The 143,796-nt window shown below is 47.7% G+C and overlaps 1 protein-coding gene across 2 annotated transcripts; it reads left to right on the top strand.

Annotated features, from left to right (window-relative positions):
- The first annotated feature begins 50,828 nt into the window (after positions 1–50,828).
- RNF24 (ring finger protein 24) lies at positions 50,829–134,547 on the top strand. Of its 2 annotated transcripts, XM_029046440.1 has the most exons (8): positions 50,829–50,873; positions 93,776–93,828; positions 93,937–94,009; positions 100,104–100,253; positions 107,689–107,731; positions 115,444–115,485; positions 127,617–127,696; positions 128,622–134,547. In XM_029046440.1, exons 4-8 carry the CDS (start codon positions 100,111–100,113, stop codon positions 128,758–128,760), a joined length of 447 nt encoding a protein of 148 aa, XP_028902273.1. In that variant the 5' UTR covers positions 50,829–50,873; positions 93,776–93,828; positions 93,937–94,009; positions 100,104–100,110; the 3' UTR covers positions 128,761–134,547. The 2 variants fall into 2 exon arrangements, with proteins under 2 accessions (XP_028902273.1, XP_028902276.1); XM_029046443.1 differs by lacking the exon at positions 115,444–115,485.
- The last annotated feature ends 9,249 nt before the right edge of the window (positions 134,548–143,796 follow it).

The following is a 143,796-nucleotide window of genomic DNA, read 5'->3' as shown; positions in this document are numbered from 1 at the left end:
TTCCCAAATACCACAGTTATAAGTTATCTTTATTATGATTATTATGATTATTATCATTATTTACCTGAGGCAGTGAGCTGGGCTAACAACACCGCTCCTATCGGCCCAGCCCCTCCAGAAGAATCCCATCCAGGATTGGGCCAGGAGCCATGCCTACCGTCCCCAGAACAAAGCCGACGCTGACCATTGGCCGGCCCCTGCTTTCCTGACAACATGTCCGATGCTGGCCTAGAGAGGTGATGGCAGCTGGTTCCTCCCCATTGTACCACCTCCTCACCATAGCCCCAGGCCAGCTGCAGGGCCCTCTTTCCTATCCCATTTCCACACCCAACCATTTCAGGACCCCTAACAGCCTGCCAAGTGGGCTCTCTGATTGCTTCCCCTCTGGTAGAAGGAGGAGGAGGAGTAATAATGTAGATTAAGTACTTACTGGGTGCAGAGCCCTGTACTCAGGGGGGAATTTGACCTGGTCTCCTTCCCTAGTGGAGGTGGGTTGTCAATTCAGAAGTGTAAACGTGGAAGAGTGACTGAAGACGGACACATCGGGAATGATTAAACAGTAAACCACACACAGATACATAAAATAAAAATATCAGTAGGGTCCCATGGCTGGAAGAGGGGAATTCAAGGTTCCTCCTAGCTCAGAGTCCATGACACAGTTATAATAATAGTAATATTTGTAGTATTTTGCCCCAGGGTTGTGTGAAGCCTCATGCTGCAGGTGCTGTTCTTGTTCTCATTGGTGCAGTGGAGGTAGAACAGAATGGAGGTTCCTTAGTGGTGCAGAGGACAGCCCCATCCTACCACACCTTATCAAAACACCAGCCCCCTCCCTCTTCTTTCCCTAACTGCCATCTTCAATTGTTCTCTCTCCAGTGGTTCCTTCCCCACTGCTTTCAAACATACCCATGTCTCCCCTATCCTAAAATAACCCCTCCCTTGACCCCACGGCTCCCTCCAGGTATTATTCCATCTCCAGCCTACCATTCTTCTCCAGGCTCCTTGAGCAAGTTGTCAAGTTCCTGCTGTCTCATGTTCCACTCCTCCAATTCTTTCCTTGATGCCCTCCAATCTGGCTCCCATTCCCTTCTCTCCACAGAAACTGCCCTATCATAAGACACCAGTGATCTCCTTGCCAAATCCAACAGCCTCTACTTCATTCTAATCCTCCTTGACCTCTCAGCTGCCTTTGACACTGTCGACCACCCCCTTCTGGAAACATTATTCAACCTCAGCTTTGCTGACATTGTCCTCTCCTGGATCTCCCATCTACCTGGCTGCTCCTTCTCAGTCTCTTTTGTGTGCTCCTCCTCTGTCTCCCACCCCCTAACTGGGGATATCTGTCAAGATTCAGTTCCGGGTCCCCATCTATTCTCCATTTACCCCCCACTCCTTTGGAGAACCCATTTGCTCCCATGGCTTCAACTACCACCTCTATGTGGATGATTCCCAAATCAACATCTCCACCTGATCTCCCTCCCTCTCTGCAGTCTTGCATTTCCTCCTGCCTTCAAAACATCTCTACTTGAATGTCCCGCCTATCACCTCAACTTTAATATGTCTAAAACCTAACTTCTTATCTTCCCATCTCAACCCTGTCTTTCCCCTGACTTTCCCATCACTGTAGATGGCACCACCAACCTTCCTTCTCACAAGCCTCCAACCTTGGTGTTCTTGACTCTTCTCTCGTTCAACCCACATATTCAATCCGTCACCAAATCCTGTTGGTTTGACCTTCACAGCATCGCTAAAATCTGCCCTTTCCTCTCTATCCAAACTGCTATCACGTTAATCCAAGCGCTCATCCTATCCCATGTTGATTACTGTATCAGCCTCCTTGCTGACCTCCCGGCCTTCTGTCTTTCTCCGGTCCGGTTCATACTTGACTCTGCTGCCCAGATCATTTTTCTACAATAATGTTCAGGCCATGTTTCCCCACTCCTCAAAAACCTCCAGTGATCTTCCATCTACCTCCGCATCAAACAGAAACTCCTTACCATTGGCTTCAAAGCAGTCCTTGCCCCCTCCTACCTCACTACACTACTCTCCTGCTACGACCCATTCTGCACACTTTTTTCCTCTAATGCTAACCTTCTCCCTGTACCTCTATCATGTCTATCTCCTCACCAACTCTCTCCCACATCCTGCCTCTGGCTTGGAAAGCCCTCCCTCTTCATATCCAACAGACAATTACTCTCCCAGTCCCCTTGAAAGTCTTATTGAAGGCACATCTCCTCCAAGAGGCCTTCCCTGACTAAGCCCTGCTTTCCTCTCCTCCCACTCTCTTCTGCGTCTCCTTGACTTGCTCCCTTTACTTATCCCCCCTCCCAGCCCCACAGCACTTATGTACATATCTGTAATTTTATTAATTTATATTAATGTCTGCCTCCCTCTAGACTGTAAGTTTCTTGTGGGCAGGGAATGTGTCTGTTTATTGTTATATTGTACTCTCCCAAGTGCTTAGTACACTGTTCTGCGAACGGTAAGCACTCAATAAATACAATTGACTGACTGATCAGTGCCAGTTCCCGGGAGCCAGCATGGCTGGTTGTCCAGTGCAGGAGATCCAGGTCCATCCCATTGCCTGGAGATGCTAGATATTAATTCATTCATTCAATCATACTTATTGAGCACTTACTGTGTGCAAAACGCTGTACTAAGCTCTTGTGAGAGTACAACAGCAGACACGGTCCCTGCCCATAATAAGCTCACAGTCTAGAGAGGGAAACAGACATTAATAGCCAGGTACCCAGACCACAAGCTGATCCTGCTCCAGCAGGGCCCAGGATTCAGGGGGATGTTGGGTTAGGAGTGTGTTTGTATTTTGTGGTGTTTGTGTCAGGTTACTGCACTAAGCAGGGGGATAGTGTTACTTTAGTGTCAGGTACTGCACTAAGCAGGGGGATAGATACAAGCTATTCAGGTTGGACACAGTCCCTGTCCCACATGGGGCTTACGGTCTTAATCTCCATTCTACAGATGAGGTAACTGAGGCACAGAGAAGTAAAGTGACCTGCCCAAGGTCACAAAGCAAACAAGTGACACAGCCAGGTTTAGGACCCAGGTTCTTCTGACTCCTAGGCCTGTAGTTTACCCACTAGGTCATGCTGCTTCCCTATCGAGTCCAGGGCGATGGTCTAGGGCCATCTGGATTTACTGTGGTCCTGCAGGGCGACGATAACCTCCACTGAGGGAGCACCATGGGGAACACCTTTCTCCCCAGCTCCTCGGGCCAGGGTCTGGGCTAAGCTTTCTAGGACTACTGTTAATGGGACGGGCACCATTCATTCATTCATTCATTCATTCAATCGTAATTATTGAGTGCTTACTATGTGCAGAGCACTGTACTAAGTGCTTGGAATGTACAATTTGGCAACAGACAGAGAAAATCCCTGCCCAAAGACAGGCTCACAGTCTAAATGGGGGAGACAGACAACAAAATAAAACAAAACAAAACAAGTAGTCTGGTACAAATATCACCAAGCTAAATAGAATCAAAGATATATACACATCATTGAAATAAATAATATATACAAATATGCACAAGTGTTGTGGAGAGAGGAAAGGGAAGAGCAGAGGGAGGGAAATGGGGAGGGGAGGAGGACAAGAGGGAAAGAGAGGTCAACAGGCCCGCAGGCAGACCGAGCCGCCAGCCCAAGCCCAGCTTCTTGCTAATTACTGCACAGCTGTCTTCCCCACCAGCCTCTACGTCGCTCAACAAATGTGGAGAATGTTTTCACTTTCACTGTGCTCTGCCAAGTACCCAGTACGGTGTTTTTGCATACTGCAGTTGTCCAGTGCCATGCTTTGCAACAGCGGGTCCCCAGTACAGAGTTCGGCACACAGTAGCGCCTAGTAATGTGTTCTGCATTTAGTGGGTGACCAGTACAATTCTCTACTTTCAGTGGGTGCCCAATACAGCGCTCTACCTACAGTAAGTGCTCAATTCACTGCTCTGCACACAGTAAGTACCCAGTACATTGTCCTCCATACAGTAGTGCTCAGTACAGAGCTCCACATACAGTAGGTACCCAGTACAGTGCTCTGCCCACAAATGGCACTGGTAGAGCACTCTACGCAAAGAAGGATTTTAACCAATGCTTATAAATGAAGAAGTAACTTTGCTCCCTGCAATACTACATAACTGAACTTAAATTCCTCCAGGGCTTCCTCTTTCACATGTTACAGGTGAGGAAACTGAGGTGCGGAGAGGTTGAGTGACAGTAGATAGGATTAGAGTATTTAAGTGCCTTCTATGGTCCGAGCACTGTATTACCTGCTGGAAAGCACTGTGATCAGGGTATTACTGTATACCACGTGTACACACTGTCCTGTTGTGTCAAGCCCTGAACTTAGTGATTTACCCTAGGTCACTCAGCATACATGTAGGACCAGGTCAGAACTAGAACCCAGGTCTCCTGACTCCCATTCTACCACACCTAGGTGATTTCCACACCACCGGCCCCTTCAAAATTGGTGAATAGCTCCTTCCTCCTTCCCTCCCTTCCTTCTCCCCTCTCTCCCTTCCTCTCTTCCTCCCTTTCTTCTTCTCTCCCTCCCTCCCTCCCTTCCTGTTTCCATCTCTCCCTCCCTTCCTTCTCCCCTCTCTCCCTTCCTCTCTTCCTCCCTTTCTCCCTCTCTACATCTCCCTCCCTCCCTCCCTTCCTGTTTCCATCTCTCCCTCCCTTCCTTCTCCCCTCTCTCCCTTCCTCTCTCCCTCTCTTCCTCCCTCTCTTCTTCTCTCCCTCCCTCCCTCCTTTCCTGCTTCCATCTCCCCCTCCCTTCCTTCTCCCCTCTCTCCCTTCCTCTCTTCCTCTTTTCCTCCCTCCCTTCTTCTCTCCCTCCCTCCCTTCCTGCTTCCATCTCTCCCTCCCTCCCATCCTTCTTCCATCTCTCCCTTCCCCCTTCCCCCTTTCCTCCCTCTCTCCCTTCCTTCTTTGCTCCCTCCATCCCTCCCTCCCCCCCTTCCTTCCTTCCTCGGGTGGCAGCTGATGGGGGGCGGACTACAGTCCAACATGGCAGAGAAGCAGCGATGGCTGGGGTTCCCTAGAGGGAGCGGCCAGTGTGGGGGATGGATGAAACCGGTCACAGATGGGAATGTTTCAGGTTTTCTTTTTCTTTCCTCCTGCCATAGAAATGCTGTTTCTCTCTCTCCCAGGAAGGAACAAAGCAGCATCTGTTGAGCCCTGTTTATATATTCACTATGTGCTTGGCCAGTTTTGCATTGGTTCAGGGCTTTTAAATACATTTGTTTACTTTTGGACCTCCCAGTGGCAAGCCCAGAGCATGGGGCAGAGGGCCAGGGGAGGGAGTGAGGGGTGGAGGGGGGGCGGCAGAGGCTGAAGAAGCTCTGGATCCCAGCCCTGAAGTCTCTCACCTCCTTCCTCAAGAAGCTCAGGATGGGAACCAGGCAATATTTCAGAGGTGCCCCATTGCCCTCTCAGTGACCTCACGGTTGTGCCCACCGGGGCAGAGTTCATGCTGGGGGTGGGTGGAGGTGGAAAACAGGGGTGAGAGGAGCAGGGAAGGGGAAAAGGAAGGGAAGAGTCAATCACCTCTCCCTCATCACCACCAACCTCTTCACCCACTTGTCCTTGCTGCCACTGGCAAGGAGAAACAGGAGGGGCAGGAGCCAGGGAGAGGGACGGGATTGGCCTCACCGGAGTCCCACCACACCACCCGCAGCTGGCCCTGATCACTGGGGGTTCTCACCCCATCCCTCCCACCTCCCCACCCGCTCCTCTCCGGCGGCGGCACTTACTCAGGATGGCAACCCTGACTCCCACCCACACCACCAGCAGATCACAATAAGTGCCTTGGCTGCTGACTCGGGTTGATTTGCATTTCATTTCTGTGCCATCCATGTCACAACGCTCATAAACACTGGAGCTCTGGGTACAGAGGTGGTACGGCAGGGTGGCAAGATGGAAAGAGATTCAACCTGACTCTAAGTTGTCTTCGGATGCCAGCAATTCGTCTCCCCTCGCTGCCCACTGGCTCCAGCCTAGTCTCCCACTTAGGGCAGCCAGGGCAGCCAGGCAGGCTCCAGGCTCCAGGCTCCAGGCTCCCAGCCAGAGAAACGGCTCCTTTCCTTGCTATTCCTGGGCAACCTCTCCACCAAAACTCACCATTACCGTCCACTTCAACTGTACCTGATACTGATCACTTCCTGTATGCTGACCACTCTAGCTGGCACTTATGGTGTGCAACCCAACTGCCCATTCCCCCCATCTGTTCCTCCCTCTCACCTCTCCAGATGCCATCTTCCTCCCTGCTGCCTCCGAACCTCCGGCTCTCTGGCCATAAGATGGACCCCTGTCGGCCAGCCCCCACCAGGCCTTAAGTGACAGTCTGTCTGAGAAGATGCCAGAGAGAGGGACTCAGGAAAAAGTCTGGTTGAGAGTTTGGAGAGGTCTTCTCATCACTGTTAAGGTGCTCCTTACCTTTACTCCCCCGTCACATCACCATCATCATCATCACCACTAGCACCATCCCCTTCCCTGTGACCTTCATCATCGTGTCCATCACCATTCATTCAGTCGTATTTACTGAGTGTTTGCTGTGTGCAGAGCACTGTACCATCACCAGGACCACCACCACCATCATCTACACCATCATCTCCATTATCACCATCATCATCATCATTACCACCACCACCTTCATCATCACCTCCATCATCCCCATCATCACCACCACCATCATTATCACTGCGACCATCATCGCCATCGCCATCACCATCATTATTACCGTCATCATAGTCATAATAACAATGTGGCTGTTTGGCTGCGTGTGTCACATAGAGCAGTGGAAAGTGGGAATCAAATCAGGAATCCCAGGCTCAGGGGCAAATCTCCCAGCCACCTTCCATCTGAGGTGGTCACTGAGGGCACTGAAGAATTCCAATCATCCCTCTGTCCACCACCCCCTCCCCCTTCATCCATACACCCCCTCACATGCATACATAAATAAGAGCCAGTGTGCATCTCATGCTCCTGTCCATTCCTAGAGAGGTTCGCAAGTTGTTTTGAAACTAAGATCAAGACAAATGCTCTCCTGTAATCACATGAACCAGGGCAGCAGCACCCCAAACCAGGGACCATGTTTAATTTCTACCTGTGTATTCCCTCCTAGCATTTAGGACAGTGCTCTGCATTCAGTAAACGCTTAATAAAAGCAAGATTGCTACACTACTTCCCGGGATTCTTTGGCAGAACCTGTTGTAATTGATGGGCAACTAAAATAAAAATATCAGAGGCAGGTATTTCCAGTGAGTTCAAAACTCCTCAAACTGCAGCTGGAGGGATTCAAGTAATATTCAAGAAAGAAGTTCCTGAGCCTGAGGGATGTGAAACATTTGGAGCACTTAACCAACCAGAGCTTAATCTTTCTTTTGAAAGGGCAGAAAGACAGTCCTGGCTGTAAACTGGGAACTGGACTGAATGAACTCTTTCACGGCATGGATTCTGGGGTTCCCTGAAAAAGAAAAAAAGCTAAAGAGCTGAGGAAGGTAGAGATTTGTTATGATCAACCAGTATCTATTGCTGGAGGCTTCATCCATGCTGTGGGTGGCACAGTGGAAGCTGCTAGTTTAGAACAGACCGGTCTCTGCCCTCAGGGAGCTTGCAGTGGGGGGGGGGGGGGCGGGGAGGGGAGACAGGTCAGGTAAGGGCAGACATGATAGCACTGAACACCAGGAGATGTAGTCATTCCGCAAGTCTGGGCTGAAAACCCAGAGGAGATAGAGTTGTTTGTGCGTTTGTCTGTCTGTCTGTCTGTGTGCGTGCATGTGCATATTTATCTGGGTCCTTCAAATTTGACAGATGACAAAGCCAACCGTGAGTCACTGCCCCAGGGCGAGGGTGTGACTTGGAGACTGCTGTGTGACAGACAAATCCACAGAAATACTTCTTCTTGGTGGGAAACTGCTGGTCCCCCCCTTGGGGGACCAGGTAACCAAACCTGGGGACAGGGAGGGAGAACAGTCCCTGTCCCTGACCCTGACCTTGACCATCAGGGAGCTCCCCATCTGCTAGAAGAGAACAGATGGGCAACCTCCAACCAATGTCTGACAGAGCTGGCCAGAGTGGCCGGGGGCGGGAATGTGGGGAGCGAGAGCCAGGGGTTGTGACAGGTTAGAGAGAGGGTGGGGTGACTTGGGGAGGACTCCATGGTGAAGTTGGCCCCAAACTGCCCCACCAAAGAGGGGAGCGGGAGGGGAGGGACAGGAATGGGGATCTTCGTAATGAGTAATTGAGAAGCAACGTGACCTGGTAGAAATAAATCACCTAATCAATCAACTGTATTTGTTGAGCACTTACTGGGTGCAGAGCACTGTACTAAGCACTTGGGAAAGTACAATATGATAAAAGTTGGTAGATGCAATTCCTGCCTTCACAGAGCCTACAGTGCAGCATGGTGTAGTGAGAACAGCATGGTACAGTGAATAGAGCACAGGCCTGGGAGTCAGAAGGTCATAGGTCTTCATCCCCGCTCCACCACTTGTCTGTTGTGTGAGCTTGGGTAAGTCATTTTACTTCTCTGGGCCTCAGTCACCTTATCTGTAAAATGAGGATTAAGACTGTGAGCTTTTCCATGAGGGAAAAGGACTGCGTCCAACCAGATTTGCTTGTATCTACCCCAAGTACAATACCTGGCATATAGTAAGCCCTTAACAAACACCACAGTTATGATTACAGGGGGAAATAGACATTGAAATAAATTACGGTTAGGGGAAATAGAAGAGAAAAAAGGAACCTGGACCTGGGTTCAAATCCTGACTCCTCCAATGGCCTGCTGTGAGACCTTGGACAAGTAGCTTAATTTCTCTGGGCCCTCAGTTCCCTTATCAGTGAAATGGGGATTCATTACCTGTTCTCCCTCCTCCTAAGACCATGAGACCTGTATGGTATAGGGACTATGCCTGATCTGGTTATCTTGCCTCTACTCCAGGGCTTAGCACATAGTAAGCGCTTAACAAATACCCCAATTACTACTATTCACTGAGTGGCTCCTGAGTCAGTACACTGTACTAAGCATTGAGAAGTACAACAGAAGCAGAGGACGTGTTCCCTGCCCACATAGAGCTTATATTCTAATGTGAAAGACAGGCAAAGACAGGCAAAGAAATATTCAATAGTATTTATTGAGCGCTTACTATGTGCAGAGCACTGTACTAAGCACTTGGAATGAACAAGTCGGCAACAGATAGAGACAGTCCCTGCCGTTTGACAGGCTTACAGTCTAATCGGGGGAGACAGACAGACAAGAACAATGGCAATAAATAGAGTCAAGGGGAAGAACATCTCGTAAAAACAGTGGCAACTAAATATTATAATATTTATAAGCAGCAAAGTCAGAATAAATAAAATTGAATGCTCAGTCAAATATCCATATAAACACAACAGGTGAGGGTGCGCATAAATAGATAAATAAGTGCCAAGTTTAAGAAATGGTTTGGGTCAAGGATAAGGAGCAGGAGAGGTAGGGAAGGGTGAAATAATTGTGGCATTTGCAACAATAATAATAATAGTAATAATGTTACATAATAATAATAATCATTGAGGTGTTTGTTGAGCACTTACTCTGCAAAGCACCCTACTAAACTTTAGGGTAGATGTCTGATAATCACATCCCATATGGGGCTCACAACCTAAGAAGGAGGACAGGTGTTGAATTCCATTTTTCAGATGAGGGAACTGAGGCACAGAGAAGATAAGTGACTTGCCCAAGGTCACACAGCAGGTAAATTTGTTACTATGTAGTAAGCACTGAGGTAGATATAAGATAATCAGGGCAGTCAGTCCCTGTCCACATGGGGCTTGCAGCCTAATTCAATCAATCAGTGGTATTTACTGAGCGCTTACTTTGTGCAGAGCACTGGATTACGTGCTTGGGAGAGTGCAATGCAGCAGAATTAGCAGATCCGTTTCCTGCCCATAATGAGCTTACAGTCTAGAGGGGAGACAGATTTTAATATGAATAAATAAATAATTTAGAGGAGATGTGATCTTAGTAATGCTTCGAAGGTGGAGAGAGTGGCGGTCTGGCATATATGGAAGCGGAAGGAGTTTCAGACTGGGGGAGGAGGGGGAACGGGGACGGCAGCGAGACAGACAAGATCAGGGTGCAGTGAGTAAGTGGGTGTCGGAGGAGCAGAGTGAGAGCTAGACTGTAGTAGGAGATCATTTAAGTGAAGTAGGATGGGACAAGATGATTAAGTTTCTTAAAACCAATGGAAAGGAGTTTCTGTTTGATGTGGAGGTGGATGGACAGCCACTGGAGGTTCTTGAGGAGCAGGGAGACATGGAGTGAATATTTTTAATTGATAAATGATCTGAGCAGCAGAGTGATATGTGGACTGGAGCGGGGAGAGGCAGGAGGTAGGGAGGTCAGAGAGGAGGCAGAAGCAGTAGTCAAGGCGGGATAGGATAAGGGCTTGGATCCACATATTAGGAGGGAAAACAGGCACTTTATCCCCATTTTACAGATGAGGTACCCGAGGCCCCGGTTAGCGAAGTGACTCGCCCAGGGTCACACAGCAAGCCGGTGAAAAAGTCGGTATTAGAACACAGGCCTCAAACAATCAATTAGTCATATTTATTGAGTGCTTACTGTGTGCAGAGCACTGTATTAAGCACTTGACAGTGTATATATATATATATATATATATATATATATATATATATATAATAGAAGTATATATAATAGAAGTTGGTAGACACGTTCCCTCCCTACAAGGAGCTCACAGCCTAGAGGGAGAAGACATTCACTAAAATAAATCATGGCTATATATGTAATCAATAGGTCATATTTATGGAGTGCTTACTCTGTGCAGCGCACTGTACTAGGTCCTTGGGAGAGGTCAACATAACAGAGTGGGTAAGAACGGTCCCTTGCTTACACTCTAGATAGGGAGACAGAAATTCAAATTAAGAGCTGTGGGCCTGAGGATGGGGCGAATAAAGAATACAAATCCAAGGGCAAGGATGAGGCAGAAGGGAGAAGGAGTGGGGCGATTGAGAACTTGGTCTTGGAATGCCTCTTGGAGGAGCTGTGATTTTAATAAGGTTTTGAAGATAGGGAGGGTGGTGGTCTACCATATATGAAAAGAGGGGAGTTCCAGGCCAGAGGTAGGATATAGGCAAGGGGTCATCAGCGAGAAAGATGAGATTGAAGTACAAATTGGAGTTAGAGGATCAAAATCAGCATGCTGGGCTGTAGTAGGAAATCAGCAAGTTCAGATACGAGAAGGCAAGGTGACTGAGTGCTTTAAAACCAATGGTAAGGAGTTTCTGTTTGACGAGTAGGTAAATGGGCAACCACTGGAGGTCCTTAAAGAGTGGGAAGACGTAGACTGAATGAAAAATGAGGAAAAATGGTCTGGGCAGCAGAGTGAAGTAAGACATGGAGCGGGGAGAGATTGGAGGCAAGGAGGTCAGCGTGGAGGTCGTCCTGTGCTCTTTCCTCTAGGCCAAGCTGCTTCCTGTGGGAGAATTGCACAGGGAAGGTGAGAAGGCCTGGAGGATGGGTGCCAGGGCAGAGTACAGATGAGGACTGACTTGCAGCCCTGTGAGAAGTCCCTGCAGCCCAGAATGGCAGGGAGAAGAGGGCAGGGGAGAGAGGACAGAGTGCAGGGGGCAGAAGGCGAAAGAGAGAGGGCAGAGGATAGCAGGCAGGGGACAGAAGGCAGCAGGGCAAGGGGCAAAGGGCAGCAGCTAGAGGAGAATGACAAGCACAAGCCCAGAGGGTCTGCAAGGAGGCCCAACAGCCTTCAGATGGGGACATGGGGTTCCGGCATGGACGGGGACAGGGATGCGGCCAAGGCTGGCTGTTCCACGGCGCTGGGGCTGAGGCCGAGCGGATGAGGCAGATGGCGAGCTCAGGGACTTAAAGCAGCCTGGTGGGTCTCGCAGCCCCAAACCAAAAGTCCGTTCTCCTGCCAAACTGGTGCCGGTCCTTTCCTGGCAGAGGAGAGTGAAAGGCTCAGCACAGATTCTGACCTGAGGGCTGGGGGTTGGGCCTGCTAAGTCCTAGCAGGGACAGAGGTAGGAAACGACGCATACCCTGCCCTCCAGGGCCTGCTAGTCTGTTGGGGGGGGGGCAGGATGGACACACAGACACTCAGACACTGTACTGGGGGCTAAGGCGGGGGTAGAGAGTGGAGAAGACGCAGTCCCCACCAGACAAGCATATTAGCAGATCTACAATACACCAACTTAGCAAAGAACCCAAGAAGCTTATGACATGAAAGTACTGGGAAGAAGTCAGAGTGAGCAATGTCAAGTGGATTAATCCGAGAAAGAGGAGGTAGGATTTTAGGAGAATTTGCACATGCATTCCAAGGAGGGAGAATTGCATGGTCAGTGATTATGAGGGAGGGCCATTCCCAGAGGGATGCAAGGGATCCTAGCTGCAATGTCCAGGATGGATACTGAGCTTTTAGGATTACTTATCCTAGAAGCTTGAGGAGCAGGACTAAGGATCTGGAGCACAGCTCTATTCAAATCCATTTCTCACCTGTAGCTTGGTTTCCCTGGGATGACAGCTAATTTCTACTGCTCCAACCCCCAGTGCTGTCAAATAACGGACCGAAAGCTCAGGAGTCTGGATCATCTGCCCCATACGTTCCTCCACCTGGGTGGGCTTAAGTTTTCCTATTTGACCAAGGCAAACCAGGCTCTCCAAAATGGTTTTGAGACAGGGTCCGGCAGGGGTATCCAGAATGAAGGGTCTAACCCACTGCCCCAAAAGGAAACAGCCTCTGGTCCCAGAGCCCTCCAGCAACACACCCCTGCCACAGCCTTTGGGGAGGAGGTGGGCTGAGGAGGTGCCGGAGTATCTGGAGCCTTTCTGAGGCCTTGGGGCAGGGGAGGCTCCAATCCAGAAGGCCAGGAACAGAGAGCCACGGGGTTTGCCAGAACCCGTTTCCTTTCTTGGAATCCAAAGGAAACCTCGGCCCAGCTCTGTGTCCACAGTGTCTTGGTCAAAGGACAGGGAGCTGAGGGCAGCAGCGCTGAGGGCTGGGGGGTGAGGGGGGCTAACCCATGCCTGGCCCCATGGCCCCCAGAAAGATAGACCATTCCTAGAGCCCAAATGACCCCTTGATTCCAAGTACCACAGGGGTTGAGGGGAATCCTTGGGAAGCTTTTTGAGGGCCCCAGAGCTGGAGATGGGAGACCCCAACTGGCCTTTCTCCCCAGCCCCGGGGTCTGCTGCAGGCCATTCCCTCCCCCATCCGGGGATGGTTCCACCAGAACTGCCTCCCCCAGGGGGCATGGAGGGGGAGTGGAGGGAGGGCAGAGGAGTTTGAGGGTGTGGGGCAGAGGGGAGGCTAGTCTACTCAGAGTCAGCCCAGACCAACCACCCAGGATTGTAGGTGACCGCAGGTGACCGCCCGGCCACAGAACAACCAGCATATCGCCCCCCTGCCTCCAGAGGCCGGCAGGGCTCTTCTGACCCTGAGGAATCCATCATGCTCAGCCCAGCTCTCACGGGCCATTCTGTGGGTAGTGGGGGAGGCCACTTATGATCTCCCACCTGGCTTTGACCCCACCCACCAGGCCGCAGCATTCACCCTGAAGCTCTCCGAGAGCCAGGACCCTGTTCCTGGCTTCTCTTTCTGGATCCGGGGGCCGGAAGGCAGGGGGATAAGGAGGGTAGTGGGAAATCCCTCTTCTTCAAGGAACAGTCACGAAACACTCACTGAAAGTGAGGCACGGCAACTGGGGGCAGAGGGAAATCCAGAGCAAGGATTAGACCTCGACCTCCCATAATTCAACAGGGACACACCATAGCAGATCACAAGAAGTCATCATAAGAATTATGGAATTTGCTAGGTGCTCACTCTGTGCCAAGAACTGTACTAAGCACTGGGCACTTGGATAATCAGGTCGGACACAGTCTTTGCTCAGATCTCCCCACCTCCTGTCTCTCCCCGCTTCAGTCTATACTTCACTTTGCTGACCGGATTGTCTTTCTACAGAAATGTTCTGGGCATGTCACCCCTGCTCTGCAAAAATCTCCGGTGGTTGCCTACCAACCTCTGAATAGAGCAAAAACACCTCACAATTGACTTCAAAGCTCTCCATTAACTTGCCCCTTCTTACCTCACCTCCCTTCTCTCTTTCTTCATCCCAGCTCACACACTCCACTCCTCTGGTACTAACCTTCTCATTGTGCCTGGTTCTCACCTGTCCTGCCGTCGACCCTTGCCCTGCATCCTACCTCTGCCCTGGAATGCCCTCCCTCCTCAACTCCGTCAAACTAGCACACTTCCCCCCTTCAAAGCCCTACTACAAGCTCACCTCCTCCAGGAGGCTTTCCCAGACTGAGCCCCCCTTTTAATCTTCTCCCCCTCCTCCCCCCATTGCCCTGACCTGCTCCCTTTGCTCTACCTCCCGGCCCTGTAGCATTTGTGTATATATGTACATATTTATAATTATAATTCTATTTATTTGTATTAATGATGTGTATAGATCTATAATTCTATTTATTTATAATGATGCTACTGATGCCTGTTTACTGCACACAGTAAGCGCTCAATAAATATGATTGAATGAATGAATGCTCACAGTGTAAAATGGCAGGAGAAAAGGTACCCCCATTTTACAGAGGAGGAACTGAGGCTCAAAGAAGCCAAGTACTTTGCCTAAGGTCACTCAGAAAGCCGGCAACAGAGCCGGGACTCAAGTCCTCTGACTCCCCAACCCATGCTCTTTCCACTAGGCACCACTGCTTTTCCAGGTCACCTGGTCCAGCCCTCTAACTCCAGGCAGGTGAATGCTACCTGCCCTCAGGTCAGTTTGAGGTAGGGGTCAAGTCTCTTCTTGAAAGACCCCTCCCCCATCTCTTGTTGCCTGCTCCAGAGTCTAAATCCTCTGAATTGTCAGCCCTCCTGGGCTCTGAGTTCTCTCTATCTTTGTCTTCTCCCCCGACAGGCACAGCAGTTAACTGGAAGGAACGATTGGAAGAAATGGTGACTAGCAATCACTTCCGCCCTTCCTGTTTACACCCTCCCCTCTCCACGCTGGTACACATTACCTCCATCTCCCTTTTGGCCTCTGCTGCACTGCCCAGCTGAATGTAGAGTGGATGGGAACCCAAGGAGGGGCATGAGAGGCTCCTCTCCATTGCTGGTCAGAGTATGCCCCACCCACTCCCCTGCCTGCATCCCAGTTACCCTGCCCTCAGCACAGCAAGGCCGGGCCAGCTGCACCCCTGAATCCACCCTCCTGTCCTTCGGTTCCAGCTCAGCCCTCAGAAATCCAGGCAGGAGCTGGCTGACTGAGGAGAAGTACCCAGAAGCGTGGAAGAGCGATGGGTATCTGTGTCCGAGAACAGTGGCATCTGGCTTGTCTGGTTTTCATCAAAGATTTCAGCATCAGTGGAGCGTCTCGCCCCCGCTGGGCTGGAGGCAGGGGTGGGGGAGCCTCCCCCTCCCTGCTCTGCCGTGGCAGCAAAACCTGGACAACTGGGGAAAGGGCAGAAGGCTGAGTGACTGTTGGGATTTGAGTTAGATTCATCTCAGGAGCCTGGAAAGCCCATCCAAGTTAATTGGAAGTCAAAGAATGGGTCCCTTCCTGTCCCCCTCCCTTCCACTTGCCACCCCCAGAGCCCACTTCCTCTCACCCACATTCACCGAAAGTCAGTAGCCAAAAGTCAGTAGCCGTGGGGATAGCCAGCCCAGTGTATGCAGTGTCCTGAGTGGCCGGCAAGGGAAAGAAAGGACTAGGAGACGATGGAAAACCTGGGCCTCACATTAATTCTCACCCACTTGCTCACAAACCCCTTCAAAGGTTTAGCTCGTTCCTTCGCCAGAGTTTGGACACTTGCCGGATGCCGGCTGTCCCCTGGCCCACCTGACCAGGCCCGTCTCTTTCTGATGAGAGGTGCCCAGGAGGCAGGGAATGGATCTGTATTCCTTGCTCTGGAGGGGGCCCAGCATGGCAGCCAACTCTCTGGAGTTCGAAAACAGGGCGTGGGTGGGTGATGGCACTGGCAGGACAAGGGGGTGTTGGCTTATCATCATTTCGGTATTTATTGGGAACCCACGGTGTACAGAGCACTGTAATGGGAGTCCAATGGAGAAGCAGCGTGGCTCAGTGGAAAGAGCACGGGCTTTGGAGTCAGGGCTCATGAGTTCGAATCCCAGCTCTGCCACTTGTCGGCTGTGTGACTGTGGGCAAGTCACTTAACTTCTCTGTGCCTCAGTTCCCTCATCTGTAAAATGGGGATTAAGACTGTGAGCCCCACGTGGGACAACCTGATTCCCCTATGTCTACCCCAGCGCTTAGAACAGTGCTCGGCACATAGTAAGCGCTTAACAAATACCAACATTATTAACATTATTATCCACTGGGTGCAGAAAGCTAAACTGAGCACTACTCTGTGCAGAGCTCCATACTGAGGACCTACCATGTGCAGGTGGACTGTACGGACTGCATTCTGTCTGCAAAGAACTCTGCTGGCAGTCTACTGTGAGCAAAACGCAAAATCGATCGAATAATCAATCGATGGTATTTATTTTGTGCTTACTATGTACACAGCACTGTACTGAGCACCTGGAAGAGCATACAATACTAATACCAACCAAGCTGGTAAACTCGTTCACTACCCAGAAGGATCGAACCCTGAAGTCTGCAGGATGTGATGAACATTAAAATAAATTACAGATAGGTGACATGGAGCATTGTTAAGATCATTATGGCCTGTGAGGAGCAGGGTGTTCTAATTGAAAGGCCACAGGCCTGGGAGTCAGAGGACCTAGGTTCTGCCACTTGCTTGCTGTGTGACCTTGGGCAAGTCACTCAATTTCTCCATGTCTCAGTTTTCTCAACTGGAAAATAGGGATTCGGTACCTCAAATCCCGGCCCTGCCACTTGTCAGCGGTGTGACTTTGGGCAAGTAACTTAACTTCTCTGGGCCTCAATTACCTCATCTGTAAAATGGGGATTAACTGTGAGCCTCATAAGGGACAACCTGATTATCCTGTATCTATCCCAGCACTTAGAACAGTGCTCTACACATAGTAAGCGCTTAACAAATACCAACATTATTATTACTATTACCTGTTCTCCCTCCTACTTAGACTGTGAGTCCCATGTGGGACAGGGGCTATAATTAGCCTGATTCACTTGTCCTCGGTGCTTGGAACAGTGCTTGATACCTAGTAAGCACTTAAATATAATAATACTAATATAAAGATATACACAAAAGTGCTGTGGGGCTGGGGTGAGTATCAAAGTGTTTAAGGGGTGCACAGTTGATGTGAAAGGGAGGGCAAACAGGGTAAATGAAGGCTTAGTCAGGGAAGGCCCCTTGGAGGAGATGTGATTTTAGAAGGGTGTGAAGGTGGGCAGTAAGGATATACTTAGCATTTCTGTGGGGAAAACACTACTGTACTTGGAGTCTATTGTGGGAAGAGAGCTGTATGCATACAAAACACTGTAACTAGTGATAATGTGTGGCGAACTCTGTTTGAGACACCTAGCATGTGCAGAGCCCAATAAAGAGAATACTGTGGGCAGAGCACTGCAAAGAGCAGCTACTGTGTTCAGAGCTCCACTTTGGGTGCTCATTTGTTCCCATGCTTCTTTCCCACCGACCTCCTTTCCCACCGACCACATTCTTCAAGTGTTCACTCTCTGATGGCTCCTTCCTCACTGACCTCAAACACGCTCAAGTTTCCCCTCTCTCAAAAAAGCTTTTTCAGGATCCCACTACTCCCTCAAGCTATTACCCCGTTTCCCTCATCCCACCCCAGCCCACCTCTTCGGGTGGGTCCATTTCACCTGCCTCTCATGAACTCATTTTACTCTCTTTTCTGGCCTCTTTGCTCACTGAGGCAGCGCCATCCCAGATCACCAAGGCAGTCACAACAGGAGGCTCCATCGTTTTTCCCCTTGCCGAATCCGAGGGGTTCTATTCTATCCTAATTCCACTCAAGCACTTGGCTGTCTTTGACAGGACCACTCTTTTTCTCAGGAAACGCTGCTCTTTCTTGATTTTTATTGACACCGTTGGCTCCAGGTTCACCTCCTGCCCCGCTGGCCTCTCATCTTCACGTCCTTTGCTAGCTCTACCCACAGCCTCCCCTCGTCAGCTTCTATGGCTTCAGGTTCTAAAATGTGCTTTCAATCTCTCACCTCTTTTGTGACCTTGCATTTCCTCATTCTTCCAGGACATGTCCACGAGAAAAACCTGCCAGCACCTTACGTTCAATGTGTTTGAAATTCAACTCCTCACCTTCCCTCCCTTCATCAGATTTCCATTCACACTTCACAACCCGACCATTCTCCCTGTCCCCACAGCAGGCACGAATGATATCATCCTTGACTCCTTGCTCTTTCGCCTTTCATCTAGTCAGCATGTCTCTCAATTGTGTCCCACCATTCCCTACATTTCTCTGATTCACCACTTCCTCTCCATACAATATACCGAGCCACTTGCTGTATCTGGCTTGACTACTTCCTCAGCCTCCTCCTAATCTCCCTGCCTCCAACCTCTCTCGTCTTCCGGTCACACTATTCTTTCCTCTTTTTTTATGATATCTGTTAAGTGCTTGCTATTTGCCAGGCATTGTTCAAAGCATCGGGGTTGATACAAGCTAATCATGTGGACCTTACAGTATTAATCCTCATTTTACAGATGCAGTAACTATCATTTATCTCCCAGATCATTCATCTAAATTATCTCTCCATTCCTCAAAACTCTTCAATTGTTACCCATTCCTCCCACCTCAAGCAGGGTTTAAGATATCCCATCAATTCTTTCCCTCTTACTCCCAACTCTCTTCTTCTGCCATGCCGCAGCTTGTCCCTCCCAAGCTAACCTCACTGCGTCTCACTCTTGATGCTTCCATCAATAAATACTATTGAATTGAATGAATGAATCTCCAACCCCTATATCCTACTCTTCTTCCTGCCTGGAGCTTCCTCTCTAATGGAGTCTGCCTCTCCCAATCTTCTAAGTCCGGCCGAAACCCCACCCCTTCCTGGAAGTCTTCCCTGATGCATCTTTCTTCTCCCGAAGTTCTCTCCTCTCACCTGCCACCTCAGCACTTTTTCACTGTCCCGTTTCAATTTAGTCAATCACTTCTTGAGCCACACATTCATCTCCCCAGTCTCATATTTTTTTCCTCTCTGCAAGTTATTTCGTATCTGTCTTTGCTATTAGATCGGTCTCTCGATGGGCAGGGATTGTCTCTATCTGTTGCGGAATTGTACATTCCAAGCGCTTAGTACAGTGCTCTGCACATAGTAAGCACTCAATAAATACTATTGAATGAATGAATGAATGAATGAATGATGGTGCTCTCCATAAATGCGGGTGCTTAATAAATTCTATTAAGGGATGGATTCATGACTGGATGCAAAGCCCAGGCTTGAGTACTGTTGTGTGCAGAGCCTTGCAGTCAATGTTACTGTGTGCAGACACATGGCCAGGGTGTCCACTGTGGGCAGAACATTCTATGAGATGTTTTGGAGCACACAGGAGAAAGTGAAGACATGGTCGATGCCCCTGAAGAACTCACAAATTATTCTTCATTGAACCCCCTCTTTGTCAGGGGCTCTTCCTTCTGCAATCCAGGGGCCCTGGCTGCAGCAGGAAAGGGGACGGACCTAAGCAGAGTGGCTCAGGCGAATGAGCCCAGGTCTGGGAATCAGAGGACCTGGGTTCTAATTCCAACTCTCCCCCTTGCCTGCTGTGTGACCTTGGGCAAATCACTTAACTTTTCTGAGTCTCAGCTTCCCAATTGTAAAACTGGGATTCAGTACCAGTTCTCTCTTCTACTTTCACTGTGAAACCCATCTGGGACAGGGACTGTGACCGACCTGCTTATCTTGCAATTATCCCAGAACTTCAGACAGTGCTGACACATAGCAAGGGCTGAACAAATATTATTATCATTATTATTATTACCTCAGCCACCTTTCACCAATCAATAATATTTGTTGAGCTCTTACTTTCTGCAGAACACTGTACTAAGCCGTTGGGACAGTACAATCCAACAGAGTTGGTAGACATGATCCTTGCCCACAGGGAGCTGACAGTCAAATGGGAGAGACAGACATTAAAATAAAATATGTGTGGGAAGCAAATGATTATAAGGATATGCCCTTCAGTGTTGGGGGGGTGGCAGTGGGGTGAGTATTTAAGTGCTTAGGGGGTGGGAACTAAGTGCATGCGTGAGGAAGAAGGAAGGGAAAATAGGATAAAGGAATGAGAAGCAGCATGGTTCAGTGGAAAGAGCCCGGGCTTGGGAGTCAGAGGTCATGGGTTCTTCAGGATGTATCTACTTCGATATCTTGCTGACATCCATAATCTGTCATTCAGTCAGTCAATCGTATTTACTGAGCACTTACTGTGTGCAGAGCTTGGGAGAGTACAATACAACTATAAACAGACGTGCTCCCCACTCACAATGAGCTTACAGTCTAGAGGGGGAGACAGGCATTAATATAAATAAATAAATTACAGATATGTACATAAGTGCTGTGGGGCTGGGAGGGGGCATAATAAAGGGAGCAAATCAGGATGATACAGAAGGGAGTGGTAGAAGATGAAAGGAGGACTTAGTCAGGGAAGGCCTCTTGAAGGAGATGTGCCTTCAATAAGGCTTTGAAGACGGGGAGAGTAATTTTCTATCAGATATGAGGAGGGAGGATGTTTGGACATTTAACCTGTTCAAACCAGAACTCCTCATCTTCCTATCTAAACCCTGTCTGTCCCCTGACTTTTCCATCACTCTATAAAACTCCAACATCCTACTTGTCTCACAAGCCTATAACCTTGACATTATTCTTGATTCATCTCTCTCATTCAACTCACATAACCAATCTTCCCCCAAATCCTGCCAGTTCTGCCTTCACAACATTTCTAGAATCTGCCCCTTTACTCTCCATCCAAACTGATCCAATCACTCACATCTTACCTTAACTACGGCATCAGCCTCCTCAATGATCTCCCTGCTTCCTGCCTCTCCCCTCTCCAGTCCATATTTTTCAGATATGGACTGAAAAACCATTCAGCCCATATCTCCTCACTCCTTAAAATCCTCCAATGGGTTGCCCATCCACCTTGGCAACAAACAGAAACTCCTCACCATCTGCTTTAAGACACTCAGTCAACTCTCCCCCTCCCACCTTACCATGCTAATCTATTATTACAACCCAGCCTGGACACTTTGTTCATCTAATTCCAATCTACTCAATATATCTCAATCTCATCTGTCCCACATCTGACCTCTTGCCCACATCCTCCCTCTGACCTGGAACTCCCTCCCACTTCATATCCAACAGTCGGCGACTCTCCTCACCTTCAAAGCCCTCTTAAAATCACACATCTCCTCCAAGAGACCTTCCCTGACAAACCTCTCATCTCCCCTATTTGCCATTCCTTCTGCTTCACCAGTGCACTTGGATCTATTATATGCTTTAAACATTTGATATTCACCTCACCCTCAGCCCCACGGCACTTAAGTACATAATCTTATAGTCCGCCATTTTCCCTATCTGTTGTTTGTATTATTGCCCGTCTTCCCTTCTAGACTGTAAGCTCCTTGAGGGCAGGGACCATTTCTAGTAACTCTGTTCAGTAGGATGTTCTACAGTACAGTAAGTATTCAATAAAAACTGTTGATGGATTGATAGATACACATATACATATATATGTACATTAGTATATATACATATATTCCCTCAGATAGCCCCTGTTGCCACTGGTTGAAAAGCAAGCCAAGTCACTGTGTGTCTCTGATGCTTTTGAAGATATCTTAGTGCCTTTTCCAAGCCCAAGTCCACTCACCCATATCCTGAAATGAGATACCATGAATATTACCATTTTCCAGATGGAGAAACTGAGGCCTCAAGAGGCATGGCTTTTATAGGGGCCCACAGTTAGTCAACAACCTATCTGCAACAGCTCCCCAGTGGGCTGAACAATCAATCAGTCAATGATCTTTTTGAGCACTTACTCTGTGCAAAGCACTGTACTAAGTGCTTGAGAGAGTACAATATCATCATCACTGGTATTTATTGAGCTCTTACTATGTGAAGAGCACTGTACAAAGTGGCTGAATACAATAGAGTTGGTAAACACTATCGCTGGGCTCAATTCATTCATTCAATCGTATTCATTGAGCATTTACTATGTGCAGAGCACTGTACTAAGCGCTTGGAATGTACAATTCGGAAACAGATAGAGACAATCCCCACCCAACAACGGACTCACAGTTTAAACGGGGGAGACAGACAACAAAACAAAGCAAGTAGTCAGGCGTCAATACCATCAAGATAAATAGAATCATAGATATATACACATCATTAACAAAATAGAGTAATAAATAATATATACAAATATGCACAAGTGCTGTGGGGAGGGGAAGGGGCAGGAGCGGAGGGAAGGAGTCGGGGAAATGGGGAGGGGAGGAGGAGCAGAGGGAAAGGGAGGGCTCAGTCTGAGAAGGCCTCCCAGAGGGGCTGAGCTTTCAGTAGGGCTTTGGAGAAGGGAAGAGAGTTAGTTTGGCAGATGTGAGGAGGGAGGGCACTCCAGGTCAGTGGTAGGACGTGGGCGAGGGGTCGACAGTGGGAAAGGCGAGAACCAGGGACCGTGAGGCGGTTAGCGGCAGAGGAGCTCACTGAGCTCACAGTCCAATGAGAGCTTACAATCAGAAATTTAGAGCTTGAGTGATTTTGGAAAAATCACAACTTTTCTGGCCTCCGCTTCCCCATCAGCAAAATGTAGATTATAATACTTGCCTCCCTGGATGCTGTAAGGATGGGAGAGTGAAAGTCAAGTCAGCTGCTGCCTTAAAGAAGAGTGGGAGGTGGGAGAGAAGATAATGGTGGTATTTGTTAAGCACTTATTCTGGGCAATGGGCTATGAGTAGGGATAAATACAAAATCATCTGGTCTGATGCAGTCCCTGTCCCCCACAGGGCTTGCAGTGTGCAGTAAAGTTGGAGGCCGGCATGGAAGAGGAACAGTACAGTGATGCAATAACATCCTCCTGGAGAATTTTGGAATGATTTCCTCCTGGTGATTGCCAGAAATATGATGGGAAGGAAGCATGAGAGAGACAATTTAGGAAGCGAGGAAATGAAGGCCTGAGCCAATGAAACAGACGAAAACTGGCATTCCCCATTGTGGTGAACCTGGAACAACCAGGAATTCCCCCAGTCTTTGCTTGGAAGAACACCAAGGGGAAAGAGAGCCTCTCTTTCAAGGGGAAATCACCAAGTGTCACATATGGATTGTGTTGTGTGAAGTCCCTGGAAATGCTTTGTGCAGCAATTCAGTTGCCAGGAAAGAAGGAGTCAAATAGAAGACGTAGGAGGGGCAGGCAGGACTTTCTTTGGGAAGAAACATCTGGAAAGAGAATTTGGCAGGGAAACCCTGGAGGAGGCCAGAAATCAACACTGCCCTCCTATTAACAGCTACAGTCAGTCGCATAGTCTAGACTGCAAGCAACTTCTGTAGACTTGTAGGCTTCTCCTCTAGACGCCAAGTTCCTCGTGGGCAGGAACTGTGTCTACCAACTATGTTGTACTTTCCCAAGTGCTCAATAAGTAACAGCAGGTGCTCAAAAATAACACTGATTGATTAAGTGATTGATTGATTAAATGATTGAAAATAGAAGGTTTGCTAGAGGTGAACAGCCTGATGTTCAATGATACCTTGTAAATAATGTCATCTTAAATTTGTTGCGTGCTTTCATTTTCCCAAAGGTCTTTGGCATCAATTCTCTCACTCACCCTCCCAACATCACCATGAGGTTGGGAGAGGAAGAGATTCTCGTCCCCTTTTACAGACTGAAACAGAGGCCCAGAGATGTTAAGTGAATTAGCCAAAGACACAGCAGGCCAGGGCTGACTTGGGACTGGAGCCTAAGTGAACTGACTCCCAACCCCAAAATCTTTCCACAAGGTCTTGTTAAAGAAACATTGCAGGGGAGAGCAATGACTAGGATGGTTTTGGGGTGCAAAGAGGGGATTGTGAAGGTGGAGGTGCATCAAGGGAAAGGAGAGGGGGTTGAAATACACTCTCTGCCTGGAATCCTTTCCCTGGGAGCAGAGATGAGAGAGGCAAGGAAAGAGAGAAGCAAAGACTTTGCTCAATGTCTAGCACAGGAAGGCAGGAAGAGGGTGGAGAGAAGCAAGAAGAGAGGAGTTTATCTAGGGAGGTTGGAGAGATGAATAAGTAAGATGAGAAGCCACTCAAGTTTCCATCTTAGACGTGAAGCAGCATGGCCTAGAGGAAAGAGCATGAGCCTGGGAATCAGAGGACCTGGGTTCTAATCCCAGCTCTGCTACTTGCCTGCTATTTGGGCAAGTCACTTTACTACTCTGGGCCTCAATTCCCTCATTTATAAAATAGAGATTAAAGATTTGATCTACATCCACATTAGATTGCCAGCTCCATGAGGGACAGAGTAGAAAGGATCTGATTGTTTTGTCTCTCTCCCAGAGCTTGGCACATAGTAAGCATTTAACAAATAACAGCTGTTATTATTCCTTGATTAGGTCTCTGATTTTTGCTGGAGGCTCCCAAACCCAAACAAGTTAGCTCTCTCTCCTCAGGCCACCCACTGACTTTGGGAAATTCTGGTGCGGGGGATGGGGGAAGAACTTGTCCCTTTAAGACCCTTCCTCCCACTGAGAAAAGGGCAGGGACCCTGCTGAGCCCACAAAGTACAGGTTTTTAGAAAAGCTGTGGAGGGCTCAGAAGAGAGAAGCTGAGAAATCTGTTTGTAGGGCACAGCGGAGGTGCTAAAAAAAGCCAGGACTGGAGTCAGAGCAAGGGAAAACTGGGTTCCCCCCATTACAAGTAACAGGTTTGAAGGAAGAGAAGAGGGAGAGAGAAGAGAGTGCAGCAGGTCCAAGGTCTGAGGGTGGGGGGTGGAGGTGAAGAGGGGGCTGTCACTAAGGGGTCACAGAGAGAGCAGAGCTGTCCCATGTCTCTCTATTCCTCTCTAATCTCTCACCAGTTGACTTCTCACTCACATCCTCTGTCCTTTCGGGAACTCCCTTCCCCTTTGGCCCAGAGGACCCCAGTTCTCCCCATCCTTGAAGCCCTTCTGAAATCACATCACCTCCAGGAGGCTGTACCCACCCTACTTTCCCCTCACATGCCACTTCTGCACTTCCATATCACCTGAGCACCTGGGTGCTCACACTGTCCCTTCCCCACCGCTGCACTTAAGTCCATATCTCTACACTCTGTGGCTTCTCCCTACCTGAAACTTATTTGATTGTCTGCCTCCCCCCACTAGACCATAAATTCCCTGAGGGCGGGGATCACGTCTACTTACCCTATGGTACTTTCCCAAATGCTTAGAACAGTGCTCTGCACAGAATAAGCACTCAAAAAGCCTTATCGATCATTTGATCCTCTGCACACGTGTCTCCATCTATGTTGATATGTCACCCTCATTCTTGCTCTCCTGTTTTATATTCCCCTTTTATGGGCTTGGCTCATTGGTCCCACCCCCTGGATGCTCCTCCCACTTAGCCTCGGGAAAATCTGGCTCCTTCCCAAATAAGAGGTAGAAAGGGAGAAGGGGGCACTGGAGGGATTTGCAAGTGTTGCTGGAAAAGAGGGAGTGGAGCGAGAGAAATGGAGGGAAGCAGGACCACCGGGAGAAAGAGAGGAAGAGGGAGGGAAGGAAGAATGACCGAGAATCTCAAGGTTCTGGAGAAGCAGACCAATGGAAAGAGCACGGTCCCAGGAATCAGAGAACCTGGATTCTAATCCCAGTCCTGCCTGTTGCCTGCTGCGTGAGGGTGGACAAGTCACTTCACTTCTCTGTGCCTCAGGTTCCTCATCTGTAAAATGGGAGTTCAAAACATTTTTTCCCTCCTACTTAGGCTGTGAGCCCCAGTGGAACAAGGACTCTCTCTGACCTAATTATCTTGTATCTATCCCAACAGTGATTGGCACACAGTTAGTGCTTAACAAATATCATCGTCATAATTATTATCTCAAGACAGCAAGGAGCAACCACACCTTCTGACTCACATGATGCCCTGCTGAGTTGAAAGACAGACTAGCTTGTGGCCCAGTGGAAAGAGCAAAGGCCTAGGAGTCGGAAGGCCTGGGTTCTAATCCCGGCTCTGCCACTTTGCTGCTTGACCTGGGGCAAGTCACAACTTCCTGGGACCTCAGTTTCCTCACCTGAAAAATGGGAATTCAATACCTATTCTCCCGCCTACAGAGACCCATGTGGGACAAGGACTGTGTCCTAGCTGTTTATCTTGTATCTAACCCAGTGCTTAGTACAGTGATTGGCACACAGTAAGTGCTTAACAAATATTATCATTATTAGCAGCGTGGCTCAGTGGAAAGAGCACGGGCTTTGGAGTCAGGGCTCATGAGTTTGAATCCCAGCTCTGCCACTTGTCGGCTGTGTGACTGTGGGCAAGTCACTTAACTTCTCTGTGCCTCAGTTCCCTCATCTGTAAAATGGGGATTAAGATTGTGAGCCCCACGTGGGACAACCTGATTCCCCTATGTCTACCCCAGCGCTTAGAACAGTGCTCGGCACATAGTAAGCGCTTAACAAATACCAACTTATTAGAAAAGAGAAGGTGGAGTGGAGCTGAAGGGCAGGAACTCTGTCTCTTATTTCTACTGCGGACTCCCAAGTTCTCAATATAATGCTCTGCACACAGTAAGTAGGTGCCCAATATAGTATTCTGCACACAATGAACTTCCCTTGCACATGTAAGTTCTCAGTATTGGGTCCCCAGTATGGTGTCCTGTACACAGAATGATCCTCATATACATCCAATAAAGGGTTCTGCACTTGCAGGCACTTAATATAGTGATCTATACCCATAGGTATTTAGTACAGCACTTTGCATATGTAGGAACCGAATCAATGCTACTGTCCCATGGACTGTAAACTCTTTATGGACAGTAGAGTTGCACTCTCCTAATTGCTTAGTACAATGCTCAACCCACATGAAGGGCGCAGTGGAAAGAGCACGGGCTTTGGAGTCAGGGCTCATGAGTTCGAATCCCAGCTCTGCCACTTGTCAGCTGTGTGACTGTGGGCAAGTCACTTAACTTCTCTGTGCCTCAGTTCCCTCATCTGTAAAATGGGGATTAAGACTGTGAGCCCCACGTGGGACAACCTGATTCCCCTGTGTCTACCCCAGCGCTTAGAACAGTGCTCTGCACATAGTAAGCGCTTAACAAATACCAACATTATTATTATTAGTAGTAAATAACACTGATTGATTGCTGTTGATAAATCAAAAGGAAGCAAGGCAGGGCCTGATTGTATGAAGGGGCAGGAAGAGCAATAATCTGAAGTCTGCCGCAGTGGGGCAGGGATTGGGGCTGAGGCAGTGAGGCCCATTAAGTACAGGGACAATCGTGAGGTCCAGCAGTGAGGTCCATCAGTGGGTGCGGGAGGACATCCAGCAGGGAAGACCAGCAGTAGGGGCATAGAGCCCTTGGATGGAGGGAGAGGGGGAGTTGGAGAAAGAAAGCTCGGAATGAACCAGACTTTCCCACCCTCACACAGAGCAGCAGGCAGGACTCAAGGAGGGAGAGACTCAGACCCAACAATAATACTAATAATAATGTTGGTATTTGTTAAGCGCTTACTATGTGCAGAGCACTGTTCTAAGTGCTGGGGTAGATACAGGGTCATCAGGTTGTCCCACGTGACGGACAAATTTAATCCCCATTTTAGAGAAGCAGCGTGGCTCAGTGGAAAGAGCATGGGCTTTGGAGTCAGAGGTGATGGGTTCGAATCCCTGCTCCGCCACTTGTCAGCTGTGTGACTGTGGGCAAGTCACTTCACTTCTCTGTGCCTCAGTTACCTCATCTGTAAAATGGGGATTAACTGTGAGCCTCACGTGGAACAACCTGATGACCCTGCATCTCCCCCAGCGCTTAGAACAGTGCTCTGCACATAGTAAGCACTTAACAAATACCAACATTATTATTATTATTATTTTACAGATGAGGTAACTGAGGCACAGAGAGTGAAATGACTTGCCCACAGTCACACAGCTGACAAGCGGCAGAGTTGGGATTCAAACCCATGACCTCTGACTCTGAAGCCCGGGCCCTTTCCATTGAGCCACGCTGGGTCAAGCATGAGGAGAGTGGTTGAACCTTATCCTCAGGCTGCCGACTTTTGCCCTGGAGGGGTTGTTTAGAAGGGGAAAACTGAGGCCGCGTAAAGATTCCACAGTCAGGGTGCCCCCAACCCCAGAGGCCAAGGAGGGCTAGGATACCCCAACTTTTCCTCAAAGGATCACATATCTTGTCAGCTGATTTCATCCCCTGCCTTGATTACACCGAGTCTTCCCTCCTGAATCTCCACCTAGCAGCCCCTAACACCCTCACTTTCCCCTCCTCCTACCAGTATCCCTTCTAAATAATACTAATTGTGTTAAGTGCTGACATTGTGCCAAGCATTGCACTAAGGACTGAGGGAGATACAAGACAATCAGGTCAGATGTGGTTTCTGCCCCCAGATGGGGCTCACAGTCTTGTCTTGTCTTTCGTTTTGGGTGTGTTGCCCATCCTCCCTTACCCTCATTTTCATGCTGTGAGTTCTTTGGAGTTCTACTCTTCATCTGTCTTTTTTCCCGCCGCTTAGTACAGTGCTTTACACCCAGTAGTTGCTTAATACTATTTTTATGCCTTGGGATAGAGTGCGCACCCACTGCTTATCAGAAATGAAGATGAGGATGATGACAAAGATGTCTGTAGTCGCTAAGGGCCAGGGACTTTCTAAGCCCTAGACAGGTCCCTTGGGTGATCCCCCTGCTTGTCCTAGGACACAGGGAGTCTTAGACTCTCTGCCCCAACTGTACTTGCAGCTTCCCCAATCCAGTGAGGGCCAGAACCACCCCAGCTGAACGGGAAGATTTAGCCTCCCACATGGGCTCCAGTTGGTGCCTTCTCTCCATTATTCACGATGGCCTTTGCCTCCGCTGGCTTGCCCGCGCCTGACAGTAGGTAAATGTAGAAAGCAGGACTCGCGGGACCCCACCGGGTGTTGCCACTTGAGTTCATCCTCTGCCTTGGGTCCTTGGAGTGGAGGAGCCCTGATGAACATCTTCAGCCCCAGCATTAAATTTTCTTGGAGTTATACAAACAAGCAAACATAAGGAGAGTTGGGAGGAAGAAGTGAGGTTCAAATCAGCTTCGATGCTCAGTGCCAAGGAAGGAGTGGCCTGGAATGACAGACAAATTAGCAGGCCCCTGTCTTAACACCACCCTGCCAGGTGGGGAGGGAACACTCGCCAGGCAAGGGGTGTGGCGAGTGACCAATGTAGTACTATCATAGTAGGGAACTGGCTGCCAGAACCCTTCACACCCTCTTCTTCCTTCTCTGGTCCCAACCTGCCTTGAGCTCTGGAACTCAGCTCTCCTGCCTTCCCCAGTAAGTAGGAGGACAGGCAGATTGGATTCCCCACCCCTAAATCATGGGGCTTTCATCCCAGACCACCCACCCTGCCCTCAGTGGGTACCCTTGATAGATGCCCTCAATGCCCACAGACCCATCAACACTTTGACAATGGCAGATCTCAGAGAATCACCGAGGGAAAAATACCTTGCCCCAGGGTGGTGGGGATGAGGTGAGTGGGAGGGAGGAGGAGCGGAGTACAGAAGTAGTGTCTTCCTGGGTCACATCCTTTCTCCGGCCTGGATCTCCCTCCAATTTCACATTGGACTGACCACCCCACTTCCTATTTTCAAAGCCCTCCTAAAATCACATCTCTTCCAGGAAGCCATTGCTGACTAACTTTTCACCTCCCCTCTCTGTACCCTCTCAAATGCCACTTCAGCTCTTGGGCACTCTCCCTCCCTACCAACCCGCTGCAGCACTTGTGTCCATATAATAATAATGATGATGGTATTTGTTAAGTGCTTACTATGTGCAAAACACTGTTCTAAGCGCTGGGGAGCAGGGAAACAAGGTGATCAGGTTGTTCACAGTCTTCATTCCCATTTTACAGATGAGGGGACTGAGGCACAGAGAAGTGAAGTGACCTGCCCAAAGTCACACAGCTGACAAGTGGCGGAGCTGGGATTAGAACCCATGACCTCTGACTCCCAAGCCCGTGCTCTTTTCATTGAGCCACGCTGCTTCTCTTTGCTCTATCTTCACTCTATCACTTCCTCCTACCTGTAATTTATTTTAGTGCCTGACCCCCTCTAGGTTATAAATTCCTTGAAAGTAGGGATCATGGCTACTAATTCTACTGTGCTCTCCCAAGGTCTTGGAATAGTAGGTGCTCAATAAATACTACTGTTGGATGGAATTGAGAAATGGAAGAAAGTGGGAAGGCAGGGGAGAGGAAAAGGAGAGAAGCAGGGGTGAGGGTGGGGGAAGGATAAGAGGAGGGAAGAGGGAGAAGGGGGTGGAATAGTGAGAGGGAGCGGTGGCGAGAAAGGGGGTGGGAGAAGAGAGGAAGTGGGAGGGTGTGAAAAATGGGAGAAAGTCATTTCCTTCCTTGATGGATCTTCTGTCTCACAAAGATGTGAATGAGTCTGTTTGATCTCTTACAACAGAGAGAAGGAATGCTGGGCCCTCATTAAATAAAACAAGGACACACAACATCATCATGATCATATGCAGTAAAGACCTAGTGTCTACTATGTGCAGAGGATGATAGTGGGCATCTACGCAATCAACAGATGTTATTTATTAAGCACTTACTGTGTGCAGAGCCATGCTGCTTCTCTTTGCTCTATCTTAACTCTATCACTTCCTACCTGTAAATTATTTTAGTGCCAGACTCCAACTGAGCACTTGGGAACAGTCAGTAAAAGTGATCCCTGCCCTTAAGAAGCTTACAGGGGGACAGAGACAGTAAAATAAATTACAGATAGGGAAAACACAAAGAATAAGGTTATGGACATAGGTGCTGTGGGGCTGTTGGTGGGGTGAGTAGTAAAGAGCTTAAGGGCCACAGATCCAAGTGCATAGGCAGAGTGCAGTACTGGGCCCTGGGAGGACAGACAGAAGAAGTAAGAGATGCAATCCCCGTCCTCAAAGAGCTTGCCAGCCAAAGGGGAAGGAAAATAGACATAGAATTGCAAGAATACTCTAGTTAATAGAGTGCAAGACTATAGAGCAATAATAATCAACAGAAAAGATCCAGAAAAATAGTTGGTTGGATCCGTTGGGCAAGCCTCATCTTCAGGGCAACTGTATTCATTCATTCAGTCGTATTTATTGAGCGCTTACTATGTGCAGAGCACTGTACTAAGCGCTTGGAATGTACAATTCGGGAACAGCTAGAGACAATCCCTGCCCAACAATGGGCTCACAGTCTAAACAGCAGAGACAGTCAACAAACCAAAAACAAAACAAGTAATCTGGTGGGGTTGGCAGAGGAGTAAATACAGGTAAGGGAAGTAACTGGATATAAGAATAGGTCCATAAATGCTGTGGGGGTGACCATCTTAAGTGCTTAGAGGATGGGGCCAAGGGCATGGATGAAGCAGTGTGAAGGGGAAAAATAGGGTGGAAGGATCTGAGCTAAATCAGGGAGGGCTTCCTGGAAGAAATCTTAGTAGGGGTTTGAAGATGATGAATGGCTCGGTGGACGGTGGGGGATGTGGAGTTCCAGACAGACGGGAGAGCATGAGCAAGGGGTTGACGGCGACAGATGAGACGAAAGGGTGAGTGGCTTGGTAATGGAGAAGTGAAGTGTGCGGGCTGAGTTGTAGTGAGGAGAGAGCTGATTTGAGTGTCTTGAATTGGATGGTAAAGAATTCCCCTCGATGTGGAGTTGGATGGGTGACCATTGGAGGCACCTGGGTGAAAAGGATGAGTGAAATATTTTCAGAAAAACTATCTAGACAGAAGCATGATGAGTGGACTAGAGAGAGGAGAGATTGGAAGCAGAGAGGACAGTGCGGAGGGTGATGGAGTAGTAGAGGTGGATAATAAGTGCTCGAACCAGCATGGATGAAGAGGAAGGAGTCGATTCTGGAATTGAGGTGGAGACAGATTCAACAAGACTTATTGACTGACTGAATGCTAGAGTTGAAGAAGAGAGCTGAGTCAAGGGAAGCAGTGTGGTCTTTTGGAAAGAACATGGGCCTGGGAGTCAGAGGCCCTGGGTTCTAGTCCTGACTTTCCCCTTACCTACTTTTTTGATCTTGGGGAAGTCACTCCGTTCCCTCATCTGCAGAATGGGGATTCAGTATCTATTCTCCCTCCTCCTTCGCGAGCCCCATGTGGGGCCTGATTATCCTCTATCTACCCCGGTGATTAGTACAGCACGTGCCATATAGTAAGTGCTTAAATACCACAATTATTACAATGCCAAGGTTTGGGAGAAAAAGTTTGGTGATGTCATGGGTGATGGGAAAGTCACAGGGAGGAGAGAGTTTGGGATGGAAGATGGGTTTAGTTTTGGACATATTGAGTTTGAAATGATAGTGGGACATGCAGGTAGAGGTTTCTTGAAGGTAGGAGGAAATGTGAGACTGCAGAGAAGGGGAGAAATCAGTGCTGGAGAGGCAGATTTGGAAGACATCCATGTAGAGATGAAGCTTCGGAGTGGCTGACCCCGCAAGGGGAGCCTTGAGGGATCCCTGGTGTTACAGGCAGAAGAGGAACCTGCAAAAGAGGTCAAGGAGTGGCTAGACAGCAGCCCAAGAGAACCGAGAGAGGACGGTGACGGAGGAACCTAGGTGAGACAGTGTTTCCAGAAAGACACGGTCCATGATGTCAAAGGCAGCCGAACAGTCTAGGAGAATTAGGATGGTTTAAGGTCGGTTGGATTGGCAAGGCATTAGCGGTCACGGGTGAATTTGCAGAGGGCCGTTTCAGTGGAGTGAAAGAGACAGGAGCCAGGTTACAGGGGGTCCAAGAGAGATGCAGACAGTAGGAGTAAATACCCCATTCGAGGAGTCACAGAGAGGATTGGAAGGCAGGAGATGGGGTGATACCTGAAGGGGCCAGTGGGATCAAGGAAGGGGAGTAGTAATAATTATTAAAACCATACTGCATCATAATAATAATAATAATAATGTTGGTATTTGTTAAGCGCTTACTGTGCAGAGCACTGTTCTAAGCGCTGGGGTAGATACAGGGTAATCAGGTTGTCCCACATGAGGCTCACAGTCTTAATCCCCATTTTACAGATTAGATAACTGAGGCACAGAGAAGTGAAGTGACTTGCCCAAAGTCACACAGCCGACAAGTGGCGGAGCCAGAATTCGAACCCATGGCCCCTGACTCCCAAGCCCATGCTCTTTCCCCTGAGCCACGCTGCTTCTCATTATAGAATAGAAACCCCTGACCTAAGTGCCAGGAAGGAATACATGGGTAAGAATTAGACTAGATCCTTGGCCCTCCAGGAGCTCATGGTCTAAGAACAAAGTGGGGATGGTGACACACATGAGGAACGAATAAGACAAGATAAAAACAGCATAAAAGAAGAGGACAGGGATAAAGAAAGCTACACCATTCTGTAGGTGTCTAGAAGAAGAGGTTTTGAGCTTTTCACAGCTCAGAGTCTAGTAGCCACAGCAACCATCACTGCCTCAGACTTCCCAACGTTTTACATGTTGTGGAGGCAGCCAGTGAGCTGTTACTTCAGACTTTCCCTCTGGGAAGACTCAAAGCAGGTGGTGGTCCCGGGACGACTGAGGATGGGGCCGAGTACTGGGTACTTAGCTCCTATTAAGCTCTTAATACATGCCACAATTTTCAAAGAGGTGATGGTGAGTTAATGACGAGGAGGAAAGGTTGAAGAAACGTAGGCGCTCTATAAGTCACAACAAGGGACAACCACAGAGGAGTCCTCGGAAAAGCCAACACCTTGGCTAGGAAAGATGCTCACACCCTCTCTCCCCTTCCTTCCCCTCCCTTCCCCTTCAAGTTATCCTGTTAGGATCCTGCCCCTTCACTTATCTCCAGACCCCAGAGACTTGGAGAAACAGTGGCTAGGAAAACCAGGAAGACCTCTCCATTTGACATTGCTGGGGCCTGGGTAGACAGTAACAGGATTTCTGCTGAGTTTTGTTTAATTGGCTGCATTAAAATGTCTGCAAAGTCCATTCTTTGGCTTTTTTCATGTGTGGGGAAGGGGTGTGGGGGTGTGTGTGATATTTAAAGAAACAGCATGGCTTGGTGGCTAGAGCACGGGCCTGAGAGTCCGAAGGACCTGGGTTCTAATCCTGGCTCCGCCACATGTCTACTATGTGACCTTGGGCAAGCCACTTAACTTCTCTGGGGCTCAGTTACCTTATCTGTAAAATGGGGGTTAAGAGTGTGAGCCCCACAGGAGAAGGACTATGTCCACCCTGATTTACTTTTACCTACCTCAGTGTGCAGAACAGTGCTTGGCACATAGTAAGTGCTTAACAGGTACCGTTATTAGTATTATTGAGTAGCAGAAGCTGGGATGGATCTCTTAATTCACTGTGTCTTCTATCTCTATATTCAGAGTCCTGCCTATCTAAAGGGATTTCTATTTCTGAATAGATTTGTTCACCTAAGCCCTCCTCTGATCTTCTCCCACTCCCTTCTATGCTGCTTTTACTTGCTCCTTCATTCATCCTCACTCCCCTCCCCACAACACATATGCATATATCTGTAATTTTTTATTTATTTATCTATTTATAATGTTGGTATTTGTTAAGCGCTTACTATGTGCAGAGCACTGTTCTAAGCGCTGGAGTAGATACAGGGTGATCAGATTGTCCCACGTGGGGGTCACAGTTTTAATCCCCATTTTACAGATGAGGGAACTGAGGCTCAGAGAAGTTAAGTGACTTGCCCACAGTCACACAGCTGACAAGTGGTGGAGCTGGGATTCGAACCCCTGACCTCTGACTTCCAAGCCCGGGCTCTTTCCACTGAGCCACGTATATCAATGTCTGTCTCCCCCTCTGGACTGTGCACTCATTCTGGACAAGAATGTGTCTGTTGTCACATTGTACTCTCCCAAGCGTTTAGTATAGTGCTTTGTACACAGTAAGTACTCAATAAATATGACTGAATCGATGAATGAATGAATCATATTTATTGAGCACTCACTCTTTGCAGAGCACTATACTAAGCACTTGGGAGAGTACAACAGCCACATTCCATGCCCACAATGAGCTTCTCGTTTAGAAGGGGAGACAGACATTACTATAAATAAATAAATTGTAGATATGTGCATAAGTGCTGTAGGGCTGGGTGGAGGGATGAATAAAGGGAACAAGTCAGGGCAATGCAAGAGGGAGAGGGAGAAGAGGAAAGGAAGGCTTAGTCAGGGAAGGCCTCTTGGAGGAGAGGCCTTCAATAAGGCTTTGAAAAGGGAGAGAATAATTATCTGTCAAATGTGAGGACAGAGGACGTTTCAGGCCATAGGTAGGATGTGGGCGGGATAGAGGAGATTGAGGTACAGTGAGAAGGTCAGCATTAGAGGAGTGAAGTGTGAGGGCTGGGTTGTCGTAGGAAAGTGGCGAGATGAGGTAGGAGGGGGTAAGCGATTGAGTGCTTTAAAACCAATACTGAGGAGTTTTTTTTGATGCGGAGATGGATGGACAACCATAGGAGTTTCTTGAGTGAGGAAACATGGCCTGAATGTTTTTGTAAAAAAAAGATGGAGTAGGGAGAGACAGGAGGCCAGGAGGTCAGAAAGGAGGCTGTTACAGTAATCAAGACAGGGTAATTTAATTGTTTGGATTAATGGGGTAGTGGTTTGGTTGGAGAGGAAAGAACAGATTTTAGAAATGTTGTGAAAGTGGAACCAACACTTCTTGAGTGATTATCTGGGTTGAATGAGAGAGAGAAGTCAAGGATAATGCCAAGGTTAAGGACTCATTAGGGACTTGTAAGATGGAAGGATGGTGGAGCCATCTACAGTGATGGGAAAGTTGGGGGAAGACAGGGTTTGGGTGGGAAGATAAGAAGTTTGGTTTTAGACATATGAAATTTGTGGTGATGGGAGGACATCCAAGGAGAGGTGTCTTGAAGGCTGGTGGAAATGAGGGACCGCAGAGATGAGGGCTGGAGATGTAGATTTGGGCATCATCTGCATAGAGGTGGAAGTTGAAGCCAAATGAGTGAATGAGTTCTGCAAGAGAGCGGGTGAGGATGGAGAATAGGAAGGGACCCAGTACTGAACCCTGAGGGACACCCACAAGTAAGTGGTGGGAGACAGAGGAGGAGCCCATGAAAGAGACTGAGAATAAGAAGCCAGAGAAGTAGGAGGAGAACTAGGAGGGAATGGTGTCAGTGAAGCCGAGGTTGGTTAATGTCTCCAGAAAGAGGAGGTGGTCTACACTGCTGAAGGCAGGGAAAGGTCAAGAACCATTAAAATGGAGTTGAGGCCGTGGATTTGGCTAGAAGGAATCACTGGTGATCTTTGAAAGGGAGGCTTCTGAGTGAAGGGACTGGAAAGCCAGATGATAACAAAAATAATAATTTTGGTATTTGTTAAGCACTTATTATGTGCCAAGCACTGTTCTAAGCACTGGAGTAGATACAGTGTAATCAGGTTGGACACAGGGACTGTGTCCAACATGGGGTTCACTGTCTTAATCCCCATTTTACAGGTGAGGTAACGGAGGCACAGAGAAGTGAAGTGACTTGCCCAAAGGCCACACAGCAGAAGAGCTGCAGAGCTGGGATTAGAACTCATCACCTTCTGACTCCCAGGCCCATGCTTTATTTTCTACGCCAAGCTACTTTTCACCCAGACTGGATGGGATCAAGGAGAGAATTGGAGAAGAGAAACTTGGGACAGCTGGTGTGGACAACTCGCCCAAGGAGTTTGGAGAGGAATGTTCGGAGGGAGATGAAGTGATGACTGGAGGGAATCCTGGGGTCAAGGGAGGGGTTTTTTAGGATAGGAGAGACATAGGTATGTTTGAAACTCTAATTTCCAAATTGTACTTTCCAAGTGCTTAGTACAGTGCTCTGCATACAGTAAGTGCTCAATAAATATGATTGAATGAAAGCAGCAGGGAAGAAATCACTGGAGAGCAGTTGAAAATGGCAGTTAGGAAGGAAGAAGGGAAGGAGCAAGTGTTTTGATAAGGTGCAAAGGAATGGGATCTGACACGCAGGTGAAGGGGATGAAGTTTAAGAGAAGGCAGGAGATCTCAAACAGCTGTGTGTGTGACAATTAAGTGCTTAATTAGGCAAGGGGTTAATTTCCACCTGCAAATGGTAATTAGCTACCTCAGGGCTGGAGCAGCCTTAAGGAGGGCAAGATTTAGGTGAGTACTAAAGGGGAATTCCCGTGGCACCCTCTCTTCTCCTTCTCCTCCCTACATTCTCCCTTTAATGTGGGAGCTCAGGACCCCTATCTGGGTTCCTGTTGGGGGTCTTGAGTGCATGGGCTGAGCTAAGTGTGAGACAGGGCGTGGGCCAGATGACTTCTCAAAGCCCCTCCCGCCTGAGCACTTCCTCCATCTAACCCTAGGCCATGCCAGGTGCCAGATGAGGATGCTCAGAAAGAAGCCACCTCTTGGCCCGACTGGGTGAGAGCCTGCAGTTGAGTTCTTGCGATCGCAAAGCGCAACTTTGGTGCGAGCAGAGCCACAGACGGAGGCAGAGGTGCACATGTTCACCTCCTGTCAAAGTGGATCTGGGTTGTATAGTCTCGGGGAAAGAACGTGGGCCTGGGAGACAGAGGATGTGGGTTCTAGTTGCTGCTCTTCCTCATGTCTGCTGTGTGACCTTAGGCAAGTCATTTCACTTTCCTGTGCCTCAGTTACCTCACCTGTAAAATGGGGATTAAGACTATGACCCCATAAACCCAGACTAAGCCTCGCTTTTCCTCAGCTCCCCTTTCCTTTCCCATCACTCTGACTCTCTCCCTTTGCTCAACCCCCTTGTCCCACAGCACTTATGTGTATATATATGGACATATCTATAGCTATGAGAAGCAGCGTGGCTCAGTGGAAAGAGCTCGAGGCTTGGGAGTCAGAGGTCATGGGTTAGAAATCTGGCTCTGCCACTTGCCAGCTTTGTGACTGTGAGCAAGTCACTTCACTTCTCGGTGCCTCAGTTACCTCATCTGTAAAATGGGGATTAAGACTGTGAGTCTCACGTGGGACAACCTGATTACCCTGTATCTACCCCAGTGCTTAGAACAGTGCTCTGAACATAGTAAGTGCTTAACAAATACCGACATTATTATTATTATTATTAATGCCTGTATGTGTTTTGATGTGTATCTATAATTCTATTTATATTGATATTATTGATGCCTGTTTACTTGCTTTTGATGACTATCTCTCCCCCTTCTAGACTGTAAACCTGTTGTGGACAGGGATTGTCTCTATTGCTGAATTGTACATTCCAAGCCTTTAGCACAGTGCTCTGCACATAGTAAGTGCTCAATAAATACAGTTGAATGAATAAGGGACAGACACTGACCTGATTACCTTGTATCTACCTCAGTGTTTTGAACAGTGCTTGACACATAGTAAGTACTTAATGAATATCACAATTATTATCATTAGAAAGAAGTAGCCACCCAGCCTAACTAAAAGAACCCGGGCCTGAGAGTCAGGAGATGGGGCTTCTAATGCTGGCTCCACCCCTTGCCTGCTCTTTGACCTTGGTTGAGTCACTTAACTTATCTGTGCCTCAGTTTTGTCATCTGTGAAATGGGGGTGAAATACCCGTTCTCCCTCCTATTTAGACTCCGAGTCCTTTGTGAGATAGAGACTGTGTCCGATCTGATTGGATTATATCTACCCCAGTGCCCAGCATTTGTTAAGCACTTAAATACCGTAGTTATTATTAAGGACTCGCTGCTTATCAGCAAAAAGTAGAAAAGTGGAGACCCGTGTGGGGGTGGCCTGCAGAGAACGGGTCTCGGTCCTCACCTCTGCCACTGCTCTGATGGCTGGATCAGGGTTCCCAGGGATCACCAGGCAGCTGGATGCGCCTTCAGCTCAGCACAGGAGCAGTGGCCCCATAGCCCACCCCTTACCCAAACCCTTGCAGAAACAGATGGGAGTCTCGGGGATGCCCCCCTTCTTCTGTCCCCGCTTCCCCCACCCCAGAGAGACTCAAGGGGAGAAGGGGGTTGGGCCCTCCATCACCGCTCCACAATCCCAGAGCCTTGGAGGGAGCAGAGGATTGCAGCAGTTTCACATCTGGTAATCACATAGTTCCCGCCTCTGATAAAACGGGGGTGTATTGAGGTGTACTCGGCTGTCCAGATGGCTGATCCAGGAGTTTGAAGACACCCGCTACTTCCATCTCTAGCGGGGTATTCCAGACCTTGACCAGAAAGCAGGGGAAACCCCCACTCTCAGACAACTTTTTAGACTATACCTTTGCCCTAGTTTAATTAAAAAGCCCTACTGGAAGAGGAACTAGTGATCTCCGGAGGAGGGTGAAGGGAGCAGGTATCTGGCACTATTTAAGGATTCGACTCTGACGTCTTGCCTTCCCCATCCCATACCCCCTGGTCCAAACTGGGGCAGGGGCAATCTATTTGCTCAGGGCTGGCAAGAAGAGCCCAGCTGTAAGTAGGGTCTTCTCATTAATATCCTCACTCAGTTCCTCCTGCTCCCCACCTCTCTCAGGCCTTTCCCCCTGAGGCCCTTCCCTAGCCATCAGGGCTCCCTGCAAGGAGATGCAGGCAGTGCTCTGGATCCACTGTGTTTCTTTGCTCAAAAGCTCCATCAGTGGCCACAAAGCCCGCCCCAGCCTCTCTCCACCCTGTCCCCCAGGACCTGCAACCCAAGGAGGCCTTGAATCCCAAAGGCCACACTGAGGCCTCCCTGCCCAGAGAACACCTAGTCACAGACTCCTGATCTTGGGAAGTTATCCAGTGTGTAGAGTACCGAATGAAGTGTTTAGGAGAGCACAACTATTCAGTAGAGTTGGTAGACATGATCCCTGCTCTCAAGTAACTTACAGGTTAGTGAGATAATTGGGTTATTTAAGTGCTTACTATTTGTTAAGCACTGAGCTGCATATTATATAGCCCCTGCCCCACACGGGGCTCACAGCCTAATTGGCAGGGAGAACAGGTATTTCATCCCCATTTTACAGATTGGGAAACAAGTAAGGAGAAGTTAAATGACGCATCCAAGGTCACTGGGCAGGTAAGTGGTAGAGCTGGAATTAGAACCTGGGTGTCCTTCTACTAGGCCCTGTGGCATCAAGATGCAAAGCGGTAGGTGAATGCCCAACATCTTGGCCAAGCATAGCTTGCTAACATAGAGCTTGAGTTCTGCTCAAAGATACGTTGGGGAGTGAAGGTGTCTACCTCAAACCCGGGTCTGCTTCCCAAGTAGCTGCTGATAACCAGTAACACCAAACAGATGAAGATCAAAGTTGAAGTTCGGTTTATTGTGTAAACTGAATGAAACTATTTGGGAATCTTGCAAAAGGTTAGATAAACCTATGGGGCCCCACTAGGTGTTGTGAGGGTTCAGGATACTTCCCTTCACCCTCCCTCATCTTCTCCCCCACCAACCCCCCACATCTAAGAAACAAGAAGAGTAGGTGCGAGCTCCTTTCTCTCCCCAGAATAATGATGTTTTTATCATTTCTTGCCAAATCTAACATCTAGCAGCATGGTTTAGTGGTGAGAGCCCGGGCCTGGGAGTCAGAGGAAGTGGATTCTAATTCCGGCTCCACCATTCGTCTGCTGTGTGCCTTTGGGCAATTCACTTTGCTTCTCTGGGCCTCAGTTACTTCATCTGTAAAATGGGGGATTGAGATTGTGAGCCCCACGTGGGAAAACCTGATTACCTTGTATCTACCCAGTGTTTAGAACAGCACATAGTAAGTGCTTAACAAATACCATAATAATTATTATTATTATCTAATTCACCCTAATCCTTCTTGACCTCTCAGCTGCCTTTGGCACTGTTGACTATTCCCTGATCCTGAGGTGAATAAAGGGAGCAAGTCAGGGTAATAAAGAAGGGATGGGAAAAGAGGGAACATGGGTTGTAGAAAGTAATGATCCTCCAAACATAAAAAGGGAGGGTGTTCCAGGCCAGAGGTGGGATATGGCTGTGAGATGGGTGGCAAGATAATCAAGGTCGAGGTATAGTGAGTAGGTTGGCATTAGAGGAGTGAAGCGTGAGAGCTGGATTGTAGCAAAAGAGCCGCGAGGTGAGGTAGGAGGGGGCACGGCGATTAAGTGAAGAAGAAGCTGGCAGATAAGAAGGCCTCAATCAGGTACACATACGAGGACAGCACCGTGGCCAAGGAGAAGGCGCCTGACAAGGATGACGACGACGATGACTCGGAGGAGGAGAGTGAGGAGGATGAGGACGAGGTCATCCTGGATATCGGTGCGTCCGTCATGGCCCCTTCATGCCCTTCTCCTTCCCGGTCTGGCCTCCCCCCACTCTCTGACCCCTACCCGGTCCCACCCACCTCACCCCGCTCCCGGCTTCTCAGCCCTGCTGACAGGGAACCCTGTGGTGCAGATGTGGAGGTGGACGTGGATGAGCTAAGTCCAGAGCACACTGCTGATCTCAACAAGCAGGCCACCAGCTACAGCCTGGCTGAGGGGAATTTTGTCCGGTGAGACCATCCCCATTGGCCCCAGTGCCTGTGTGGGTGTGTGTACGCATGTTTTGACTGTGAGCCCGTCGTTTAGACAGTGAGCTCGTTACTGGGCAGGGATTGCCTCTATCTGTTGCTGAATTGTACATTCCAAGCGCTTAGTACAGTGCTCTGTACATAGTAAGTGCTCAATAAATACTATTGAATGAATGAAGTGTTTGAAAACCAACGGCAAGAAGTTTCTCTGTGATATGGAGGTGATTGGGTAACTACCACTAGGTTCTTGAGGAGTACGGAAACATGGCCTGAACATTTTTGTAGAAAAATAATCTAGGCAGCAGAGTGAAGTGTAGACTGGAGTAGGGAGAGACAGGAGGCAAGGAGGTCAGCAAGGAGAATGATACAGTAATCAAGGTGGAATAGAATAAATTCTCAGATCAATGTGGTAACAATTTAGATGGAGAGGACAGGGCAGATTTTAATGATGCTGTGAAGTTTGACCAACAGGATTTAGTGATAGATTGAAGGTGTGGGTTGAATGAGAGAGAGGAGTCAGAGATAACACCAAGGTTATGGGTGTGTGAGACAGGAAGGATAGTTGGGCTATCTACAGTGATGGAAAAGTCAGAGGAGGCCAGGATTTGGATGGAAAGATTAGGAGTTCTGTTTTAGACATGTTACCTTTGAAGTGACAGCAGGACATCCAAGTGGAGATGTCTTGAAGCTGAAGGAAATGTGAGATTGCAGAGAAGGTATAATAGTAATCATTATTATTACTATTATTATTATTGTACTGCTGGGAAAGATGGTAGACTCAAAGATAGGGCTGGAGATGTAGATTTGGGAATCATCCACATGGAAGTGGCAGTCGAAGCCATGTGAGCCAGTGAGTTCTCCAAGGGAGTGGGTGTAGATGGAGAATAGACGGGGACCTGGAAAAGAACCCTGAGGGACACCCTCAGTTAGGGGTTGGGAGTCAGAGGAGGAGCACATGAGAGAGACTGAGAAGGAGCGGCCAGAGAGATAGGAGATCCAGGAGAGGACAGTGTCAGTGAAGCTGAGGTTGGATGATGTTTCCAGGAGAAGGGGATGGTCAACAGTGTTGAAAGCAGCTAAGAGGTTGAGGAGGATTAGGATGGATTAGATGTCATTGGATTTGGCAAGAAGGAGATAACTGAAGGCCATCGAGAGGGCAGTTTCTGTGGAGAGAAGGGGATGGAAGCCAGATTGGAGGGGGTGAAGGAGAGAATCGGAGGACAGTAAGTGGAGGCAGAAGGTATGGACTAGTCACTCAAGGGGTTTGGAAAGGAACAGTAGAAGGGAGATGGGATGGTGGAGCAAGGGGGTCAAGGGAGGGTTTTTTCCCTGTCTCACAAGCACGTAACCTTGGCTTTATTCCCAACTCAGATCTCTCATTCAACCCATCTATTCACTCTGTTCCCAAATCCTTTCGATTCAACCTTCACAACACTGCTAAAATTCACCCTTTCCATTCCATCGAAACTGCTACCAGGTTAATCCAATCAGTTATCCTATCCTGCCTTGATTACTGTATCAGCCTCCTTGCTGACCTCCCTGCCTCCTGTCTCTCCATACTTCACTCTTCTGCCTGGGTCATTTTTCTACAAAAATGGTCAGGCCATGTTTCCCCACTTCTCATTCATTCATTAGTATTTATTGAGCGCTTACTATGTGCAGAGCACTGTACTTAGCGCTTGGAATGGGCAATTCTCCACCTCCAGTGGTTGCCCATCCACCTCCGCATCAAACAAAAACTCCTCACCATTGACTTTAAAGCACTCAATCACCTTGCCCCCTCCTACCTCAAATGGCTACTCTCTTACTACAACCCAGCTTACACACTTGGCTCCTCTAATGCCAAACTTCTTACTGTCCCTCAATCTCATCTATCTCGCCACCGACCTCTTGCCCACGTCCTGCCTCCGGCCTGCAATGTCCTCCCTCCTCATATCCAACAAAGAGTTACCCTCCCCCCAGTGAGAAGCCTTAATGAAGGCACATCTCTTCCAAGAGGTCTTCCCTGACTAAGCCTTCCTCTCCTCATCTCCCACTCCCTTCTGCGCCACCTTGACTTGCTCCCTTTATCCATCCCCCTCCCAGCCCCACAGCACTTACATAGAGATCTGCAATTTCATTTATTTATATTAATGTCTGTCTCCCCCTATGGACTGTATGCTCACTGGGGGCAGGGAATGTGTCTGTTTATTGTTATATTCTCCCAAGTGCTTAGTACAGTGGTTGGCACAGAGTGAGCGCCAATAAATACAACTGTCAGACTGGAGAGGTAATTGTGGAAATCGTTAGCATAGATATGGTATATGAAGCCATGGTAGTTAATGAGTGGGGGTACCTAGAGAATAAAAAGGGGACCCAGACCTGAGCCTTGAGGCATCCCCACAGTTAGAGGTGGAAGGTAGAGGAAAAGCATGAGAAAAAGACTGAAAAGAAGGCAGAGTGATAGCGGGAGAACCAGAAGAGGACATCTTTAGCAAAGCCAAGATAAGGAGACGGTCAACCCAGTATCGAAGGCAACATAAAGGTCTAGGAGGATTAGACTGGAGTAGAGGCCTCTGGATTTGGAGAGAAGGAGGTCATCGGTGACCTTAAAAAGGGCCATTTCTGTGGAGTAGAGGGGGTAGAAGCCAGATTGCAGGGGGTCAGGGAGAGAGTCTGAGGAGAGGAAGTGGAGGCAGTGAGTGTAGACAATTCACTCAAAAAATTTGGAGGAGGATAATAGCAATTGTTATTATTATTTTGGCATTTATTGAGCACTTATTATGTGCCAGGCACTGTACTAAGCGCTGGGGTGGATACAAGCAAATCAGGTTGGACATAGTCCCTGTCTCAAGTGGGGCTCACAGTCTCAATCCCCATTTTACAGATGCGGTAACTGAGGCCCAGAGAAGTGAAGCGACTTGTCCAAGGTCACACAGCAGACATACGGCGGAGTGGGGATTAGAACCCAGATCCTTCTGGCTCCCAGGCCCAGGCTCTGTCCACTATGCCATGCTGCTTCTCATGTGTTGGGCATAACTAGAGGGTGTGGTGGGATCAAGAGAGAGTTTTATTAGGATCGGGGCTATGTGGCCAGGTAGACTGTGAGCTCCACGTGGCACTGGGACCGTGTCTGACCTGATTAACTTGTACCTATTTCAGCGCTTAGAACAGTGCTTGGCACATTAATAAGGCCTTAATGCATAATAATAATGTTAATTATAAATAACTCTTGAAAGCAATGGGGAAGGAGCCACTGGAAAGTGGAAAGTGAGTAGTTGATGAGAGCAGTTAGGGAAGGAAGAAGGGAAGGGGCAATTGCTTTGATGAGGTGATAAAGGATGGGGACAGGAGCCAAGGTGGAGGGGGGAAAATCTGAGAGAAGGTGGGATAGCCCTGAGAGAAGCCGCATGGCTGGGTGGATAGAGCCCGGGCCTGGGAGTCGGAAGATCACAGGTTCTAATTCCAGCTACTCCACTTGTCTGCTGGGTGACCTTGGGCAAATCACTTTACTTCTCCATGCCTCCATTCCCTCAGCTGTAAAATGGGGATTGAGATTGTCAGCCCCATGTGGGACAGGGACCTGATTTGCTTGTAACCAGCCCAGCGTTTAGCACAGTGCCTGGAACATAGTAAGTGTTTAATAAGTACCATAGCTATTATTGTTATTACGATTATCATTATACCGCTGGGAAAGATGGTAGAGTCAAAGACGCGGGGCTGGAGGAGGAAGAGGAGGAGCAGGGGAGATTTTAGGGATTTTATCAACGCGGTAAAAGTCATTAGGAACAAGAGATGGCAAGGGGGCCATGGGTTGGAGTAGGGAGTTAAATGTCTGAAACTGCTGTTGCAAACAATGGCTTGGGAGTCAATAAGGCTGGGGAAGTATCGTTGCCCAGGGGATGAGGAGGCAGAATTAAAGCAAGTGAGGATGCACTTGAGAGGGATGAGATCGACCTGGAACACTTTGTTTACCTGAAAATTTCAACCCAAACCCACAGCCAATCTGAGGGGGAAAAAAAAAATCTCCACCTCTTTTGTTCTCAGATGGACAAATTATCTGAAAAATTACCTCGACTCTCCATTCCTCTGTCTGTGCAGATACAGCTTTATGACAGCTTTTTCCCAAGAATAAATGCTTGGAAAATCACCCCACACGAAGTTGTGCGGATAGAAAGCATTAATAGGTCTGAGAAGGGTTTGGCTAGATTTAGGGATGACGGATACACCATCAGTTATTAGAAGGGAAAGTTGTACATATTTGAAAGCTCAATAGAGGCCTGGAGAAACTGAGGGTGAGAGGCTCAGAACAGACTGGTAGATGAGAAAGTAAGTTCTGTAGTAATAATAATCATAATCAAGGTACTTGTCAAGCACTTACTATGTGCCAGGCACTGTACTAAACACTGGAGTAAAAACGAGGTAATCAGGTCTGACATGGTTTCTGTCCCAGGACATGCGGGAGAACGCGCACTTGATTCCCATTTTACAGATGAGGAAACTGCCACAAAGAAACGAAGTGACTTGTCTGTGGTCCCACAGCCCTGCAAATGTTGGAGCAAGGGATTAGAACTCAGGTCTTCAGACTTCCAGGCCTGCGCTCTTTCTACTAGGCCTTGTTGTTTTTTAGAAAGTCCAATCCTCATCCTGAGGATGAAGATCCCAGAGGAAAAGCACCATCACCCCATCCCTCTGAACATTCTGTCACTGCTATCGTGGACGAAACACTAAGCTGATGACCAGTGGGGCATGCACGCACGCCTCCATGCATCGATACAAGTCTCTAGACCCGTGTTTATCCATACACAATAGAAAGCCGATTTCCTAAATAATCTCTCATCCAAACCAAGGCTACCTCCAACCGCAACAAAGAGAAAATTCAAAACACTCCAGTGGATGAATATAACTGAAAGCCGCTTGTCCGAGATAACCTGGCACCATTTTGTTCAGTTATCTGAATTTACCATGATTTGAAGTGGACTCTGTCCCAGGCCTGTCTTTGGATAATTGGCTATTTCACTCAGCATATTTACAGCTGTGGTTCTTATTAGAGGTGTCCCTCTGACCAACCTGTCTCTTCTCAGCTTAAGCACCTTGAGGCTGAGGGCCTCTCCCAACCTCTGACAAACATCTGTTGATGGGTACTCTGTGGAGGTTTAACAAATATTTGCTGGGGATAACGTTTAAATCCAAAATGCAGATTCCCTCTTTCACCAGGGGATTACAAAAACCAGTACATTACCGGGTGTGTCGGTCTGTGGAGGAGGGCCAGTCAAGGTACCGGCCCTGTCTTCCCCTCTGGGCCTGGGGGTTCCCTGAAGACAAGGATTGTGCCCCAGGGAAGGTGTGTCCTGACCATTAAGTCTCCCCCACTGAAAGCTCACCTCCTCCAGGAGGCCTTCCCAGACTGAGCCCCCCTTTTCCTCTGCGTCTTCTCCCCTCCCCATCGCCCCAACTCCCTCCCTCTGCTCTACCCCCCTCCCCGCAGCACTTGTGTATGCCCATATTTATTATTCTTTTCATTTTATTAATGATATGTATATACCTGTACTTCTATTTATATCGATGCCACTGAGGCCTGTCTACTTGTTTTGCTGTTCGTCTCCCCCATTCTAGACTGTACAGTTGTCTCTATTTGTTGCCGAATTGTACTCTCCGAGCGCTTAGTACAGTGCTCTGCACACAGTAAGCGCTCAATAAATACGATTGAATTAATGTTTTGTAAGCTATGTCATGCTAATAATAATCATAATTGTGGTATTAAAGCACTTACTAGGTGCCGAGCACTGTACTAAATGCTGGGGGAGACACGAGTTCCTCAGATTTATCATAGACCCTGTCCCACTTGGGGCTCCCAGTCTAAGGTGGGGAGAGAACGGGTAATAATAATGTTGGTATTTGTTAAGCGCTTACTATGTGCCGAGCACTGTTCTAAGCGCTGGGGTAGACACAGGGGAATCTGGTTGTCCCAGGTGGGGCTCACAGTCTTAATCCCCATTTTACAGATGAGGGAACTGAGGCACCGAGAAGTTAAGTGACTTGCCCAAAGTCACACAGCTGGCAAGTGGCAGAGCGGGGGTTCGAACCCATGACCTCTGACTCCAAAGCCCGTGCTCTTTCCAGTGAACCACGCTGCTTACTGAATCCCCATTTTACAGACCAGGAAACTGAGGCACAGAGAACTCAAGTGACTTACCCAAGGCCACACAGCAGGCAGGCGGTGCAACTGGGATCGGAACCCAGATCCTCTTATTCCTAGGCTCGTGCTTTTCCTGCTAGGCCACACTGCTACTTGAGGGTAGGGAGCATGTCTAGTTTTTCTGTTGTACTGTGCTCTCCCAGACACTTAGTGAAGTGTTCTGCACACAGTAAGTGCCCCCAAAATATCACTGATTGAGTCCTCGGTAGCACCGAGACAAAGCCGGAAGGACTAGCGCACCGCCTCCAGGCCCCTTCCTCTATGTCCTGGGTTCTAAATGCACCATTCCTCTCCACTCCTCCCTAATCTTCCTCCTTTCTCCTTCTTCCCACCTCCCCATCACCCACCCACCTGGCCCACCCAAAGCAGAAAACTTGGCTTCTAGTCCTGCAAGGGTTAAGCCAGGCCCTAGCAGCCAGCTGGGAGGAACACATTTGCATGCAGCTGTCCCCTACTCCTCTCTCCCATCCCCCCGGGGAACCCATGGGTCATCCCGACACCAAAGGATATCAGAGAAAACACTGATTGGACTACATTAGGGACTTGAGGGGGGTTTTAGCTCGTTATTTTCCTGGAAAAGAGGCTTCTGTATTCTGCCCTTTATGGGAAGTTAAATGAAAATATGGCATCTAGTAACTGAGGTGCCTTGTTCTGAATCAGATGAGTGGATTGTTTGAGGGAGAGGGAGCCTGGGACGAGCTCCTTTCTCTCTCCTCACCTGCAAACACCGGAGAGCCGTAGTCAAGAGGTCACCCAATCTAGCCACCTGTCTCCGGGGAGGTGGCTACCTAAGCCACCAAGGGTGGGTGGGGGGTATGGAGTCCTTCTTTGAAGAAAGAATGGCGCTTGGCCCATAGTAAGCGCTTAACAAATACCAACATTATCATTATTATTATCATCTCCATTAGAAAGAGACCCACATCTCTTAGTCCTGGCAGGGTCGTGAGAAGCAACGTGACCTAGTGGATAGAGCAGGGGCCTGTGCTATTTCCACTGTGTGCCGTGCGACCCCAGGTAGGACCACTTCATAACTCAGTGCTCAGTACATAGTAAGCACTTAACAAATACCATCATCATCATCATCACCCACCACCTCATTTGCCATGAAACCCGCGAGTTCCTCAACAGCCGACCCCACTGCCTCAGGAATGACGGTGGTTCAGAAAGATCCATCACTGCTAAGCAACGTGGCTCAGTGGAAAGAGCACGGGCTTTGGAGTCAGAGGTCATGGGTTCGAATCCCGGCTCGGCCACTTGTCAGCTGTGTGACTTTGGGCAAGTCACTTAACTTCTCGGTGCCTCAGTTACCTCATCTGTAAAATGGGGATGAAGACTGTGAGCCCCACGTGGGACAACCTGATTCCCCTGTGTCTACCCCAGCGCTTAGAACAGTGCTCGGCACATAGTAAGCGCTTAACAAATACCAACATTATTATTATCGGGGCCCAGCACTGCTCTAAGCGTTTAGAGAGAGGGTGATACAAGAGAACAAGAAGCAGCAGGGCTCAGTGGAGAGAGCCTGTGCTCGGGAGACAGAGGTCATGGGTTCTAATCCCAGCTCTGCCACTTGGCTGTGTGACTATGGGTGAGTCACTTCACTTCTCTGTGCCTCAGTTACCTCATCTGTAAAATAAGGATGAAGACTGTGAGCCCCACAGGGGACAACCTGATGACCTGGTATCTACCCCAGCACTTGGGACATAGAAAGCGCTTAACAAATGCCATTATGATGATGATGATCGGTCCCCCGCCAACCAGTCGATGCTGTTTATTGAGCACCTCCTGGGTGCTCAATGACACAGTGGTCGGGGCTTAGGAGGCTGTGATAGAACAAAAGGACCAGTAACAGCCCCTGCCCACCATGAGCTAACAGTCTAAAGAGAAAACGAAAGGGCAGCGTGACCTGGGGAAGACCTCAGACTCGTATGTGGACCGAAGCCTTTCGTGGCTCAGTGGCAAGAGCCCAGACTTGGGAGTCAGAGGTCGTGGGTTCGAATCCCAGCTCTGCCACTTGTCATATGTGTGACTGTGGGCAAGTCACTTCACCTCTGTGGACCTCAGTGACCTCACCTGGAAAATGGGGATGAAGACTGGGAGCCTCACGTGGGACAACCCGATCATCCTCTATCTCCCCCAGCGCTTAAAACAGTGATCGACACATAGTAAGCGCTTAACAAATATCAACATTATTAGTATCTGGGCCCCCATCCCCTCAGCCCTGCGCTCATTTGTAGGCATCATTTATTCTCCTATTTAGTTCGTTAACGGGGCGCCCATCCCCTCGCTTCTGTTTATCTCGGTGATGCTGTCTCGTTTTGGTTTTCCTCGGCCGTCTCCCCCGAGAGCCCGTCCAGGGGCAGGGATGGGTCTCTATTCGTGGCTGAAACGTACGTTCGGAGCGCTTAGCCCAGCGCTCTGAATATCGTGAGCGCTCCATAAATCCGATTGAATGGATGGATGGAGGAGAAGGAGGAGGAGCGGGGACGCGGATTCTCCGCGCGCGCGCGCGTGTGTGTGTGTGTGTGCGTGTGTGTGGTGGGGGGGGATTCCTTCATCCCCCCCGCCCGGAAAGCGGCCGACCGGGCTGAGGGGAGGGAGGAGGGAGGGAGGGAGGGAGGGAGGGAGGCAGGGAAGGAGAAAAGGAGAAGGGGGGAGGGAGGGAGGGAAGGAGGAGGGAGGGAGGGAAGGAGGAGGGGGGAGGAAAGGGAGGGAGGGGGAGGGGGGGAGGGGGAGGAAGGGAGGGAGGAGGAAGGGAGGGAAAGGGGAGGGAGGAAAGGAGGGAGGGAGGAAAGGAGGGAGGAGGAAAGGAGGGAGGAGGAAAGGAGGGAGGAGGCAGGAGGCTGCGCCTGCGCACTGGCGAAGAGTGAAGCCACGGGGGTGGTGCCTTCTGCCCGCCCGCCCGCCCGCCCGCCCATCCGGATCCCCCCGCCCCCGGCTAGTCGATGCGAGGAGCAGTGGGACCGCCCCCCCCGCCCCGCCCCGCCCCGCCATTCCCCTCCCCTGCCCTCCCCTCCATCTCCCCTCCCCTCCATCTCCCTCCCTCCCTCCGCCGCGGGAGCTGCCACAGTCCCGGGAGCCTGCAGACACCTCCTCCTCCTCCTCCTCCTCCTCCCCCTCCCCCTCCTCCCCCCCAGCCCGCCCGCCCTCCGGGACCCAACGCCGCCGCCAACGCCGCCGCCGGGAGGTGAGGAGCGGAGCGGAGCGGAGCGGGCGGGCGGGCGGGATGCTGCCGCCAACGCCGGGCTGGGGGGCGGCGGCCGGGGGCGGCGGCCGGGGGCGGCGGGGGGCAACTGGGAGCCCTGGACCGCGGGGGCCGGGCTGGGCCCGGGGGATGGAGGGCACCGGGGCCAGGGGGAGGAATGGAAGAGAGAAGAGACGGTCCGAGGGGGAGGGCGGGCTGCGCCGCGGCGATGGATGGGGGTGGGGATGGAGGATGGGGGAGAGGCACGGCGGGCTGCCACTCACCGAGCCTCCCCACCCCGGGGGCTTTGCATGGGAAGAAGGAGAGGCGTGCCGGCGAAGTGCTAAGCGCTCTGCTGGGGGACTTTTCCAAGCTGGGCTGGGGGTCGCTCCCGGCCTCGATGATCCAGCCGCGGCTCCCCTCCTGCCGCCAGTTCGGGAGGCTGGATGCGAGGCTGGATGCCCCCCAGACGGCTCCATTTCCCCTCCTTCGGCTGGTCTCCCTGCCCGGCGGTTGCGGAGGGGGCCGGTCGCTAGCCGAGCGCGTTAATCTCCCCGTTGCCTGCCGCCCCACCCCCCGAAAAGTGAAGAGGCGAAGGGGAGCCTGGGCCTCGCAGCCGGGGCTGCCGCCCCTCCCTCCAGGAGGCGGAGGAAAGGCAGCCGGCCCCCTGCCCCCTTTCCCCGGCTTGGGCTGGGACCTGATAGAGAGGAGCTTGATTTATTATGAGGAGAAGAGGACGGAATAAAAACCCGGCCGCCCCCCACCCTCGAGCAGGTCCCGGAGCTCGGGTCTGGCCGCGGGCTTTGAGAAGAAGGGGCCTTCCGCTTTCTCCCTCCCCGGCCCGGCCTTGTGCGGGAGGACACATTGTGGAAAGAAGAAGAATCTTGGCGTTCGTTAAGCGCGTACTGTGTGCCAAGCGCTGGGGAGATCCAAGGTAATCGGGTTGGCCCTCCTGGGGCTCCCAGTCTTCATCCCCACTTTCCAGACGAGGGAACTGAGGCCCAGAGAGGCGAAGTGCTTTGCCCGGAGTCACACGGCTGATAAGTGGCGGAGCCTGGATTAGAACCCACGACCTGCGACTCCCAAGCCCGGGCGCTTCCCACTGAGCTACAGGGCTTCTCACCCCCCCCCCCCCCCCCCGTCTACATGCCCAGGGCCCCTGCTTTTTCTCTGGGAGTCGGCAGGGGTGGGGACATGTGATGATGCATGTTGGTATTCGTTCAGCGCTTAGTAGGTGCACTGTTCTAAGCGCTGGGTAGATACAGGGTAATCAGGTTGTCCCACGTGAGACTCACAGTTAATCCCCATTTTACAGATGAGGGAACAGAGGAAGTGAAATGACTTGCCCACAGTCACCCAGCTGCCAAGTGGCAGAGCCGGGATTCGAACCCAAGACTTCGGACTCCCAAACCCGGGCCCTTGCCACCGAGCCACGCATGTCTGCCATGCCTCAAGGCTGCATGGTACAGGTTTCTTGGGGGTGGAGGAGAGGAAGAGGGTCTTGCCAAGGGGGGGGAAGAATTAGTTTGTATTTTCCATGTCACGTTTTTACCCTGGCACCGTCCACGCCCCCCCTCCCCCCCTTTCCTTTTGTGTCTGAATCTGCCCACCGCTCACACTGGTGAAGCAGTTCCCCTCCCATCCCACCCTCTTGCTCCACATCTGGATTCACGGCTCTTCAGTTTCTCCTTGGCCTCATTTTTTTATTCCATATGGGAAGGGGGGGGGATGGTTAAGGGAGGATGGAGACTTTCCTTTGTTATTTGCTGTTCAGTAGGGAGCGTGCCTTGAGAAGAAGCGACGAAATCGGAGAATTGCAGTCGTTAAAGTGGGGGAAAAAAACCTAGATGGCTGAACGAGTGTGTTTCCTTAATCTCTCCAGTGTGGTATTGTTTTTTGTTGAATTTTCTGGTACTGAACCGTGCCAAGCTGCTGGGCTCAGAAGGTACATATGAAACACTCTAGTCCATCTGAACTGTGAAAAGAGTCACTGTGGTCCTTTCCCACCGCAGTGTGTTCAAATAACAGTGAGTTGCCGGAAACTTTCGTCTCTCCCTCCCCCGTTTTGGGGGGTTTTTTTCCATGTAACGTAGAGCCAAAGGTTTGATTACATATTTCCCTGGCATGCGCCTTCGCTTTGATCTGGAGTTCCCAGTCTCTGTGTGTTCAGTACCGCAGATCGGTGCACTGGCTCCCCTCTCAGGGCTGCGGGAAAATGAAATATAGGAGCACGTTTTCTTATTGTCCTGCATCTCTTAGGGAGGAGGAGCATCTGGGCCTGAGGTTACTGCAGAATTTTCCTACCCCGTGGTATCTCTGTGTTAGTTACTCTTTTGTCTCGCCATTTATCCCCAGACGAGAGCATCCCCTGGCAACTCAAGCAGCCCGGCCTCGTGGAAAGAGCCTGGGCCTGGATTCTAATCACAGCCCCATCAAATGCTTTCTGGGTGACCTTGGACGAGTTACTTAACTTCTCTGTGCCTCAGGTCTCCTATTTAGACTGTGAGCCCCATGCAGGACAGGAACTGCGTCAAACCTAATTCGCTTGCATCTCCCCCAGTGCTTAGAACAGTATCTGACACGTAGGAAGCACTGAAGGAGGACCATTTAAATATTAAAAAAAAAAACCAAACCTAAAAGGAAATAGGCTCCCCATTGTGCTACGCACAGTGTTGAATATTTTGTTTTTGTTTTTCTCTTATTTCAAATAAGGTATACAGGCTCTTGAAGTGTATCTGTGGAGGGATTCTTGCAACTGAATTATTTAGCTCCTTTTTTTTTTCTGGTGTTTTGGTTTGGCCTGGGGAGTGACATGGAATTAGTTGACTAATTGGAAACATCTCCAAAGAAATTTCTGTCTGTGGTCTTTTCAATCAAAATGCATAGTCAGTAAATTAACATCCCATCATCAAAAAACCTAATGACCAAATATAGGCTATATATATGTAGGGAGAGGGAGAGAGAGCCTCCTTATTATTTATGTAGTCCAAATATTTTAATTACTACTGACAACAACAGATGAATTCTAGATTTAAATTATCTGCCCAGTTGTTTGATTTAACTGTCCTTTTTAAAGGGCCATTCCTTATTTAGGGAGGAAATGTGGTGGGTATTGCCCAAGAGATTTTTTTGATAAGGTATATTTAATCAGCTTCTTATGTTTAAGCCAAAAATTTAAAAAACAGGAAGTAAGGAAAAGAACTCGAGTGATCTGAAACTAAACCCATCTAAGTGCCAGTGAATCAAATTACATGAATGTAATTAGAGCTTCACATATCACTACCTTGAATTTCAAAGGATACTGAGGGGGCTGTAAACTTTATCCCGATAGGAATTTAAGACACTGCTGAAACCATTACTGCCTGAGAAGATTTGAGGAGACAAAGTGCAGAGGACCATTAAGACTAGAGGAAATTTGGGGTCAACAAAGGGTCACCCTAGTCTTTCTTTGGCCCCAAAATAGGGTTATGTGGCACTCCAACTTTCCTGGAATTTGTTTTTTCTTTTGCAGTTGTGACTTGGGCATTTCACATGTCATTTGAGAGAACTAATCCTGAGCAAGGTGAATTTAAACTTACAAGCGATAAATATTGCCCCCAACTGCTTGCTAACCCAGTGACCATTGTATTGATTCATATTTGTTTCAAATAGCTCCTTGACCTGTTGTAGAAGCGTCCTCACAGGGGATGCTGCTGGCCTACTATCAGCACCTAGAAGTAGGAACGGTTCAGCTACTAAACTCAGCTTTGACTAGAAAGTAGCTCAGGTCCTGTGGAGAGAGCCTTCAGCTAGGATCTTTCATTCAGATTAGAGAGTTTCTTTGAGAGAGCTGGAAAGTTTGCCCTCCTGGCCCAGAGATTGTTGATATTGAGAGTTGAGATTGTGGAGATTGATATTAAGATCTTTTATTTTTGCATTAAACTGTAGCACCTTTTCTCAAATGTGTATAATGCCCGTCTTCAAAGAACTTAGTGTGTATTGTATTTGATAATCCAGCATTTCTGCGGTCTCTGCATTTGTTCAGTGCTTACTATGCACCAAGCACTGGGGTCACGCCAACCATATCAGATCAGGCACAATCCCATGTGGGGCTCAGCCTAAGAGTAGGACTAGTTGGTCGCCATTTCCCAATCTGAAGAATAGGGTAGAAAAGACCTTATATAAATCACCTTATTTCCCCTACTTTTCAGACTTGGAAACTGGAGCCCAACCAACTGGTCCTGCTGAGCCCATCAGAGTGTTTTAATAATAATACTAATAATGATATTTGTTAAGAGCTTACTTTATGTCAAGCACTGTTTTAAGCGCTGGGGTAGATACAGGCTAGTCAGGTTGGACCCAGTCCCTGTCCCACATGGGGCTCACAGTCTTAACCCCCATTTTACAGATGAGGTACCAGAGGCACAGAGAAATTCAATGACAAGCCCAATCTGAGGGTGGGGAAGAGCACATAGCATAATTTCCAGGAGATTATTATGTATGTATTGCTAACTGCGCCTTTTATTCACCTACACCCCTCTCGCTCCATTAAACTATAGGGGCTTCTGGAAGGCAGGGGGAATGACTCTAGGAACTGCACGGGGCAAACTGTTAAATATTGATTTATTATGGTATTTGTTAAATGCTTACTAAGTAACAAGCTCTGTTCTCAGTGCTGGGGTAGATACAAGTTAATCAGATTGGACACAGTCCCTGTCCCTCATGGGGCTCACAGTTCAAGTAGGAGGGAGAACGGGTTTTGAGTCCCCATTTTACAGTTGAAGAAACTGAGGCACAGAGAGGTGAAGTGAGGTCACACAGCAGACAACTGGCAGAGCTGGGATAAAACCCAGGTCTTCTGACTTCCGGGCCTGTACTCTTTCCACTAGGCCATGCTGCTTCCCAAGTACTTCAAATGTCACTTAGCCCATCAGTTGAAAAGCACTGATCCAGTGTATAACAAATATATATTCTAGACAGTAGTTGGTCATGTGTTTAGGATTTTGTTGAGGAGTTGGGAGGCAGTGTAGTATGGTGAAGAGAGCATGGGAAGGGGCGTTAGATCTGGGTTCTAGTTCCGCCTCTCTCACTGGCCTGCTGTGTGGACTTGGGCAAGACACTATTTGGGTCTTCTGTAAAGTATGAATAAAATTGCAAGGCTGGTGTGGGATAGGGACTATGTCCAATCCGACAACCTTACAGCTATCCCGGCACTTAAGGTGTAGTAGGTGCTTAATAAATACCGTTATTATTAAATGCATAATTATTATAGAATATGAAAACAGTGCTAGAATTCGTCATTCACACCATATTACAGGTGACACAAAATGTGTCACCTTTGAGTTTCGGGTAAAACTGAACTAAAAAGAGAGTGATCAGAATCCATTTTTAGGACCCCTTTATTCTAAAGCACTCAGTGCGTTGCTGTTTTAGAATTCTCTCATCTTTGTAGCATTCCTCTGTTACAATATTTTCCCCCATTTATTATTAAGAAAATGGAATCAGATTGAATGACCAGCTACCCCAAATACATCCGGTTAGTGGAATAACCAGGAGTAAAACCAAAAACGTACTGATTCCAGATTCAGGACTTGACCAAGATGAACACCTGGAATTTAGGTGCGTAGCTTCTCATTCAGTTAATTGAATTTAATATCTGGCTCCCCCACTGGATTGAAAGCTCCTCAAGAGCTGGGATCAGGTCTACTTACTCTCTTGTACTCTCCCAAGCACTCAGTACTGCAAGTCCTCAATAAATCATTGGTGACTCTCTCAGAAATCGCCAGTGATCTCCATTTCGCCAAATCTGATGACCTCCACTCCGTCCTAATCCTCCTTGACCTCTCAGCTGCCTTCCACACTGTGGAAACGCTACCCAACCTTGGCGTCACTGATTCTGTCCTCTCCTGGTTCTCCTCTTATCTCTCTGGCAGCTCCTTCTCAGCCCTTTTTGTGGGCTCCTCCTCCACTTCTTACCCCCTAACCATGGGTGCCTCTCAAGGTTCAGTTCTGGATCCCTTTCTGTTCTCCATCTCAGAGAACTCATTCGCTTTCATGGCTTCAACTACCACTTCTATGCAGATGATACCTAAATCTACATCTCCAGCCCCGATCCCTCTCCCTCTCCGCAGTCTCACATTTCCTCTTGCTTTCAAGACACCTCTACTTGGAGGTCCTCCCGTCACCTCAGTCTTAACAAATGTCCACAACAGAACTCTTCATCTTCCCACCCATCCCTGTGCTCCCCCAACTTTCCCATCATGGTAGATGGCACTGCCATCCTTCCCCTCTCACAGGCTCGTAATCTTGGCATTATCCTTGACTCTTCTCCCTCTCATTCAACCCTCGTATTCGATCTACTCCCTCTACCACCCCCCCCTTCACCTCTCGGCAGCTTAACCCTCTTTTCCCCCCATTTCCCTCTGCTCCTCCTCCTCTCCCTTCCCATCCCCTCAGCACTGTATTCGTCTGCTCAACTGTATATATTTATTACCCTATTTATTTTGTTAATGAAATGTACATCGCCTTGATTCTATTTAGTTGCCATTGTTTTTACGAGATGTTCTTCCCCTCGACTCTATTTATTGTCATCGTTCTCGTCTGTCTGTCTCCCCCGATTAGACCGTAAGCCCGTCAAAGGGCAGGGACTGTCTCTATCTGTTACCAACTTGTTCATTCCAAGCGCTTAGTACAGTGCTCTGCACATAGTAAGCGCTCAATAAATACTATTGAATGAATGAATAAATGAATCCATCACTAAATCTTGTCAGTCCCACCTTCACAACGTAGTTAAAACCCGCCCTTTCCTCTCTTCTAAAGTGCTACCGCATCAATACAATCACTCGTCTTATCCTGCCTTGATTACCGCATCAGCCTCCTTGCTGACTCTTAGCCTCCTGACTCTTCCCAATCCAGTCCATACTTCCCCCGATGCCTGGATCATTCTTCTACAGAAATGTTCAGGACACGTCATCCCGCTCCTCCAAAAACTCCAGTGGTTGCCCATCCACCTCCCTATCAAAGCATTCCACTGCCTTGCCCCCTCCTACCTCACCTCACTACTCTCCTTCTACTCTACCCAGCCCACACACTTCGCTCCTCTAATGCCAACCTTCTCACTGTGCCTCGCTGTGACCTATGTTGCCACTGACTCCTAGCCCAAGTCCTGCCTCTGGCCTGGAATGCCCTCCCATCTCAAGTCTGACAGGCCAATTACTCTCCCCCGCTTCATAGCCTTATTTAGGCCGCAGCTCCTCCAAAAGGCCTTTCCAGACTAAGCCCCTCCTTTCTTCTTCTCCCACTCCCTCCTGCGTTGCCCTGACTTGCTCCCTTTGTTCTTCTGCCCTCCCAGCCCCACAGCACTTACGTACATATCTGTAATTTATTTATTTGTGTTGATGTCTGTCTCCCCTCCCTAGACTGTAACCTTGCTGTGGGCAGGAATGTGTCTGTTTATTGTTGTACTCTCCCAAACGCTTAGTACAGTGCGCTGCACAACAGTAAACACTCAATATACCATTGAATGAATGAAATCCCGTTGATTGATCATCTCATGCCAATATCATTGAATTTTCAATACAGGTGAAGTGGTTTTCATGTTAAAAAAAAAAAAAATCACCCCATTGCTGTCACTGTTTTCAGATGAGTTTTTTTCATCTTCAAAAAACTGGACACCCAAATTACTCTAGATTCCTTCTGTTATATTTATTGAGCGCCTACAATGTGCAGAGCACTGTACTAAGCGCTTGGGAGAGTACAGTACAACAATAAACAGAACCATTTCCTGCCCTCAATGAGCTTACTTAGGCAGGCAACTTTCAGTATATCAGAATTACGGATTAGAACTCAGGTGACTGATTCCCAAGGTCAGAGTTTGCTTATTGGAAAACCCTATCTCACTGGGAAAATATTTAAAATAAACTGATGAGCCCTTTTGGAGTTGCCTAATCAAATAATCATGATTGCAGGTTAAATTAGTAGATATTTAGCACAGTATAGTCAACATTGGCATGAGTGCTAATAGGGGAATGCTGCTGCATTTGTCTTTGTCGTGATCAATCTTTTCTACTGATCGGGCGTGTTTCATCCCCTAATTATTTATACTCTTATGACTTTTCCACTTCGGTAATTTTTCAACTCCGTGCAATCCTGGTCCGTTGTTCTTTGCACTTTAAGATGGGACAGCATTTACTTTTGAAGATTTGTTTTCCGTGTGGGCAGTTGAAAAGACTCGATGTCGAGGTGAGGCTTTTCCTTGTGTGTATTGTCTATACATTTGTTATTTTAATTGTTTCAATGACTGGAGTCATCTCACGGGTTAGCCTACCCCATTTTAAAGCTGTGGCTCAAATGGGACCACTCAGGTCTGATTGCTGCATTATTTCTCAGTTTCTGTCACTTCCCGCACATTAACAGCTACGTGGCATTGCTTCGGATTATGCATAGGTTGTGTTTAGTTCATCTTTTTGTTGGCTCTGAGAACACTGGCTTTTTCATTCCTCAGAATGCCGTTCCATTTCAACACGATTAAATTATACCCATTTCCCAGATGCTGAATAAGCAGCAGTGCCATATCGAACGGAGCCAAACATTCAAATTAGAGTATTTTTCTCTTTCGCTTAGTTCATCCATTCATTCAATCGTATTTATTAAGCGCTTACTGTGTGCAGAGCACTGTACCAAGCACTTGAGAAAGTACAGTTCAACAATAAAGGGTGACCATCCCTCCCCACAACGAGCTCACAGTCTGGGGCTGTGGGGGACATACATCAATACAAATAACTAAAATTACAGCTACGTATCCAAGTGCCGTGGGGCTGGGCGGGCGGGGAAGAGAAAAAGGAGCAGGTCAGGGCCACACAAAATGGAGTGGAAGAAGAGGAAAAGCGGGGCTTTGTCTGGGAAGCCTTCTTGGAGGAGATGTGCCTTCAATAAGACTTTGAAGTCAAGGGAGAGTAATTGGCAGATTTGAGGAGGAAGAGTATTCCAGGCCAGAGGTTGGAAGAGGGTCAGGGGTCGGCGTGAGGCAGGCAAGATCGAGGCACAGCGAGAAGGAGGAGTGAAGTATGCGGGCTGGGTTGTAGAAGGAGAGAAGTGAGGTGAGGTAGGAGGGGGGAAGGGCATGTTTCCTAGACTAGTGTCCAACCTTCTTCGGTAAGGTGCTTCTGTTGCAGGAAATCTGGAGGTGGTCCTTAATGCTCCCGGTAGCAGCAGAGAATATTTTAATATTCCACAGCTTGCTTCCCATCTACGGGGCTGGATGATCGGTAGGGCTTATAGGATCCAGGGGCTTAGGCTCAAGGCAGCCCGCCAGGAACAGAAGCCCACTGTGGCTGCCACTAAAGGACTTGGAGCCATGGGTTTTATTTTTTCAGAAGGGTTTTGAAGCTGGGGAGAACTGTGGTCGAGGGTGTTTGAAGGGAGGAGGCATTACCGTCTGGGTGGGAGGCACACTGCAGGGGAATGACCACAGTCATGCCATGCTATGTCTGGGCGTGACATCACTCATGTTGCCGGTCACGTGGGAGTCTGGCAGGGCCGGTGAGCTCCGGGCCCAAACTTCCCTAGATCCGTCTTTGCCTGAACGGTGTTTCGTTTGAGGTTTTATGTCCTCTCCGCCTACATCTATTTACTTAATTTTAAACAGGCAAATTTTGAAATGCATTTCCTAAAACATCTTCCCACCATTAAGCAGCCACTTAGCACTCCCTGTTCGTGTTCCTTGCCTTGTCTAGACTGGTAGCTGGGACTCCCCCACTTCAAAGCCTATCCCCAATTATCTGAAGGTCTCAGATGTCAAAGTCTGAGGTGGGGTAAATTCGAGTTCTTTAAAGAATGCCAGATGGCTTGGAAGAGTTAGATGCACTCCACCTACTGCTGTCTATTGAGAGTCGGCTAGCTGCATCCGTTCCGCTCCGTGTGCCAGCTGGCCCAAGAGAATTTGGCTGGTGTTCTTTTCAGCTGGATCCCCTTGGGGGAGCTGCCATTTGCCCTCCATCCAGGTAGGAAGGATAGCCCCTGATCCAACTCCCTGGGGAATTTGACCAGACCATGTGTAGCTAAATCTGAGGAGCAGGAAGGGAGAAGAGCCTTCCTTGTACTCCCTTGTATAACACAATTGTCATTCTAGAGAATCTGCCGCTTGGGTCGGTAACTCTCTTATCTGATTGTTCATCGAGCTTGTTTTTATGAAGGCCCCTCTGGAGGATTGATGATGTAGGCTTTAGGTTTAAAACCTCTGCCTCATTTTGTCTGTTGCTTATGTGTTCCTAGTTTGGCAGATGTCGATTATTTTCATCCTCCTTTCCGTATACTCCCAACGTATCGATATTGAAACTGGCAGAGAAGCAGTTTGAGCAGGGCCCCCCCAAATGCACAGCCTTTTCTCCAAGCAGGTAAACGTGAAGGTGGCGTTGTAGCTGGAAAGTCAATCTGCGAATCTTCCAGCTGCCTTTAGATTTTAACGGTGATCCAGCCTCTAACGCTCTGGATTACATACTTGGGGTCACAAATCCCTTTGGGAACACCAGAAAAGGTCAGTGTGGGTGTTTTTGTATATATTTCCAGGTGTGCTTGGGCCTGTGAGAGAGTTCCGGAAGAAAATCCTGCCTGGGTGTCCCTGCTACTTCTGCCGACATCGTGGGAGTGAGCTTCCACGCAGTCCCCAGAGAGCCGTCTGAATCTAACCAGCTTTACGATTGGTGTCGTGAGGCGCTTAGAGACCACTTATCAGTGGGACGTGTGGAAAAAACTTGCTGTAGAATTTTTAAAAGGTAGAATGTATGACTCTGCTTCTAGTTAGCTGTTACTCCAGGAGCCATTCTCAAAAATGGGCTTGGGGGAGTTGAGGGGAATTTGTTGCTGTGGGGAGGGCCATCTCCCTCTTTGACCTTCCTAGGGGTTGTCACGACACACTTGAACAATGGTTGGATTTGGGTGATGGAGAGGAGATCTTAATCCTCCTTCAATCTTAATTGAAATATAATGTCGTCCCTTATTTTTTTTTTGAATAGAGGTGACTCTCTGCTTTGAACCACACCCAGACATTTGCCTTAAATAGGTCATGTAATTGTGGTCATTACCCACATGATAGTCTTAGAAATAATGGACTATTTTTTAGCTACAGTTGGAGCTGTGGATCACTAGACTGTGAGCTCGCTGTGGGCAGGGATTGTCACCGTTATTGAATTGTATTTTCCCAAGTGCTTCAGAAGGTGCTCTGCACACAGTAAGCATTCAATAAATATGATTGAATGAATGAATAATACTTTGGGATTTTAATTATCCCAACAAAATATTATAAATCTGTGTGGAAATGGAGCTCAAAGATGTAGATGAGATAGTCACGAAGGCAGTATTAATAGGGCTGAGCTTTACTGGTATCTAGGCTTTTTTGATACCTGATGAGTACTGTTTACTCAATTATAGTGTAATATTACTGAAGAAGTAATGAGCTGAACGTGTTATATTTCTTGGTTAAGTTAATCAGGTGGTTAAACGAAAAGGAAACACTCATTGAATTCACTGCCCAATTTCGAAGTCCCTTTTTCTGTTGATTTGTTTTTTAATCGTCCAGTTTCATTACGGTTTCAGCCCGTGTTGGAATTCTAAATAATGAAGATGCAAAGTGCTGTTTTGGGGTGTTTTTTCACTAATTAGAAAATGGTATTTGGAACTGTGCTCTGTAGTGGATTTTTGATGGGTAAATGAAAGAGGCTTTGCTTTCAAGTTATTTTACAGTAAAATAATAATGTTGGTATTTGTTAAGCGCATACTATGTGCAGAGCACTGTTCTAAGCGCTGGGGTAGACACAGGGGAATCAGGTTGTCCCACGTGGGGCTCACAGTCTTCATCCCCATTTTACAGATGAGGTAACTGAGGCCCAGAGAAGTTAAGTGACTTGCCCACAGTCACACAGCTGACAAGTGGCAGAGCTGGGATTCGAACTCATGACCTCTGACTCCAAAGCCCGTGCTCTTTCCACTGAGCCACACTGCTTCTCTAATCATTGTTCTGATTCTTAACCAAGTGACATAAAAATAAGTAGTATGGTATTTTATTCAAGGCAGTTCATTATAATTTTTAAAAAATCTATGGAATGTCTAATACAATGTAAATTGAGTTATGTTCTTGTTTCCTGGAATAGTGGGTTTCAAGCAGAAAAGATATATCAGTTTTGCTATAGTATTTAAGTGCTTACTATGAGTCAGCCACTGTTCTAAGCATTGGGGTCTCGTCTTATGCTGTCAAGTCATTTCCGACCCATAGCGACTCCTTGGACACATCTCTCCCAGGACGCCCCACCTCCATCTGCAGTCGTTCTGGTAGTGTATCCATAGTTTTCATGGTAACATTACGGAAGTGGTGTACCAGTGCCTTCATCCATGCAGTAAACTTGACTCTCCACCTCAACGCTCTCCTATACTGCCTCTGCTACCCAGCACAGATGAATTTTGACCTTCAGCAGACACTAGGCACTGCCCAAGCTAGGAATGGAATAGATAGGCCTCTGCTTGACTCTCCCTCCCGTAGCCGAGACCAGTAGAGTACTGGAAACGCTCCAGGTGCGATCCTGAGAGGGGCAAGCACTGGGGAAGATACAAGTTAATCCGATTGGGCACAATCCCCGTCCCCACTTGGGGCTTCCACTCTAAATTGGAGGGGGAACAGTTTCTGACTCTCCATTTGACTGATGAGAAAACAGAGAATTGAGGTGACTTGCCCAAGGTTACACAGCAGACGAGTGATGGAGCCGGGATTAGAACCCAGGTCTTTTTGACTCCCAGGCCCAGGCTCTGTCCACTGGATCACGCTACTTCTCTCTTTAAAAGCAGATTCTAGTCATCACCAAGTTTGAAGTATTAATTGACTAAACTGAAAGCTGTTATTCTTTATGTAATCTAGACTGGTGTGAATGGAGATCTTTTTTGTCATTTGAAGGCCAAGCGTGAGGATTAGTTTACAGTTCTCAAGGGGTTCACAAATAGGCTTCCCAACCTTGAATCATGTCAGAGATTAAATGGTAAAAGTTTGTGGGTTGCAGTTCTTAGTGATTCATTGTTTTAAAAGGTCCGATAATTCTTTCTGGAATAGTATATAGGGGCGGTAATAGGGGCGGTATCGTTTTTTATTTAAGAGGTTGCCTCTGGGAGAGAGATCCTCAGATGAGTCTCCTTGTGTGGTTGCAATTCTGGGTGCTGGTTTTTGCTTTGCTTTTCTTCACGTGTCTCGACATCCCCATTCAGAAAAAGTAGTTACAGGGTTTGGTTTGAGGTCATTCTGATCAACCCTAGCGAGATCAATTCAACAGATTAGTGGCTGAAAACACTGATAAAATTACAGGGATTAGAGAAGCCCTTATTTCTTTGCTCTTTTGTGCTTACCCTGCACCATTTGACGTGTAAGGTTTAAGAGTGAATCTGTTTAACAAGGGAAGGGGAAAGTGATTCTTAACCATGAGGAGGAAAAAACTGGCCTAGTCATTGGTTTTCTGAAGCGTTCGTTGAGGAATGTACTCTCAACTTTACCTGGCTTTTTTTTAAGCTTATGGTGTACATGACAGAATAATTATAGTAACACTCTTTAGTGTGGATGGTTTCGATTCCGTGTTATTTGGCCAGATTAGCCTAAAGCAGATCAAGTCTAAGATCTTCACTTGTCCTGTTTTCTTCTTTTAAACTGGCATTTGAAAGAAATGGATGGATTTCAAGACCAGTCTTCCATCCCTCTAGACTCTAAGCTCGTTGTGGGTAGGGAACATGCCTGCTAAATCTGTTGCACTCTCTCAAGTGTTTAGTACCATGCTCTGCACATACATGCTTAATAAATACCATTGAGTGACTGATTGCTAAAGCTGACTTTCCTTCTGGTTTGGTTTTTTTTAAAAAAATTGAAAGGTCTAACCTATGGGTGAGTAATTGAAACCAGAAGGTTATCGCTGGTAATTTCTTAGCTTTTGGCAGTTCAATTTGCAGAATTTCTTATTCCTTATATTTTGGATAGGATAGGCTTTTGGGAAGTAGAAAGAAAAGAGTGTTGAGTTTGAGTTCAGTAATTGGAAAGACATTATTACTAAAATGTTTGTTGGCAGTTGGAAGGGTGATCAAATCGTTGCCAGCAACTCTTGGATAAATGGTGCATTAAGAAAAATCCACAAGAATAAAAATGCTGCGTATTTTTCATTTCACAAAATGATTTCTGAGTTGAATTTCTGTCACATCTAGACAAAATGATTTCATAGCATTAATATTTCTCATCTGACTCTTATAGACCTCCCGGAACCAAGAGTTCGTATTCTAAAGGAATGTTCTCTTGAGCAATTATTGGCATTGCTGACTTTTCGTACAGTTGTATGGTATTTTGGAAGGTATCGTTGCGTCCAATTTCAGAGTTGGAAGGTATGACGGTGTATTGGATGGGATGGGTAGAGTAGGGAGATGTGGTCTTTCAGTGTCGGGCTTGAGAAAGCTATGCCGTTTTTGTCATCTGAAGATGCAGGAGGAGAGAAACCCCAAATCACAAAGAACTTGATTGACCCAAAATGTGTTCCTCAGACTGGGTCAATATGAGCAGGCCACAGTAATCTAGAGTGGTGCTTCCGAGCTAATAGGCAGCGTCACGGTGCTGTGACACAGGAGACTTTCCAAGTGGGCCTAGAAATGTTCAACCCTCCCTCACTGTTACCTAGACATGTTCTTTCGTTTCCCAAGGGTGTGCTTCTGAGTAGAGCTCTGCGTGGACTGAAAAACCTGCTTTGGTTTGAAAGAGGCTCAGTTTCCATTTATTTGTGGGGGTTGAAGGGAGGTGGCAAGGAGTCAGGATGCCCTGAAGGGCTACAGGCTAAACCAGGGCTCCTGTTGGTTCTTCTGACTGTGATTCTCTAGATCAGCATTTACTTATTTGAGGCTCCACCTGTCGTTGAGGGCAACAGAGCAACCGCCACTTGGGAGAGTGCATCCAGCCAGCGCAGTCACATCCAACAGGGAGAAGTTTCACACCAGTGGGCCCTCAGCCAGCCAAATTTGGGCACTCCTGGTCGAGAGAACCCAGGCAGGCTAGTACTGACCGGACTGGCGGATGCTTATGAGTGACCTACAGAACCTGCATTTTCTGATTTAATCTAGGCCAATGGCAACTAGACTCCAGCAGGCAAAGAATTTCGGCGTCTTAGAGGCTACAGAGGACAGATCACTGTGTTGAGGTAGGCAACCGTAATCTCTTGCCAACAATAGAGTCTACCAACTCTGTCCTATTGTAACTTTCCCAAACACTTAGACCTCTGTTCTGCACACGGTAAGTGCTCAGTAGATTCCACCGATTGAACGATTCAGTGCATCACCTTTATCTTGTCTTAATACAGGTGGCCAGTACCTTAGCTACAACTTCCACCTAGGAATCTGGGAATCTAGGAACACCCATAGGCAATAGGCCAGCTATTATTCACTGGTATTTATTGAGCGCTTACTTTGTGCAGAGCACTGTACTAAGCGCTTGGAATGAACAAGTCAGCAACAGATAGAGACAGTCCCTGCCGTTTGACGGGCTTACAGTCTAATCGGGGGAGACAGACAAGAACAATGGCAATAAATGGTTTCTCTCACTTAGCCCCTGAACTCCTGTGTAGTTTGAGGAAACACATCATGGAATCAAACATTCCTTACTTGTAGAGCTGAGTACTTAGTGCAGTCCAAGACATTTCCACCATATTTCCCCCTACCTGGAGTTCAGGTTAAATAAGGCTGAGGGGAAAAAAACAACCCCGTGGCCCACCATGGGAGAAAGGCCAGAGCCCTTTCAGTGAATGAACGGGGTCCCAAAATAGCTTTTGGATCTTCTTCAACAGTGGAAGAGAGCCACCGTTTGGAAACTCAATCCGACTGGCTAAGGACTGCAAGCAGGCTGATCTGACTCCCTGCTGGTAACCGGCAAGTTCCACTCTCCAGAGGTGGTGACGCTGTCAGATGACTGTGGAAGTGTATCCCGTCAGATCATAGGGAATCAGGAACTAAGACCGCAGGGAGTGAATGTTCAGCATGGAACTGAAAATCTGAAAGAGGAGATGGGGAGCAATGCTGTGGGAATGGAAGCTTTGCCAGGCAAGGGGGAATCTCCTGAAAGAAGAAGCTGGTGCAGCCACATCCACTTCCGCATCGACGCTGTCACAGTTCCTTCTTCCAGAGGCCCCTCCACGCTGCTTTCTCCTGGTTCAGACTGTCTATCCATCCCCAGGGAGTTGAAGTGGTGGGGCCCATGCAGGCCCCCATTCTTTGGCCTCTGGGAGGGGCCCGGAGTGAGTCCTGAAGTGAATTCTACCGTGTCGCCCTTGCACCTGTCTTTCCCTGGTGCTTCTTGTTTCATTTCCTGATCCCATGGGTCCTTCCAGAAGTTGGAATGTTTCCACTCCTTTCCTTCCTTCTGTTGACTTCACTCTCTAGCTTCCGTCTTGCTCCTGGTGTGGTCCCCTGCAGCCATTGTTCTGAGGATCAGCAGTTGCTTGACTCAAGGAAGAGAGTGAAAGAGAGTATTCATTCAGTCAGCCATTCATTCAGTCAATCAAGTCGAGCACTGTACTAAGCATTTGGGAGAGTACAACGCCACAATAAACACACGCATTCCCTACCCACGACGAGCTCACAGTCTAGTGGGGGAGACAGACATTAATGTAAATGAATAAGTAAATAAATTACCGATCTTTACATAGAGTAGAAAAATAGCTCTGTACCTTTTCAAGGGCTTCCATTTTGAGATTCTTGACTTGCTAGTTTTCTTTGTCATGCAAATGACTCAATTCTTTCATCTTCCTTCCTCAAAAAGGAAAATGCCATATTTTGCAGAATGCCAGGAAATTTCTGATAGCGGCATCTTTATTCGGAGATTGCACATATATCTATCGTGGCAAGTTTCGGCTCCCTGAGGAAAACCAGTTCTTCAAACAAAGTTTCAATAACGCCTCCTCGCTCTCTTTTTTTTTAAATGGTATTAAACACTTATTATGTGTCAGAGAGCACTGGAGTAGATGAAAGATAATCAGGTCGGATACTGTCAGTGTTCCACTTGGGACTCACAGTTTTAATCCCCATTTTACAGATGAGGTAACTTGGGCCCCGAGAAGTTAAGTGACGTGCCCAAGGTCATACAGCGAACAGCTGGCAGAGTCAGGATTAGAACCCAGGTCCTCTGACTCCAAGGCCCATGCTCTTTCCGTTGGGCCACACAGTTTTTTTCTCTTCAAGCCTGAGAGCCAACATTCCACATGTTCAGTTAAATTAATGGAGCCCTCATTCAGATTTTATTCAAGCTATCCCCCAACTCTTTTAAAAATCTAAGCACGTATTTTCTGTCCTACTGCAAACTCCAAAGGCATTTTCCTGATGACAAAAACATGGAGGAGAAAACGGTGGCACAAGGTAGGACAGGCAGTGTTCCTCCATTTCCCACCTACTTCCTTGTCTTCTATTCAACAGACTTTATAGGGATCATTTGGCCCCCATGAGAGGTCTGGCAGGGGAAGGCTGGGAATGTTATCAAATGGCTTCATTCAAATGCTCTTTGCATTAGATTCCCTCAACTGCGTTAAATGCCATTCAGGAGTTGTCGGCTCTATCTGTGTGAGTGTTGCTAAACTGGGCTGCCAGAGCCAGTAAACTCTCTTATTAAGACTATTTCAGATTGACAAACCCATCCTGCTACAGTAAGCAGCAGGGATAGCTCCTGAACGAGGGCGATCCACGGCCTAGTGAGAAGTGTCAAATCTGCCAGTGTCAACAGAGGCTGGAATTGCAAGCTCTAGAAGCATCATGTGGGCCCAGCATGGAAAGGTCTTCAGTTTACACCTCTGTCATCTTTCAGCCCTGTTCACATGGATAAATGACAACTCTAAGAGTGTCATCTTCAAATACAAGGGGACAACTAATTGAATCTATGGAACTTCGGCCAAACCAAACTTATTTCCCTTTTTTCCTTTTTTTTTTTTTTAAAGTACTTACTCTATCATGCACTGTTCAAGCCCCTCTCAGTTTTGGGAGTGGTTTTTTGAGTCGGGGGATGGAGCGGTATTTTTTTTTTTTTTTAAATGACATTTAAGTGCTTACTATGTACCAGGCACTGTATTACGTGCTGGAGTAAATATAAAACAATCAGGACACATTTCATAGTCCAAAAGGGGCTTTAATCCCCATTTTACTGATGAGGTAACTGAAGCACAGAGAAGTTAAGTGACTTCCCCAAGGTCACACAGCAGACAAGGCAGAGCCAGAATTGGCACCCAGAGCCTCTGACTCCCAGGGCCGTGCTCTTTCCGTTAGGTCACACTGCTTCTTGTTTGCTTTTAGGTTTTTCTCTAAGGAATTTTACTATTTCACTACTGCTCTGCCATTATCAGAGGTGCTAAGGGAAAATCAAAGTACAAGGGGCCACAGTGGCCCAATCGGTTAGCGCACGGCACTTATACGGCTGTTTGGGGCGGATAAATTCTCCCTCTACTCCCTCTACCACCCCCCCCTTCACTTCTCCGCAGTTTAAGCCTCTTTTCCCCCCATTTCCCTCTGCTCCTCCTCCTCTCCCTTCCCATCCCCTCAGCACTGTACTCGTCTGCTCAACTGTATATATTTATTACCCTATTTATTTTGTTAATGAAATGTACATCGCCTTGATTCTATTTAGTTGCCATTGTTTTTACGAGATGTTCTTCCCCTCGACTCTATTTATTGCCATTGTTCTTGTCTGTCCGTCTCCCCCGATTAGACTGTAAGCCCGTCAAACGGCAGGGACTGTCTCTATCTGTTGCCGAATTGTTCATTCCAAGCGTTTAGTACAGTGCTCTGCACATAGTAAGCGCTCAATAAATACTATTGAATGAATGAATGAATGAATGAATAATCACGAGGTTGTGAGTTTGAGCTTCCCCTGCAGCATCTTGAAGCTGTGTGGTCTAGTGGAAAGAACACGGGTCTGCAAGTCAAGGCCCTGATTTCTAATCTCGGCTCGACTCCTTGTCTGCTCTGTGACCATGAGCAAGTTACTTCGCTTCTCTGTACCTCAGTTTCCTCATTTGCAGAATGGGGATTCAATACCTTTTCTCCCTCCTGCTTAGACTGTGAGCCCCATGCAGGACCTGAATATCTTGTATCTACCCCAGCGCTTAGTACAGTGCTTGACACCTAATAAGCACTTAAATACCATTTATTATTATTATTTGATCAGTCTTTCCAAATAATCAGGTGATGGGGTGTGGAGTTAGGATGTACTGGTGGATGAAGACAGTTTGCTAAATCGGAGTCAGTTTTTGCAGGGACTTGAAGCAACAGAAATGGAAGGTCGTTCTCCCCAGCATGGAGTTGTCTCACTATTTGGGATTGATGCTGGATTACACAGCCTCCAAGACATTTTGATAAAAACTGAGTTGTGATTGGACGCCTTCTCAATGCATTTTCTCCCTTTTGTCTGTATGATGCCTTAAAAAACAAATGAGGTATTTAGTTCTCTTTGGGGAGATCTGATTACCTTGTGTCCACCCCACTGCCTAATACAGTGTGCGCTTAACAAATACCATCATCATTATTATTATTACAGTGTGATGAGCCTAATATAGGACAGGGACTGTTTCCAACCTATCTTGTTTCTACCACAACACCTAGAGCAGAGCTTGGCACATAGTAAGCGCTTAACAAATACCATAATTATTTGCGTTAATAACATCTTTAAAGTGGGTCCAAAGAGAGTCAAAGGTTCATTTTCTTGTCACGAAACCAAAATACTCCCCTCCCAAACTGCAGAAACTGGCCAAACTCACCTTTTACCTTCTGTGTTTTCAGTGGGAAAAATAATTTCCTGGAAGTAGTGTGGCCTAGTGGCAAGAGCATGGATCTGGAGTCAGAGGCCCTGGGTTCTAGTCCCGGGTCTGTTGATTGCTTGCTGTGTGACCTTGGACAAGTCACATCCCCAAATCAACCTCTGCAGACCTGATCTCTCTACTGTCTCGCATTTCCTCCTGCCTTCGTGTCCACTCTACTCGGATGTCCCACCTCAACCTTGACATATCTGAATCAGAACTCCTTATCATCCCACCCAAACCCTGTCCTCCTCCTGACTTTCCCATCACTCTACCATCATCTTTCCTGTCTCACAAGCCCATTACCGTGGAGTTATCTTTGATTCCTCTCTCTCATTCAACCCACGTTTTCAATCTATCACTAAATCCTGTTGGTTCAACTTTCGCCATCACTAAAATCCTTCCTTTCCTCTCCATCCAAGTCGGTACCACATTAATCCAAGCATATCTTCTATCCCACCTGATCACTTTATCGGCCTCCTTGCTGACCTTCCGGCCTCCTGTCTCTCCCCCGCCAGTCCGTACTTCACTCTACTGTCCAGATCATTTTTCTACAAAAACAGGCCACATTTCCTCACTCCTCGAGAACTTCCAGGGGTTGCCCGTCCGCCTCCGCATCGACCGGAAACTTCTATTGACATTAAAGTTCTGAATCGCCTTGCCGCCTCCTATCTCACCTGCTCCCTACTCTCCTACTTGAACCCAGGCCTCACACTTCACTCCTCAAATGCTAAACTTTTCACTGTACCTCCGTCTCATCTATCCACTGACCTCTAGCCCTCATCCTGCTGCTGACCTGAAATGCCCTCCCTCTTCACATCCGACAGACAGTTACTCTCCCCTCCTTCGAAGCCTTGTAGAAGGCCCATCTCCTCCAAGAGGCCTTCCCTGACTAAATCCTCCTTTCCTCTTCTCCCACTCGCTTCTGCATCGCCTTGACCTGCTCCATTTATAACAATAATAATAATGTTGGTATTTGTTAAGCGCTTACTTTGTGCCGAGCACTGTTCTAAGCGCTAGGGTAGATACAGGGTAATCAGGTCGTCCCATGTGAGGCTCACAGTTAATCCCCATTTTACAGATGAGGTAACTGAGGCACAGAGAAGTTAAGTGACTTGCCCACAGTCACACAGCTGCCAAGTGGCAGAGCCGGAATTCGAACTCATGACCTGTGACTCCCAAGCCCGTGCTCTTTCCACTGAGCCACGCTGCTTATTCATCCCCTCCCCCAGCCCCGTAGCACTTACATACATATCTGTAATTTTCTTTATTTATAATAGTGTTTGTCTCCCCTTCTAGACTGTAAGCTTATTATGGGCAGGGAATATGCCTCTTATATCATATTCTCCCAAGCACTTAGTACAGTGCTTAGTCCATAAGTGCTCAATAAACACAATTGACTGACTTCTCTGTACGTCAGTTACCTCATCTGTAAAATGGGGATTAGGATCGTGAGCCCCCATGTAAGACTGGGTCCCACCTGATCACCTTGTATTCTCTCCAGCTCTTAATATAGTGCCTGGCATATAGTAAGCACTTTACAAATACCATTAAAAAAATTAAAATTAAAAAAAATCCTACTCCCTCCAACTTAGACTGGGAGCCCTATATGAAAAAGGAACTTTGTCCAACTCATTTATTTCCTATCTACCCCAGCACTTAGAACACATATTAAGCACTTCAGAAACACCATTAAAAAAAGGTAGTGGTAATATGAAGTTCTAGAAGTACATGGAAGCCAGGAATTAAGAAAACAGCAGAAGACCAAGACCATGCATGGAAATATGAATTCATTTGGGTTGACAGATGTGCTACTCTGTCCTGTTCAGGGTCCAGATGGATTTCCGATGCTTTTGGGTCAAAGAGAAATGCTTCTGGCAGAGTGAGTAGAAAAACAGTGTATGCCTTAATAACATGCTGTGCCCTGAGTTTCCACCACTGGGTGGTGGAGAGAGCTGTGATTTGAGCGAAGGACAAGTATCTGATCCTTGTTCTTGGAAAAAATCACTTTTGTGAGCCACAACCTACATTTTTCTAACACATAAAAGTAACTCCTAGTAGACTGAGAATTAATTCCTTTTTTTTTAAATTGCCTTTTAAGAGGAAAATGAGCTAGCAGTGCTAATCATCATTCCTGCTCTGCATCTGGTTCATTTTGGTGGAATTATTCACTACCTTGTGGAATAACTGCAACCTTTTCAGAGTATGTTTAAGGTTGTATCAATGGCAACCAGCTAAACTACTGAATATTATGTATTATTACATATTGTAACTGCCCTTTTGTCCCAGTTCTTCAGTAGTCTGGCTAAAGTCTTCTGGATAAATTTGAACTGGTTTTTCATTAAAATCAACCCCAATTAGAGTAGTTATATGTATAGAATGTATAAATATATAAATTAAGCACTTACTGTGTGCCAAGCACTGGCACAGATGACACATTATACCAGTGGAAAAAGGGAGGGTTTTAAGGCATCAGCTAATATTTGAATAACAGAAATGGACGATTGTTTAGCCCAATGTGTTGTTGGGTCTGCTGTATGATTAAACAGAGCCCAAGTAGTTTTGCTTTGTTAGGCAAAATTTGCCTTCTTAGAACATCGCCGTCCAAAGAACTGCCCGTTTCTTTGAGGAAAAAAATCCTGGTTTCTTTGGGATTAGACTCCATGCAGTTCTACAGTGGTACATTGAAGAGAATTCAACAAAGTTAGTGACCAACCGCCCCCCCAAAGTCAATGCATGTTCAATACCCACCCATAGACACTTTTCCAGCACTTAGTTCAGTAGGCGCTTAATAAATACAATTACTGGTACTAAACAACAGAGGTTACATAACACATGAAACATAACTGGGCTTTGGGGGACATCCTTTTTTCTCTTTATGCTTTTACCACCCTTCCTGAATCTGTTCTTCCTCCAGTAGAGCAGGAAGGTCAGGAGAGCGGAAACTAGGCCAAGAAAGGAAGGGAATTTCAGATATTTCAGAATTTCAACCCTTCCAAGCCTCCCTATATTTAAATCTAAAAGCCTTCATAGCCATGGGACAGTGGCTGCTGTTCACGAATGTGAAACGATTTGTAGAGAAGCAGCGTGGCATAGTGGAAAGTGCATGGGCTTGGGAATCAGGAAACGTGGGTTCTAGTGTCGGCTCTGTCACTTGTCTGCTGTGTGACCTTGGACGGGCCTCTTAACTTCTCTGTGCCTCAGTTACCTCACCTGTAAAATGGGGATGAAGGCTGTGAGCCCCACGTGGGACAACCTGATTGCCTTGTATCTACCCCAGGGCTCAGAACAATGCTTGGCACAAAGTAAGCGCTTAACAAATGCCATCATTATTATTATTATTATTAGGGAGAGAAGCAGTCTCTGAGCACTACTTACCAGAAGCTGAAAGCTACGAGAGTGTGTCATCCATCAATCAACCAATCAGTGGTATTTACTGAGCTCTTACTGTACTAAGTGCTTGAGAGAGTACAGCGTAACAATTAGTAGACATGTTTCCTGCCCATAACAAGCTTATAATCTTAATCATCATCAAAGATATTTGTTCTGTGCCTATTTTACATTGCCCTGTAAACTAGACTGGAAGCTTGATGGGTGAGCAGATAATGTGTCTACATATGTGCATCTGTGTGTGTGTATATATGCATATATACGTACATACACACATGGTCAGTTCATTTTTGTCTGAACCCGAAATTTGGCAGAGCAAAATGTTAAGTTTTTAGGGGTCTATCTTCTTCAGTCCTGGGCTTCTTAGAAACAGATTCAAATATGGGAGAAAAACATCAAAAAACCTACTTGTCTTGTCTCATGCCATCGAATCATCTCCGACCCACAGCGACACCATGGACACATCTCTCCCAGAACGCCCCACCTCCATCTGCAACGGTTCTAGTGGTGGATCCATAGAGTTTCCTTGGCAAAAATACGGAAGCGGCTTACCGTTGGCTCTTGCCATGCAGTAAACCTGAGTCTCCGCCCTCGACTCTTTTCCACACGGCTGCTGCCCAGCATGGATGAGTTTGTAGCAGATTGCCTTCCACTCGCTGGCCACTGGCCAAGCTAGGAATGGAACGGATATGCCTCTGCTTGATTCTCTCATAGTTGAGACTAGTTGAGTACTGGAAACCCTCCAGGGGTGACCCTGGGGGGGGGTGGGAATCCTACAGAAAAGATTTCTAGATAGTGAATAATGATAATAAAATCCCTTGGACTTGGATTTACATCCTTTATTCACCCCTCCCTCAGTACAGATATGTTCTTAGGTACATATCTGTAATGTATGTATTTATATTAATGTCTCTATTCCCCTCTAGACTGTAACCTCCTCCTGGGCAGGGATCACATCTACCCAACTTTGTTATACTTTCCCAATCGCTGCTATGCACACAGTAGGCACTCCATAAATATGATTGATTGCTTGTTCAATTAATGAATGTATAATGGGTTGTGTGAAATCATGGCAGTGTGACCTGTGGATCCCTAGGTGATTATTTTTGCTGTAGAGTGTTGCGATGCCATTATTGAGAATCAGTGATTTAGCATCTATTGTAGCAGATCTAAAATAAACATGCTCACACCGACAGGGCAGCCCTAGTGCCTCAGGAGAAGCTAAGCTAGTAAAATGGTGGTTGCGGTGTTTTGGATAAAAAATTCCGATGTTAGGAGTTAACTTGCTCAGGAGCTGCTGATGTTCAGTGATCATTAAAAAACAGTTTGAATTTTTAAGTTAGGTTTATTTTTGGGGTGGGAAGGACAGTCCCATTTTCTCTTCCCTGCGAGGTCATGAAAGGTTAAAAGAAAATCTTTTCTCCAAATCCACAGGAAGCAAAAATGGCAGTTATCCATCTAGCAGATCTTGAAGTCAGCAACTTTATGTTGGCATAGAAAATTGTCTTCTACATCTGCCAGTCTTAACCTGTGAGGTCAGCATTAATAAATCCAGTTGTTATCCTGCTGCCTGCTTCTCCTTCCCAACCAAAATAAAACCTTTAGAAACAAGAATAGGTGAAGCAGCGTGGCTTAGTGGAAAGAGCACGGGCTTGGGAGTCAGAGGTCATGGGTTCTAAGCCTGGCTCTGCCACTTGTCAGCTATGTGACCTTGGGCAAGTCACTTAACTTCTCTGTGCCTCAGTTACCTCACCTGTAAAATGGGGATGAAGACTGTGAGCCCTAAGTGGTACAACCTGATTACCCTTGTATCTACCCCAGCGCTTAGAACAGTGCTTGGCACATAGTGCTTAACAAATACCAACATTATTAAGAATAGAGCCATTGCAGCTATGCAGTGGTGTCACCAGCTGCTCAATGTTAAAAATCAAATTTATAAAGTGCAGTAGCGGTGCGGAGAGAGTGGAATTATGAGATTTCACTTCAGCCTTGCCTAGATCTGGGCAGTATTCCACTTAAAATAATAGGGGAAATGGTTAGAATTTTCATGAAAGGTAGTTTGTGTGCCATTTTTCAGTAGTAGTATTTTCGTTTTTTCCCTCCCTCCCTCTACTCTGTCTCATTATTCTCCAGCAAATTAAAGCTTTTGCATCTGTATGTTTTTATTTTTCAATTAAAATTGTTTCATTAAAAATTCCTTTTACTCTTAGTCATGCCTCCTTCACTTTGCATGAATTCCTCCAAGCTTCTGTTAAAAAACAGGCCTGTTTTTTTTAAACAGAAATGGCCAGACTAGGACTGAACACATACAGGCTGCCTTGGGCCTGTCCTGAGGAGTGTCCAGTGCAGTTTTGGGATGTCCAGTCTCCTTCCTGTTCATCTCACAAAGACCTACCCCAGTTTAGACTGTGAGCTCACTGTGAACAGGGAGTGTGTTTACGAATGCTCTTGTATCATTCTCTCCCAAATGCTTAGTACAGTGCTCTGCTCGTAGTGAGTACTCAGTAAATATCACTGATGGATTGATGCCCCAATAACCTCCTTCTCCTTTTCTTCCTCTGATTTTAGAACCGGCCCTGAGTCTGGTAGATGGAGAGGGGATGGTAAGGGACAGGGTTAGCTACCACAAAGAGCTTCCTTGGCCTTTGGGGGACTGGCTATAGGTTACTGGCAGTTACGCCATTGCTGTTATTTACACCATACTCTTGATTCTCCTTCCCCATGAAAGAGAGCAGTGATTCTGAACATAAAAAGACCACAGCTTACAAACTCATCTGCGTGCACCTTTGTGTGTGGTCTGGTGGAAAAAGCATGAGTCTGGGGAAGTCGGGGACATGGGTTCTAGTCTCAACTTGCCCACGGGCCTACTGTTTGACCTCAGGCTAGTCACTTTAGCCTCCCAAGACCACTGTTTCCTTATTTATAAACCGGGGAGTACACCACTTTTTCATGGTATTTAAGTGCTTACTAGGTGTCAAGCACTGTTCTAAATGCTGGGGCACACACACATCAGTCAGGTCGGACACAATCCCTGTCACACCTGGGACTCCCAGTTTAAGTAATGGCGAGAACAGGTATTGAATCCCCATTTTGCAGTTGAGAAAACTGAGGCACAGACAAGTTAAATGACTTTCCCATGGTCACACAAAAGGCAAGTGGTAGACCCAGGAACCACTCTCCTCATATTACTGCATGTGGTATTATGAGGTCAAATGAGATCATTGAAAAAGAAAGGCTTTGAGAATATAAGAGCGCACTGCAAATTCCGGTTCGTATTATTACCACCTTCCTTGATGCAATGCTTTGATGTACTGTTTTGGTAGTGATTGAGGATGCCCTGGTTGGTTGGGTGAAAGAAGGGAAGCCAATACACCGGGACCACGGAGGCTGGGGAGGAGGAAAGGGATAAACAGATAATTCAGATAATTAATGGACAGTACTTTAATTTTCCCTTTGCCACTTATAAGTGGCCTACATCTGTTTCTGTTTATCGTCAGCACTATGCGGTGAGTACCTGGGTTATAGAACCTTGTACTAGGTGTGTAAGGAATATGCAGAAATATAGGACACATACCTGCCCTTGAAGATCTAAACACATAGGAGAAGTCCAGCATCCCAAACCAACAGGTTACTTCACCCAGCTTTTTGTTTTCAAGTCTTTAATAACCTGTTTTTTTTTTTGTTGTTGTTGTTTTTTTGGTTTTTGGTTGCTCTCACCTGATCGTGAACTGTGCAGGAGTCCAGGATATGAGAGATTGTTCGGGAACTGTATAAGTACCTGTCAGTAGCTGATCAGTCAATCACTCAATAGTATTTTTGAGCACTTACTGTATGCAGCACTCTGTACTAAGTGCTTGGGAACTACAGTGTAACAGTTGGTAGGGGTGATCCCTGCCCATTGGGAGCTTCCAGTCGACAAGGGGAGACAGACATTAAACTAAAAAGTTGATCATAGCGTCACCGTTTGTTTAGGAAGGGCACCCTTACCTGGTTAATATTTTGTGACAGAGATAGAAAATATGGCTCAGTTTATCTGTTAGGCGAGTATCATGGTAGGATGGCCTTTTCTGAATAAAGAACTTTATTCTGTAGTAAAGTGCTTTTCTCTTTGTGGCTTCAACTACAGAATAACCACCATAAATCAAAGGACTGCTGGTGCAGCAACCATATTGATAAGGGTTAATATTATCCCAGCAATTGTATTCACTTATAAAAAGAAAGTGATTGGAATAGAGATTTCTGTTCCCTTCCTACAGTGGGCAGTGTCTATATGCCAATATCTTTGGCTCCTTGAAAGAAATAGCGAGAGATAAGGTGTTAAGACAGAGCCCAGGTGCGGACTCCAAAGTAAAGAAAGCTAATTGTTACAGTGCAGTTGAGCAATAACTGGAGAGAGGTGTGTGATTTCATTTTATTAATCTAACTTGACGTTTTGAGCTTTAAGCTTATACTCAGGTGATTATAATACTGTATATGGTTCACTTCTTCACACGGGGTTCTTTTCGTTTCTTTGTGCATATTTTATTTCCTTCTTTTGAGAAAAGAGTTTGTGCATTTGAGAGGGGTTGGTTCTATTATGAAAGGAGCCTGTTATTGCCCAGAAACTTAGGTTCTAGTTTCATGTTTGTAATGGGAATTGTACCTTTCCAGGTCCCAGTTGGTTCCAGGTCCCCAAAACTATTCAGTGATAGTCTTTTCTCCCTTCCCATTTTTCTTCTCTTTTCTTAATTCCTTACCATTAGCTCTAAAGCACTCAGATCAGCTCACCCCCTCTTACCTCACTGATTTCCTACTTCAACCCAGGACACTCACTTCACTCCTCTAATGCCAGCCTTCTCACCGTACCTCTCTCTCTCTCATCTGGCCTTCAACCCCTTGCCCACATTCTGCATCTCTCCTGGCTCTCCCCCTTTATATCCAACAGACCACCACTCTCCCCACCTTCAAAGCCTTATTAAAGTCACATCTCTCCAGAGAGGCCTTCCCCAACTAAGCCTTCATTTCTCCTACTCCCTCTCCCTTCTGCATCGCCCCCACACTCAGCTTTGTATATTTTATATATGCCATTCTCAGCCTCACTGCACTTATGTAATAATAATTATGGTGTGGTTAAGCACATACTATGTGCCAGGCACTGAACTATCCATAACGTATTTTAATGTCTCTCTTCCCCTCTAGACTGTACACTCTTTGTGGGCAGGGAACGTCTCCCAACTGTTTTATTGAACTCTCCGAAGCACTTAGTACAGTGATCTGCACACAGTAAGTGCTCACATACTATTATAGTGAGCCCCCCTTTTCCTCAGCTCCACCTCCCCTACCCCTCTTCCCCACCCCACAACACTTTTGTATATATGTACATATCTACAATTCTGTTTATATTAATGCCTGTTTACTTGTTTTGATGTGTGTGTGTATATATATATATATAAAAAATTCTGTTTATATTGATGATCATGATGCCTGTTTACTTGTTTTGATTTCCCCCATTCTAGACTGTAAGCCCATAGTGGACAGGGATTGTCTCTCTTTATTGCTGAATTGTACTTTCCAAGCACTTAGTACCATGCTCTGCACACAGTAAGTGCTCAGTAAATACGGCTGAATGAATGATTCCTATTGAATGATAAATTGATTCTCTGAGTTTCCTCATCCTCATTTTTTGTTTGCTTCCTCACTCCTCGATCTGCCCCATGCTCTCCTCCGCCGTAGCCTGGGTCTAATTAGTGGTTCCTAAAGAGTTTTGAAGCCACTGCAAGATCAGAGCCTCTACCTGTTCATCTATCTGCAGGCGGATGAAGTACTGAAAGGTTTTTACCTCTTGTCCTCTTACCAGCAGAAAGATATTTCTACATTTTTTTCTTTTCTGGTAACAGAGATGTGATGGAGGGAGAACACTGGGAAATTATCATTTTTTATAGTATCTGTTAAGCACTTAGTATGTGCCAAACACTGCTCTAAGCACCTGGAAATGAAGGGATTGGATTTTGGGATGAATATTTTTGAGAACTACTTTCAAACCTGATATTATTTCACCTCTCTACACACCTCCTGAATGCTGCCTTCCCTGGGTTCCAGGAAAATATGCAAAATTAATTCATTCAGCATTGCCCAGAAATGCTGGGCAAACTCTGCAAGCAGCTGGAACAAAGGCACAATTCAGTGTTTGGGTGGGATAGAAAGGTAGGGAGATGGCAGTGTCAGATGCCAGTGTTCCCCGTATCAAATTCAAATGCCCACTGAACTGAAGCTCAATGAACCATGTTCAGTCAGGCAATCGTATTTGAGTGCTTATTGTGTGCAGAGCACTATACTAAGCACTTGGGAGAGTATAAGATAACAGGCACATTTCCTGCCCCCAGCTAGCTTACAGTCTAGAGGGGAAGACAGACATTAATATAAATGAAGAAATTACGGCTATGTACATAAGTGCTGTGGGGCTTGGAGGGAGGATGAATAAAAGGAGCAAGTCAATGCAGAAGGGAGTTAAAGGAAAAGAGGGACTAGTCAGGGAAGGCCTCTTGGAGATGTGCCTTAAATAAGGCTTTGAAGGCGAGTAGAGTAATTGGCTGCAGGATGTGAGGAGGGAGGGTATTCTAGGCCAGAGGAAGCATGTGGGTGAGAGGCCGACAGTGAGATAGAGGAGATGGAGGTACAGTGAAAAGGTTAACATAAGAGGAGCGAAGTATGTGAGCTGGATTGTAGTAGGAGAGTAGTGAGGTGAGTTATGAGGGGGCAAGGGGATTGAGTGCTTTAAAAGCCAATGGTGAGGGGTTTCTGTTGGATGTGGAAGTGGATGAGCAATGACTGGAGTTTCTTGAGGAGTGGGGAAACACATCCTGAATGTTTTCGAGGAAACATCTGTAGAAGAATGATCTGGGCAGAGGAGTGAAGAATGGACTGGATTGAGACAGGAGGCTGGGTCAGCAAGGAAGCTGATACAGTAATCAAGGCGGGAGAGGATAAGTGATCAGATTAACATAGTAGCAGTTTGGATGGAGAGGAAAGGGCAGATTTTAGCGATGTTGTGAAGGTGGAATCGACAGAATTTAGTGATGGATCGAATACGTTGAATGAGAGAGGGGAGTCAAGGGTATTGCCAAAGTTATGAGCCTGTGAGACAGGAAGGATGATGGTGCATAATACAGTGATGGGAAGGACAGGGTTAGGGTGGGAAGATAAGGACTTCTCTTTTGGACACGTTAAGCTTGAAGTGATGGGAGGTCATCCGAGTAGAGATGTCTCGAAGGCAAGAGGAAATGCGAAACTGTAGAAAAAGGAGAGAGATCAGGGCTGTAGATGTTGATTTGGGAGTCATCTGCATAGAGGTGGTAGTTGAAGCCATGCGAGTGAATGAGTTCTTCAAGGGATTTGGTATAGATGGAGAATAGGAGGGGATCCAGAACTGAACCTTGAGAGACCCCCACAGTTAGGGAGTGGGAGGGAGAGGAGGACACCACAAAAAAAGACAGAGAATGAGAGGCCAGAGAGATGAGAGGAGAACGAAGAGAGGACAGTGTCAGTGAAACCAAGGTGTTTGCAGGAGAAGGGGGTGGTCCACAGTGTCAAGGACAGCTGAGAGGTCAAGGAGGATTTGAATGGAGTAGAAGCCATTGGATTTGATTAGACTGTAAGCCCGTCGAAGGGCAGGAACTGTCTCTGTTACCGATTTGTACATTCCAAGCACTTAGTACAGTGCTCTGCACACAGTAAGCGCTCAGTAAATACTATTGAATGGATTTGGCTAGAAGGAGATCATCCGTAACCTTTGAGAGGGTGGTTTCTGTGGAGTGAAGGGGATGGAAGCCAGACTGGAGGTGATCGAGGCGGGGCAGAATGATCCTCTGGATAGAGCACTGGGCGGAATACAAGTCCTTTCTCCATCCTCAGTCCGTGGCGTGCCTAGACAGTTTCTCAGGAATTCAAAGATCTACTCCTTCCTCATCTGCCCTTTTGAAATACTGAGGTAAAAATGCTCTGGAAAAGAAGCGTTGAAGAAATTCAAGGTGGCAGTCATCTGCATTTTTCAGAAAAAAAATGGTCTTTGCATCTTAGAATGACAGTACCATTAGGATAGTAAAATAAGAATTGTGTACATAATATGTAATGATCCATTATTTAGCACTAAAATATGCAAGGGGACCCTGCATATTTTGCTCTTTTGCACTCCTTCTCTTTGAATAATTGGCCCTTCCTTAGTGAACCCCTACTGATCTCTGATTCAGTGTCTTGCAATGCTGTCTCAAAAGTAGGATAACAAGACTTGGAGGAGGGCACAGCAGGGTCTTCTCCTGAGACAGCACCTATTAATAATCTGTATCCTGGCCACAGGCCGCACCTATTTCTCAGTGAGTAACCCAAGTTGTCTAGTGGATGTGAATGTGTCACATAGCGATGGGATACAAGCAAATGATGACATTCTATTGCATGACCACATATTGCACCATCTCACACGGTGTGGGTTTGGAAGACGTGAGATTGTGGAAGGTTCTTACTATGTCATCACCATAACTAAAAAAAAAACCAAAAACTCAAATGCAAGCATTTTATGGTATTTAAGCACTTACTAAGTGTCAAGAACTGTTCTAAGCACTGGGAAAAATACAAGTTATTCTGGCTGGCCGCAGTCTCATTTCCAATTGGGGCTCACAGTCTAAGGAGGAGGGAGAACAGGTATTTAATCTCCATTTTACAGATGAGGCTGCTGAGGCACTGAGAAGTTAAGTGACTTGGCCAAGGTCACCCAGCAGTCACTTGGCTGAGCCACAATTAGAACCCAGGTCCTCTGACTCTCAGGCCCATGCTCTTTCCACAAGGCCATGCTGCTTCACTGCGTAGCCTTCTGATCAATCAACCCTATTTTTTGAGTGTTTACTGTGTGCAGACCACAGCACTAAGTGCTTGGGAGAGTACACTATAATCGAGTCATTAGACACATTCCCTGCCCACCAGGAGCTTACAGTCTAGAAGGGGAGATAGTCGTTAATATAAATAAATTACTGATCTGTACGTAAGAGCTGTGGGGCTGAGGGTGGGGTGAATAAAAGCAAATCCAGATGTAAGGGCAGTGGAGAAGGGAACCGAAGCCTTAGAGAAGATCTTTTGGAGGAGATGCACCTTGAGTAAGGCTTTGAAGGTGGGGAGGGTGATGGTCTATCAGATATGAAGAGGGAGGGAATTCCAGGCCAGAGGCAGGATGTGGGCAAAGGGTCAGTGGCGATTGAGGCCCTGCCCTGCCCCACCCCTTTTACCTTGGAGGAACGGGGTAGGGAAGAGAACCGGGTTGCTTTTGTTCAATACAGATTGGTAAATATAACATGTAGCCCTCCAGAAAGAGGACTGAGTTACTAGTAGGGTAAGGCCTTAAAATTCTGTTGCCTCAGCTTTACCAATATCTAAATATCATTTAAGGAAAATATTTCACTGTGCCTTTATTTCCAGTGGCATTTTAATTTTAATCTGTACTGAAACTGACAACGTTTCCACAGTAGTGACAATGTTTCTACAGTAGAACGAGTTAGGGCCTGTTCAAGAAGCATGGCGGAGTGGATAGAGCATGGGCCTGGGAGTCAGAAAGTCATGGATTCTAATCCCAACTCTGCCACTTTTCATTCAATAGTATTTATTGAGCACTTACTATGTGCAGAGCACTGTACTAAGCGCTTGGAATGAACAAGTCGGCAACAGATAGAGTCCCTGCCGTTTGACGGGCTTACAGTCTAATCAGGGGAGACGGACAGACGAGAACAATGGCAATAAATAGAGTCAAGGGGAAGAACATCTCGTAAAAGCAATGGCAACTAAATAGAATCAAGGCGATGTGCATTTCATTAACAAAATAAATAGGGTAATGAAAATATATACAGTTGAGCAGACGAGTACAGTGCTGAGGGGATGGGAAGGGAGGGGGGAGGAGCAGAGGGAAATGAGGGAAAAGAGGGATAAGCTACGGAGAGGTGAAGGGGGGGTGGTAGAGGGAGTAGAGGGAGAAGAGGAGCTCAGTCTGGGAACGCCTCTTGGAGGAGGTGAGTTTTAAGTAAGGTTTTGAAGAGGGAAAGAGAATCAGTTTGGCGGAGGTGAGGAGGGAGGGCGTTCCAGGACCGCGGGAGGACGTGACCCAGGGGTCGACGGCGGGATAGGCGAGACCGAGGGACGGCGAGGAGGTGGGCGGCAGAGGAGCGGAGCGTGCGGGGTGGGTGGTAGAAAGAGAGAAGGGAGGAGAGGTAGGAAGGGGCAAGGTGATGGAGAGCCTCGAAGCAGCGTGGCTCAGTGGAAAGAGCGCGGGCTTTGGAGTCAGAGGTCATGGGTTCAAATCCCGGCTCGGCCATTTGTCAGCTGTGTGACTTTGGGCAAGTCACTTCACTTCTCGGTGCCTCAGTTACCTCATCTGTAAAATGGGGATTAAGACTGTGAGCCCCACGTGGGACAACCTGATTCCCTGTGTCTACCCTAGCGCTTAGAACAGTGCTCGGCACATAGTAAGCGTTTAACAAATACCAACATTATTAGATTGTGAGCTCATTTATGGGCAGGGATCGTGTCTGCTAATTCTGTTGTATTTTACTCTCCCAAGCACTTAGTAAAGTGCTTTGCGCATAGTAAGTGCTCAGTAAATTTGATTGATTAATTGTACTCTACCAAGTGCTTAGTATAGTGGTCTGCTCACAGTAAGTGCTCAATAGATATGATTGATTGAAACAATAACGTAAAACAGGATTCAGAAAGGATGGGCTGTTTACATTTTCTTTAACTATATAGTCATTGCTTATCTTTAATAATACAAGAGTCACTTTCTGTGGTTTCTCAAACTGAATGCTTCCTTCAGGGTCTTTCCCATGGTGGGCCCTGCTTTGTTGAAACTTGATTTGGACAGAGCTTGTCTGTTAGACCCTCGAGGCATAGCAAAAACCCAATTTTTTTAGGCATAGTTACGGTAGGAGGAAAAAGACTGAAAACTCTGCTATGTCTGAGGCTTTAAAAATAATTTTCACGATACACTAATTTCAGTCTTGTTAACTTAGCCCAACACCCCATAGAGAAGGACACTTTATTTTTAAAACCTGCTCAGTAATCTGCCAAGTGAACCTGAGTTGTGTAGTATTTTTTTAAAAGAAATATCATTAAATAGGAAAGGAAAGGCTCAAGTTTAAAGTGAGCAGTCCCAACTTTCTGGCATAAGATGCTGAAGATGATGTACTTTAGCTGAGTTTTGACACATTGGACAAATTCCAAGCAGATACTAGGTCTGTCTAGAAGCCAGTTAATCCTGAAGTGGTAATAAATTATTTTTATTCTGTAACTTCAGTGATGATCTTTTCTTCCACAGCCAAGGGCAGAATGATAGATTAATGATATTGAAACAAAATTTACGCATTTTCTTGTCTTCTGGTCTCCAACACCTAGCCGTCCTTTCTTCCTGACTTCACATGTAAAAGTTTAGCAATTTCTCCATGTGGGAGTGATGGTAGGAGAAATTGAATGCACAATGCATTCTTGGCCCTTACTTTGGCATTTCCTCCAGAAGAGTCAGCGTCCCCCTCTCCCTCCTCATCCTTTCCCCAAAGGTACACAGATGCTTCAAGCCAACATTTTATTTCTGTGTTGAATTCTTACTTTTCCGTGTCTGATTGGCCAGGCTACACTTTAACCAAATGGGCAAATTTAACTGCATAATGACTGAGGAAAAAACTAAATTTGAACATTCGACTTCGACTGTTTTAATGCATTTGTGGAGTTAAATTGGACTCTTATCGCTTGCAGATGATGGGAGTTGAAATTTTTATCTATATTTTGATCTGTTTGGAAAATATCCCATGTACTTTTCCTGGAGTCATAAATCTGAAAAGGACTTAGAGGTAGTGATCTTTCAAAGCCGTATCTCTGTAGAACTGTATTCAGGTCATTATAGAAGAGAAGTTTACCCTTTCTGTTTAAACTTTCTAGAGAAGGAGATTGCATGGACTCCCTTGGTAACACGTTCCAGCGTCTCTCGATTCTTACCCTTAGCTGTTTCATCGTTATTTAAGTGTTTAAGAATACAATTCACCCCCAGGCACCACCCCATAGTCACCAAAAGGCAATTACAATTGAAAAAGCTTGTTGCATTTTAATCCATCAGTGGTATTTATTGAATGCTTACCATTTGTTAAACACTGTACTCAGCTCTTGGGAGAACTGGTAGACATGTTCCCTGTGCACAAGGAGCTTATAGTCTAATTATATCATTTACCATAGAAAGCAGTTGTCATAGTACTTAGTATCCCATGGTGGTGGAACTGACGCTCTTTGTTCAGAATTGGCCGAGAAGACATGGGCCCAACATTGCACCCTTTCCGCAGTGATTAAATATATAACTGCTCTATAGTGTCCATGCAGCCATCCATGTTTGCCTCCCAAACAGAATTTTGGATAAGAATTGCAGGCACTGGGTGGGCCCCATGTGTACCGGCAGCGTTCCTGACACCTGCTACTGAAGAGCTTGAGTCCTGGGGGTGAGAGCACATAACTCTGAGCTTCTCAGCGTCCAATCTCCATTTTACAGATGAGGAACCTGAGAGAGGTCAAGTGACTTGCCCAGAGTCACAAAAGAGCAAAATGGCTCTTTCCATCAGGTCACTCTAGGCTCCCCTAATCTATTCTGAATTGACAACTAGGAAGCTAGAAACTAGACTAGTAGATGACCTGACCAAGATTTCTTGGAGCTAATCGGACAGAAAGATGCCAAGGGGCTTCACTCCACTTTTAACCTTGACTACTTACAGTAACTGAGGATGACATTATAATATAGGATTTTTGCCCTTTTTATGTCCATTTTTTCCATTTTCCAAACTCCTGGTAAAAGTCAGCAGTCCAACTGAAAGAACGTGGCTCTAGGTATTGGGACAGCCGGGTTCTTGTTACGGTTCTACAAGTACGGAGATGTGCGTTAAGGCTGTGCCGTCGGGAGTGGAGGTTTTTCGGACTGAGAAGCCACCTGGAATGTTGTGGAAATCCTAAATCACTGGCTCTCCTGGGAAGTGAAGGCTGCTGTGCCTACCGAGTCCTCGGCCCTCTTCTGCAGTCACTTGGGCTGTACGTACAAGCAATGCACAGTGTGTATGTGTGTGTGTGTTTGAGAGAGAGAAAAAGAGAAGCATTCCTCTTCACCCACTGGTTCATCATTTGCTGAAGTGTCAGGGCTGAAGTTCAGCCATCATTCTTGGGCTTTCAGTCCAGTTTTATTACTGAGCTTTTTTGACCTCCACAGAAAAAACTTCTTTGCAGTCAGTTCTCCCAGATAGGGAATTTTCGGTTCGTCCTAGCACTCCACTGTGTAATTTAATAGGCTTTTGCAAGGAATTCCAAACATACCTTCTAAACAACAAAACCCTCCCCAGCTGCCTGCCCTGCCTTCCATTTCATTAAGAAGAGTTCTGCTGTACATTGGGATGGTTTAGCCAAAGAACCTGTCTTGAACAGAATGGCTAGTCATTCTGTGCTTTTCTGTCTTTTTTTTCTTTCCTTTTTAAGGCAACAAAATGCTTGGCTGGAGCTTGGAACTGTATTTCTCCAGAGGTTACTTATCTGGCAGATTTCCATTCCATATCTTTCTATGGTGCCACCCTTCCACATAAGGGAAAAGTTATTGGCTCTGGGCCATTCTCCAACAATAGAAGGAATTAATTTATTTTTCCTAGTTGGCTGCTGCCTTTTCTCTTATTCCCCCCTTCTTGCCTCCCAAGTCCCTCCCAAACGTGGAAGGTCGTTTCTGGCACCACTTACGTCAGAGTGACAAAAGCCATATTTTTCCATGGAAGTGCCCAAAAGTAAGCTGCTGTCCTGAGAAGCAGCGTGACTTAGTGGATAGACCATGGGCCTGGGAGTCAGTTCTAATCCCAGTTCCACCACAACACCACATGTGTGACCTTGGGCAAGTCAATTCTCTGTGTCTCAGTTACCTTATCTGTAAAAAATGGAGATTAAGAGCGTGAGCCCCATGTGGGACAGGGACTGTGTCCAACTACCTAACTTGTATCTACCCCAGGGCTTAAAACAGTGCTTGAACGTAGTATGCGCTTAACAAGTACCATAATTATTATTATTATTGTTGTTATTAATTAGCTCTTCAGCCGTTCAGAGCCTGTCTTAGGACAAGACAGTTTTTTCAGAAGGAAGTGTTTCCTGACTAGATTTTCTCCACCCCTTCTTACCTTTGAGTTGAGACTGTAAGCGGATTGTGGGCAGGAAACGTGTATACCAACGCTGTTATGTTGTACTCTCCCAAGTGCTTAGTACAGTGCTCTGCACACAGTAAACACTCAATAAATATGATTGTCTGTAAGAACCTGATATTAGTGATGAGGGAGAGGAGGATGGGCTACTGTGTGATGCTCTCTTCTATAGAACAGGTAACGCTTAATTACTAGGTCTATAAAAGATGAACTTCCTACAAGTAGGAAAAGGGTACCATAAAACTAGCTCTTGTGAGTCGTTCTGTAGTTCGTATAGCATATTCTATGATCAGTCACTCAGTGGTATTTATTGAGTTCTTCCTGTGTGCAGAGCACCGTATTCAGGTCTTGGGAAAGTCCAATACAATATAGTTGGTAGATTCAGTGCCTGCCCTCAAATAACATACAGCCTACAGAGGGGAATCACCTAAGGGAGAGAATAGGGGCGTGTGGTTACTGAAGCAGAAGTTAATCTAGGCCTGATGATGGGTGACTTAAATATTATATGGGGAAGCAGTGTTGCCTGGTGGGGAAGCAGTATGGTCTAGTAGAGAATGGACCTGGGAGTCAGAGGACCTGGGTTCTAATCCCAGGTCCACCTCTTGCCAGTTGTACACAACCTTGGGCAAGTCACTTAACATCTCTGTCCCCAGTTTCCTCATCTGTAAAATGGGGATTAAATCCTGCTCCCTCCTATACTGTAAACCCCATGTGGGACAAAGCCTGTGTCCAACATAGTTATTTCGTATCTAGCCCAGCAGGCAATCAGTTAGTCATAGTTAGTGAGCACATACAGTATGCAGAGCACTGTTCTAAGTACTTGGGAGAGTACGATATAACAGTACAGAGACTCATTCCATGCCCACAACAATCTTACAGTCTAGAAGGGGAGACAGGCATTAATATAAATTAATATATCACAGATATATACATAAGGGCTGCAGGACGGGTTGAAAGGATGAATAAAGGGAACAAGTCAAGATGACACAGTTGGGATTGAGGGAAGAGGAAAGGAAGGCTTAAGCCCTCCTTAGTCAGGGAAGGCCTCTTGGAGGAGGCGTGCCTTAAATAAGTGGGGGAGAGTGATTTTCCAACCGATGTGAGGAGGAAGGACGTTCCAGACCAGAGGCGGGATGTGGGCCAGAGGTCGGTGGTGAGATAGATGAGATGGAGGTACGGTGAGAAGGTTAGCATTAGAGGAGCAAAGTGTGTGAGCTGGGATGTAGTAGGAGAATAACAAAGTGAGGTAGGGAGCAAGGTGATCGAGTGTTTTGAAATCAGTGGTGAGGAGTTTCTGTTTGATGTGGAGGTGGATGGGCAACTACTAGAAGTTCTTGAGGAGTGGAGAAAAATGGCCTGAGCATTTTTGTAGAAAAATGATCCGGGCAACAGAGTGAAATATGGACTGGAGTGGGAAGAGAGAGGAGGCATGATGGTCACCAAGGAGGCTGATACAGTAATCCAGGAGGGATAGGATAAGTGAGTGGATTAACATGCTAGCAGTTTGGATGGAGAGAAGGGTGGATTTTAGCAATGTTGTGAAGGTGGAACCGACAGGATTTCGTGATGGGTTGACTATGTGGGTTGAATGAGAAAAAGAAGTCAAGGATAATGCCAGGGTTATGGTCTTGTGAGACAGGAAGGATAATAGAGCCATCTACAGTGATGGGAAAGTCACGTGGAGGGCAGGGTTTGGGTGGGAAGGTAAGGAGTTCTGTTTTGGACATGTTAAGCTTGAGGTGACGGGAGGACATCCAAGTAGAGATGTCTTGAAGGCAGGAGGAAATGCAAGCCTGTAGAGAGGGAGAGAGATCAGAGCTGGATCTGGATCTTGGGCTGTACGTACAAGCAATGCACAGTGTGTATGTGTGTGTGTGTTTGAGAGAGAGAAAAAGAGAAGCATTCCTCTTCACCCACTGGTTCATCATTTGCTGAAGTGTCAGGGCTGATATGATTTTGCGTATCATCTGCATAGGGATAGTAGTTGAAGCCATGGGAGCAAATGAATTCTCCAAGGGAGTGGAAGTAGATAGAGAATAGAAGGGGACCCAAAACTGAACCTTGAGGGACACCCACAGTTATGGGATGGGAGGCGGAGGAGGAGCCCATGAAAGAGACTGAGGAGCCGCCAGAGAGGTAGGAGGAGAACCAGGAGAGGACAGTGTGAATGGAGCTGAGATTCATTCATTCAATAGTATTTATTGAGCACTTACAATGTGCAGAGCACTGTACTAAGCGCTTGGGATGAACAAGTCGGCAACAGATAGAGACAGTCCCTGCCGTTTGACAGGCTTACAGTCTAATCGGGGGAGACGGACAGACAAGAACAATGGCAATAAACAGAGTCAAGGGGAAGAACATCTCGTAAAAACAATGGCAACTAAATAGAATCAAGGCGATGTACAATTCATTAACAAAATAAATAGGGTAACGAAAATATATACAGTTGAGCGGACGAGTACAGTGCTGTGGGGATGGGAAGGGAGAGGTGGAGGAGCAGAGGGAAAAGGGGAAAATGAGGCTTTAGCTGCGGAGAGGTAAAGGGGGGTGGCAGAGGGAGTAGAGGGAGAAGAGGAGCTCAGTCTGGGAACGCCTCTTGGAGGAGGTGATTTTTAAGTAGGGTTTTGAATGGGAAAGAGAATCAGTTTGGCGGAGGTGAGGAGGGAGGGCGTTCCAGGACCGCGGGAGGACGTGACCCAGGGGTCGACGGCGGGACAGGCGAGACCGAGGGACGGCGAGGAGGTGGGCGGCAGAGGAGCGGAGCGTGCGGGGTGGGCGGTAGAAAGAGAGAAGGGAGGAGAGGTAGGAAGGGGCAAGGTGATGGAGAGCCTTGAAGCCTAGAGTGAGGAGTTTCTGTTTGGAGCGGAGGTCGATAGGCAACCACTGGAGTTGTTTAAGAAGGGGAGTGACATGCCCAGATCGTTTCTGCAGGAAGATGAGCTGGGCAGCGGAGTGAAGAATAGACCGGAGCGGGGCGAGAGAGGAGGAAGGGAGGTCAGAGAGAAGGCTGACACAGTAGTCTAGCCGGGATATAACGAGAGCCCGTAACAGTAAGGTAGCCATTTGGGTGGAGAGGAAAGGGCGGATCTTGGCGATATTGTAGAGGTGAAACCGGCAGGTCTCGGTAACGGATAGGATGTGTGGGGTGAACGAGAGGGACGAGTCAAGGATGACACCGAGATTGCGGGCCTGAGAGACGGAAAGGATGGTCGTGCCATCCACGGTGATAGAGAAGTCTGGGAGAGGACCGGGTTGGGGAGGGAAGATGAGGAGCTCAGTCTTGCTCATGTTGAGTTTTAGGTGGCGGGCCGACATCCAGGTGGAGACGTCCCGGAGGCAGGAGGAGATGCAAGCCCGAAGGGAGGGGGAGAGGACAGGGGCGGAGATGTAGATCTGCGTGTCATCTGCGTAGAGATGGTAGTCAAAGCCGTGAGAGCGAATGAGTTCACCGAGGGAGTGAGTGTAAATGGAGAACAGAAGAGGGCCAAGAACTGACCCTTGAGGAACTCCAACAGTTAAAGGATGGGAGGGGGAGGAGGCTCCAGCAAAGGAGACCGAGAATGACCGGCCAGAGAGGTAAGAGGAGAACCAGGAGAGGACAGAGTCCGTGAAGCCAAGGTGAGATAAGGTATGAAGGAGGAGGGGATGGTCGACAGTGTCAAAGGCAGCAGAGAGGTCAAGGAGGATTAGAATGGAGTAGGAGCCATTGGATTTGGCAAGAAGGAGGTCATGGGTGACCTTAGAGAGAGCAGTCTCGGTAGAGTGGAGGGGACGGAAGCCAGATTGGAGGGGGTCTAGGAGAGAATGGGAGTTAAGGAATTCTAAGCATCGATTGTAGAGGATTCGTTCTAGGATTTTGGAAAGGAAGGGTAGTAGGGAGATAGGGCGATAACTGGAGGGGGAAGTGGGGTCAAGAGCGGGTTTTTTTAGGATGGGGGAGATGTGGGCATGTTTGAAGGCAGAGGGGAAGGAGCCCTTGGAGATTGAGTGGTTAAAAATAGAAGTTAAGGAAGGTAGGAGGGCAGGGGCGATGGTTTTAATAAGGTGAGAGGGAATGGGGTCCGAGGAGCAGGTGGAGGGGGTGGCACTTGCGAGGAGGAAGGAGATCTCCTCTGAGGATACTGCAGGGAAGGATGGGAAAGTAGGGGAGAGGGTTGGTGGGGGGGAGGGGATAGGCGGAGGGGTGACTTTGGGGAGCTCAGACCTGATCGTGTTGATTTTCGTGAGGAAATAAGTGGCCAGATCATTGGGGGTGCGTTTCCAGGAGAAGGGGGTGGTCCACAGTGTTGAAGGAATCTGAGAGGTCGAGGAGGATTAGAATGGAGTAGAGGCCGTTGGATTTGGCAAGGAGATCATCTGTGACCTTTGAGAGGGCGGTTTCTGTGAAACGAAGGGGACAGAAGTCAGACTGGAGGTGGTCAAAGGGAGAATTGGAGAAGAGAAACTGGAGAGAGCGGGTGTGACAACTCTCTCGGAGTTTGGAGAGGAATAGTCGGAGGAAGATGGTGTGAGAACTGGAGGGAACAATGGGGTCATGAGGTTTTTTAGGATAGGGGAGAAATTGGCACTTAGTACAGTACATGTAGTAAGCATGTAATAAATACTATTATTCTTACTATTATTATTATTATATATATAATATTATATTATTATTCTCTCATGGATAGAGGGTCAGACTTGAGTATGAGGAGAAGTTATCCTCAACGACTGAAAGTTGTTGAGATGGGAGTGGCAGGACAGCAGGAAAGGTGTGTGAGTGAGGGGAGAGGCAAGAGTGTAAATAAAAGAAAACCTTTTGGGCTTTTCTTTCTCAGGGGGCTGCCCTCCTACATTGATAAGTAAAGCTCTCTGATTGCGAAGGGCAGGACGTGGGACCCACTTCGCGAATAACCTAGAAAACCTGAAAATGCAGTGGCAATCAGATTTCATAATCACTGCAGTTGGAGCCTTATTGAAAACTGCTCTGATTCCGGGGAGGTTCTGTAGCTTCAGCCACTTTGCCTGCGGTAGTTAGAATAAAAGAAAGGGAGCGAATTTCAAAAGGGAAAAGAACAGCACTCCTCTAGCCCCGATATAAAAGCCCTATCTCTAGAAGGAAGTGGACGGAAGTCAGTTTTCTTGCGATTCAGCCCTTGCCCTCTTGATTTGCGGCTGCCCTCAGAGGTGGAGATAAACTAAATGCCCAAGAATCTGCCCAACTCCTTAAAACCAGAAAAAAAAAAGCGCCTGATGTTCCCAGGCTAGTGCAGCCTTGCAAATTGTGCCCACAGGCTGAGGCCTGAAAGAAATTAGGGTGACGGTAAGAATCGGGCCGCAGGCAAGGAAGCATTTTAATCAGAATGAAAATAGACTTATAATCTGTGCTGCTTCATACCACCCAAACTCACTTGAGATGCATCATTTCCCTGACCCAAATATATGCATTTATATGAGGAAAATGTAACTGGAGTTGTTTTCTTCATTGAGTCACTTATCCATGTATTCCTTTTTGTTACAGAGCAGTTATGCTTAAACTCTGGATTGCAGAATTTGCTGGAAATAAATTATAAGGTACCTTCTCTGTTCTCGACTTGAATTGGGTTTGGTGGCTGGCTGTAACTTTCCAAGAACGTTGTGTTCAACCTGTTGATGTTATCGTTATCTGCCTTCTTTCCCAAGGCTCTGCTAGACAATGAGCCTGAATTCCTAGAGATCTGCATCTGGACACTCGGAACGTAGAGACCTAAGCAGGGTGAGTGAAGCATTTGCAGAACGTTTGAACTTTAAGTGCCTTGCAGTAGCTGGAATTGATTTTGAAAGCAGTGTCGGGGTGCAGGGCGCACCCTGGGTACAAGGTGGCGGGCTGGTTTAAGAGCCCTACCTAGAAGAGACTTGCAGTCCAACAACCCAGGAAGCCAAATCTGAGATGAAGGTCAGCTCCTATTAATGCATTGAAAATTTAGTAAAGTCGGGTTGGGTTTTGCCAGAGGTGATTTTGTGGCCTAATGGGAAGCACAGTCCTGGAGTAGGGAGACCTGTGTTCTATTCCCAACTCTGCCTGCTGTGGGACCTTGGGTAAGTCACTTCACCTTTCTGAACCTCAGCTGCCTAACCAGGACAATATGGTTGAAAATACCCATTCTCCCACTTTTTCAGACTGTGAGCTCCATTTGTGTCAGTACTGTAATAATCCAATATGATCATTTTGGAGCTATCCCAGGGCTTAGCATAGTGCTTAGCACAAAGTAAGCACTTAATAAGTACTTATTAAAGTCACATCTCCTCCAATCGGTCTTTTTCCCAACTCCCTGTTCCTTCTGTGTAGCTGTGTATTTGGAGCTCTACCCTGTAGTCACATGGTATTCACCCCACCCTCGGCCCGATAGCACTCATGCACGTATCTATAAATTCTTTATTCTATTCTTATCTGCCTCCCCCTCTAGACTGCAAGCTCATTCTGGGCAGGGAATGTGTCTCCCAATTCTCTTGTACTGTACTCTCCCAAGCACTTAGTACTCTGCCCACAGTAGTTGCTCAGTAAATACCATTGATTGTCATTATTGCACTTATTATTATTATTATCATTATTATTAGCTCAGTGTATTTTGAATGGAAGACTTTCCCAGTCTGGTAAAGAAAGGAGTGCATTTCAGAAGAGACACAGCAGCCATCACTCTAAAATCCCCCCAGTACTTGTTTGTTTTTTATGGGGAAAGATGTCTCTATAATGCTTGTTTATGGTTTCTTATGGTTTATGGACTCTGATTCATATTTATCCTGTCTTTTCCTTTAGACTGTAAACTCTTAGTTGCAGGGATTATAGCACCCTCACCCTGCCTCGTAGTAAACTCAAAACATAGTGGGCAGTCAATAAATAATGATTATGGTTGCTGAAGAAGGAGGAGAAGAGAGAGGGAGGAAGGGAGGCTTAGAGGAGAGGCTTCAGAGAAGGGAAAATAATTTCTACTAAAAGAAAATTATTTTTCAGGAGAATGGGATGTCAGCATTCAATGTAATTTCATGCCATTCCCTATTAGTATAATATTAACTGACTACTAGAACTGTGCTAAACACTAGGTTGAATACAAAAATAGTTCAGACATGGTCCTTTTCCCCCAGGGCTCTTAATGATGAAAATGACTCCTCTTGGGATTTTCAGGATATTGTTCCTTTTCTAATTGTAGTGTTCAGTCCTTAAATTTTAACCATGAACCCCTGGAGCGCAACCCGAAGAGGTGAACTATTGTCAGGAGAACAACAATAATCATAATAATAATGATATTTGTTACAGGCTTACTAAGTAGCAGAAACTGAGGTAGATATTAGATATCCGGTTGGACACAGTGCCTGCCCCGCATGGGGCTCATAGAAAAGGAAACTGAGGCCCAATGAAGTGACTTTTTTAAGGTCACACAGCAGACAAGTGATTTAGCTGGCCTTAGCACCAGGTCCTCTGACTCCAAGCCCGTGCTCTGTATATTAGGCCACCCTGCTTATTCCCATTTCCATTCTATAGAAATGTTCAGTCCATGCTTCCCTGCTCCTCAAAAACTTCCAGTGGTTGCCCATCCATCTCCGTATCGAACAGAAACTCCTTACTATCAAGTCACCCCTCCGCCTCTCCCCTCCCCCCCACCAACCCCCTCCCCTACTTTCCCATCCTTCCCTGCAGTATCCTCAGAGGAGATCTCCTCCCTCCTCGCAAGTGCCACCCCCTCCACCTGCGTCTCGGACCCCATTCCCTCTCACCTTATTAAAACCATCGCCCCTGCCCTCCTACCTTCCTTAACTTCTATTTTTAATCACTCAATCTCCAAGGGCTCCTTCCCCTCTGCCTTCAAACATGCCCACATCTCCCCCATCCTAAAAAAACCCGCTCTTGACCCCACTTCCCCCTCCAGTTATCGCCCTATCTCCCTACTACCCTTCCTTTCCAAAATCCTAGAACGAATCCTCTACAATCGATGCTTAGAATTCCTTAACTCCCATTCTCTCCTAGACCCCCTCCAATCTGGCTTCCGTCCCCTCCACTCTACCGAGACTGCTCTCTCTAAGGTCACCCATGACCTCCTTCTTGCCAAATCCAATGGCTCCTACTCCATTCTGATCCTCCTTGACCTCTGTGCTGCCTTAGACACTGTCGACCATCCCCTCCTCCTCCATACCTTATCTCACCTTGGCTTCACGGACTCTGTCCTCTCCTGGTTCCCCTTTTACCTCTCTGGCCGGTCATTCTCGGTCTCCTTCGCTGGAGCCTCCTCCCCCTCCCATCCTTTAACTGTTGGAGTTCCTCAAGGGTCAGTTCTTGGCCCTCTTCTGTTCTCCATTTACACTCACTCCCTCGGTGAACTCATTCGCTCTCATGGCTTTGACTACCATCTCTACGCAGATGACACGCAGATCTACATCTCCGCCCCTGTCCTCTCCCCCTCCCTTCGGGCTCGCATCTCCTCCTGCCTCCGGGACGTCTCCACCTGGATGTCGGCCCGCCACCTAAAACTCAACATGAGCAAGACTGAGCTCCTCATCTTCCCTCCCCAACCCGGTCCTCTCCCAGACTTCTCTATCACCGCGGATGGCACGACCATCCTTCCCGTCTCTCAGGCCCGCAATCTCGGTGTCATCCTTGACTCGTCCCTCTCGTTCACCCCACACATCCTATCCGTTACCAAGACCTGCCGGTTTCACCTCTACAATATCGCCAAGATCCGCCCTTTCCTCTCCACCCAAACGGCTACCTTACTGTTACGGGCTCTCGTTATATCCCGGCTAGACTACTGTGTCAGCCTTCTCTCTGACCTCCCTTCCTCCTCTCTCGCCCCGCTCCGGTCTATTCTTCACTCCGCTGCCCGGCTCATCTTCCTGCAGAAACGATCTGGGCATCTCACTCCCCTTCTTAAACAACTCCAGTGGTTGCCTATCGACCTCCGCTCCAAACAAAAACTCCTCACTCTAGACTTCAAGGCTCTCCATCACCTTGCCCCTTCCTACCTCTCCTCCCTTCTCTCTTTCTACCACCCACCCCGCACGCTCCGCTCCTCTGCCGCCCACCTCCTCACCGTCCCTCGGTCTCGCCTATCCCGCCGTCGACCCCTGGGTCACGTCCTCCCGCGGTCCTGTAACGCCCTCCCTTCTCACCTCCGCCAAACTGATTCTCTTTCCCTCTTCAAAACCCTACTTAAAACTCACCTCCTCCAAGAGGCCTTCCCAGACTGAGCTCCTCTTCTCCCTCTACTCCCTCTGCCATCCCCCCTTTACCTCTCCGCAGCTTAACCCTCTTTTTCCCCTTTTCCCTCTGCTCCTCCACCTCTCCCTTCCCATCCCCACAGCACTGTACTCGTCCGCTCAACTGTATATATTTTCGTTACCCTATTTATTTTGTTAATGAATTGCACATCGCCTTGATTCTATTTAGTTGCCATTGTTTTTACGAGATGGTCTTCCCCTTGACTCTATTTATTGCCATTGTTCTTGTCTGTCCGTCTCCCCCGATTAGACTGTAAGCCCGTCAAACGGCAGGGACTGTCTCTATCTGTTGCCGACTTGTTCATCCCAAGCGCTTAGTACAGTGCTCTGCACATAGTAAGCGCTCAATAAATACTATTGAATACTATTGAATGAACTTTAAAGCACTTAATCACCTTGCCCCTTTCTACCTCACCTTACCACTCTCCTACTATCCAACCCAACCCTCATGCTTCGCCCTTCTGCTTCCAACCTACTCACTGTACCTCGATCTTGTCTGTCTCGTCGCCGACCTCTTACCCATATCCTGCCTCTGGCCTCCCTCTTCATATCTGACAGACAGTTACTCTCCCCACCTTCAAAGCCTTGTTGAAAGCACATCTCCTCCAGGAGACTTTCCCTAAGCCCTCACTTCCTTTTCTCCCACTCCCTTCTGTGTTGCCCTGATTTGCTCCCTGTATTCACCACCACCCCTCTCCCCCAACAGACCCACAACACTTATTTATATGTCCGTAATATATTTATTTATATCAATGTCTGTCTCCCTCTCTAGCCTTTAAGGTTGTTGTGGGCAGGGAATGTAATTATTGTACTCTGCCAAGTGCTTAGTAAAGTGCTGTGCACACAGTAAGAGCTTAATAAACACTATTGATTGACTGCTTCCCAGAAAAGAGAAGTGATGACTACATCTGACTGCCATCTGAGATGATGAAGGTCAATATAACTGAAGCCATTGTGCTCTCCAAGAGGTCTAGAGATAGAATTACAAAGAGCTAAAGGGAACAACTGACACACAGGGAGCCCCGGATTTTACGACACAATTGCCTCTATGGCCTCCATTGTAAATTGGAATAAACATTCTCTTAGGAACAGTGTTATAAACTGGATATTGGTTCCTGAACCCAAGAGGATACTTTATTTTTACCAAAGTTCCACGGAATTAGGTGCTCAGGCAATTTTAGCTGAGTAATAGCTTAATCAATATGTTTACGTTGAGTCGGACGGGGGCCACAACAGAGTAGCCAGTTTTTGTCTCATTGGCAGTCAAAAGTGTAGAGCGTTCTACATTATGTCTAGAATGCTGTCAAAACCTTATTAAAAGCACATCTCCTCCAAGAGTCCTTCCCCGACTAAGCCCTCATTTCCTCTTTTTCCACTCCCTTCTGCATCACTCTTGCATTTAGACGTGCACCCCTTATATCATTTATTCGATGATATCGAGGAGCTGATTCACATCACCCATTTTGCTCCCAGTATCTCCAAACAGTAAGCCAATAGCTAGATAACGCCAGTTGGCATTATCCGTAGACTTTTGCAAAACTTAAATTCTTCCATCTCTGCTAGGTAATATTTTATTTTGAGGTTGATAACATTTAGATTTTGGTCATTTGACTGAGGACACCCCTGCTTTCATCTCTCTTTCCCTTCCTTCCCACTGACCAGGTCTCACATTAAGCTGTATTTTAATATTTGTCTGTTCAAGTTTGGTCCTGGCTGAGCTGTTGCAAAATTACAAAGTTGAGGGTTTTCTTTTTGTTTTGGGGAGGGGCAATTCCTCACCCCCTTGCAGTGTTGAGTAGAGGAAACAATGCCTAAAACAAAAGGGAAAATGGTGTATTTAAGCAGAAGCACTTGCTCTACCCCAGCCAAGGCAGGGAGCAGCTTAGAGTGTTCAAATGAAACTTGGACTCTAGTCAAATTTACGTGTACTTGAAGCTATCATCGGGGAATTTCCATGAGCCAGAATGGGGCTTGTCAACTGTCAAATCTCCTTTTAGGTGCTGGAAACTCAACAGTAGGAATATAATTTTCTTGGTCCACTGAGGTCTCAGATAGCAATAGCATCTGCCCTTTAAAGTTAATCGTCCTGTAATTTACATATGTGATTACAATCTTGGGATGGAATTTTTTAAGAAGTTTGTGCATATTTATAAGGGGGATTTTTTGTTTTGTTTTGTTTTGTTTGTTGCTTAGTCAGGGTTAGCTCTGTTGTCTGTAGCGCTGCTGGACTGATCTCTAGTGACGGCTTTTAATGTCCTAAGGCTTCAGAAAGGAGGTCTCTATCTGTTGCCGACTTGTTCATCCCAAGCGCTTAGTACAGTGCTCTGCACATAGTAAGCGCTCAATAAATACTATTGAATGAAGGAATGAATGAGAGGAAAGATTCCTCGAGGTAAGAGGCTGTCTCTCCTCCATCTCCCCTCCAACCACTCACCAAAGAAAGCCAGGTTTGAAATCTGTAGTGTCAGTGGTGCAGACACCTTTTGAACCCGTATTCCTTCTCAAATGGTTAGCCTTTCTTAGAAAGATAATGCAATTTACCATCTTGGGTTCATCCTAAAATATTGTATCTTGTTTTTCCCTCTCCCTCTTTCTCACAGCCCATCCATGAGCTCAGATTTCCAGCATTACAATTTCAGGATGCCTAACATCGGATTCCAGAATCTGCCTCTCAACATATACATTGTGGTTTTTGGCACAGCTATATTTGTCTTCATCCTTAGTTTACTCTTCTGTTGCTACTTAATCAGGTAATTCCTTTCTATCTACTTTCACACTTCAGGGCATGTTTACTGGAACATTTTAAAAACAGCAGAAGAAACCCCCAGTCACTCTTTGCCCTCCCTAGGGAAAGAGTACATTTCCACAGATAAAATGAGCGATGTATAATAAGCAGCGTGTTTTCAAAATAAAAAATTGGCCGCCTTTCTTTCCCTTTAAAAAATATAGGATTAGTTGGATACCTTTATATAAGTTTTCTCTTTTATGTTTTGTTGTTTCAGTTGTGTTGAGTCTTTCCGGGTGCTAAAAGTAAAATGAGCTAAGAAATGTTCATCTCTGTTTTTCTAGCGACTGAGTTTTCACAGTTCCCTCCCAATAGACAATATTTATTAATAATAGTTGGCCCATCTCGTTCCACAAATTTTGGACCATCATACCCTAATGATTATACAGGCAAAAGGTCAGAAAAGATGAGTGCCTTGTGAACTTCTGAAAAGTTGATATGCTTGTTTGTTCCTTGCTAGGTCAAATAATTTTAATGCAACTTTCTTAAACGTTTCATTTTGAATTTTCACCCCTTCTCCTCTTTTTCTTATTGCTCAGCCTGTAGCATAGTTTTAGAAACTAATGATTTACAAATGACTCGTTAATGTTATGTATCGGTGAATGCCACCAGTAAAGATTTAAGTTTGATTCATAAATGCTTAAGCAAACCTATTACCATAGATGAAAATAGAAAATTGGACTTAACTTTCAAAGCCAAAAGGGAGACTATCACTTTTATCGAGTCAGAGTGGAAGAGGGTCAGTATTTTATGAATTACCTTTATCCTGGTTAGTATTTTATGAATTACCATTATCCTGGTTAGGCCCAGTCAGGCCCAGTAGCTTAATCACATACTGGCTGTGTTTTTGTTGTTTTAAAGAAGGAAAATCCATTAAAATAATCAATTCATGATATTTATTGAGCTCTTGCTGGGTGTAGAGCCCTGTACTAAGTGCTTAGGAGAGTACACTACAAGTTGATAGACATGTTCTCTGCCCACAAGGAGCTTACGGTCTATTAGGAGAGAAAGACATGAAAATAAATCATGGTTATGCATTAAAGTGCTGCGGGGCTGAGGGTGCAGTGACTATCAAGGGTTTAAAGGGTGCAAATCCAAGCATGGGGTGAAACAGATGGGAGAGGGAGTAGGGGAAAAGAAGACTTCATCAGGGAAGGCTTCTTGGAGGAGATGTGATTTTAATAGTCTTTGAAGGGGGGGAGAGTGGTAGGCTGTCAGATATGAAATGAGAGGGAGTTCCAGGTCAGAGGGAGGACAGCAGCAGGATGCTATCACGTTAATACAGTCACTCATCCTATCCCGCCTGGAGTACTGCATCAACCTCCTTGCTGACCTCCCAGCCTCCTGTCTCTCCCCACTCCAGTCCATAACTTCACTCTGTTGCCTGGATCATTTTTCTAGAGAAACATTCAGGACGCGTCACCGCCCTCCTCAGAAGACTCCAGCGGTGGTCCTGTATCAAATAAAAACTCCTCACCGTTGGCTTTAAAGCCCTCCATCACCTTGCCCCCTCCTACCTCACCTTGCTTATTCCCTTCTACAACCCAGCCCGCACATTTTGCTCCTCTAGGGCTGCTAACCTCCTCACTGTGCCTCGATCTCACCTGTCTCACCGCCGACCCCTGACCCGCGTCCTGCCTCTGGCCTGGAACGCCCTACCACCTCAAATCTGGCAGACAGTTACTCTTCCCCCCTCTTCAAAGCCTTATCGAAGGCACGTCTCCTCCAGGAAGCCTCCCCAGACTGAGCCCCACTTTTCCTCGTCTCCCACTCCCTTCTGCATTGCCCTCACAGGCCCCCTTTGCTCTTGTCCCCTCCCAGCCCTACAGCACTTACGTACATAACTGTAATTTATTTATTTGTATTGATGTGTGTGTCCCCCCCAGCAGACTGTAAGCTCGTTGTGGGCAGGGAATGTCACTGTTGATTGTTGTACACAGCACTCAATAAATACCATTGAATGAATGAATGGAAGGGTAGATGAGATGGAAGAACAGTGATCGGTTGTCATTAGAGGAGCCAAGTGTGCAGCCCTGGTTGTAGGAAATCAGCGAGGTAAGATAGGAGGAGGTGAGTGATTGCTTTAAAGATGATGGTAAGGAATTTCGGTCTGATCCGAGGGAGGGTCAACAAGTAGTGGAGGTTCTTGAGGAGTGGGGAGACATTGAAGAACATTTTTTTTAGAAAAATAAACTGGGCAGCATAATGAAATATGGCCTGGGGTTGGGGGAGACAGCAGCTAGGGAAGTCAGCGAGAAGGCTGAATGAGTAATCACAGGAGAAATATGATAAGTGCTTGGATCAGTATAGTAACAATTTGGATGGAGAAGAAAGGGGGCATTTTAGTGATGTCGTGAAGGTAGAAATGACAGGATTTGGTAACAGATTGAGTATGTGGGTTGAGTGAGAGATGAGTCAAGGATAATGCTTAATCGCAGGGGGAACATAAGTGCTTGGATCAGCTTAGCAATTTGAATGGAGAGGAAAAGGGGGATTTTAGTGATGTTATGAAGGTAGAACTGACAGGATTTGGTAACAGATTGAGTATGTGGGTTGAATGAGAGATGAATCAAGGATAATGTGAGTGGGGAGCTGGTGGTGATGTCTACAGTAATGGGAAAGTCATGGGGAGGACAGGGTTTGGGTGGGAAGATGAATTACATTTTGACATGTTAAATTTGAGGCATTGGCACAGCATCCAAGTAAAGATGTCCTGAAGACGGGGAGATACGAGACTGCAGAGGAGAAAGATCAAGACTGAAGAGGTAGATTTGGGAGTCATCTGCATAGAATGGTAGTTGAAGCCCTGGGAGGAAATGAGTTCACCAAAGGAGTGAATGTAGATGGAGAAGGGAACATTGAACTGAGTCTTGAGTGACTCCCAAATCAGAGGGTGGAAGCCAGAAGAGGAGCCCATGAAAGAGACTGAGATGGAGCGGCCAAAAAGATAGGAGAAGAACCAGCAGAGGATGGTGTCAGCGAAGCCAAGGTGAGATAATGTTTCCACGAGAAGGGGGTGGTCCAGTGGCGAAGGCAGCTGAGAAGTCAAGGAGGGTGAGGATGGAGTAGAGGCCATTTCATTTAGAAAGAAAGAAATCATTGGTGACCTGAAAAGAGGGCAGTTTCCCTAGGTGACAGAAGCCACATTGGAGGGGAGTTAAGGAGAGAATTGGAGGAGAGGAAATGGAAACAGCAAGAGTAGACAACTCACTCAAGGAATTTGGAGAGGAATAGTAGGAGGGAGATAAGGGAAGTGTTTTTTAGGTTATAGGCTTTTTAGGATAGGGCACGCAAGAGCAGGTTGGGGAAGAAGTCATTGGAAAATGAATGGTTGAAGATGGTGATCAAGGAGGGAGGACGGGTTGGGGAAAGTGTTGTGGTAATGCACAAAGGGAGGGACTCGTAGGCACAGGTAGAGGGATAGATTTTCATTCATTTATTTGATCGTATTCATTGAGTGCTTACTGTGTGCAGAGAACTGTACTGAGCGCTTGGAAAGTACAATTCGGCCACAAATAGAGACAATCCCTACCCAACAAAGGGGTCACAGTCTAGAAGTGGGAGACAGACAACAAAATAAGGAGACAGGCATCAATAGCATCAAAATAGATAAATAGAATTATAGATATATTCACATCATTAATAAAATAAATAGAATAATGAATTTGGACAAATGCCCAGATTATCTTTCTACAGACACACTCTAGGCATGTCACCCCCTTCCTCAAAAATCTCTAGGGGTTGCCTGTCAACCTTCGTATGAAACAAAAACTCCTCACTATTGGCTTCAAAGCTCTCCATCCCCTTGCCCCCTCCTACCTCACCTCCCTTCTCTCCATCTACAGCCCAGTCCACACATTCCACTCCTCTGCCGCTCACCTCCTCACTGTTCCTCGTTCTCGCCTGTCCTGCCATCGACCCCTGGCCCACATCCTACCCTTGACCTGGAATACCCTCCCCCCTCACATCCGCCAAACTTTCTCACTTCTCCCTTCAAAGCCCTACTGAGAGCTAATCTCCTCCAGGAAGCCTTCCCAGACAGAGCCCCCCTTTTCCTCTGCTCCTCCTCCCCTCCCCATAGTCCTTACTCCCTCCCTCTGCTCTACCCCCCTCCCCGCCCCATAGCACTTGTGTATATTTGTATGTTTACTATTCTATTCATTTTATTAATGATGCATATATATCTATAATTCTATTTATTTATTTTGATGCTATTGATGCCTGTCTACTTGTTTGGTTTTCTGTCTTCCCGCCTCTAGACTGTGAGCCTGTTGTTGGGTAGGGATTTTCTCTATCTGTTGCCATATTGTACTTTCCAAGCACTTAGTACAGTACTCTGCACACAGTAAGCGCTTAATAAATACGACTGAATGAAGGAATGAATAGATGGCTCCCCGTTTTGGAAAGTGAAAGATACAGTGTTTCTTCATCCAGAAGAAGTACCCTCTCTACTGTAAGGAGAACCACAGTTTTTGTGTTTTAGTGATGATCTAAGTATGGGGTTTGCTCTGGACAGTAAATAATAAAAGATATTCATAAAATGGAAACAACCAGATAGCCTTGGTTGTTGCAACAGAGTCAGTGTTGCACCTCAGGAAGCCCTAAGAAGCAGGGTTAAATCAAATAAATGATGTATAATTAATAGCCTTTCACCAAGAAGCCTTATTTTTCTCAAGCCATCTAACCTTGTGATTTCAGGTACTGATAAGCCTGTATCCTTGAGACAGCTACTAGCACTTAGTGGTGTTAAAATTGAACTCTTTGAAAATGACACACCACCATTTTGGTAATGCACATCATTGCCAATTAATCCCATAAAGCATATTCACTGGGTGGAAGAAGAAATTATTGGATTACCAGGATCTGGGATAGAGTTAAGAAAAATTCTCCTTGCTTGAAGATGCAAAGAGATCCCCACTCAGTGGACGGGACCCTTCACCTGATCCCAGAGGCACAGTCCACATTCCCCAATGGAAGGTCCAGTTTGACCCCACCCGGGACAGCGCATCTTTCAAGGTTACAATCAGTACTTTCAGGAATTTTCTTTTCAGCATTGTTGCCCGTTTTTCAGATTTCTATCACTGAACTTGGAGGTGTTCGGGTATTTATGGAGGGAGGCCTATCTATCAAAAGTTGCATATTTGCCTCATTTTCTTTTTAATTTTAGTCTGTACTCGCTTTCCCCAGAATGACTAAATGGTGCTTGACAAATGCAGTATCATTCCTACCTTTTTATGAATGTTTTGTTAAAGGAAACCCCTAAGGCTTCATATTTTGGAAACGATCCAGGTTTAAGTTTGAAATTTAAAGCTCTTACAGGGTGATTATTTTTAACTGTAGTGATACCCTAAGCCTACTACAATTCAAAATTGTTCTCGGGAAAAACCTTCCTAGGGTAGAAATCATCCAGCTCATGCCCGGGTAGTAGGGGACTTTGGACAAACATTATTCTAAAATTATTGTAGCCCTCCCTCAGGGGTCACCACAACGGATCCCCAGGCTCCTCTCGTGACTCCCTCATGTATACCCACAGAGTTTACCTCACAGGCTTTGGGCCTCAGGTGTGATGATGACCTCATCGAGCAAGGAGGAGGTAGGGAGGGAGCATGTTGATTACCTTGTATCAACCCCAGCTCTTGAAACAGTGCTTTGCACATTGTAAGCGCTTAACAAATACAATAATAATAATAAGCAGCAGTGGCTACCACACCTTCCCAAGCGGAGTATAGTGCAGAGCACTGTACTGAGCACTTGGGAGAGAGACATGTTGATAAAACAGAGTTTACATCTTGTAAAACAGAGTTGATAGACATGTGCCCTGAAGGATTTTACAGTCTAGAGAGTCCCACCCCAACCACTGTGTTCTTTCCCTAGCCTGCCTATGGCCCTTTGAAGGGATGGAATCTGTGCAGAACTCAGACCCCATGTCGTGTATGGGTTTGGATCAAGGGCTCCGCTTGCTATTTCTGGTGAAGAGGAGAGATTTCAGAATTAAAGTGACGGCTGAGGGTCACATGTGTTTTTTAGTAAAAACCATATGATCAGATTACTTTATATATGGTATGCGGGTAAGTGGGAGTTGATTTTTATATTCACTTTGACCTTAGGTTGGCCTGAACTTAGTCCACCAGTAGCAAAATTACATTTCCTTAAAGAAGCATACAAACAGCCTTTGACTGGGATGGAGAACTTTCTTATCAGCCAGATGAGATGATGGATTTAGCCTTGACTTTGGATCCTCATTTGTGATTTTTCTCTTGCCCCTCAAAGTTTTCCCATAGTTGGTTAGCAGACAACAGAAAACTCTATTTTCAAATGAGAAGTGACCACTAATTAGTTTTGGTGCACACATCTTTACAGTTATGATTATGAAAAGACCAGAGAGATCCTAAATGAAGAATCTGATTTTTAATTGCGTTCTCCTCGGAATTGTTTCTTCTCTCCCCCTTCCCCCTGTTGTCCGCCCCACTCTGCTCTGATGTGTGAATAAAATTGCATGTGTGGAAGCCGTACTTATTATCAAGTTATGTTTTCCATGTGGAGATTTTTATGAAATAAAGTCTACTTTAATTTAGATAACCCATCTCTAGCTTCTGAAGCTCAAGAACTGGTCTTTAGAGTTTTCTGGAATCATTTGTAAAACTCTTTGATATTTTGTCATGGAATGCATTGGATTTAGAGTTCAGAGGGATATAATGAAGAAGTTATCAATGTTAATTGGTTACCATGTAACTTTAACCGTTTGGGCTTTAGTTGAAAGCTGCAGTTAATCAACCTTTAATTAAAATGATGTGTAAGCTGGAAGTCTCAGGGAATGATTAAGGTGACGGTTGCTTCACTGTCCGTAGCTAAAAATTTGTCCCTTATATGTTCTCTTAGGCTGAATTTATCTTTTAAAAATAAAGAGATCATTTTTTCCAAATAGTAAGACTATTGAAAATTGTATCGCATGATACCAAATATCAAAACTGCTTCACAGAGATCAAAGAGGAAACAAGTTAGTAATTGAGAAGTATAAAATGCCTTCTTTGGGATCTTGGATGAACCAGAGCAGAGAAGAAATTCCCCTTCTCTGATGTAATTGACAGAGTGACAGAAAAATAAAAAAAGTGGAATCCTGGAATCTAGTTGAAAACTGCCACTGAAGCACGGGAGGTAAATGCAAGAGATTAGGTTGATTATGGGTATTTGGAGCCTGTCTGAACTTTTGAGCAGTTGCATTGTTTCATTAAGACTATTAAACTGCTTCTAAAATGTGCTCATTGTTCTGTATTACACTCTCCAGGATACATTGTTATAGGATATCAGCAAGGAACATGTTTTTGTTCTCAGGTTGAGTTTTTCTTGGTCTGGCACATTTAATATCTCAACTTCAGTGATCTTTCTTTTCGTTCTTTTAGGCTAAGACATCAGGCACACAAAGAGTTTTATGCCTACAAACAGGTGAGATGCTAAATATAGTATTTTACATGACAGACTTTCTTTTGTCCTTAAAGTGAGAGCGAGTACTTTAAGCGTTCTGTTGAAACTGCTGCAGATCTGTGGCTCTCATTTTTTGAACGTTTTGAGTTGTCAGTTGATGGTGAAGGTGTCTGAGGGGACAAGATAAGGGTTGTTAAATTCATGCCTGTATTTCCATGGTCTTATTAGAGGGGAGGTTAGGGCTGATTGAAAGGTTTTGTTCATTCTTGGGGTTTATTCATTCAGTAGTATTTATTGAGTGCTTACTATGTGCAGAACACTGTTTAGAAATGAAAGGAGAGCAATTATTGGTATTTAGTGCGCACCTACTGAATGCTAGGCACTACTCTTTCAGGACGGGCCTGAAACACATTCCTTACCCTTTAGGAGCTTACAGTTTAATCAGGTGGTCACATCATTCCCCCAGTTGTCCTTTGGTGCCCCGCTCGGAAACCAAATACTTAGCGAGATGGCAGTGTGGCATTTCTTCCATTATCATGAGCTGTGGAGGAGCAGGAGTTGAGAAACAGCATGGCCTAGTGGAAAGAGCACTGGCCTAAGAGTCAGAGGACCTGAGTGCTAACCATGGCTCTGCCACTTGCCTGCTCTGTGTCTTTGGGCAGGTCTCAAAACATCTCTGTGGCTCACTTTCCCCATCTGTAAAATGGGAATTCAGTACCTGCTCTCCCTACCTGCTTAGACTGAACCCCATATAGGACAGGGACTGGGTCCAATCTGTAATCCTGCAATAACAATAATAATAATAATATTGGTATTTGTTAAGCGCTTACTATGTGCAGAGCACTGTTCTAAGCGCTGGGGTAGATACATGGTAATCAGGTTGTCCCACATGAGGCTCACAGTTAATCCCCATTTTACAGATGAGGTAACTGAGGCACAGAGAAGTGAAGTGACTTGCCCACAGTCACACAGCTGACAAGTGGCAGAGCCAGGAGTCAAACTCATGACCTCTGACTCCGAAGCCCAGGCTCTTTCCACTGAGCCATGCTGCTTCATGACCTCCCCATGCACTTAGAACAGTGCTTTTATTAGCTGTGTTGTTGGGTTTTTGTTTTTTGTTTTTTCATTCAGAAGGTCCGATTTTAGGGGAAATGTGTTGAATAAATTAATCGTGAATATGGGATGAGAACAGTATCAGAGAACAGTTATCGTCTAAGTACAGTCACAAATTCAAAAAGGTTACTGGTAATGAAAAAGTGGTAGTATAAATTACTTGAAATCTGTGGGCTATTTTGTTTTGACTCAAGAAAGGAAGCTACTAGAGGCCTTAAGATTAATGCAAAAACAGGTAGGCCAAATTATTTTCTGCCACGTTTTCCTCTCAGGGCTGACTTGACTCTTTAGAATTTTAATCTCTCCAAATGAAAAAATAAGAGGACAGTTTGTGACATGCTCTAAAAGAGTCCTTTAGTCATTTCTGCTGGAACCTTAGAATTGAAATAGAATCCTGCCTTACAAATAACCTAGAAATTAGTTTAAAGACCCACATTTGGGTGCATTTGCTTTTCAGCTGAAGGGAAGCAAAAAGAATTGGAGAATTTTGGATTTATCCAAAAGTACTTGTGACCAAGTGATTTCATAATTTCAAATTCTGTAGTAATTTTTAATGCCTTTTTAATCCTTCATCACTTTAATGCAAATGAAACATATGGAAGCAATTTCAATTAGGAGGATTGCTTAATTTTAGTGTTTCCACAGGCTGCTCTTTTGTTAATGAACCCAAGGTGAATAAATAAGTGCCTATTCCTTATTTATTCAGACTTCCTAAATTTCTTTTGGGAGATTTGTTCTTGCTGAACTTTTTACCTATTCCATTACTACAGTGATCAGGCAGTTCCTCCTCTCGGCTTCTGGGAAACTTCAGAGAGGAAGTTTTAGTTGGACCACAATTTTTAGTGTCAAATTATGTAAAATTGCACTCAGCACTTTGGGAGAGTATAATATAACAGCATTGATAGGCACGTTCCCTGCCCACAATGAGCTTGGAGGCTAGAGGGGGAGACAGACATTACTATAAATAAATTATGGCTATGTACATAAGTGATATGGGGCTCAAAGAGGGGTGAATAAAGTGTGCAAATCCAAGGGCAAGGGTGACACAGAAGGGAGAAGAGGAAATGAGGCCTTAGTCAGGGAAGGCCTCTTGGAGGAGATGTGCCTTCACTAAGACTTTGAAGTTGGGAAGATTGATGATCTGGTGAATATGAAGAGGGAGGATATTCCAGGCCAGAGGCAGGATGTGGGTGAGTGGTTGGTGGCAAGATAGACAAGATCAAGGTACAGTGAGTAGGTTGCCATTAGAGGAGCCAAGTGTTCAGGCTGGGTTGTAGTAGGAAAGCAGTGAGGTGGGAGGGGGCAAGGTGATCGAGTGCTTTAAAGCCAAAGGTAAGGAGTTTCTGTTTGATATGGAGGCGGATGGGCAACCACTGGAGGTTCTTGAGGAGTGGGGAAACGTTTTGGTAGAAAAATGATCCGGACAGCAGAGTGAAGTTTGGACCGGAGTGGAGAGAAACAAGGAGGCAAGGACATCAGCAAGGAGGCTGATGCAGTAATCAAGGGAGGTGAGGATGTGTGCTTGGATTAGTTTGAGTGGAGTGTACTTTGTTGTCTTTCCCTTAACAGATTGTGTTCTGAGTGCTCACTCATTCGACCTTTATTGTCAGATTTATTGTCATAGAAGTGGTTCACTCTGATTTATTATTCCCAGAAGCTCCTCTAGAGCCCTTCTTATAGTTGGGAGGTAAATTGCCAGCCTGATTTTTCTGGCACTGGGGCTATTTTTAACAGTAGGCTATCCATTCTTCCAGCAGTTCCACAACTTCCCCTCCAACTTTCTTAACTTGCAAGTGGATGATGTAATAATAATAACAATAATAATAATTATAATTGTGGTATTTGTTAAGCATTTACTATATGCCAAGCACTGTTCTAAGCACCGGGGTAGATACAAGGTTGGACATAGTCCCAGTGCCACATGGGGCTCACAGTCTTGATCCCCATTTTACAGATGAGGGAACTGAGGCACAGAGAAGTTAAGAGACTTGCCTAAGGTCACACAGGGGACTCCCAGACCCTTGCTCTTTCCACTAGGGCCACACTGCTTCTCTACAGCCAGATGGTCCTGGTGTTTCTTGTATCATTTGGGTTTAAAATATCCTGGATGTGTCCCACAACCACAACTTGATCTAGCATCTTTTACCTGCTTGCCACACAATCCAATATACCTGCCAAGCTCCTTGGACGGGGGGCAGGGAGGATCCTATCTCCTAATTCTCTTGCATCCCCCTAGCCCCCAAATGCTTAGTACAGGGCTCTGCCCAAAGTTGACACTCAATCATTATTATTAATTTGGAAAAGCATTTTAGGAAGAGGAACCACCTTAGAATCTTGGCCAAAATTCATGGAGTCACCTGGCTATCTTCTGTCCATCCCTAAGTGTGCCTGATATAATAATAATAATGATGTTAGTATTTGTTAAGCGCTTACTATGTGGAGAGCACTGTTCTAAGTGCTGGGGTAGATACAGGTTAATCATATGGTCCCACATGAGGCTCAGTCTTAATCCCCATTTTACAGAGGAGGTAACTGAGGCACAGAGAAGTTAAGTGACTTGCCCACAGTCACACAGCTGAAAAGTGGCAGAGCTGGGATTCAAACCTATGACCTCTGACTCCCAAGCCCGTGCTCTTTCCACTGAGCCACTCTGCCATGGTCCCCTAGCTGGCTTCCTGCTTCCAATTTCATTTGAAAAACCTGTCTCATTTATCTGAGGAATCTCATGCAGGGTACTCCGTACTTCATGTCTTTCTTTATGGACCTTCCTGTTTTCTGATAAGTGAAACTTTCATTGTTGAAAGCTGATTTTTTTCATTACTTTATTCCCCTTTCCCCAAATTCTTCAGTGTCTGCCTCTTGTTTCCTCATGAGTCCTCGGTGAGCAAGACTGATGGATATTGGCAGATGGGCAGAGAGGGGCAGATACAGGTGTGCCTGTTTCCCAGGGCTCTTGCAGAAAATTAATTACTTTCATTTGATTTTTGACATTTCCTCATTACATTATCACTAACTTGTCTTAGATTCTTGGTATTTATAACTGTCACAACGAAGGGTTTCTTCAGAGATGCTTCCCAAAGATATGGTATTTTTCAGTTCTGGTATTTTCTTCTCTGAAGCTGTAGTTTAACTGAGGATCTTTCTATACTGTAGTTTCACAGAGAAGGGTAAGAAAAAAAGGGGCAACTGCACACTGAGTCTCAGCCGTTCCCACCTACCCACTGACCATCTCTCTCTCTTTCCCCCTCTCTCTCACAGACATACACACACCCCTCTCTCTCTCTCCCTATTTTTTTAGCTTTCATTTGTTCTGTCCTTCACCTTATTTTACAACAGCAGCCTTCGTTCATTTAGTCGTATTTATTGAGCACTCACTGTGTGCAAAGCATTATACTAAGCAACATCCCAGCCATTAAATGGCTGATAGGTACACTTGAAAGGAATCTTGAAGAGTGGCAGAAAAGAAGGGAGAGAAAAAAAGAAAGTCAGAGAGGACCGGAACCTGCCACGGGTGGGAGATCCCTGGAGGCAGCAGGCAATTAACACATTTAACTGACTCTGCCGGATTCCCAGACTCATTCTTCTTGGCTCTCCAACAAGGAAGATCAACGACCCCAAACCAGGTCTGTCTGTCAAGTCCCCACCAGTTCTAACAACAGCGGTCTGCCCTCCAAAGATGGCACTGTTAACAGTGGGACCCCGTCTGTACAAGCTGTTGTCACACGCAGACTGTCCTCGGTGACATTCACACATATGAAGTAGAACTCGCTGATTTAGGCCAGGGATCCTTGAGAAGAGCTTTCAGTGAAAACCCAAGTAATATTAAAATACTTGTGGAACCCCATCCTCCTCCAGTTCCTTTAGAACTGGTATTTAGGGGAAGGAACCATTGAATTTTAAACCTCCCTCGTCCCTTAGCGTGGGGGATGATTAGCTGTCCAAAGGCCACGAGGTGGTCAGCCGAAAGAATGTGGATAAGCATGGAGCAGCCGTAAACCAACCTGTACAGGCAGTCTTCAACAATTGAGAACCCGCTGTACTCACCAGCTTCAACAGAGAGCTGCAGTGTGAGCTGACAACTGCAAAGGGATTCCTGATCGGATATCTGTCCGTCTTGGTGCACCTCCAAAGCACAGAGTCAGTAAAGAACCGACAAGGCTGACAATAGCCTTGAAAATGGATAAGGTTATTTTTCCTCAGGCCCCTCCAGTGGGAAGTTAGGCTTTGCCCCCCAAGAAAGCTCCGAATGCTCTTGCCAAATGCTAATACCTAAGCGTAGCACTATCCAAGGATGCCCAGAGAGATAAAGAAATAGAAAACCAGATCGATCAGTTAACCAGTCAATCAGTTGACTGCTTACTTTATACAGAGCATTGTACTAAGCACTCGGGAGAATACAATACATTGGAGTTGGAAGACACACTCCCTTCCTACCAAGAGCTTAGAGTCTAGCGGGGGAAACGAGTATTGAAATAGGTTACAGGAAGGGGAAATGGAAGAGTAGAGCGATCGGCACTAAAGTGCAGTGGGGCTGAGATTAGGGTGAATATCCAGTGCTTAAAAGATACAGAGCCAATTGCTTAGGCAATGCAGTAGGGAGGGTGACTAGGGGAAATGAGAGCTTGGTCGTGGAAGGCCTCTTAAAGGAGATGTGATGGTGGGGAGAGGAAAGGATGGATTTTAGTGATGCAAAGATAAAAACCAACAGGATCTGCTGACAGATTGAATACGTGGGTTGAATGAGAGATGAGTGACGTGAACTAGTAAGTACAGTGTGTCCTTTGAAAGATTGACAGTTGGGACACCAAGCTTCATACCAAAATGAAGACTCTCAAAACTATAACAGCGTCCAAACCCCTTAGATAGCAGTTAGACATGAGGGTCATATTGTGACATCCGTAGCCGTTTCACCCGCATTACCAAGCGAACCAGCATTAATACCGAAGCCCAGGCCGGATCACCAACAGAGAGGTTCTAGAATGTGTGCTCTGTGTTCTGGATGAGTGCTCATCGTAAATGCTTTTTAACTGGTGGGGAGGTGAAGGGGAGGAGTGTGTGGAAAATGGGCCACAGCAGGAGACCCAAGCAGCTGCCAGATGGAGTCAACGCAAGCCGAAATGGCGGACTGACTAACATGAAGCGCAACCTTGAGCAATTCAGCAAAGAAGTGAACTGCTAGGAGCCTGTGGAAAGAGCCAGTCAGGGACAGGAGTGGTGCTCTCAAGCCGAGAAGACTTAGGAACGGTGTAATTCCAAGAGGCGGATTCATGAGCCTCCCGGGTAAGCAAAAATGAAGCCTATCAGTCAGTGATGTGCTAGCTGGGCAGGCACGCAGTGTAGAGTGAAGTGACCCCGCCTTCACCCAGCATGGGGTCTGTGGTCTTCCCACACCCTTCTAGAAAACTATTTCCTTTGACTTGCTTTAGAGGGATAGTTTAAGGCATAGTAGTGTTGGAAGCTCAACACTGCATTACTGTGGTGACGAACCCGAAAGTGAAACCAAGTGATGCAGTGAATCAGAAAGTGAAACTTTAGTAGGGCCAACCAAAGCAAGAGCAGGAAATAATTCTTTTTTTTTCTATAGAGAATTTTATAGGCTAAGCACAGTGGTGCTGGTAAATTTCCAAGGTCACTAGTGTTTGGGCTGATTTATCTTCATTTCGCTCTTTTTTTTTTTTTTGAGGAGAAAATGAAAATCTGATTTTTAGACCCGTGTTCCTAAGCTTCAGTTGTATATTTTTGTCATTAATAATAATAGTAATAATTGTTGAGCACTTACTAGGTGCTAAGCAAGCTACTATGCCTACTAAGCTAAGTACTAAGTATTGAAGTACTAAGCTTACTAGGTGATAATCAAGTCAGACGCAGTACCTGTCCCCCTGTCAGACATGCATCCGATCCGTCAGTCAATCATATTTACTGAATGCTCACTATGTGCAAAGCACCACGGAGAGTAGAAGTTCGATACAGTTGGTAGATACATGCCCTGCCCTCAACAAGCTTACAGTCGAGAGGAATGTCTAAAGGAATGCCCATCTGACAGATAAAGAAACCAAACCCAGAGTCGTTAAGGGACTTTCCCAAGGTCACCAGCAGGCAAATGGCCAAGCTGGAATAGAGTCCAAATCCTCTAAAGCCCAGCCCCCTGCTCTTTTCATTAGGCCTCATTCTTTTCTGACTTAACATGGGCACCTAAACAGTGTGTTCCTGCTCCCTCATACACTGTCATAAAAGAAAGGTTTGTTCAGAGAGCCAGTGTGGTTTCCAGAAATGTCCCATAAATAGTGACCTTGTCACCGTCATTATTTTGTTAGTAATTTAAACTGTAACTAAAACATGCCAGCTGCTGCCTGAGGTAGAGGAGAAACTGATGTCATTTTCACACATTTCCCAAATGTGGCTTTGAGTTGAGAGTGGTGCAGTAGGGGTTGTCGGCTCAAATTTAGGGAAATGGTTTTAATTGGTCTATGGGTCCACCCTTCTTTTTTCTAAACAAGCAAAAAAATAGAAGATTCTGCTCGTTAAATTTAAGGAAAAATTTTCAAGGTTGCAAGTAGCCTAGGCTGTAATAGTTAGCTATTCCAAGAACATAGGTTTTAATATGTGCTTCTGTCTTGCAGGTTATTCTAAAAGAAAAAGTAAAAGAACTGAATTTGCATGAAGTAAGTATCGTTTGGCGTCCTAGTGGTTACGCTCAAATCACTTTTTTCTGAAGTCAAATGGAACCATTTTCTGGGAGTATTGAAACAGGAGAGTAGGTTCTAACACTTGACTTTTTGGTTGAATGGTGCAAGAGACCTGACTGAGTGTCACTTCAGAATTGAAAAGGAAACAAAAACACATGGGTACAGGCTCCAAGTCCCATTTCATTTTTACCTGAGTTAATGTTTTTTATTACTTGTGATTAATTTTTATTTTTACATATTTGCCCCAAGTCCTTGATTTTACATACTAGTTATATGGCAGTCTCTAAATTTGCCAAGATTAATTTCATTTTCACAAAGAACTATTATAGCATTGATGTTTTAGCTGAAATCTGATTGAATGAATTGAATGAATGAATATCCAGTGTGTCCTTGAGCGTTGATCCCGTGTCTGGCTTATTTAAAAAAAAAAAAAAATCAAAAAACTTTTAAACCTCCCCAGAGGCAGAGTGGCATCCTCTATTCAATCAATCGTATTTATTGAGTGCTTACTTTGTGCAGAGCACTGTACTTAAGAGATTACAGTTCAACAGAATTAGCATCCTCTCTTGACAGGACACAGGAGAAGACAGTGCTTTTGGTTGGCTCTCAGTGATCGCAGCGAAATTCTACATTATAATTGCAGGCGTATAAATTGGCTATGTTGGATAGCATGATTGCTTGGGAATCGAAGTCCTGTTTACAGTAACATTGATTTGGGAATTGGCTGTCCTGATTTGATGCCATCTTTTCTGTTTGAATTAGCCCTCTGGCCGCTCCCACCTCTTATGACATCAATTTGAATTTCATCTAGCCAGGGATAGCATGAGCACCACTATCACGCATCACTTGAACCTGGAACGAGGAACCCCAGCTGCCCCCCAGTGTGTTTTTAGAGGCCACCCTGCACCCCGAAGCTCTAATTTATCCTCTCTTCCCCACTCTTCTCATTTTTGGTGAGGAACCAACCAACACCAAACTGTTTTTCTTGTTTTACTTTAGGATAGTACATATAGTCCTATGCTCTCTGTGGGCCCAGTAAAAATGGCTTGATCTGTTGATTCACCCTGAATCCTTTTTTGCTGGTTCTAGCCACTCTGAGGTTTTCCCCCAATCACTGTGTGGGCTATTATTATTATTATCATGGTATTGGTTAAGCGCCTACTATGTGCCAGGCACTGTACTAATCGCTGGGATGGATACAGGCAAATCAGGTTGGACCCAGCCCATGTGGGGCTCACAGTCTCGATCCTCATTTTACAGATGAGGTAACTGAGGCCCAGAGAAGTGACTTGTGTGAGGTCACACAGCAGACAAGTGGCGGAGCCAGGATTAGAACCCATGACCTCTGACTCCCAGGCCTGTACTCTGTCCACTATGCCATGCTGCTTCTCCCAGGTTGAAAAATGGTGTCAGACACCTCTACTGTTTCCTGCTCTGTTTCTTGCTTGATGAGGTGCTTTTCTCTCCATTCATCTGCCTGGTGCGTGTGCATGTCAACTATTCTCCACCAGATTTAGGCAAAAGAGTATTTTGAGTTTTTAAAACAGCCAGTATGATACTTGAAAAAATGATATTTAAATATTGTCTTGCTCTGAAAAAGTGATTCCCCCTGACCTAGAGGTAAGAGTATTAAGCCCTAACTGTGTGCAGAACAGTAATAATAATAATATTGGTATTTGTTGTGCTTACTATGTGCAAAGCACTGTTCTAAGTGCTGGGCTAGATAAAAGGTGATCAGGTTGCCCCACGTGGGGCTCACAGCCTTAATCTCCATATTACCAATGGAGTAACTGAGGCACAGAGAAGTTAAGGGACTTGCCCAAAGTCACATAGCTGACAAGTGGCTGAGCCAGGATTTGAAGCCATGACCTCTGACTCCCAAGCCCGGGCTCTTTCCACTGGGCCGTGCTGCTTCTCATACTGTACTGAGCACTGGGGAAAGAGTGCACAGGTGAAAATTAGACACGGATCCTATCCCTTAAGCCAGCCTGGGAAATCATTTAACTTTTTTTGGTCATCCACTTCCTAAACCACCTCGCTCTTTCCAGCCACCCATTCCCCATATTCAGGAGTCACCAGGCTGAGCGGAATAGGTCAGTAGTGGGTTTGGGATGGCCCAAATTGCCAGATCGGCCCTCTGTGGCTTGAGGGAGAATGGGGAATGGGCAGGGTACTTCTTGTAGAGATACCAGAAATAGAAAACTGTTCTTTAGGCTGCAACTCTGAGTTCCTGGAAAAGCCACACAGTGAGACACGGCGAAATAATAAAATAGATCTGTCAGTGGGTTGGTGAAACCTAGTTCTGCTGCTGCTGCTGCTTCAGGAGATGTGAATTGCCCTGATGTTTCCAGGTCACCCATTCTGTTTCAAGCCCTCAATCAATCAATCGTAATTACTGAGTGCTTACTATGTGCAGAGTACTATATTAAGTGCCTGGGGGAGTATGGTACAACAGAATTAGCAGACACATTACCTGTCCATAAGGAGCTTGTAGTCTAGAGGGAGAGACAGTCATTAATATGAATAAATAAGTACTTTATCATATACAATTTAAAAATATGTACATGTGGGGTTGGGGTTGCTATGTGGGTGTGGGGTTGCTCACTCTGGAGAAGCAGCGTGGCTTAGTGGAAAGAGCCCGGGCTTGAGAGTCAGAGGTGATGGCTTCAAATCCCGGCTCAGATGCTTGTCAGCTGTGTGACTTTGGACCTCAGTTCCCTCATCTGGAAAATGGGGATTCAGACTATGAGGCCCCTGTGGGACAATGTGATCACCCTGTATCCTCTTCAGCACTTAGAACAGTGCTTTGCACATAGTAAGCACTTAACAAATGCCATTTCCTCTCTTTGACCAAAGCAGATGGCCTGCACCATCTTGTTAAGGGTGGGGCGTAGCCACCTCAGTGCCAGAGGATTCGACCCCTCTCTCCTCAGCCAGGTGGGAATACACTTATCTGAGCTGTGTTTAGGGATAAGGAGTGGGTGGGCAGCCAACCACTTCAATTCATAGCATTTATTGAGTGCTTACTATGTGCAGAGCACTGTACTAATCGCTTGGAATGTACAGTTCGGCAACAGAGACAATCCCTGCCCAATGACAGGCTCACAGTCTAAACAGGAGAGACAGCAAAGCGAAAGAGAACAAAACACAAACAAGACAACATCATCAACAACATCATTCATTCATTCAATGGGATTTATTGAGCGCTTACTATGTGCAGAACACTATACTAAGCACTTGGAATGTACAAGTTGGCAACAGATAGAGACAGTCCCTGCCCTTTGACGGGCTTACAGTCTAATCGGGAGAGACGGGCAGACAAGAACAATGGCAATAAATAGAGTCAAGGGGAGAGCATCTCACAAAAACAGTGGCAACTAAATAGAATCAGGGTGATGTACATCTCATTAAACAAAATAAATAGGGTGATAAAGATATATACAGTCGAGTGGACGAGTACAGTGCTGAGGGGGTGGGACGGGAGAGGGGGAGGCCATATTTATTGACCGCTAATATTGTGTGCAGAATAACTGAACTTCATGGCTGCTTTTACCTTGCATTGACATTAAGCAGTGATTACAGTCGGTCGGCACTCTACATGCCTCTGCTAACTTTCCTAGAGAAGCAGCATGGCAGAGTGGATAGAGCATGGCCTGAAAGGTCATGGGTTCTAATCCCGGCTCTGCAGCTTGTCTGCTTGGGCAAGTCACTTTAAGAGTGCATCACAAATCCTTATTTTACCTAAAACGTTTTGTGCATGGTCAAGGGTTCTTCAGTGAGTACTGGAAAAATCCGTTTTATTCCCCATTGCAGGTCCTGGCTATTTTATAAAGCTTTGTGGTGCTCAGTTCTGATTTATAGACGTAGTGTTTGTTGGAATGTCTTGGGACCATTGAGATAAATCAGTTTCTCCATCCATATTGATTTACTCTGTACTTTCTGCTATTATTTGAGATCGCAGATCAAGTCTTACCGAGTCAAGTCTGAGGGTATTTCCTCAGCTGTTTCCAATTTTCTGCAGCCCTTATCCATTGGAGCAAGAAATTGACTGCTTCCTGGTTCTCGGAAGACAATTTCTCCTGTAAAACCCATAAGGCAAACAGATTGATTTTTACAAGTTGGGGCTGGGGAGAGAGATATACCCTCCCATCCCTTCCCCCGGAGGGGGCGGAGAGGGCCCGTCCCCAATGATGGTGAGATTTTTTGCATGTGTTAGAAATGAAGTGAAAAATGTGAAACCAGTCATTCTCAGATAAATGGATACCCACAACACATGTGACCGATGATGCCTCCCCCAAACAAGATGTGTTCTCTAATTTTAAAAAAGAGGAAGAAGATGATTGGTATGGCTCAGTGAACTTTGTCAGTAATGTATCAGTGGAATACTAGAGAGTAAAGCTGTATTTTGGGACGCGATCTCTCCAGAAAGAGGTACGAAAAGGCCAAATTAAAAATGCCCAGTTGCATTCAACAGCTAGTTTGTGAGAAAGCCTAGGAACTTGGAATCCCAACATTCTTTACTTAACATGATGTCTTTGGGCTTGGGGCCCCTTCAGCACGTGCCATTAAGGAAGGTGCCATGCTTGCTCCTCACTCTTCATCTGGTCATTCCACACACTCTTTATTTTAAGAGTCATCTAGGGTAACCACTCCCGGGGCCTGACAACCACTAACAAATCGTTAAAGCCAGTACCTCAACAAAGCAGTAGTCATCCTTCTCATTCGGGATACAGATAAGCGGAATGAGAGCTAACAAGGGACTTGTCCAAAAGTACGAGCAGAAGACAGATCAGAGCCCAAAACCTCAATCAGGGTTTCACATCGGGCCCGGTGCTTAACTTTCAGCACTAAAAGTCTTTGCCTTTTACTGGGGGAGAGAGAGAGAGAGAGAGGCGGGGGGAGGGGCAGCAGGTCTTGCAACATTTCAAGAGAGGATTGCATGCTTGGACAGAAGATTGAGCGGTATCCATGTCTAAAATGAGAACGGAAAGCTCTGAGACAGGCTGCAGAAGCCACTTCCTTGGACGGCCTTACTGTGTTGACACCGGCCTCACACGCAGGCTTTCATCGTATCAGTGAAGCCATTTGGAGCGAACGGAATTGCTAAGATGGGGAAGTTTGGATTGGAAGTACAGGGACCTGATTGAGGCCGAGTCATCCCGATATGTACTTTTGTGAACATGACAGCTCTGGGTCTTACCTGAAGTGAGGGGAGGAATGTTCTGTCCCACTTGCTTTATAGTGTGGGTGCCAATAGAAACCTCAGGACTATTGAACAGGAAAAGGAATGGTCATTTAGCCTTGCCAAAAAAAAAAAAATTTGGATAGCAGGAAGATCATAAACATTCTCCTAGTAAACCTTGAATGAGTATTTAGCCTCAGCACTCACAACTGGTTACGGAAGATGAGAGCCTCTTACGTCCCAAAAGAGTCAATTAGGGATGGGGAGGTAAGTGACTCAGCTTTACTGATGGAATAAACCACGATATTCAGTATCACAGTAAAAAAAATAAAAATCATTTATTAACATTCAGAAAATCATCAAACACAATGGATCCTGCTTCTGTTAAGCCCTCAACCCATGGGCAGTGAGATCTGACACTATTTAAACCCTCAATCCAGGGGCATTGAGAATTTCCTACCACAATCAGTACCCAATCAGTATACAGTCCGAGGACGGGCTTAAGACCAACACAAGCGTCCCCGGTTACAAGGTCTCCTTCTGCCCAGGCTGTCTCGGTCGTTCTTTCGGATAACAGTGAGCAGCCATATATGGGCTGAAACCAGTGCGGGCATCCTTTCTGATCTTCCAGCCTCCTGTCTCTCCCCACTTCAGTCCATACTTCATTCTGCTGCCCGGATTATCTTTCTGCAGAAACTGTCTGGGCTCGTCACCCCCCTCCTCAAAAATCTCCAGTCGTTGCCTGTCAACCTCCGGATCAAGCCAAAACACCTCACTATTGGCTTCAAAGCTCTCCATCACCTTGCCCCCTCCTACCTCACTTCCCTTCTCTCCTTCTATTATTATTATTCTACAAACCAGCCTGCACACTCCAGAGAAGCAGCATGGCTTAGTGGAAAGAGCCCAGGCTTGGGAGGCAGAGGACCTGGGTTCTAATCCAGGCTTCGCCACTTGTCTGTTTTGTGACCTTGGGCAAGTGACTTCACTTTTCTAGGCCTCGGTTACCTCATCTGTAAAATGGGGATAAAGACTGTGAGCCCTCATGGGACAACCCGATTACCTTGTATCTACTACCCCAGTGCTTAGCACGGTGCTTGGCACAGAGTAAGCGCTTAACAAATACCATAATTATTATTATTATTCTACAGCTCAGCCTGCACACTCTGTTTCTCTGGTGCTAACCTTCTCACTGTGCCTCATTCTCGCCTGTCCTGCCGTCGAACCCTGGCCCACGTCCTACCTCTGACCTGGAATGCCCTCCCTCCTCAAATCTGCCAAACTAGCACACTTCCCCCCTTCAAAGCCCTAGTTGAAAGCTCATCTCCTCCAGAAGGTCTTCCCAGTCTAAACCTCCCCTTCCTCTGCTCCCCCTCCCCTCCCCATCGCCCCGACTCGCTCCCTTTGCCCTACCCCCCTCCCCGTCCCACAGCACTAGTGTATATATGTACATATTTTTAATTATAATTCTGTTTTTATTAATGTGTATATATCTATAAATTCTATTTATACTGTTGCTATTCATGCCTGTCTCCCCGCTTCTAGACTGTGAGCCCATTGTGGGCAGGGATTGTCTCTATTTGTGGCTGAATTGTACTTTCCAAGCGCTTAGTACAGTATTCTGCACACAGTAAGCGCTCAATAAAGACGATTGACTGAATGAGTGAATGAATGAATCCCCATTCCGCCTGGACTGTCTCTGCCATCCTTTCAGATAACAGCAAGCAGCAGCTACCGGCTTTCCCCCCCAGCCTTTAAACTCTGCTTGTCGAACATATTACATTGAGCTTCTTCCTCCTAATGGCCCTGATCTACCAATTACAGTTCCATTGTCTTCCGCTCTTAGAAGACATCTCGAAGCCTGTCTGCCTGCCTCACTTGGGAAGCGCTAGGGACATTAAGTTTAGCAAGTTGTTTACCCAAGGTGCAAACTGCGTGCTTCTGAGCCTTAGATTGACCACCAGCTGGGGAGCAAATTAGGCAAATGTAAACTAAGATCACTGGAGAGTAGAAATGGCCGGATGGTGCTGCGGGTAGTAAAAAGCCATCTCAGATCAGCCAAAAAGCCAGCAAGCAGATCAGAGGATGGAGCGTCATATCACCTACAAGAGGCCTTCCCCGATTAAGCCCCTTTTCCCCCGACTCTCTCCCTTCTGCATTGTCTGCGCGCTTAGATCTGTGACCTTTGGACATCTGATATTTGGTCCAACCCCACAACAGTTATGTACATCTTTAAATTAGATATTATAAATTATTCATATCATTAGGGGCCGGGAACGTGACTGCTAATTCTGCTGTTTGGTACTCTCCCAAGTGTTTAGTGCTCTGCACGTGGAAAGCACTGACTGATTTATCGAAGGGTCCACTGGGAACCACTTTTTCTGCTGTGAGAGATCTGAATCTTGGGACCAAATACCGGGTGGGTGGGTAAACTCTTAGCTGAAGCTCCACAACTGTCTGTGTCTGTCTGAGGTCTTGAGCGCTCATGTTACCTTCTCAGTAAAATAGAGATCAGCGTGCATAATCCAGCTCATTGAGGTAGTATTCCACTGGGAATGAGTAACATAAATAGCTTTGTTGTGATAGACACAAGTGGAAAGAATAGAAATGTCAACCACCTTTAAAAGCAGCCTATTTCTAAAGCCCACAGTGTTGCAGAGGAAGAAGAATAAGGGTAAATGCAGTTATCATCTCTTTGTCACTGGGGAAATCAGCCTGGAAGGAGAACCTCAGATCATGTGAAAGGGGGCCAGAAGCTTGCAGTAAAATCCAAGGATTTAAATACCGCCACCTCCTCTGTCCCATGCTACCGCATTTCTGTGCGGTACTTTATTATTCTATCATTCCATTCATAGGAGCATTCAGTTTCCAAGTAGTCTGTGAAGAATACAATTCCGTTTCAGATGCAAAAAACAAAAGATGAAACCCTTCCCTGGTACTGAACTGAGCAGCTGTTGGGTATACACTAGCCCCAACCTAGGCAGCTGTTGGGTATTCTAAGGGAAGAATGGGCCCTGTTGTTTAAAACTACAGGAGTCCAGTCACAGGGCCAGAATGTAATTACCCTGGTTGGGATTTGCCAGAGCAGCCGAGTTGATAATCCCATTCTGAGAAAGACGGAGAGACTCTAATAGCCTTTAGTTGTCAGGACTTCAGAGTCACCCAGTGTTGGCAAGTCTTTGCTTCTCTGGCTCTTACCGTTTCTTGCACCCTCCTCTTCCCACCTGCCTTGACTGTTAGCAGCTCAATCCAGCCCGCCTCTTCCTCTGGCCTGCCGAAGCCTCCTGGCTCCTAATAATGGCCAGCTCTGCCCCAGCTGGATTTTTCCCTTTAATCGGACATCATTTCTGTGTATGCTCTTTTTAAATGACAAATGAAAACAAGCAAAGAAAGCAGGAGGGGGCATTGCCAAAGTGAGACACCCCAGTAGTTAGAAATAGCATTTTACTACAAGCTGATCTGTTGTTTACAAAGTTTCCACATCGCATAGTGCAAGCAGCAGAAAGGAGAGTCACAGCCCATGCCCGAGGGGCGTGAACAGTCCTCTTCCAGAAGAGGCTCTGAATCTAAATCGAAATGCAGCCTTAAAAATAGCCTGGGCTTCTGCTGCCTCGGCACCTGCGCGAAGTGTTTTCCACCCTGATTACTGATAGCCCCCAGTTTTGAAGCCTCCTGATAATCTGTAGTGGAAAGTTGACATGTGCAAATTCAGCAGTCCATTGTTGGGGGCAACAGTTGCTCTCTGGAATAAAACCAAGGACTCGGCTTGAGAACCAAAGGGATCATGTCAGTTGGGGGAACACCCCAAAATTTCCTATTTGGAATTTTCATAGTTCTTTAGTGTGTGGCTGCTTTGTGAAGCACAGTGAGCAGGGTAGCTTGAGGGGAACGGAGAGTGTGAGCTGGAGTGTAATGGGAGAAGAGCAAGGATAAGGAAGAGGGAGAGAACTTGTTGAGCACTGTAGGAGGTGCTTGGCGGTCAGGTGTCCTTGCCAAATCCAGTGACTTCCACTCCACCTTAATCCTCCTCAATCTCTCAGCTGCCTTCAACACTGTCGACCATCCCCTTCTCCTGTAAACGCTCTCCAGCCTCCGGATTGAGCGAAAACACCTCACTCTTGGCTTCGAAGCTCTCCGTCACCTTGCCCCCTCCTACCACACCTCCCTTCTCTCCTTAAATCATTATTATTCTATAGCCCAGCCTGCACACTCCAATGAAGCGGCGTGGCTTTGTGGAAAGAGCGCAGGCTTGGGCTTCACTGATACTGTCCTCTCCCGGTTCTCCTCTTATCTCTTTGGCCACTCATTGTTAGACTCTTTCGCTGGCTCCTCCTCTGCCACCCACCCTGTAACTGTGGGGCACCCCTCAAGGTTCAGTTCTGGGTCCCCTTCTATTCTCCATTTACCCCCACTCCTTTGGAGAACCCATTCGCTCCCATGGCTTCAACTACCACCTCAAAGTGGATGATTCCCAAGTCAACATCTCCAGCCCTGATCTCCCTCCCTCTCTGCAGTCTTGCATTTTCTCCTGCCTTCAAGACATCTCTACTTGAATGTCCTGCCTGTCACCTTAAATTTAATATGTCTAAAACATTTTATCTTCCCACCCAAACCCTGTCCTCCCCTGACTTTCCCATCACTGCAGACGGCACCCCCATCCTTTCTGTCTCACAAGCTCCTAATCTTGACTCTATCTCATTCAAGCTGCATATTCAATTGAACACTAAATCTTGTTGCTTCAATCTTCACAACATCGCTAAAGTCCAACCTTTCTTCTCCATCCACAACCTACCACATTAATCCACTTATCCTATCCTGCCTTGATTACTGTATCAGCCTCCTTGCTGACCTCCCTGCTTCCTGCCTCTCCCCACTCCAGTACACACTTCACTCTGCTGCCAGGTCAGTTTTCTACAGAACCGTTCAGGCCATCTTTCCCCACTCCTCAAGAACCTCCAGTAGTTGCCCATCCACCTCCGCATCATACAGAAATGCCTCACCATCCACCTTAAAGCATTCAATTACCTTGCCCCCTCCTATCTCACCTCACTACCCTCCCACTAACTGAAACCCACCCACACGCTTCACTCCTCTAATTCCAGCCTGCTCACTGTACCTCGCTAGTGTCTGTCTCGCCTGCCAACCTCTCGCCTACATCCTGCCTCTGGCCTGGAACGCCCTCCCTTTTCATATCCGACAGACAATGCCTCTCCCCACCTTCAAAGCTTTATTGAAGGTACGTCTCCTCCAAGAAGCCTTTCCTGACACTGAGTCCTCATTTCCTCTTTTCCCCCTCCCTTATTTGTTGCCCCGACTTGCTCCCTTTATTCACCATCCACCCCTCCCCCATAGCACTTATGTACATATCTGTAATATATTTAGAAATCTTCCCTCTAGACTGAGGTTTTTGTGGGCAGGGAACCTGTTACATTGTTATGTTGTTGTGTTGTACTCACCCAAGGGCTTAGTAGAGTGTCCTGCACACAGTAAGGACTCAAAAAATATGACTGATCGACTGGGTTTCTGCTTCACCCAGTCTCAGCTTCTGGTCCTCTTCATTCTTGATTCCTTTCTGCCCTTTCCTAGTCCCGAAATCTTATGTACCTCCCCTTTCCTCTTAGTTTTCTCCTTCTTCCGTTTTCAGCTGCTCACCTCCTCTTCTTCTCTCTAAAAATAAGAGCTAAGTGATTCATCCAGGATGACTCAGTCCAGGGTGGCATCTCATCTACTGGAAAGAGGACCTCAAAGTCAAGAAACCTGGGTTCTGATCCCAGCTCTGCCACTAGACTTCTGTGTGACATTGGTTGAGGTGCCGCACCTCTCCGGGCCTCAGTTTCCTCATGTGTAAAAGGGAGATGATGGGCACATACCACAGAGGGATGTTGTGAGTATAAACTGCGAAAAAAGTGATTTGAAAATACTTTGGAAAATAATGCTAATCCTGTACAAGTGCAAGGTATTTTTATTGCCTGCTTCTCACTTAGCTCACGGACAAATAATTCGACCCTTTAGACTGCGAGCCTGTCATTGGGCAGGGATTGTCTCTGTCCGTTGCCGAACTGTACGTTCCAAGCACTTAGTACAGTGCTCTGCACATAGCGCTCAATAAATACTATTGAATGAATGAATGAATGAATTGGGGTTTGTTAGGTACTTATGTGCCAAGCACTACAGAGCTCTGGGATAGAAGAAAATCAGGTCAGACACAGCCTTTGTCCCACCCTGGGTTTGTAGTATAAGAGGGAGGGAGAACAGGTATTGAGTCTCCATTTTACAGAAGAGGAAACTAAGGCCCAGAGAAGTGAAGTGACAGGCCCAAGGTGGCCCAGCAAGAAAATGACAGAGCCAGGATTAGACCCTAGATCCTCTAACTTCCAGGCCCGTGCTCTCTCCACTACGTTATGCTGCTTCTCCTAAGGCCTAAGCAATAAGCCAATAAACATCCTTTCATCTCTCATTTGATCTCAGGTGGAAAGATGACCGGGGAATTCAAACCAGAGTCTGAAACAGCTTTGGGTTGAGTAAAGGGTCCTTCCGAGGAAATCATTTTGACACCTGGCACTCATTCGGAGTTATTCCAAAGCAGGGTTCTGAGAGAACTGGAACAAAGTTAATCACTACTTTTCATCTTCTCCCAGTGCTTCCCATCTCCCAGTGAAAGCCTGGCTATGGAAGAGTAGGTCAATCCCAACCACACTTCGATGGAGACAGACTGCCCCAGGGGCCGGGTTCCAAACACAGAGCATTTCTGATGGTTTATTAAGAAACAACTCTTCTTTGAAGTCTGAGATGAGCTACCAAGACCAACGGGGTGAACCTTCCGAAGATTTCCTGCTAAACTAGCACCCGGCTCTGCTAGGAGCATGGGCGGAGGAGTGGGCCCAGCTGCAGGGATGACTAACTCCGCATTTCAACGTTTGTCTTTCAGATCTGTGCCGTCTGCCTGGAAGAATTCAAGCCCAAAGATGAGCTGGGGATCTGTCCGTGTAAACATGCCTTCCACAGGAAGTAAGTCCTGAGTTATTTAAGGAGGGCAGGGCTCGTGAGTTTGGGTCACAGAAGACCGTTAGAGTTTGGTCAGCCAGGGCCTCTGGCCATCATTGACCCCAGTGGATTCCTAGCTTTCGCCCACATTCAGAAGGATGTAGGCATCGGCCTTCTAGAGCTGGTATTCCTCTTTCGAGCTGCACTTAATCGACGCCCTCAACACCTGGCTGCTCCTGGCAGGACCGTCACACTAGGCAGGATTTAAAAGGCCGAGCGAGGGAGATACGCTGGGAAGATGGGCTCGGCATTCTTTTCTAACCTGAGCGATATGGGGATGTTAAAAACCCAGGCTACACAAAACCTTGCCTCTGAAGAGCATCTTTCAAAATTGGGAGGGATGCCAAACCAGGGGATACAAGAGAATTCCCGGGAGTTTTCTGAGCATATCAGTGTCCTGGGCCCCAAGCTGACTTAGAGAGCATTCATTCATTCAATCCTATTTATTGAGCGATTATTGTACGCAGAGCACTGTTCAAAGCCTTGGGAAAATCCAATACAATGGTAAACAGACCCATTCCCTGCCCACAGCAAGTTAGTGTAGCTGGGCCAGTAACTGTGACCTCGGAGGGGCTATGTCCTCCCCGCAGGAGGCTGAGAACAGTTGGAAGACCCTGTGTTGGATGATGAGCAGGATGATGCTGAGTCAGTTACACTGGAGAAGGAAAAGGATCCTTTCGGCTCTTGCCCCCAGTTCATTGTTTCTATGGACTAGTGACCCCTGAGCGTGAGGGAGGCAAAGTGCCGACCTTGTACCAGGAGACAAGTGTGGAAGAGAGGCAGGGGGGTTCCTGATAGGGGCGGTAGGAAACCTGCGTTATCAGTATCTGACACCTCTTCCCCGCCCCCCACCCTGTGTCCCTCTTCCACTCTGTTGTTCTCCCTCCAGGTGCCTCATTAAGTGGTTGGAAGTTCGCAAAGTGTGCCCTCTTTGCAACATGCCAGTCCTGCAGTTGGCCCAGCTGCACAGTAAACAGGACCATGGGCCCCCGCAGGGCCCCCTGCCCGGAGCGGAGAACATCGTATAGCTCTCCGCAAGGAACGGGCACTTCGGCTACACCCGCTCCCCGAATGGATCTTCGCAGGGCAGCGCGACTCTCCGGCTCGGCCGCCGACCACCTCGGCGCTCTGGGCATCATTCCTTTTGTCTCATGAAGCACTCCCCCCGACTCCCACAGGGAGCTTGGAGCCTTGAGATCTGGATTTCCCGGCAATCTGAACACCCCTACCAGTGCCTGCGTGAGGGGTGGCGGATCGATCAGGTGCCCTAGGTTTCCGCGGGCCCCGCTGGGGTTCCCCACCTTTCACCTGGTGCTCTCCCGGATCACCCTCGTTCCTCCGGGGAGCTGAAATCATGGCCGAGCAGGGAAGGCGCCGGGGCTGAGGATTCCGGAAGGGAATAGCGAGATTAGTCTTTCAGGATCCCTCACCCACGCCCCTAGTTGTCAGGTGAAGTTCCCCTGCAGCCCGTGCCTACCTTGGTGGCCCCCGGGAAACCCCGGTTCTCAGGGCCGGCCCGGGACCCGAGCTTACTGGTTTGCCGGTGGATGGTGACATGGTGACGAGTGCCGAGGCTCTTGGACATTCCGTTCCGTTGATGAGGCTTTTCCTAGAATCCTGTGATTTTCACTGAAACAGTCGGCAGCTCCTTGGGGGGCAGGGTGGGGAGAGGCTGGGCAGAGGTAAGCACCCTCGCATGAAGCCCCCAGCGCCTCCAGTGCCCATTCGGTGGAGCGGAAGCCCGACCGACATCCAGGAGTGGCCCGGGCAAGGGCCGTTGGATGCCCACCAGCCCCCTCTGTCCCCCTCCACCGTAGGAGGGCTGCCAAAGGCATTGGCAGCGGCCTTCCGCCAGCTCAGTAAGGCACCAGCGGCCTTTCCAAGAAAATGACCAAGTAGAGCTGCTCGTTTCCACCCCCAGGGATGCACCGAGGGGCAGGTGACGGTCACCGCATCCGGGCTGGGGTATTAGCATTCTTAAAAAGAACCCTGTACTCAAGACTCAGCTGAGCTGACTTGGTGTGGGGAACTCTTCTTTTGTCTCTTTTTTCCCTCTTCTTCTTCCCCCTTTGTCTCCTCCTCCTCTCCCTCCTCCCAGAATGTGTACATTCCTTCCAGGGATCCAGTTTTGGCCCCGTCATCTCTCACTCCTGATCCCAGACCGCTAGCTGTAAAGTTCCCTCTTAGTTTCAAGGCACTGTTATTCAACCTCTCGAAGGGATCCTGGAGATTCTTCCTGTAGGATAAAGAAGAAAAGTTTGGAGGGGTCAACCATGGAGGGTGAGGTAGCCACGTTTATATCTGAAAGTAGGAGTACTTTGGATTAACGAGAGTGTATGTATAGGAGGGGAAGGGATGCTGCTCTCTCTGACCCGAGGAATGACTGAAAGCAACTTTCTCCGTTGCGATTCCTGAATAGTCGAAGAATTGACTATTCAGAGTGTATTGGTGTCTTGAGCCCCTGGGCCGACCTAGTGACCGCCCCATCGGCCTCAATCTCAATCAGGGAATGCTCACATCCTTCATTAGCTGCTGTTCTGCTCATTTTGACCGTTTTATCCCTAAAGCCTCTCCTCGTGTTGGGACCGCTGAGCCAAGGTCACGTGAGATCGAGAGAGAGCAGGGAGAGTTTGTTACTCTGGGAAGCTATAGTCCTTGGGCTGGATTTTTTTTCACCGCAGCTGATGGGAATGTGGGGAGGTGACAGTGCTCTGATGCAGGTGCTGAGAATAACCTAGATGTAGGGGAAAGTGAAGAGTATCAGGCAGTGTGAGTCAAAGGAGAGTTGGAGTTACGGTTTGTGAGGTTCAGCGGTTCCCCATGTGTGGCCTGATTGTTATATTGTCAGCTGAACTGTTTCCTTACCAGGGGAATGATGTGACATGGGTATTGCTGGGGGCGGTCGGGGTGGGTCGGGGGGTGGTGTGTTTGTGGGGGTGTGTGTGTTTTCATGCGAGTCTGGCTTTAGTCTTTCTGCCCTCCGCTCAGTCCTTAACCCAAGAGTAGAAGGGATGACCTGTCCTTTCCAGCGTGTCGTCATTAAGTTTAGGGAAATGAACAAATATGTGCTTGCACTATAACTGCCGCAAGTCGACAGGGAACACTTTTCAGCCATCGGGAGGTAGGCCTGGCCCCGGACTCACCCAGCGAATGTGCAGAGCTGTTAGCGGATAACTGCCGGCACATCCAGGTGGTTGGAATTTCTTTGGTCTTAGTATCCTGTCTTCCTCTGGGCCCTGGAGCCCATGGTGGTGCAGTTCTTTCAGCCTCGCTACTGTCCCTCCCTCTCAGGCATCCCCATGGCATTCCTCGGGTCCTGTGGTGGAGGGGTTTTCCTTTCACATCGGCTCGCGGGTGGCTGCTCTCCTGACCCCCCCATTGGCCTCACCGACTGACCTTGAAACCCCACACCCAGATTCCATGCCCACGGCTGAGTCCGAAAGGGCAGCAGCAGCACCCAGGGTTTGCAGGACGTAGCTCGGACTTGCTTACGTCCTCCTTGCCGATCATTAGCTTGGGCCAGGATCGGGTTCACCAGCCCACACGATGCTTAGAAACGGGCTCTCTTTCTAGAGAAATACCCAAGCACCCGCACCGTCAACAGGCAGCATCGTAGGCCGGCGGGTGAGTTATTTCCGTTGGTGGGCCGAGCGTTCCCGTGGGACGGCACCTGGTCACGTGCTCCGGGCCTCCCGGCCCAGAATTCTGCCCTAGATACTTGTGCTCTTTGTCGGAAGCTCCCGCTCCGGCAACTCCCCCGCCACCGTTTGATTCCCTTCTGAGATGCTGCTGACGTAGGTTGTGAACGGAGTTCTCTTTGCCTCCTCCCAGCGTTCTTCTGCCCGGGATGAGGCCAGAGCCGGTAGGCGGGTCTGGCAGCCGTGGCAGGCCACGGTGATCAGGCTCATTCGGGATAAAAACGCCGCCTCTTCTTGCCCGAAACAGGGCCCCTGTGCTCGTTCCCGCTCCGTTCCTCCCCCTCAGGACTGTTGTTTTGAGCCCCCCGCCCCCGAGAGGTGACCTCTCTCCCTGACCGTTCAAGCCTTTCGGGACCACCCTGTCACTTGCTAATTCAGAGGCAGCTCCCTCTCTCTGAGGATAGTGAAGCTGAGCCAGGTGGCCGCCCCGAGGAAGCAAACCGGAATCTGTGCTGCTGTGCCGTGGCCCTCACTCCCACACAGTGTTCTTCCAAGCCATATCCCTCCTTTAGGTCTCTAGCTTAGGGCAGCTGGCGCTGCGCAGTAGCATTGGCTATTATTTATGTGCTGGGAAATAATTGGGCAAGTCCGGTTCCCAGCCGGTCAGAGTCCCCGCTACCGTCTAACCGTCCCTGTGGAAGGGCCCGGAGAGAACGCGGCAGTAAGATGTTAAACCCTCCAGGATTGAGGGAAAGCACACCAAGAGGAGTTTGAGCTGGCAGGCACTCTCATTTAGACCCAAATCCCCTGCCCTTCCTTCAGGCCCCCTTCCTGAGTTTTCTTCCCCGAACTGGGCCTTCCCGGCTCCTGCGGCACGGGGTTTTGAGCAGGTGGGGGGGGGCAGGCCAGGTTTGGGCTTTTCCCTCTCCTGTTGGGCCACGGTACCGCCCTGGGACTGAACTCCGGGTCTGATGAGCTGTTGCCATCCCCCGCTGGCTTTCTGATCACCCCCTGGGTTGGCCTGCCCGCCCTGATGGCGATGGGCCCCCGGCTGGCAGCGAAAGTCCACAGAGGGCTCTGCTGGGGACTTGAGCCCGCTCACCACCTGCTGAGGGCAGGGCTGCCCACGAGGCCCGTGTGGACCCCAGTTGGCGGCCTCTGTTGGTGCCGGCGGACTCCTGGCCCCGTTTCCTCTTTTGCCAGCCGGAGCTAATGGTCTCCCGGTCTCCTTTCCCACCTTCCGCCGGTCTACCTTGGGTCCGTTCTTGGCTGGGAACCGAGCGGCCAGCCCTGCCTGCTGATCAGCCTGGGGCCTGGGAGCCCAGGAGGTCACCGCCAAGAGGACCCCAGGGGGCGCAGATCGGTCCCAAGCGTCTCAGACTGGGGAAAACGGACCTCACGCAGGAACAGGCTTGCGTGCCCCGTGTCCCCCTCCTGCCGCGGCACCCCCATGACCGTGCCGAGATCTGGGCCGACTCCCCCGGGAACATGTTCCCCTGACACTGCGTAGCGGCGCGTGGTGGCAAATAGTGGCCCCCCCCCCTTGGCTTCTGGGCAGATGAGAAACCTCCCTCCCTTCCCACAGATGCCCTGGATTTGACTAAGTGCCTGACCACGGGGAATCAGCCGGAGAGCCTTCAAACCTGACTGACCCAATCCTTGAACTGCCCTTACTTAGAGAAAGCCTTGTCAGACGGTCGCAGTAGATGGCTAGAGCCGTTCTCTCGGTCTCCCCGGGAAGAGCCAGGCGAGTCCAGGTGGGAATAGAGTGAGGGGCCAGGAGAGAATGAAGGAGTGGAGAAAGAGTGCTCCGGGAGCCGGCCACTTGTCTTTGCTGGGTGGGCCATCTGTAGTATCCGAGTCCTGAAGGCAGAGGTGTCTGGATCCTCCCTGAGGAACAAATGGAATCGGGTGCCGAGCGGTTGGGTCGGGCCAAGGGGGCGACCGGCCGAACAGTGGGACTTGGGGAGGAGAGCGGGGACACGGGCTCTATCGGGCCTCGGAGGGAGCGGCAGTGGCAGATTGGGGTCTCTGTACGGGCTGGGCCAGACTTTACCTCGAGGTACCCCCGCCCCACCATCCCTTGCGTCATCCTCCAAGCCCCCTGGGACACTGAAGCGTGAGACGAGCTTCTCTCGGGTCGAGGGCAGGGAGTTGAGGGGTGGATTTTGAAGGGAAGGCGAGGACCCAGTGGGGACCACAGGCCCGAAGGGTGGGAAGACCCCAGGCTGGAATCCAGAACGGGCAGTGCTGAGTCCCAAATCCACCGGGAGGGAGAGTTCCAGTCGGAAAGGCCGGACGCCGGGGCAGGATCACTCTGGGTCTGGGGGTGGAATTTACTGGGCGGGTGGATTTGAAGTGGATGTGGGGAAAGAGAAACGTTTCAGTCAGTGTTTGAAACCTGCCTGGCCCGGGAACAGACCGCTTTGGATGCTTCCCTGGCAAAGCCGGGCAAGAATGGAGCCGTCCTGCCCTCCTTTCCCCAGCCACCAAGGCCCCGTGGGTTGGAGGGGCGCTTTCTCCTCGCCCCACCTCTCCTGCCCAGTGACCGAGGTCAGTAGAAAACCCGTGCCAGTGGGAGCAAGAAAGATTTGGGCTAGATGGGGCCTGATGGCAGATGTGGGGACCCAGAGTTCCCCAGACCCGGAGACTCCCCCTCTTCCTTTCCGTCTTCCTCCCTGCTCCTCGCAGCTTCCCAGATATGGCTCTTGCACAAAAGAAAGGTGTCCTGCGGGTTTTCCCATCCTCTGGTGGCCAGTAGCAGGCTTCTTCCCATCTCTCCCACCCCTCGCCACCCTCCCCCCAAAAATGGGGAATTTCCAGTAGCTCCTGGGGCTGTGTCTTGAGACAGGTCAGAGGGTAATGGTAATTTTGTGGTTCCACCCACTAGGCTCTTTCAGTAGCCTTTGTGTACATCTCTTTTACACACACACACACCCTCCAGAAGGTCTATGAAACCCTGAACCTCTGTTTCATAGACACATTTGTACACTAAGAAGTCTGCAGCAGAATATTTTTTAAAACCGTGGCTGTTTTTTGTAAGCTATATTTTTGTATATTTAATTGCTATTTTAAAATTCTAATGCATCTTTTGCTAAGCACACTCGTTCTTTAAAAAGAAAGAAGTTTGCATGTCGATTAACTTGAAATGTCAATAAATGCAGATTTTGAAAATGGCAGGTGGCGCCTCAATCCTCCGACTCCTAGGCCCAGGCTCTTTCCTGTCAGTCGTGCTCCTTCCCCACATACCCCATCACCACCTCCCCGGGAGCTGAGGATTGTGGGGAGGATCTGGGGCCTTCTCCTCTCTCGCCTCCCAGGATTTCCCAGCACTGGATAAAATCCTACTTAGAGAAAAGATCACGGGACCGAGAAGATTTAGCTCCTCAAGGGTGCATTGCAGCAGAGTCTTGAGCTTGATGCTTTCAAGTAGCTTGTCGGGAGCTTCTTTCCCCCTCTCCTTGCAGCTGCAATTCCTGTGTTTCACTGTCGAAGAAGAAAGCAAAGTCCCCATCGTGGTTAATCGCCCCCTTGGTTTGCAGTGTTTCTCGTTTTACTTGCAATCACAAATGCCTGGATCTGCTTTGGAATTATAAAGATTGAACCCCCGGACTCCTTGCTTTTAAATGATGGGCCGGGTGTCTTTCTGGATCCCACAGGGAAGCTTACAACCCACCTGAGGGCCTGTGGAGCCCCCGGAACCCACTTCTCGAGTGTCTGGCCAGACGCAGTGAGCGGGGACCCTGCCTTCTGGCTCGGGAGCGTAGAAGGAAGTTGCGGAGGTTTCCTCTCGGCCTTTGACCGGCCCTTTTTGGCTTTTGCCAAACATCGCTTTAGGGACGTGGAATGCCAGACCCCCCCATCGGTGGTCCCCGGTGTTATTCTAGATGCCAACTCTCACCGATCCTGCAGAAGGAGCAGAGGAGCCGTGCCACCCTTCCCACCTCCAGTGCGGGGCAAGTCTGACCCCTTGGGAGGCCGTACCTTAGGAGTGAAGCCTTTTGCCTCCCTCGAAAGCCCGCTGCACGATTGTCCACAGTAGAGGATCTGCACGGGTTTATTTTTGTGAGCCACTGCTGTCGGTCTAAGCCTTTGGTTAGTTCTTCTCCGGGTCCGATGGGAGAGGGAAACTGAGCTGTTGACGGGGAAGCTATCACAGAGGAAAGTAATCACCTCCCTGAGAAAGATAGTTCTTTCAAACCACACACACACACATCCCTTCCCCTCCTTTAGTTTAAACAAACGAAGGAATATAGAGGGCCCTACTGTTTATTCGACCATTACACTCAAGCCAACTAGCCATAGGCTCCCAGCTTGCATGGACTTGTAGATGGATTATAACAAAACCCTTCTCAAGCCCTGTTCTCCAGCGGGGGTGGGCTGAGAATGCTTTTGCCTCAGCTTTTGGAGTCACAGAAGGATTCGCCGATCCAGGAAAGCCCCCGGATGATCGTCACCAGCCCCCGGGTCCCCTCCAGCATGAGGCACCGCCCGCCCTGGCCCGGATCGCCCCAGCGGCCCTTGAATGTCAGCCCGTACCTCGGAGGGCTCTGCCCACTTCAGCGCCCGTTGGCCGCCGCGTCCATGTCAACACAGGAGAGTCATGGGAACGAGAGACTTTCTCCGAAGAGGGCTCTGGGCTGTGTGTGTGCCTGCCTCTGAGTGGACCACAGCTGTCCAGTGGAGCCTGAGGCCTTCATCGGGGGCAGCCTGCCCTACTGATCTTGCTCCTGGGGCAAGTGACCATCAAGCTGGACGACCAGGCTCTTCGTGTCTGTGGTTCTTCCTTGCTTTTCTAGCCTTGATGAGAAGGCCAGCAGGGTTGGGTGGTCAGCAGAGCAGCGGCATTTTCCTGGCTCTCAGTCCTGGATGAAGCTCTATTTTCACTGAGGCAGGGGGAGAGCGGTGACCTCTCGTTACCCAAATCAACCTGGGGCAAACCTTATGTTGGGGGGGGCATGGAAGGGGCAGTGATGGGGGATTAGCTTGCATCAGAGGGACTGCTCACTGCCCCCCAGCTCACTCCCTTCTCCCGGCAACTTCAGAACCAATTCCAAGGGCCCCAGAACAAATGAAAGGTGGGCTTGGAGCCTGCTTGGTCTGCAGTCAGGACACAGCCCTCCCCACCCCCAGAACGCATGCGAGCAGGGACTCCATCCCGGGATTAGAGGAAGCCAGAGGTACAACAGCACTGTCAATTAGGCCGGGCAGCCGAAGCCCAGAACACCTGCAGAGATTCCCCATCCACCTTTGCCCTCCTCCTTTCCCTCAGCTGATGCTTTTAGAGAACCTCTGACCCAAAATGGCGACCAAAAGCCCTGAGATCTAAATGGGAAGGGAGTGGGAGAGGAGGGATAGTGCTAGGTAAGGGACCCAAGGTGAGGGAACCCATCCTGAGGTATGAGTGTCTCTTCAGATCAGTTTGGCCGAGCCCCATTAGAGGCAAAGAGAGGTAGGGAAGGAGGCTTGGGGGGTGGAAAAGGAGTGCTGGGGAGGTGGGCCAGGGGGTGGTGACTTGGCTGCATCCAGGGCCTCCAAGTCGGGTGTCGGTGAGCAGGTCAGGGGACAATAGGTCTCTGTGATGAGGTTAGGGGTCACCAAGTCTCTGGGAGCAGGTCAGAGGTCACCAGATCTCTGGGAGTGGGCAATGGTGAAGGGCAGGGGGGTGGTGGGGGGTGGGGCTAACAGAGACGACAGCTGAACACATTCATTCATTCAATCATATTTATTGAGCACTTACTGTGTCCATAGCACTGTACTAAGCACTTGGGAGAGTACAATAGAACAACAGACACATTCCCTACCCACAATGAGCTCTCAGTCTAGTAATATAAATAAGTTACAGTCATGCACTTAAGTGCTGCGGGGCTGGGAGGGGGGTGAATAAAGGGAACACGTCAGGGTGACGCAGAAGGGAGTGGGATATGGGGAAAAGAGAGCTAATTTAGAGGAGGCCGCTCGGAGGAGTTTTGCCTTCAATAAGGCAAGAGGGGAGTCATTGTCAGAAAGGAGAAGGGAGAGCATTCCAGGCCAAAGGCAGGATGCGGGCGAGTGGTCGGGGCAAGATAGATGGAGGTGCGGTGAGGTTAGCATTAGAGGAACCAAGGATGGCGGCCAGGTTGGAGTAGAGAGCAGGGAGGAGGGGGCAAGGGGATTGAGTGCCTGAAAGCCAATGGTGAGTTTTTGTTTGATGCGGAGGTAGAAGGGCAACCACCGGAGGTTCCTGAGGAGTGGGGAAACACAGTCTGGACGTTTTAGTAGGAAAATGATCCGGGCAAAAGGGGGACTGGAGAAGGGAGGAGAGACAGGAGGCAGGGAGGTCAGCAAGGAAGTTGATAACAGTAATCAAGGCAGGATAGGATAAGTGCTCAGATTAATGTGGATGGAGAGGAAGGAAGAGGCCGATTTTAGCAATATACCGAAGGTGCAACAGGGTGGATTTAGTGATGGATCGAATATGCGGGTTGAACGAGAGAGAGGAGTCAAGGACAATGCCGAGGTTACAGGCTTGTGAGACGGGAGGGATGGCAGTGTCTTCTACAGTGATGGGAAAGTGAGGGGGAGGGGTTTGGGTGGGAAGATAAGTTCTGTTTTAGACATTTAAAGTTTGAGGTGAAGGGAGGACATCCAAGTAGAGATGTCTTGAAGGCAGGAAGAGATGCAAGCCTGGAGAGAGAGAGTTCAGGGGAGGAGGTGTAGATTTAGGAATAATCCACACAGAGGTGGTAATCGAAGCCATCAAAGTCCCACTGAAGCTTCAGTCGAAGTGAATGAGTCCTCCAAGGAAAGAGGGGTAGATGGAGAATAAAAGGTGACCCAGAACTGAACCTGGAGCGACTCCCACAGTTGGGGGTCACGAGGGGAGGCTGAGGAGGAGCCCACGAAAAAGACTGAGTGACCAAAGGTCGGATAATGTTTCAGAAGAACGGAGTGGTTGATGGTGTCGAGGTTGAGGAGGATCAAGATGCCGGATTTGGCATGAAGGATATAAGTGATGACGTTTGAGAGGGAAATTTCCGTGGAGTGAAGGGGGCAGGGAGATAAATGGAGGAGAGGAACTTGAGACAGCAGGTGTAGAATTTGGAGAGGAATGGTAAGAGGGAGATGGGAAAATAACTGGAGGGAGCCGTGGGGTCAAGGGAGGTTTTTTTTTAGGATAGAGCAGACTTGGGCATGTTTGAAAGCAGTGGGGAAGAAGCCAGTGGACAGCAAACAATTGAAGATGGTAGGTAGAGGGCAAGTGTTTCGATGAGGTATGAAGGAATGAGGTCAGACGCACGGGGAAGGGGGTGGATTCTGAGAGAAGGCAGGAGATCACCTCTAGAGATGCTGCTGGAAAAGCTGGGAGAGTTGAAGAAGGGGGAGGATTGGGGAGGGCCTGGGGAGGGTCAGGGGAGATTTGAGAGAGATCACGGCTGACGGCGTCAATTTTCCTAATAAAGTAGGGGGCCAGGACACCGGGGGCAAGAGAGGGGAGAGGCGGGTGGACAGAGGGTCTGAGAGGGGGAGTTCAACTTCTGGAGCAACTGGCGAGGGCGAAGGGGATAGGTGTCAATGAGGAGGGAAAAGCCATTTCGCCAGGCAGAGGAGGGGGCAAGTGGACAAAGTCGGCCTCGTATTTAGATTTCCGCCAGCAGCACTCGGCGGCTCATGCACCGGAGCAAAGATGGCAGACCGGGGAGGTGATCTGGGGCTGTGGGTCAACCGTTACAAGAGTGTCGAAGGGATAAGAGAGTTTGGGAGAGCGGGTGGGGTTCGGAGCATCGGTTTGGTCATTACAGAGTCCCAGGACTCTTCGTTCCAAAGGCCTGGCAGGGTGTCACCTCCTAAAGCAGGAACACACCCCCACTCGACCCGCGTGCCACCCATGGAGATGTATGCCACAGCTGATGGCACACCAGACCTCTCCACCCGCCCGCCCCCACTACCCCCAAGGTCCTACCGTCCCCCATCGTGGCTCCCGGGGCCCTCACCATCGGCCCCCTCCCCAGTGAAACACAAACCCACCTCCCTGGGAGCCCACCCCGGCCCTCTTTCCAGATCCCGGAAGAACTTCCACTCCAACCTGCCCCACGCCACCCGGCGGCCAGAGAAAAGCAGCCGTAGCCCGGCGCTGCTTCCGCTAAACGTTGGGAAGACAGCTGCTTATGAAGCATTTACCGCGGCCGCGGTTGTGAGTGAGCCGCGAGGAGCCAGAAATTCAGCTCCTCCTGCCCCAAGCACCCTACTGAACTTGGTTTTTGTCTTTATCTTCTCTGTCACCTCTCCCTATGTACCTGTTGCCAACCTCTTCTACCGCGTTCTATTTTTAGGTCGTGAGCCCCTTGAGGGACAGGGACCGCAGCCTATTTTCACCCGTGAATTCTTTCCCAACTCTCAGTACCCAGTAGGTGCTTAATAAACGCTACGAGAGACACAGTGTTGCACTGTGGAAAGAGCGTGGACCTGGGAGTGAGAGGCCTTGGGTTCTAGTCTCCGCTCCGTGACTTACCTGCTGTGTGACCTCAGGCCAGTCACTTAGTTTCTCCGTGCCTCAGTTCCCTTACCTGCAAAATGGGATTCGATACCCGTTTTCCCTTCTACTTAGACTGTGAGCCCCATGTGGGACCTGATTATCTTCCATCTGCCCCAGTGCTTAGAATAGTGCTCGGTCCATAGTAAGCGCTTAAACACCACAGTTATTATTATAGTTCCTACTTTTACTGAGCCTTTGGGAGAGTACTTTAAAAAATATTATTAACACTACTAGAGAAGGAGCATGACCTAGTGGGTAGAGCATCAGCCTGGAAGTCAGAAGGACCTGGGTTCTAACCCCAGCTCCACCACTTTGCTGTGTGACTCTGGGCAAATCACTTCACTTCTCTGTGCCTCAGTTACCTTATCTCTAAAATGGGGATTAAGACTGAGAGCCACATGTGGGACAGGGACCTGATTAGCTTGGATCTGCCCCAGGGTTTAGTGAAGTGCCTGAAGTGCTGAACAAATCCCATTTAAAAAAATAGAGTAAATTGGTAGACTGAATATCTGCCCTCAAGGAGTTTGCATCCTGGTAGGGCTACAGGTGAGGGGAAATGGCTGGTGAGGAGGGGCAGAGTAAGGTGTAGCAGGCCAAGGGGGTGAGGCCCAAAGAAAAGCACGGGCCCGGGAGGCCAGACTCTAGCTCCTCCACCTTCTTCCCCGTGCTCAGTCCCTCAGCCTTCTCCGTCCCGGGTAATCGAGAGCAGCGAAAGGGGATTTGGACACCCACGCTGAAGATCCGAGCCGGAGGTGCCCGTCTGCCGTGGTGGGGTGGGGTAGGCCCTGTCGCGTGGGCCCCGCTAAGCCCCACTGGTGACCATTCGGGTCCTGGAGGACGTCTCCGAGGCTTTCGGTCTGAGGGTGAGCATCCCCGGGAGGGACCGACAGCCATGGGCAAGAGGACGGACGGCCCCAGAGCCGGAGCCTCCCTTCCCTGGGCTTGGCCAGTGGCCGTGCCGGCTGCCCGGGAGCCAGTCTGGGTGGGCAGGGTCACGGGGCGCCTCAGGGGGCTGGAATGTGCCCCGCTTGGAGCACAAAATTGTCCCCCTTCAGTCATTCATTCATTCAATAGTGTTTACTGAGCGCTTACTACGTGCAGAGCACTGGACTAAATGTTTGGAATGGACAATTCAGTGACAGAGAAAGACAATCCCCGCCCAATGACGGGCTCACGGTCTAATCGGGGGAGACACGGGTACAGACACACACAGGAGGAAAATGTGTTTATGTCGGGGCCTTGCTGGTCAGGGCCGTTTCCGCGGGACAGGAAGGAGCGGAGGGGGTAGCGCAGGGAGGAAGGGGAGAGTTGGGGAGAGGAGGGCGGAGAAGGCGGGGTGAGCAGGCAATTCTTTCCTCCTTTGACCTTCTGGGCTGGCGCCAAGCCCAGCGGGGCTCCCTCTCCCCGGGCACGGGGAGCCCGACCCCAGAGCCGGAGCGCCCAGCCGCCGCGCCAAGGGTCTCCGCAAGGGCTGGCCGGCCCCTGACACCGCGAGCCCCAGCCCCTCCCACCGCCTGGGGACAGGTAGAGCCGCGGGACGACAGGCAGCGGAGGCCGGGGCCAAACTGCAGGTCCGCTCCTGCGGGTGGGCACATGGGCGGAGAGGCCGGAGGAGTGGGGCCGGGGGTCCCGGCCCTCAGCCCCGGGGGGCCCCTAGGCGCTGCAGGCCGGTGTCTTCACTCTCAGTCGCACTTAGTACAGTGTTCTGCAGACAGCGCTACGATTGAAAGAACTCATTTATATGGCAGTCCGTTCACTCGTACTGATGTCTCTCCTGCTCTAGGTCAGGGAGTGTCTCTTGCTGCACTGTACTTTCCCAAGCGCTTAGTACAGTGCCCTGCAAACAGTAAGCGCCCACTAAATACGATTGAACGAATTGAATGGAATTCATCATTTAAGCCCTATAGCGGGATAAATCTGTAGCAGGCCTCGTCTTTCACAGCCCTTTGAGGAAACAACGCACGGTAGAAGGCGGCCAGAGAGGGGCCCAGTAGATTGGGAGCTGCTGGCCTGGCCCGGGGCAGGAAGGGATCAATTGCCACGACCAACTGCATATCCAGCAAGACAGTGGGGGGGAAATCCACCAGAGGCCACCCCCTAGGGAGTTTGCAAGCTAATGGGTAAGTCAGACAATCAGACAAACAACTGTACAAATGAGGCGAGGAAGAGACGGCATAACTAGGACTGAGCCCAAAGAGTGGGATGAAATAGCTGAGAGGGTGTGTGTGGGTGGGTGGGGTGTGTGGGCATGTATATATATGTGTGTGTGTGTGTGTGTGTGTTTAACAATATATAAATATAAGCAATTCACTTAAAGCAGCATGGCTTAGTGGATAGAGCAAAGGCCTGGGTTCTAATTCCAGCTCCACCACTTGCCTGCTGTGTGACCTTGGTAAAAAAAAAAATCACTTCTCTGGGCCTCGGTTAGAGAAGCAGCGTGACTCAGTGGCAAGAGCCCAGGCTTGGGAGTCAGAGGTCATGGGTTCGAATCCCCGCTCTGCCACTCAACAGCTGGGTGACTGTGGGCAAGTCACTTCACTTCTTCGGGCCTTGGTGACCTCATCTGGAAAATGGGATTAACTGGGAGCCTCACGTGGGACAACCTGATTACCCTGTATCTCCTCCTGTGCTTAGAACAGTGCTCTGCACATAGTAAGCGCTTAACAAATACCAACATTATTTCCTCAGCTGGAAAATGGGGATTAGGAGTGTGAGCCCCACGTGGGACAGGGACAGTGTCCAACCTGATTACCTTGTATCTACCACAGTATTAGGCAGACAGTAAGTGCTTAACAAGTATTATTATAATTATTACTACACTTATTTAGAGGGCTGAGCGGAGGAAAAAAAAATACCCAAGCTCTAGGGGTGACCCGACAAGGATGTTGGGAATAACCGTGGAGGACTTCCTGGAGGGGATGGGGGTGGGAGCTTGGGAACACGAAGATTCAAACCTTACCACAGGGAGCCTAACCCACCCCCCAGCACTTACCCGGTTGCGGTCTGGGCCCTAGGCTAGGACGGGCTCAGCCTCGGCCTGCCTCTAGCTCCCCGCCCGGTCCTCCTGGTCGGGACCCAGCGGATGGCCAACATGCTGACCCAGATACGCGATCTGGAAGGAACGGAGAACGCCACAGGCCAGTACCCTCAACGGAGCCGGGAGGACGGTTTCGCACCACCGTTCTGTAACGGACTAGAACTCAGGAGCAAAAGCCAGAATTCAAAGAACCAGTTCAAGGTAATTTTCCCCTCTTCACCCCTCCCTTCCTTGCTTGGACCGAGAGCCCTGTGGGGTCCATTTACCCCAGCATTTAATATAGTGCTTGGCACATTTTAAGTGGACCAGTGAATGAGAGAGAGAGAAAGGGACACGGAACAAACATATTTTATCTTTTTAGTCAGTTTCAGGGCATCAGAGTCAAGGTGAGATGACCCCAGGGGGGGGAAAAGAGACTGTTGGACCTGCCTGGGCAGGAGGAGCAGGGAAAGCTTGGGTGCGAAGAGGACAGGAAGGAAAAGGGGACAAGACCCTTATCTTGGGATTGCAACGATAGCCAAAGCCTTGCCGATTCAACCCTCCGAGGGCTCAACGGAGACTCTTCCTACCAGGGTAGAGAGCTAGCCCCACGGGGCAGCCGATAGCCACAGGTTCTGAGCTGTGGCCTCCCGGCATCCCTGACTGGCACCAGGGCAAGCTCGTGAGGTAGGAGGGGGGCAGACCGCACTCCCACAGCCCCACAGAAATCAATCTGGGATACCCACGGCAAACTCTCGCAAGGATCCGCTTTTGGGATGGGCCTATCGACAAAGCGCCTTGCCATCCCACCTCCTGCTGGGGCCTCTGCCCAGCCTGCATTCAGCCAAACTAACTCATGCTGGGAAGAAGGAAGCCGCTCGTGGCAGACCCAGAC

The sequence above is a fragment of the Ornithorhynchus anatinus genome, chromosome 18 (genome assembly GCF_004115215.2).
Source record: "Ornithorhynchus anatinus isolate Pmale09 chromosome 18, mOrnAna1.pri.v4, whole genome shotgun sequence".
NCBI classification, from domain to species: domain Eukaryota; kingdom Metazoa; phylum Chordata; class Mammalia; order Monotremata; family Ornithorhynchidae; genus Ornithorhynchus; species Ornithorhynchus anatinus.
The sequence above is the reverse complement of the archived record's forward strand: the minus strand, read 5'-3'. Positions and strand labels throughout refer to the sequence as shown.

Bases quoted from the DNA above. Each gene is read 5' to 3' on its own strand.
- RNF24 (XM_029046440.1), top strand. From the start codon at position 100,111: ATGAGCTCAGATTTCCAGCATTACAATTTCAGGATGCCTAACATCGGA. The intron at 107,732-115,443 runs GTGAGATGCTAA...TCTGTCTTGCAG, and splicing joins AGTTTTATGCCTACAAACAG to GTTATTCTAAAAGAAAAAGT. The intron at 127,697-128,621 runs GTAAGTCCTGAG...TTCTCCCTCCAG, and splicing joins AAACATGCCTTCCACAGGAA to GTGCCTCATTAAGTGGTTGG.